At 36.9% G+C, this 144,179-nt stretch overlaps 4 protein-coding genes across 4 annotated transcripts; 1 reads left to right on the top strand and 3 right to left on the bottom strand.

Moving 5' to 3' along the window:
• Positions 1 to 7,023: 7,023 nt before the first annotated feature.
• LOC144449570 (uncharacterized) lies at positions 7,024 to 21,489 on the bottom strand. Its single transcript, XM_078140135.1, has 9 exons — positions 21,365 to 21,489; positions 19,209 to 19,291; positions 17,658 to 17,758; positions 16,237 to 16,463; positions 14,116 to 14,281; positions 13,480 to 13,586; positions 12,664 to 12,780; positions 12,394 to 12,515; positions 7,024 to 11,360 (listed from the first exon to the last, which is right to left on the bottom strand). The coding sequence occupies exons 2-9, from the start codon at positions 19,252 to 19,254 to the stop codon at positions 10,054 to 10,056; spliced, it is 2,193 nt and encodes a 730-aa protein (XP_077996261.1). The 5' UTR covers positions 19,255 to 19,291; positions 21,365 to 21,489; the 3' UTR covers positions 7,024 to 10,053.
• A 262-nt stretch (positions 21,490 to 21,751) lies between these two features.
• Positions 21,752 to 40,194, top strand: LOC144448884 (kelch domain-containing protein 2-like). The gene is made up of 14 exons (XM_078139228.1): positions 21,752 to 21,892; positions 22,983 to 23,216; positions 23,837 to 23,919; positions 25,200 to 25,314; positions 26,189 to 26,269; positions 31,596 to 31,618; positions 32,154 to 32,244; positions 33,805 to 33,882; positions 34,582 to 34,662; positions 35,492 to 35,550; positions 36,380 to 36,492; positions 36,696 to 36,762; positions 37,739 to 37,882; positions 39,003 to 40,194. Exons 2-14 carry the CDS (start codon positions 23,103 to 23,105, stop codon positions 39,169 to 39,171), a joined length of 1,218 nt encoding a protein of 405 aa, XP_077995354.1. The 5' UTR covers positions 21,752 to 21,892; positions 22,983 to 23,102; the 3' UTR covers positions 39,172 to 40,194.
• Positions 40,195 to 42,833: 2,639 nt separating this feature from the next.
• LOC144448580 (E3 ubiquitin-protein ligase TRIM71-like) lies at positions 42,834 to 103,309 on the bottom strand. Its single transcript, XM_078138859.1, has 2 exons — positions 102,457 to 103,309; positions 42,834 to 49,960 (listed from the first exon to the last, which is right to left on the bottom strand). The coding sequence occupies exons 1-2, from the start codon at positions 103,195 to 103,197 to the stop codon at positions 48,479 to 48,481; spliced, it is 2,223 nt and encodes a 740-aa protein (XP_077994985.1). The 5' UTR covers positions 103,198 to 103,309; the 3' UTR covers positions 42,834 to 48,478.
• A 6,986-nt stretch (positions 103,310 to 110,295) lies between these two features.
• Positions 110,296 to 142,307, bottom strand: LOC144453783 (kinesin-like protein KIF28). Its single transcript, XM_078145137.1, has 21 exons — positions 142,257 to 142,307; positions 137,123 to 137,305; positions 136,029 to 136,271; positions 134,141 to 134,236; positions 132,635 to 132,769; positions 129,122 to 129,285; positions 127,333 to 127,444; positions 126,664 to 126,868; positions 120,844 to 120,962; positions 120,091 to 120,245; positions 119,249 to 119,372; positions 118,603 to 118,869; positions 117,758 to 117,970; positions 116,745 to 116,791; positions 115,612 to 115,740; positions 115,226 to 115,360; positions 114,259 to 114,425; positions 113,272 to 113,393; positions 112,473 to 112,668; positions 111,046 to 111,275; positions 110,296 to 110,457 (listed from the first exon to the last, which is right to left on the bottom strand). The coding sequence occupies exons 1-21, from the start codon at positions 142,305 to 142,307 to the stop codon at positions 110,296 to 110,298; spliced, it is 3,255 nt and encodes a 1,084-aa protein (XP_078001263.1).
• Between the last annotated feature and the right edge of the window lie 1,872 nt (positions 142,308 to 144,179).

The raw sequence follows: 144,179 nt of genomic DNA, 5'->3' as shown, positions 1-144,179 counted from the left end.
ATATTCATAGTTTTGTCTGTATATACATAATTCTGCCACCGCTATATACACACGTCACGTGACATGTATACACGCGTGTTTGTTCGTTTGTTTTTGTTTTCAACGTTGATGACAGAACCAGTATCAGACTATATTAGCTTATCATACAAACGTAGTCAACGACTGATAGGATAGTGGATTGTAAAATATTAGCTCTGTAGTGTCTACAACAGTGTGATTTATGTTTCTTTGTATAACATTCCATTTTGTGAGTTGTTGGTTTTACCGTTCGTTCTTACATTGAAATCAATATATTATACATTAGGGTACGACTCGCATAATTTACAAGAAGCGGGATGTCTGAGGAGAAAATATTCTGGCCAAAACATTCGCAGCTCACTACCCACCCCACCCCCTCCATTCGCGCTCCCGAACAATTTCATGGCACCCCAGAAATTAAACCCAAGAATTTTCGTAGCACCCCTCTCCTCCGCCGAAAGCCACAGGAAATTTTGCAAAGTACAAGGTAAACGCAATTTCGTTCAAAGAGTCACAAACATTCAAGACCTCGGTCCTTTTAGACCATCAGTATTTGAAGCGACCCCCCCCCCCCTCCGTCACATCCTAGTTTTCCGTCCCCTCCCCCATTTTCAAACTTCTCCTCGGGTCCCCCTGCCATAAATTCTGCTCTTTGATGCTGGGGGATACGATTCGATTTTACGACATCATTGAACATATTGTGTTTCATTGATACACAGAAAGACAAAGAGTACAGGAAAAGCGTAAAAAAAATAGTGTAGGGTTATGTTCTAACGACATTACAACAGGTTTCACTCTTTTTCAGAGCGATATTCTGTTTCACATTTCATGTGGTTTCTTTCAAAAACAAAATAAAACTTTACAGAAATGAATTATTTGCCGGGAAAAATAGAATAGTCCAAAATACATTCATAAAGTTTTGGTTTCCAACAGTTATTTCATGTTTATTCATATTAATAATTCCGATGGCTGTGTTCCACAGACAAATCTATTCCCTACATGTCTTTGTTGATTTTAAATTTAAAAGTAAAAGAGACGTTTTTCCTTCTCACAGATAGTAGTCTAGTTCCTAGACAGTATCGTTACCATTTACACCTCTAGTTAGAAACTACGTTGACATCCAGACTACTTCGCAGAGCATAAAGATCATGGGCAACAACCAGATTTACTACCAAACCAGAATGACTACAGAGTTTCAATTACTACCAAACCAGAGTGACTATACAGTTTCAATTACTACCAAATCAGAGTGACTATAGAGTTTCAATTAGGCAGCAAGATGTTTTTAATTTTATGTCTCACACAATGTGTTCTGTTACAAAGTACATAAAATAATAGCACGCAGGTATAGGCTCTAAAATGATACATTGTATCTCACTGCTGTGAACTTATTCAACCAAAACTGTTTATTTGTGTTCACAGTGAGATAAAATGTCACAAGTGAGATAAAATGTAGCATTTCATGTACATACATGCTACAAGTGCCTGTATTTTATGTGTGTAATTCATAAACAACGTTTTGTGTGAGTTGTAACAAACATCATAGTTTCGATTAGGCCTAATCGAAACTCTATAGCCTTACTGGTTTGATAGTACGTTCACACCACTATAGATTTAGACAGAGTGGTTTGTAGTGTATGTAGGTGAGTTTATAGTAATAGTCCAGGAAGCGTTTTGTTTTCACATCAATAGAAACGCGTTACGTGGTAGTTTAAAGATAGCAGAACTGTCATAAAATGGTATTGTTTCTAAATCCCTAAACCCACCTAGTATTGACAAGCCCTTTAATACTTTCTTTTAATTATAGGCATTAAACATTGTTAATCTTACTCGTTAAATAACAATTGTACCATTTCAGAAAAACTGGCGTGTCTTTAAACAAAGCATCAACTTTATGTTAGTTCCGTGCAGATATGTGATCTTTATAGTTGCTGATACTAAGAACCATAACACAGACCATATACCAGTGTTTCGGAAAACTTCTTTGCGTTCAAAAAGTGAAAGGGTGGAATTTTGTATCGGGTCGGCAAAAAGTCATTACCCCCCCCCCCCCTGTAAAACCAAAAAGGGCTAACCCCATCGCTTATTTATAAAACCATAGACCCTACTCATGTGTAGGGTCTATTATAAAACATGATGGCACCCCAATCATATTCACATACCAGGCATTTCATCGTGATTCAGAGTGGACTGCTTGCCTACGTCTCGCAAATACTTAATAGTAGCACATCACGTAATTAGCGACTACATAGGTATAAACTATTTATTGTTAAAGTTTACATGTTCTATCATCTTGGCAGTAAAAGGTAGGGGGAAAGCTTGGATGGGAATACGTACACCTCTCATGTGGGTTCTAGGGGTCTCCTCCTGGAAGCTCCGGAGGTTTTTGACTCTTTAAGCCAATTTTTATAATACTATTCAGACCTTTTGGGACAGTAATTTTCAAACAGCACTACCATATATATAACTAGCAGCTAATTAGGGTTGGAATACTTTTTTAAATGTTTAATAGAATCTTGAGCGTAAAAGGTAAGTCGGAGATCTTGAGACGGGGATACTTCCACCTCTCATTGGGGAGAGTTTTTTTTTACTATGTAAGAAATAATTTCACAGCTGTAAAAGACGGTACCATCTAAAATTAGCAATTAATTTCATACCAATATGTATAAATTATTAATTTTAAATGGTGCTGTCTTTTACAGCTGTGAAATTATTTCTTTATACATATTCTAAGTGTTAAAAATGTTCCAAGAAATTGAAGTTTAATAATATCATGATAGTAAAAGGTTGGTGCATCTGATTGTTGGTTGAATGAGTACCTCCCATTCATCTGGGGGTGAGGGAGTCCTAGGGGATCTCCTCCTAGCAGATCTGGAGTTTTTGTCTCTATTAAGGCAATTTTTAAGTTATTCATATCCTTTCAGGTAATTGCTTCACAAATTCAAAAAGCTATAAAGTTAATGTCAGTTTCGCATGTCACACAAAAATTGTAATGTCTGTGGGATGATTGTGATTGGTATAGTGGCATTACTATTGCAGATTGTAAAGTCACCTAAAGAACGTAGGTGCTCATACCTACTGTGCTGACAGCTAACACATGTTGTGTTAGGTGACTGACAAATGACTGGCGCCCTCAACGACGACTGAGCTACAAATACACGACGTCACAACATAGCAGCTCAGAAGCACGTCTTGACTTGATGGACCCTCCTGCTCTTGACTCCGACCACAGGGGCTTGGAATTGGCTATATTTGTGTACAAATATTTTTTTTTGTTTATTGCTTGATATCTTTCTTTACAAAATTTGTTTGTTTGTTTATTATTTACCTTTTTGCTGTTTAAAAACATCTTTTCCCTACAAAGTGCCTTGTACATGATAAAATAATGACTTGAAAATCTGATGTATTTTTTTCTAAATCATTTTGTTCTTTTGTTGGTTTTAATAAACATGCAAGCTTTACTATGACTACTTTTTGAGTTTGTTCTAATGAGCGCCTTGAACAGTTGACCCTTCACCATGTGGGCCATGGGAGATGAGGAAGGGTCACCGATTGAAAACTATCAATGTAGTGGGATCTTTATACTACAGAAAAATTCTAGTGGGAATCAAACCCAGGACCTCCTAATAATGCCGGGAGGCAGTATTAAAAATGTTTTTCATTTAAATAATTGAACATGGGGAGGGTCATGTGTTAGAGAAAGGATATTGAGGGAGGGTCACTTCAAGTTTTAGCACAACGGACTACAGGGAGGGTCATATTTTATGTCACAGACTGGGCTTGATTTCCCCCGGCCCTCCCCCTTTGTAAGTACTGAAGCCAATACTAAAAATGTATTTTTTTTTGTATTTAATATCATTTTTTATTGGGCTTATTACAAAAAATACAACTCTTACTAAAGATGTAGTCACAAACTAAACTATTCTCTAGTTGCCAGGGATCTAATCCAAGGTTCTCGTATCAATGTTATCTTATCTGTGTGGACTCAGAAGAATTATCTAGGATTATTTCTTCTTTTATTTTTTTCCTGAACAAACTTAAAATTCAACTGTTTAATTAATTACACCTAAATTTTAAACCTGATCTGAACTGACAACAAATATCAACCTCCTGGCCATGAAAAGTGTATGCACGTTTGATCTACCTTCTTTTAATTGATAAACGTTCACCTAAGAATTACATACATAGATTTAAACAAAAATAAAATAGAGGTTTCCTTCGTAGGATTATTACTCATAATTCTTATCTACCAGATAATGGATAAAGCCAATTTCAATGAGTATTCCACCAAACCACCGTATAGGATTGTAACAGTGACGAGAGTGCCATCCACGGCATATTAAAGTCCGGAGTGCTATTTACCGTGCTCACCTCCCTGCTTGTCCTTATCATTTGATACTATTCATAGGTGTATGTTTTGTTTTACTTACTAGATTTCCACTATATTAAGCCTAAATATTGTTTTACACAATGTGTTTTTCTTATCTTTTCTTTCTTATGTCTGTAAAACTGGTAGTGAAATGAAATTTGATATTTTTTTATGAAATGTCTGCATATTAATTAGGCTAATTTGCATAGTACATAATTTGATCATTTTAAACATTTTCATTTTAATACATTGAACAAGTGTATTTATGACACACTTGATAGATGTTTGCCTACTTAAATATAATTTTTGAGAAAAGTGCATATTGATTAACATAATTTGCACTGTTTGAATGATTTTCCCAATTTAGCCTTTCTTTAACCCTTTCACCACCGATTCCCTCAATTGAGGGAACGCGCTAGGGCGCCCACCGATTCCCTCAATTGAGGGAACGCCAGAGTTCATTCACCTACCTCGCCGTTATGCCGTTAAACGGCAGCTATTGCTGCAAAAATTGCTGCCATAACTAGTTCCACACATGCGTATTAGCCTTGTTTATCTACACTGCCATTTTGAAAGCATGACAGTGAACGATATCAGGAGTACGATCCAAATGACGAGCGATCGTAATTTTATGTGCGTTTTTCGCTCACAAAATCGAATTTCAACATGGCGGAAGTAATTAACGGCTCTCATAACATGGTGTACGATATAAATTATGTCACTATCTTTGGATATTTCGACAGAATTTGACTCGAAATACATCGTTGAATACAAGTATTTAGCTATGGGAACACATTGTACTTGTATGTAAGCATCAAATTCCCGCTAAGGCCGTGTGAGCTGCCGACGGCAGTTTATGGTTGAATTTTTGAATGTCGTTCAAATTTACGCAATCTTGTGACCGTGCCGACGCCCATGCTAACGTTCTAGGGGTAATTTTTGGCAATATCATGGATTATTTTGGTTTTATTTCTTTTTGTTACGGCTCAATAATGACTTGTATTTGTATTAGCTCACTGTGTAGAGGTCAGTGGAGGGAAACTTACGCTTGATGTTGGCGATTTTCCGATCGGATTTTTTACGTGCGTTTTTCAATGTAAAATTCAAATTTCAACATCGGCGAAGCAAAATCTGTCTCCCCTAACATCGTTTGCAATGTAAATAAAGGTGCTGTTCGTTGAAATTTCCACTCAATTTTACTATGAATACGATGTTTTATACAAGGAGATGGCTGAGTGAACTCGATGCAGTATATGGAAGGATCAGATTATCGCAACGTAACTTCAAAGTCCCGACTGCATATTTGCTTTTGTGGGTAAGCATGTCGGCAAAAAGCGTCACGTTGGCGTCCCGATTCGGACTCGTATACTACCAACTTGTGGGCATTTTTTACTGATTTTGAGGATAAATTTGGTGATAATTTTTTGTTGTTCTGTCAAAAAATGATATATAATTACACAAACTGATTTTTCTGAAGGTATTGGGGCGACGACTTCAGATATTTTTTACCCTTCATTGCCGGTGCGGGGGCTGACTATTGCGTCGTAATCGGATTAGTAGGCCGTTAATTATTTTCGTTCAAATTTAATACGACTGAAAATAACATTTTCTGACAAATTTTCGCCGATTTTGACCATTTAGTCAGTATACAGAAGTTTTGTAAGAACATGAATGTTGGTATTTTGAATTTTGTTTGTAATATAAATATTTTGTTTATTTGTGATGTCAATAAATAAACAACCAGTGTTTGTTTTATTAATATTTTGTTACTTTAATCCATATTTCGGTTGTGTGTGTGATATTTGAATGCATGTATTTGCAACTATGATGTAGAAAATTTATTTTCCATTCAAATGATACCTTATTTTTCAAAAATAAGCAACTCTAAGTATTTTTATATCAGTTTGATTACACCACACTCACTCTCACATTATGTCAGTGAGGGGGCTGGTGGACAACACACAATCCCATGAGGCAAGTGGTGGTGAAAGGGTTAACAGCTAACCCAAAGGAGCACTTTGAGTTCATATAAAGAACGATAATGGTTTAGCGTTGTCTGTCTGTGTGTGTCGATATATCTAAGTTCATATAAAGGAAGGTAATGGTTTAGCTCTGTGTGTCTGTGTGTGTGGGGGGGGGGGGGGTTATATCCAAGAGTTCATATAAAAGTACGGTTTAGCTTTGTGTGTCTGTGTGAGTGGGGGGATATCTAAGAGTTCACATAAAGGGAGGTAAGATTTAGCTTTGGGTGTCTGTGTGTGTGTGCTCAAGTCTGTGGATATATCAGTTCATATACAGGAAAGTAGTGGTTTAGCTCTGTGTGTGTGTGTGGATATGATATGTAAGGAGGTGGTAGTGGGGGTCAAACATGTATCTGATCGATAACCACCATGTGTGGGAGTGGGTGTGCCTGTCTGTGTCTGTTTGTCTGTGGATATGTTACCTCAGGCAGTGGGAGTGGATGTCACCCATAAAGTGTCTGACCAATAACCACCTAACATGTTTATTCAGTTCTAGGACATAACACTGCATTCTTCTCAGAACAACTCATCTCACTCAGCTGGTACCAAAAAAACATGTTTATTTAACAAAGTGTCAATGAGAAAATAAATGTGAAAAAAAGAAAAAAATGTCTACACATAAAATGACACAGAGTTTCCCAATGACAAATCATCAAAATAATGCCAGACAGTATTACAAAGTTGTGAAAATAAATGATTTGTCTTCGAAGTCAAAATTCAAGGTTCAAAATTTAGTTATTTAATATTATAGCAAATGTCCATTATTTGCGTGTTGTAGCTTGGCTTAGTAGAGCTAAAATGATGTAGGCTTGGTGTTTCATGCACATAACATGACATTTAATACACACCCTCAGACAATTTCTAATGTAAAAGAAACAATTACAAAAATGTACATAGGTGCTGTGCACAGTGTGGATGTAGAAGTAGTCAAGTTGAAATGTTGATTATCAGTTAAAAAATACACTATTACAATCATCAAGTCCATGTGTAATGTTTTCATCAGAAACACCAAGCTAACATCATTTTTGCTATGATAAGCAGCACCATTAGGAAAGCATATATCATGCACAAAATACTGAAGCAAGATCATCGATGTACTTTTCTATGTCAATACTGAAATTTACACTACCAAGTTTTGTAACACTACACACACTGTTAAAAACTTTTTCGCAAAAGGAAAACTGAAGTTTTCGACCACACTCTGTGGACTTGTTCACCAGTCTGTTGTTTTGGGTTGGTCACATGTTTCAAGTGATGATTAATGTGACACACCAAGAAAAGTAGACTGGTGAACAAGTCCACAGGTGTGGACAAAGGCTTGTTTCACTTTCACACAGTGTGTAGTGCTTCAAATGTTCAAACTCAATGCTGATGTATGTACGAAATATCTAATACAGTTCATAAATTAACTACCGCAGGAAAACCTAGAATTATGTTAGATCGCAGCAAATCTGTGTCTTAGCACTTAGATGTGATTGTTTAACTTCCACATGCACTATATACATGTATATATATATATATTTATATTATACAATAAAACATAATGGTCTACTCTAGAATTTATACAACTGCTTCTAAAAAATTAACAAAATCACAGGAACAGAAAATACAGTAAACACTATTTCCTCCTAAATGAAACCTACGAAAAACAAAATCTTTACACTTGGCAGTGAGTCAACATTTAAAGCAAACAACTTTCCTAATCCGTATGAACTTACATATGAGCTAAAGTAACACTGAACTCCACTATCAGAGTGAAAACTTAAAAGCATTCTGTAGAGTGCATAACTCATTCATCTCTCATAGAAAACTACAATCTGATGTTGTGAAAGCAGCTAGATGTCTTTATTTACCTCTATTTCCATCGTGTTGTGACATTTGTTTTATTGCAGGTGATCGCCGCCATCCCACATCTGACCCTGTGTAATAGACAATCCCTTTTGAATCTCAAGGATCTTGTAAGGTTTCTACAACCAATCAGCATGCTTCTTTCAAAATCATTCAGAGTCTGTTTGTTCATTTGCTTGTTTATCAATTTCTCCAGTGTGAACAGCTGCCAACATAACACTCATCCTGATTGGCTACTTGAAAGGGTGAGCTCCTTTAGATTCAAACAGGATTGTCTGTTACACAGGGCTAGATTTGGGATGACGATGATCACCCAGAACAAAACAAATGTCACACCACGATGGAAACAGAAGGAAATGAAGACATCTAGCCACTTCGCAACATCATATTTTAATCAGATTGAGAAAACTAGAGGGAATTCTGTATGTATGTATCCAAGTAATTCCATGGCATCACTGTAATTCATATCTAGTACCAGATCCCAACACAAAATCTACTCACTTGACTGTTGTCCCATACACAATCATTTCACAAAATTTCAACCAAATCCATCCATATATCTTTCCGATATTGTCAAACAAACAAACAAACAAACAAACAAACAAACAAACAAACAAACAAACAAACAAAATGAACAAAACACAGGTGAAAGCATAACCTCTGCCCATATAGATGCTGTAGAAAGTCTCTCCCCAACATCTATGTTCTGCCCAAGTTTCATCAGCAGAGGTAGCAATCAGTAAGGATACAGAATGAAAATAAACATTGAGTGTACAAGGATTGGTAGCTTTTAAATTTCATAATATATAATTCCAGAACCAGTCTGATCGACATAACTTATTGAATACATAATATCAATGTGACGGACAATCCATATCTTTCTGTGTACTAGTTTTTATGGTAACTGTCGTACATTGACTATCATTATTGGGTAGTTACGCTGAAAACCATCTCCATCTGACTCAAAAATGAAATGCTCTCCAATATTGCTACACGTAATCCTTTAGTTTGGCAATTTTAAAAAAATTTTTTCTAACATTCGCTACATTTCATCATCTTTGTAGCAAGGGTTGGAAAAAAACCCTGTCAAACCAGACAATGAAATGTAGCAATTATGTTGGCAAGATTTGTTGTCAATTCAGATGCTAAAATATAGTCAGGTTTTGAAAAAAAATTTGAGCAGGTGATATGGTTGTGTTTTCTGCTAACTTATTGATTGGAAGGCTGGACAATGTGTCCTTATGTTTCAACACCAGGTCATGACATGAAAGTTGCACAAGCTGAGTTTATAAGCTATTTTACTCAAGTGAAAATACTTTCAAAGAAACTTTGATTAAACTAGTGTAACGTTAATGCCGATGCATACCTTCGATGACATTACAATTTGTGTTCTAGGTATTGTTAGAATTGTTGATTGCATAGTATGGAGTTCATGTACATTTTGTGATACATATAATAAATTATGTCATTGGATCGTTTATGGGTTATATCCTAGTCCTAAGGTTGAGTTCAGTTAATTGTAAGTGATGGCTAAGTGTACATCAGTAAGTAGAACACTGTGAGTACCTTTTAATATGCAGATAAAATTACATCCCAAAAATATATAAACTCAGCAAGTGCCCCTTTAATGGTATCTTATAAGTGGAGTCATAACGAGTACATCAGATCATTCTTTTTGTTCTGGAACACCATTTTCTATAGCTGTGATAGACAACTGATTTCACACCTAGATTTGAATCCTAATAAAAAATAACCCATTTAAATGCATCTCACCTCTCTGGGTCATTATAATTGAAATCAAGATACAGTGGTTATCACACCTGAGTTGTCACACTTGGCACCATTGTGTTTATCTTGTTTCATCTTTTTATGAGGGGAATTGTGTCTAAGACAACGCAATTTTCTCTTCCAGCGGTTTTTACATTTCGGAGACAATTTACATTCGGTAATGATGATGTCATCGCCAGATTGATCCATATCATCAACTGCTGGTTGACAGTGGCTTTCTCCGTTCATTGGCTTTACGATACTATCTTGTTGTTTTTTGATAATATTGGAAAAATAATACTGATGTTTCTGACATAAGTGAGGTTTCCTGTGTGTCTGTAACTGATGAGGCTTGGCTTTCATACTCATTCTGGTGGTGCTTTTCACAAACTTCTTCTCAAGGACCTGAATGCTGTTATTAGAAGTAGCCTCCGAGGGCGCTGTTTTCTCCCGAGCATGACTGCCATCATCAGTTTCATCACCATCACTTGATAAAGATATCAGGTCAACAATACCATTGCTAGACTTTACCGCTTTACCGTTATCATGCCCAATATTTCTGGAACTTTTTGGGTGAAGTAGAGCTGGTTTGACTGTTTCTGGCGATTTTTTATCCTTCTCATGTTGTGATAATGTTTTGGAATTGATGCTTTCTTCGTCATCATCAGTGTCACAGATAACAATTACATCATCTTCTTTTGCGGATTTTGCTTCTAGTTTGCTTACTCCAAACAGCATCTTTCGTAACAGTTTTGGGGTACGTTTTGTTGGCTGTCCTGGCATGTTGTTGGTCTCTCTCACATCATCAGGATCTGTTTTGATGGTTATAGAACACGATGAGGAGGTACACTGTTGGTTTGCAACACTGGAGTGATCGTTGAAATTCTCTGTTTTAACTGCACTCTCGTTCTTCACCATTGTTAGTTTGGGAGGTTCGCTATCAAAATCAGAATCTGTACTCCAACATGCACTGACGTTATTATCATCTCTGCTCGTTTCAGAACTGAACAGACTCTTTTGGCTTCTCAGTTTCTTACACATCGATAATCTAGGCATGGTGTGATCTCGTCGAGTGTCATCATCATCGCTATCATCATTATCGTTGTCAGAGCTCTTAAGCCTATACGACAGAACAGGTGAGTTCAACACTTGAGGCAATTCAGTGATTTCAATAACCTCGTCAGTACCTGGAGTTGGTGGTGATAGGGTGATTGCCCTGGATGTTGCTGGTGATCTTGGCCAACGTAGTGGAGTACTGAGTCGTGGGTTAGACAACCTCCACATCACTGGTGGGCGTGGTGTAGGTGTTGGGGTTTTATTCTTACTGCCTGTCTTTACTGTGAGCAAACAAAACACAAAGAAATTGAAAATCCAAACACTCATTAATTGATGAAGCACAACACTAAAAGCTGCAGTAGTTGCAAGTGGAACATTTTTTTTTGAAACTGTTTTATTAGAGATAACGACTTATTCATACTATACACCTATTTAACAGTACTGATTGGATTTATCACACCATATTATGTTTACAACTACACAAATACATTTATGCACAGATTATTCAAATTGTTACTGTACTATAATCGACCTCTTATCAACATGTTCAATATCTAATTATTGGCATTTTAACAATTTCTAGTGAATTAATTCTAACATTTAACAGTTATCTATTTCTATAGCGCCCTTTCTATCATAAAACAAATATTCAAAAGCGCTGAACAATTACAGTTAAAAATTAAAAAGATTGGGAACTGAAATAAGATTAAGTATATATAAGTTAAACTCGTAAGATAAACATACATAAAAAATCTGAGAAAACTAATGAAGTACTACAATCAAAATAAGTTAATTAAAAACATTACAGTCCATAATGCTGTTTAGAAAGGTGTATTTTCAGCTCACGTTTAAAATGTTCCAAATTATCAATGCCCTTAAGTTTCTCGGTTAGAGAGTTCCATAGTTTTGGCCCACAATTGTTGATTGTCTAATCCAGAAAATTATACTCTAGTTACAGCCAAAAGAGTTGTTTAGTTTTTTATAGCTGACCCTGAACTTTTTTTTAGGTAATTCAAAAAAAAAATAGGAAAAAAAAATGAAAAAAAACTTGCAAAGTCGCACAAGAAATAGTGAGGTTTGAAGACATCATTGCCTTATGTGATCAAAACAACATGGTGGAATAGTGTACAGTACTACACGATGTCTTCTGCTTATAGTACAGAAAGTGCTATTGCATCGATGAGAAGTCTCTTTTGACCTCTGTAAATATGAGAACATTCGAACAGATCTTCGAAGATAAAAAAAATCTACCTACCTATTTCGAAATTGTGCATTATCAAAACCAGATAATTTATTTTTTTTGCATAAACATACCTTGATTTATAGTTACTTTACAATCCTCACAAGTCCATGGTGATGTAGTATTCTTCATACCTGAACACTTGGCATGGGAGCCTGATGATCCACATGTACAGCACACTAATATTTCCCAGTTGCTGAAAAAAATGTATACGTAGCAATTTATAAATGGATAAATAATCCTTTACCCTTCAGAGGGTGGGTGAAGTTGGAGTTGGGGTGGGGGAGCTAAGATCATAGTATGGGCTTAAAACTAGAGAGGAAAGAGTTGGCAAAAAAACTCACCCTCTCGTTTTGCTGTACTGTCTTCCATCAGGACATATACAGTTACTAACATCACAGTGATTATATCTCTCTAACAAGTCTTGGAAGGCGTTTTCCTCTAACTCCCATGAGGCATCTCTGAAAAAGGGAAAAAAAAGCAAACAATTGGAAAATATGATTAATAGGAGGGAAATATATTCAATTCAATTTTCTTTCTATTATGTTTTATCTACATATCCTGAAACACTGAATATTTATGGAGCCTATGAAAGAAGCTCAGACACCATTTTTATGGAGAATACAGTGGGAATAATGTTGATACAAAATTGAACCTTCAAAGGCACACAGGCTGCGTTTATACATATCTGGGTGTAGTTTTTGTAAAAAGGTACTCACAGTATTCTACTTATTGAAGCACACTTAACCGTAATTTGAAATTGGCTGAACTCAAACCTGGTACTCAGATATAACCCATAAATGATCCGATGACATAATTTATTGTACGTATCAAAAAATATTTAGGAAATCCGTAATATGCAATCAACTGTTCTAACAATGACAGACGATAATTGTAATGTTATAGAGACATGCATCAACACTAACCATTGCAAGTTCTCAATGAAATCAATCTTTTATGGTTCTATACTTGTTGTTTTGCTTGGTGCTTACATTGGAAAACCTGTCGAGTGTCTGTGACAGTTTCTAGCTTGGGATGAAGATGTTATAGAATTTATGTTTCATATTCAAAATAAATAAAATAAAACCATTTAAAACAGCGTTGGCACCAATAAACTGAAGTGAACTATGGCAGTTAGTGTTGGATCTTTAGTTACTTACTGTTCTGGTATATAGATACCAAATTGAAGCATCTCCTCTTGAAACTGGTCTTTATCATTGCAAAGTGGGCATCTGAAGAAGTAGTAGCCAGCACTCAGAGCTTGTCTCTGTTCAGAACAAATACAAGATAGTAGTCAGGAACACACGTTGAGTTACTATTATGTTCATTAGAGTTGATAGGAGGTATAAGGTGTTGAATAGTAGGCCATGAATCAGAATTACACTCAGTTTGAGAAGGGCACTACTTCTTTGCTCTATTTCACTTCATCTTTGCAATGCTAATATGTGGTGTTTTCTGCTGCACTTTCACTCCCTTCACCTGTGAAAATACAGCTGCAGAGAACACTGCAAGCACTCAAATACCTCGAGTTCTACACAAAGGTACTCATGCAATATGGGCTCCTATTATTCTACCTCCACAATAGTGAATATGTTCAGGCCTACCTGCACACTGCCTCTATTATATGTATCAAAGTTGAGCGATACTCCTACTAATAACTACTTCCAAAGTCTGTAAGGTATACCATGTCAGGGCGCCCTCACACATCCCTTCAGAGCAAGGCCATTGAGGGTGCAGCTACACAATGGATTTTACAGTCTACTACTTTCCATTGCACTGGACATGTGAAGACCTACCTGCACACAGCTTCGATGTATCCAAGTTTTCTTACAGCATGGTGTTTTCAGGGCATCATTATAATTGCATGTGGACTCCACTGTACATAAACATATTGGACATTTACTGTTCTTCTTTATTTTGAAAAAGATTTTTTGTTGTGGTCTATGATCCTGACAGAAAGAGCTGTGTTTAAAAAAGAAAGACAGGGAAATGAGTAATCATTGCTTGAAATGATGGCTAGCACTCTTTTTATACCTGAAGTATTTCTATGTTAACTATGTATCTAGCTAAACTTAGAAATGCCACTGCAGGAAATAAAGGTATTTTCATAAACTTTGGGTTCTGGAGAGTCATTTCATGATTTCACATCACATAATTTTTGCTGGTTCGCCAAGAAACACCAAATTGAAATGTTTCTTACATCTCTATTGTTCTTTCAATGATACACCATTGCATCATGGGTGTTACCAGATATGACCTATCCATTGGTAGCCAACACATAGACTCCAAAGACTAGCGCTACCACTCTATTTGCAATCCTAACTGACATTTTGATTTTGAATTTCACTGTCCTTCCTTGTCTATGATGATAGCTGTGTCACACTGGTCTTGAATGACATTCTTGTATAGACAGCTATTGGTCGAATACATAATAAGACATATTTATATCATGCAACAGCTCACATGCTGAATCTACAATTAGGTGTCGTCATCATGGAAATACAACCGCACTCTAATTACATACGTCATATTACACTCAAAAGTTGCACATGGTATGCGTGTGGTGGGGTGTGGCTTCTAAACCAGTGGAACACTGCTATCGTTGTAGATGAGGAAGGAGAGCAAAATTGGCAAATAGAGTGGTAGTCCTTACATATTGGCTGCACACCGAGTATGCATAACTCATAAGAGCTTATTTCCTTCAGGTACTGTATATACTCAGTCAAATAGAAAATAAACACTTAGGAGTCATGAATATTCAGTGTGAATGTAATGAATATTCATGTTTTCTAAGACCCATCATGAATGAAAGAACAACTGAATGAAAAGCGCTTCAATTTTGTGTCTCTTGGCAACCAAACAAAAATCACTTGATGTGAAATCACGAAATGACACCAGAACCTAAAGTTTATGAAAATGTATCTTTATTTCCTGGAGTGGTGTTCCTCTTTAAAGTGGCCATATGAATGAGGATTGGTATTCATTTTGGATTTATAATTTATAAAACAATTTTATCATGGCTTCCTGCTTGATAAATCAATGCGAAACAAATTAGACCAAGTCCGTGTTTGTAATTCAATACATTGCAACCCCCCCCCCCCCCAAAAAAAAATGTGTAAAAAAGTTTGTTATTGTACATACAATAACAAAGATTTTACACATTTATAAATCTTTTGCCATTTTTAGTGTCAAACAAGGACTTGATAATGTTGTTTCACATTGAATTTTCAAGTAGGAAGCCATGATAAAATTGTTTTATAAATTAAAAATCCAAAATACATACCCAATCCTCATCCATATGGCCACTTTACGACAGGATATCTTTGTAACATCTATAAGCACTATATTTATCATTACAAATATTTCTGATGCCATGAAATCTGATTTAACAATTTCTCAACACTTGCTTGAAATCATATTGTACAAGTTTAAACATGATGTTAAAGTCATGGGTTTCAAGCCCATGTTTTCACATTAGTTAGCATATCAATGTAACCATAAGGATTACATTGGATCATGTTACTTCTCCAAACCAACTTTTCTCTCTCTAAAACTCTACCAAACAAATGTTTTTCAAACTTGTAAATTTTATCTTGAATCAAAATGGACAAGTTGAACAACAGAATTGTCATTGGGTATTGTTTGACAGTCAGAAAAGCTGATAATGGTGAAGCAGTTCACAAAGATATCTACTACATGTACAACCAAATCAGAGTGACTATAGATTTTCAATTTGGTGGCACAATGGTTTTTTTTTATGTCTCACACAAGATTTTTTGTTATGAATGACATTCAACAAAATACAGACTATGGTAGTGCACAAACATATTAAATGATACATTTTATCTCACTGTCAACACAATATATCTATGGATATATCTATTCTCTTACAATTTATACAATATTGCATGACTTACCTAAAATGTCCAAAGAATTGAGACAGAGTGTAGTTTTCCCTTCCACAGGGAAAGTGAAATTTGAGTTTACATGATGGTACCACACAGCCAATTGTAGCTCCCTTCTTCAAGCAGTAATTACAGTTTAGTCGAGCCCCTCTTCTGTATTCCTTCAGGATATCCTGGATTAGGAATCCCTGTATTCCTTCCTTGTCTTCTCCACGTTGACTCAGACCACTGGCAAACAGCTTTATCATGCAAAATAGTGAGGTATGACACAGTTTATGTCAGAACACAACGAGGGGACCATAGGGTAACAACTTATGCCAAATATTATGAAATATTATAGTTCAAATAATTGAACAACCATTCATTGTTATGGACTGTAATATCTATTGGATATCAAGGTACATGTACGTACTACAACAAGGTCTGTAGTCCATAAAATAAGATATGCTGTGACAGGGCGCCCTCACACAGTAGTCAAACCTGTAAGGAATGCTGTGATGGGGTGCCCTCACACATTAGTCAACCCTTACCAGAGAGGAAGCCAGTTAGGATGGAACTAGACTCTCTCACAGCCCTTGGAGCTTCGCTTTACTAAAATTGGCGCTAAATGAATTATTTTGTATGTACCGATACCATCTACATAATGTACTCCATGACCACACTCGAATAACCTTGTATTGTGCACCCTCATCGAGATATCTATTCATTGACTTGTGACTGCGATGCTCCATGTTTTCGCGAAGCCTCTGGGCTTCGGAGAGTCGCAGTCACACGTCAACGAATGGTTATCTCTATCATGGTCGATGCATAGTACAAGGATATTCGAGTGCGGTTATATAGCTGGCATCGGTACATACAAAATAATTCGTTTAGCTTTAATTTTAGTAAAGCGAAGCTCCGAGGACTGTGAGAGAGTCTAGGATGGAACAACACAATGCATCTTATAGTCTCATCAGGTCTGCAAATCTATGCAAGTTTTAGAACACCCCTCCCCTTCCACCAAGGTTCCTAAATGTTCCCAAATGTAACAACTTCTACAAATGACAAATTTTATGTTACTTTGAGACCTACTATCGATTGCGTTGATGGAGGAAATACATGGAAGTTGAAACAGTATCAATGACGCTATGTTATGGTACAGAGAAGTGTTTTGATTTCCCGCAGTGCCGATATCTTTGAAACCCCATTACAGATCCCACTGGTGAAATTTATGCAAAATAATGTTGTGAAGACCACAGTTATCATGATGTGTCTAGTTCCCTCAAACGGGACAGGTCAACGCAATCAATAGTATGTCTACTCCCTACCACTAACTCAATCCTAACACAATTTTCAGCAGGGCCAGAAATACATACATCCACAGAAATTTACTGGATATATTTTGATAAACACACAGATAAACGACTGAAGTCCCTCAATAACCAGTTACCTACCAGGCAATAGTAATGAACAGTAATGCCATTTTCTTTGTTGATAAATAACTTGCCACACCACAAGTCATCCTCATCTGTTCGGCCACAGAAAAGGCATAGACCTGTATAGATAAAAGTAAATATTAGATAGATAGATAGATAGATAGATAGATAGATAGATAGATAGATAGATAGATAGATAGATAGATAGATAGATAGATAGATAGATAGATAGATAGATAGACAGACATGTAGGCAGATAGACATGGAGATAGATAGATAGATAGATAGATAGATGGATTGATAGATAGACAGATAGATAGATAAATAGATAGACAGATAGATAGATAACAGATAGATAGAGACATGTAGGTAGATAGACATGGAGATAGATAGATAGATAGATAGATAGATATACATGTAGATAGATATAGATAGATATAGATAGACAGACAGACAGATAGATAGACACAGATAAAGACAGATAAATAAATAAATAATATCATTCTCACATGATCATTACTTTCTGAAGATCAGTTGGAAGAATTTTCATTCATTGAAACTATAACAATATAACCATTTCATTATAATTAAATCTGGCAAAGAGCCAGATTACTGTAACTGTCAGTTACATACTACTCTTTGTTGACACCATGTCTCTTATTTGTGTTAACAATAACAGGACATGTTTGGTCTCATTCATTCTACACTCTAGTTAACAGTTTACAAAGATCAAAATGTCCACAAACTTGCAATAGCCATCACAATGAAATTATCTGCAAATATTGTCTGCAAATTTTTTTTTTCATTGTGATGAGATAGTTAACAGATCTTTGCCCCCTCCACCCAAAGTGTCCTGTTAAACCCATAATAAAATAAGTGTCTTGTTACATAGCAAATATAAAGACAAATTTTGAAACCAATACCAGTAATCTATCAACATCAATCTATATGCAACCATTTTTGTTCTTTATTTTGTCAAATAAGCTGTGAACCTAGGTAGTCATTGTACACCACAAAATCAGTAAGTTCGAATCCATACTACATAGGACTATCTAGGGCTTGAAATAATGAAAAATATTTTCTTGCCCACTGGACAAGTAGAAATTAAAAAAACACTTGTCTAAATCAGAAAGTACTTGTCCACAAAATGAATTTTAAAAAACCCAATAATATTGAGATGTTTTATTGAGATGTCCATTTGAATCAGCCTTTGTCACCAAGCAAGATGCCATAACATTATTTCAGTTTGAGTAAACCCAGGAAATCTAAGCAGACTAATCATTTGTGCACTTCTATTCATATGTTAAAATATCACTTTGAAAGTTTCTGCAGGGTACAGGAAAGTTTCACCTGTACTAGAATAAGCACACAGAAGTTTTAAAATTGAGAACCTGGATAAATTCTACTAGTCCACTGGGACAAGTACTTTCTAAAATCACTTTGCTTAGTGCTTCATATCACTTGTCCAGACAAGTAAAATGTCCTTATTTTGAGCCCTGCAGGCTATCACTTATCAGTTAGTACCTCAATGCAATGCACAAATAGACAATAGATTACTGAACTACTGACCTTGCTGGGACTGGCAAGGCAAGACCACTGCTTTCTTTTTCGGCATACCAAACAATTCAACAGCTCAACTTCACCACCGTAATCTAGGATCAAAATTTGAAAGGCAAAACATTCTTACACAGAAAATAGAAGTTGTTACAGTAACTGTAGTCTTTATACCTTTATGGCATTGCTACCTTAGAATAACCTTTGACCCAATGCTGGTTATACTTACGTAATTCTAGTTGCACGTTGCAATATACGTACTTTACATTTTAACATTTTGAATACATGTACAGGCTGTTTACATTTTTTTGTAATAGCACGGCGATTGATAATAATAATGTTAATAATGTTGGTTTCTTATATAGCGCTTTCCCACTCCGTGCTCAAAGCGCTTTACAATTATTACCCCTGGCTCGGATCAGAATGGCACAACGGCCCTTTAGTCTTCCTCAACTCCCCGGGGAGCATACAATCCATTGCAGCCATTTAAGCGCATAGGATTAAAGCCTTCACATTGCAACCTACATCCTACCAGGTCCCCCGTTATACAGCTGGGTTGACTGAGGCACAGTCGTGGTTCAAATCTTGCCCAAGGACTTTAGCCACTCAGAAACAAACAGCAGGCAGCGAAGGGGCTCGAACCTGCAACCTGTAGATTCCAAGTCGGTCACGCTAGCCATTCACCCATCATGACTCCAATGATAGCCGGCCAGTGGTGACCGGATTGCTGGTTGTGGTGGTGGTGGTGGTGGGGGTTGGGGGATGGGGTACCAGAGAGAGGAGTGTCCCCTCATGGAGTAAAAACGGCACCTGATATGACATGGTACATGAATCGTTCCCTAGTGCAACATAGTCCTGTTTGCAGACAGAAAACCAGTACTCGATTCTGACACTGTCCCTTACATTCTCTAAGAAGGCAAAGAACAATGTCAGAATTGAGTATCCACTTACTCCATCTGGAATTATGCAATATCTAAGCTGCACCATTTTGGGTCAAAGGTGACTATAGGGTATGAAGGTTCTTATGGCTGTAAGGAGAATTTGATTAAAATGTAAAAGAGAAAGTTTCACCTTTCAATGCATTTTTTTTATATAACCTTTACAAATATTTAATATTCACCATCAACAGAGCCTGTACTAGCTCTCACACAACCCTGATCATGTTATTCTGCCAGTGTCTCCTTCATTCTGTGTGGGGTTTACAGTAGAAACAAGGGTTGGGTACATGTACATCTCAGACCACTAAAGCCTCAAGGTCTGAGAGTAGACACGTATAGCATACATACTACATATTGATCCCTGTGTCTTCATGCCTCCCTTATGCTACATCATATGTATGTATCACATGTGTCTCACTAATACAACTATGCTCAAATCAAGACCAGTGGTGAGAAGGCAAAAATATATATTTAAAAAAAAATTGCTTCTGATGTGTGATATAACATGGTTGCAGAGATTGGGTAGGTAGGTAGGTCTGAGTTACATTATTTTTTTCCTATTTTTTCTGTTGACAAAGTACTTGGGCCCAATGACAAGATACTTGTTGGTCAGATAGTCTGATGAGGTGTAAAAGAAGTAAATGACGACAATTACATGTAAAGTAGATGAAGACAATAGCAACTTACAGTCTGAAAAGTCAAGGTTTCTCTGGAATTTAAAAAAAAGAATTGACCAAAAGTCTATACTTTGGCAAGAAAATTACTCAGAAACAGAAGTAAATTCTGACCATTTTACCGTTTTGAATTCAGTGTTAAAAAAAAAGTATTTCAATTTACAGGGGAATAAAGGTAAATTATCACCACTGTATTAACAAAATTTTGTAGAGTCGGTCGGGTTATCGGTTATTTGGCAGCTGCTATTTAAAGTATATTGACCACTTCGCTCATATAAATTAATTCCACGAAGAATCTAGATATTTATATTTTGGTATGAATGGCTTGCTAATTTCAGAAGCATACACGCAAAAAAGCGACCCACTTTCTTGTCCTCTAGTACTAATTTATGGGAACGATTAACGTCTTTGAATCGAGTAGTCGTACCACGGAGGGAAGGTAAAGGACCTCTCCATGGTCTATGAGATTGAGATTCGTCCGATTATAATTACACTTTGGAAATACATATATGTACAATCGCATTGCTAACTTGAAACATTGAATGCAGAACATACTTACAGTAAGGCACTGGAGTTTTCCATTCATTAAAAAGGGCGTATGATCACATTTCTACGGGAAGAGAGTACCGAGGATTTAAAAAGGCCACACAATAATACAAACTGGCGGGCTTAACTGTGTACCCAAAGACTGCAACGTCACGCAGGATTGATGACGTAGTTCACATAAGGAAGTCGTTCACTAAACTTACCATTTTTCATGTCGTTTGACAAAGTTTGGCTGTTTCCATTGGTGAGATTTGAAAATTTCTGTTACACAGCACACGTGAGAAAAGAAGACATTGTCGTAAGATAAAGATATTGGCATTCTTGGACGTCCAAACAATTTGATGGTTTCTCAATCCTACTGGGCAGCGCCGCCTAACGGCGACCTCTGAGGTCACAACTGTATGTAACGGAGTCCGTACCGTCGTAGGTACAGTTAGCGATTTATGCCTTGTTTTTTCGCGTTTTTCAAAGTATGATTGAGCATGTTGAGAGAGCTATGTACAGAGCACATTTTTGAAGCCTTCTTCGTGATCTTTCTAAGGTAAGGGTGCCTTTGTGATGTAATTTTTATTTATTTTTATCATAATTTGAAGGGCCCACCCACACAGGCACTTGTTTACCGAGATATGGTTTACAATAAGATATCGATAATATTGAGCTATTTGGCAAATAATATTGAATGGAGTAAAATAGCACGGGTTTCTAGGATCGCGTAAGTCCATACACCACGAAATATAAACCGGTGTGTGGACTTACGCGATCCTAGAAACCCGTGTTATTTTACCCCTTTCAAATTCAATATTATTTGCCAAATATCTCAATATTAATCAATATTTTCAGTCACTCGAATCAATCTGTATGATTTTTTTAAAAAAATGTATAGTAAATTCATTATACATATTTTTAAAAAATCATACAGATTGATTCAAGTGCCTATGGATATTTTATTGTATTCAGAAATACATCTTGTGAAACAAGTGCCTGTGGTCTCACCCCACGGGTTTGAGGTTCAAACTTGGCACAGGAGATCTGATAGAAATGAAAAATATTTAAGAAAGTCTTTGACTTAGGTATGTCTACATACAAAGAACTTTTTAAAAAAATCAGAGCTCTGTTTTTTTATCATTTTACATGTAATAAATAAAAGAAAAGTAAAAATAAGAGGTCTATTTGTATATGTATATATGTATGTGTAGAACATGTAGAAGTTCTACTCTAGAACTTTCTTAAACTATTTTCCATTGCGCAGGAGATTTGAGAGAAATAAAAAAAAAATTATAAAGAAATTATATGTATTTATTCTTTATTTTTCATTTCTCTCATCTCCTGTGCCGTGTGCCAAGTGCCCATGGTCCCACCAAAAAGGCAGAAGTTGAATACAGTAATGTATTGTTCAACATGGCCTGTGGAATAGATGTTTTACAGAGCCAATATGTCATTACATGTATTTAGTTTTATATCATGAAACAATAATATCGATTGATTCACATTCCTGTGGAATGTGAAGTCAAATACTACTCTACAGTATTAGTAACACCACTAAATTCAAAAAGCTATTGTTTCTCCAGTTTAGAATTATACTCATAATCATGAATTGACAAGAAGAATGAACTTTACATTTTTTTCTTCAGAAATAATTGTGAGTTTAATATTCGGAGAATGAAGAACTACACTGTTATATGGCGTGCTTCCTGCTAAGTGTGTACTTATTAATGAACTTCACTGTAAAGTGTACAGTTTAGAAAGCTGATATGAGTGAAACAAACAATATACCCAGTGTACAGGGTGCTATATTGCCTGCTCCAAGAAGTGGACATGTGTCATGTCAGTATGGCGACAATCTGTATGTTTGGGGTGGATATATGGTAAGTCTACTACAGTAACTACCTTGCTTTCTGACATTGCATTCGAAATTGGATCCAATTGCTTTGAATTTGGATTGTTGTCATCTCTTAGTTTAATATGCTTGCCATTAAAAATAAAATCAGTTCCATTTGGTGAAAATTGAAGCATTAATTTTGAATGCCACTCCATTGAATACATAGGTTATCTCTTTGTATACAGTAGTTATAAAAATGGAGAAATTTCTCCCCACACACTGGGCCCACACACTGGCTTGCCTCTACCTGGTATACAATATTCAATGTTAGATCAGCTCTACTATTAAATAATCAGTCTGGAAAGGATCATCAACCAGGATAAATTGAAAGCTTGTTGAAAATTACCAAGTTTGTGTGATAACCTTGTATTATTTCATTTACCTGCCTGTGGAATACTAGTATTTTCGATCAAATCTCAATAGATGTACACACTTTGAGATAAGTGCCACAGATCAACATCAGAATTTGTATGAAATTGCAATGAAGGTAGATTTGAATTTCTGGTAACATAAACATCTTTTCTCCTTTTTTTTTCTAACATTATTATTCTGCTGTCTTTTGGGAATGAATATTGTAAATAGATGTAGAATATGTTTGTATACTAGGATGTACCAGGAGGACCATTCAGTGAAGAACGCTACCATTCACCCCATGAACTCTGGTCTTATAGCATAGAAGCTGAGAAATGGTGAGAATTTTCATATTTATTATCTTATCCCTGATATAGCATTTTATACCACGTACAAGCCCAGATATTGTCATTATATGGATTATATACCCTGTTCGTTCTACGTTACTACAATGCGCGTCTACATCACTGGTTCTGCTGTGTTCCAGATATGACTCAAAACGTTCGAAATAGCCATTACTTTCCCCAATTCTTCTTTGATATTACTGATATTATAAATATGTTATTCTCCAATAAAAATACTCCTAACCAAAGTGTTGTCACTACTCATCTAGTGACTCAGTGACAAAGACCGAATAGGTCACTCGTATTTTTCTTGGCTAAACAAAGAAAAATATTTGGGAATAACATTTAATTATATGATGCACACAAATACATGTAAACACAAGAAGGAATAATCTACCTGAGTTCCCCCAATTATTTTACTGGGATTCTCCACCAAAATTTTATCAGATTTCTCAGGGTGCCCAAACCTTAGGAAAAAAACACTGACATGTATGGTTACTTTAGTTTGACAAATACCTTTACTTTTAACTTCTTGTGGAACAAGTTTTATTTCCAGCCAAGCTTTCAAATATGTTTTTGTCAATTATTGGAAGATATTTGTTCTAAAATGGTCAATTTTAAATCTCATGTCATTGTCTCTACACTTTCCAATGTGTATGAAGCCAACATTTTCACGAATACAGTCCTCAAATGCAATTATTTAAATACAGTGACACTGACAGATTTGCTTCCTGTATATTCATAATGTCGTAGTCAAACATTAGGAGATAAAAAGTCTGTAATACTCTCTAAAATGGCAGTTTCAGAGGTGCTCTATGAGCTCTGTGAGTGTGTTACATGGTAATTGGTTTAAAGTCATCTAACATTATGCATGAGTGTCATCTTAATCCATAGACCCTTTTGTGTAGGGTCTATACTTATCAGACTCCTAGGAGTTAATTAATCCAATTCATTTGTTTACTTTCCCTGTTTGTAACAGGTTCCGTTTGTCCACGGTCTGATGTCAACAGTTGTATTTAATTTTGTAAAGGTTGTATGCACTGAGTAATGTGACATACATCCTAGCTATTGACTTAGCAGCCTGTCAAATCACCAGTGTGCCATCTAAGGAAAGACAAAATTGTGTGTTATGGAGTAAAATGATAAAAACTAGATTTTCTTGCGTGTCACCAAATAGTAAAGGATAGAGACATTTTTTTTCAGTGTCTGTCATATATTGATCAGAAATAGATACATGTAAAAAATTTTTGGTTTGATTGGTTGTACATCAACAGGAAATTAGATCTAGCAGATGGTACAGTGCCACCTGGGACATCAGGAGGCTGTGCTGCCAATGTTAATCAATACCTCTATTTGTTTGGTGGTTTCCATGACATCAATTCAAATCAGGTAAGAGTTGATCATAGTGGGTATGATTGATTCTATCATACAGAAGAAGAGTTTAAAGGCCAGTGTTTCAATCCCAAGTCATCACTTTAGTGTTATCCTATCAGTAGAGACATAAGGATTACAAGGATTACATAGGATCATCATTTTGTTCTGAGCCAAATAAATCTTTCTTTAGTTCTGTCAAACAACTGTGTTTCACACCTAAGTGTTAATCCTAATCCAAAGTGAGCCTTTAAACTGCATATCAATATAACTTGACAGCTATGGCAAGAAATATCTTGTCATTTAGTGATCAAACATGTTTTCAGCCAAAGTAACGACACTGTGACAAGTGCCTGTGATCTACCTCTGTTGGTAGAGCTGACTGACTAGTGTACTGGTCAAGAATTGTTTTACTTTGTCTAGATGTACCATATAAATTTCTTCTATGTTTGCCACAATAAAATTAATGATAAATGACATAAAATAATAAATATCACTTCATAAGAGTTAAGACTCATTAATCATGAAAATTTGTCTTTTTTCTAATTCTTCTGTTCCTTTAAAGAATTTTAACTATTTTCTGTACTGTTCAATTTCTCTCATATTGTCATTCACGCACACACACACACACACACACACACACACACACACACACACACACATACATACATACATACATACATACATACATACACACACATACACTCACATACATACATACACACACTCACATACATACATACATACATACATACATACATACATACATACATACATACATACACACACTCGCATGCATACACACACACACACACACACACACACACACACACACACACACACACACACACACACAATTGTGTTCTTACCATGTCCTTATGTTTGTTTGTAGTTATATCGACTAGATCTGAGAAAGAAAAGGTGGAAAAAAATTGAAACACAAGGTGATAGTCCAAGTCCAAGAGATAAAGCATTCTGTTCGACTATGATACTTACCTGTTGGCAAAATACTGATGGGTAACCCGCATTAATTCCTCCAATCCATGCCAAGAAATTTTTGGCCCCGCCCCCTCCACCATACCTGGCTCCATATTTGGTTAGCTTAGTCTCCCGCCTAAGTGGCAGTTCGCGCATGCGTACTTGTGTCTTTTATCGCATGGCGTACAAGTGTGTAGACGGATATTGCTTTCGTCTTCAAGTACCTACCTCCAATTCCATTATACACACTGGTTTTTCCACTTGGTTGGCTCTTTGGTTACCCTAAAGATCCTAGGATTACAGCTAAGTGTCGATTTATTGTCTCTCTCTTTGCGATTGAGATTTGTTGTGTGTTTTTCTTCTCCGTGCAGACGTCCCTTATATACGGACGTCATTGCCTTACCGTGTTGTTGTTTTTTCAGTCATTCGTTTCGTCATGACTAAACCTAAGAAGAGAGGTGTGTGTGGTCATGACATGCCTAAGCAGGATTGTCATTCTGTTTGTCTGTCTTGTCGAACGTGTTCGCAGTCCAAACCCTGTGAAGTTTGTTCTAGTTGGTCCGATGAAAATTGGCGTAAACTAGGTAAACAGTCAGACAAACAACGGTCATCTAAGCCGAGTGCTTCTGTCACTACTCCTGCGAGTGTACGGTCTTCGACTTTAACGGTAAGTTCTTCTGTCACAGCGGAACCGAAGTCAGGTAAGCTTTCTTCTAGTTCTGTTGTTTTAAACCGTCCTTTTCAGGACGAACTGGGTAGTAGTGCTAGTGGTATGCGGTCCTCTCTCGGAGAGGGCTCGACGACCGTAGACACTATACAGCTATCACCCCCTAGTAACGTTCCTCGAGTAGCGGTCACTTCTCCCTCTCCCCTGGGGGAAGGGTTGAGTGTACTTGACGAGTCGTCACAGCACTGTGATTCTAATCGTCATAAGGCTACGAGTATTTCCGAGTCGAACGCTGGTCCAACTCGTTCAGTCGGTCGAGAGATCTCCTGTACTGACGTAACCGGGCCTGGTGTAGCTACTACCCACGTACCTCCTCGCTTTCCAGTCTCAGGCTCGCCAGCTAATCGGACTGATTGTATTGAGGGTACGCAGACTGGTTTACATACCAATCTGGGTAATTTTTCGAGGGTCGATCAGAGTATGAATCGTCCTCAAATTGCCAATTCTAGTGATGTCAGTTCTAGACCAACGTTGTCTGCTGGGCAGAGAATACAGCGTGGTCTGGACGATTCCACTTTGTATAGGGGTGCGAGGGTTTATCCCCCTCAGACCAGAGCTGAATTTCGGAATCCCCAGTTCATGCCAATGCCTACTGGTGGTGCTTTTTCTGATCCACAGCAATTTTCTGGTGACTTTGGTTTGCCTCCTGAGACACCATGGGGTGTTTTTAATCCTCAGGTTGGTTGGCCACAACAGTATTGGCAGTACCCCTGGCCATCCCTCCCTGCTTATTACAGGGATGAGGGTTCAAGGCCTACTACTAGGAGAACACAGCATGATTTCATGCCTCCTACCAGGGATTCTCCCTCTCGTTCTCGCACACGTTTCAGAACGCAGAGGTCAAGAGACAGGTCCCCTTCGAACCAACGGTCTCCGGTCCCTAGAGGGCGGAGTTTCCGTTCACGTTCGAAATCTTCTTCGTCCTCCAAGTCGAGTGAGAGTAAACGTTCGAGGTCGTGTTCTTCTGAACGTTTTGATCGGTACTCCAGTGAGAGGTCACCCAGGCGTGTACCCAGTCGGCAGGAGGTCTCCCCAGTTCGACCTAAGCGTCGAGCCAGGAGAGACATAGACGAAATGTCATTAAAGGCTCCCAGTGATGCCTCCTTTGGGGGAAATGAACCAGATACCCCCAGTGTAGTGGGCACTTTGCGTTCAACTTCCCCTACTCGTGATGAGGAGTTCTCCTTCCACGAGTGCATTCAATGGGTTTACAATCGGTATCCAGACCGTTGTCCTAAGCCTCCACCAGCTCCCACTATGAAGTCGGAGTTTTACATGGCTTTTGAAGAAATGGAAAAGTCTCAACCGGTCAAGGAACCGTCTACTCTTCCACTTTCTTCCATGTACTCAGGTCAACTGGATAAAATAACGTCAGAGGTTTTAGGCGAGGGCAATAAAGCTGCTGCATTAAAACCTGGTCATTTTCCATGGTTAAAAAGTCGGTCTCGTGCATACAAGACTCACACAACCGACCCATGGATTGGTTACCCCAGCCTAGACACTGATGCCGAGGCTGTGGACGCCAAAGCCAAAACTTTCAACTCCGTGTCTATCCCCGGCACTCAGTTAAAGCAGTTAGGGGAGATGCACGCAGAAAGTATTCGTGCATGTTCCGTCATGGATTGGTTTCTAGCCGTAGCAACATCTGAACTACAGCAAGAAACCCCGGAGATGCCTAAGGTTCTCAGGCTATTGCGCATTGCAATGAAAGGCCTCTACCATGTCTCCGAATCTTCAGCGAGAGGACGGGCAGCACTTATTTTGATGGAGAGGGATGCCTTCCTGAAACGAGAGTCTATCTCGTTAACACAGGAACTGAAACAGGAAGCTAGAGGCTCCTCGTTTTCCACTTCCTCACTGTTTGCTGGTAATTTGACTTCCCTGGCCCAGCGGGCCAGCGAAGCAAAGCGGAGAGAACGGTTAATGTGGGAGTCACCACGAACAACCTCCACTCCAGCAAGCCCTAAGGATAACCGTACAAGTACTAATACGGTGCCTGCAAACAGAAATTTCCAAGGCAACAGGAGTAAATCTGGACAGTCTAGCAGAGGACGTCCACGTGGTAAACTGCGTAGTCAACGGGGTAGAGGCAAGCCTGGTCCCGACAAGCCCTTCTTTAGCAAGAGCAGTTTTAAAGAATCGGGCTCTGACTCGCAGCAGCACTTCTGACTCTCCACTTGGCAATTCGAGTACACAGCACTCCCGTTTAGGCTAGCCACTGCTCCCTGGGTGTTCACCCGGGTGGTAGCGGCACCAGTAGCCTGGTTACACCGACGGGCCACCCTTTTTGCATCCCTATCTCGACTATTGGTTGATACGGGATGCACAAAGGGAGGTATTATTCGAACGGATTCAACAAATATTGTTATTAATCCTTTCTCTGGGTTTTATCCCCAGTTACAAGTCAGCTCTCATCCCAAGTCAAGATACAGTATTCGTGGGAATGAGATTAATTACACAAAAGGGAGTAGCTTGCCCTATCCAAGAACGGATAGACAAGTTACTCTCAGTCATTCAGAACCTATGGCCACTGAGACAGATAACAGCGAAACATTTTCTGTCTCTCCTGGGCTTAATGGTTTCCTTGATCGATATAGTGCAATGGGCCAGACTCGGATCAGGCCAATTCAGTTGTATCTTCTCGCCCATTGGCGATCCAGAGCAACCTTCTAAAAGGCAAGTCCATTTTGTACAGTCACACGGATCTGTCCCTGTACATGGATGCGTCACAAGAGGGCTTGGGAGGTCACCTAGACAGTCAGATGACAGCAGGTGTCTGGAACCCCTAAGACAGCTCTCACCACATCAATTGGCTAGAGCTAAAGGCTGTTTTTTTCCTAGCTCTGCAAGACTTTGAGCTGCTAGTGACAGGGCGCAGTGTTCTAGTCCACTCGGACAATACCACCGTAATGGCGTACATAAACAAGCTAGGAGGAACCAGGTCTCCAACACTATGTTACCTCTTATGGGAACTGATGTTGCGGTGCATAGACCGAATGATTCTTCTGTCAGCACGCCATGTGCCGGGGAAACTGAACAGCATTACAGACGCTCTATCGCGTCGCAAGAGAGTTCTTTCTACAGGGTGGGCAATTCCTGTCAAGATTGCTCACCGTCTGTTTCTGCATTGGGGAGAACTGACTGTAGATCTGTTCACCACCTTACATGAACAGAAAACTGCCTCTCTTTGTGTCTCCGATTCCAGATCCGAGAGCAATGGCAACAGACGCTCTGCCAATGTCTTGGAAAGGACTGAGCGCGTACGCATTTCCCCCCTTTGCACTTCTTCCAATTGTACTGAGGAAAATCCAAGAGGAGAGTTCCTCAGTCATTCTTGTAGTGCCTCTGTGGCCAAACCGAGGTTGGTTCCCAGTATTGCTATTCCTTCTGGTAGACTTTCCAGTAGCTCTCCCAGATCAAGAAAACCTATCGCAGGGAAGTGGCATTGTTCACCCCAACCCGAGCTTGTTCCACCTTCACGCGTTCAGATTATCGAACGATCCCTCCGTTCACAGGGATTTTTTCTGAACAAGCTGCCTCAGTCATTGCCAGAACACAAAGACAGCACCCTCCATTCCTATGGAGAAAAGTGGAAAAGATTCTCTGATTGGTGTCGTAGAGGGCAGAAGGATCCTCTCGATCCATCTCCCCAGACAGTAGCAGTTTTTCTCTTTTTTTTTTTTTTCTGTTTGAGGAGAAGAGGTATGCAATTAAGACTATTATGGTGTATCGCACGACGATAGCCAATATAGTCAGAAGCATCGGGGGACCAGAGTTTGGTCAGAATAAGATATTTTCTTATTCAACACCCTCCTAAACAAACGCCACTACCTCAGTGGAGTTTATTCTTAGTTCTTAGAGCACTGAGAGAGCCCCCTTTGAACCACTTCATCCCATCTCTGACCCAGATGGCTGGTAGAAACTGTCAAGTGGGCTTACAAGTAAGTTCCAGCTCTGCTTGTAAGTTAGAGAGAGTCACTGCACCTGAAGTCAGGGCTCTCTCGGCATCATGGGCTTTGTTCTCAGGGGTACTGGTAGCACAGATTCTACAGACAGGAACCTGGCGCTCCCCAAACTCCTTTATAAGTTTTATATCAGGGATATGACACAGGAAGCTAGCAAGCTTCAGTCTAAGTGTCGGGCAGTCGGTAGTTGTAAATCAAAGATTTTCAACTAGAAATTAATAGGATACGGTGGTCGACTCCCACCTCCTTTCAGTCTGACACATTCGGGTTTTTACCCATCAGTATTTTGCCAACAGGTAAGTATCATAGTCGAACAGAATTGAAGTTTCTACCGAAACTAATTTCTGTGAGACATGATACTTACCTGTTGAGCTCCCTCCCACCTTCCCCACAGTCTCCTTGTGAAATTTTTGTCCTCTTTGGAGCGATAAAAGACACAAGTACGCATGCGCGAACTGCCACTTAGGCGGGAGACTAAGCTAACCAAATATGGAGCCAGGTATGGTGGAGGGGGCGGGGCCAAAAATTTCTTGGCATGGATTGGAGGAATTAATGCGGGTTACCCATCAGTATTTTGCCAACAGGTAAGTATCATGTCTCACAGAAATTAGTTTCGGTAGAAACTTCAACTTTGTTGGATTTATAGAAATAGGTATGAATAGGAATCTCCTCACCCAGTTGGTCATTTAGTAATAATTTTACATACAGAAGATAAATAGTTACAAAAAGTCAAGCAAAGAACATACTTATGCATGCACACATATTTTCCCATGCATATTCATCCCTCCCGCCCTCCCCCCCCCCCACACACAGTCACACACTCACACACACTTGTAACTATTCAAGTGTGCAGTACCTTCATTTATGCCTTTTGTTGCTAAATGCTGAATGCATTTCAGCTCTTTCAATTTAAGTGACAAGATGGTATATTTTATTGATATGAATAATTATGTATATGAAATGATTATTCATCTAATATTGCTACTACCTGGGGTGTGTCAGTCATCCATCCATCCATCCATCCATTCATCAACTTCTATACCCAAAGGAAACAGACATATAGTACTCTATGCTATCTGCAGTAACATCATACTGCAAACACAATTTTACATATTGTAATACTAATATCTCTAATATCTCTAAATATCTGTATGTCATAGTAACTGTCATACTGTTTGACTGTGTAGATTATATGTATTTGGTGGATTTGGACCTGAACCACAAACTCTGCCTAGGTATGGTCAATGGGTATGGGACACTACAACAGGTTGGACACCAGTAAGTTTACAATTACTTATTTACTATCATAATAGCAAAATTAAATGTTTTCAGAGACAGAGTGCTCTCATTTATAGCAATTTTTAGCACAACTGAACTGAGGTTCAGTAGTGCTATAGGGATCGCCCGGCGTCTGTCTGTCTGTCTGTCTGTCTGTGTGTGTGTGTGTGTGTGTGTGTGTGTGTGTGTGTGTGTGTGTGTGTGTGTGTGTATGTGTGTGTGTAAACAACTTAAAGTCAAAAACCGCTGAACTGATTGCCACGATATTTGGTGGGTCCATTACCTTGGGTGTCTAGTTGGGAAATTGTTCAAATCAAAATGATCGCATCACAGATGTGTGATTTGGGTCAAAAAATGTGATTTTTGGTCAAAAAACTTAAACTCAGAAACTACTGGGCAGATTGGTGCGAAATTTGGTGGGAACATTCTTAAGGGGATGTAAAGTAAGATTTGTTCATGACGGGATGATTCCATCAGTGATATGCAAATTAGGGCTAAAAATGTGTCTTTTTGGTTAAAAATCTATAATTCCAAAACTACTGAGCAGATTGGGCTGAAATTTAATGAGAATGTATCTAGGGATGTATGGACAAAGAAATATTAAGCATACCATGATTCCATGAGTGATATGCAAATTAGGTGTAAAAATGTTCATTTTTTTGTCAAAAACTTATATCTCAAAAAGTACTAAGTGAATGAGTTTGAAACTTGGTGAGATGTTTCTAGAAGTGTTATTCTATATCATTGCTTTTCCTCAAAAATCTTCAACTCTGAAATTACCCAGTAGATTGAGCTTAACTTTGTTGAGAATGTGTAGATTTGTCCTCATTAATAGCTGACACAGTGAGAACAGTACATTGTTAATTAACTATAATGTTTACTTTACTATTTCCTCTGGTGGTAAAGCCTGTAGCATGGCCAGTTTGGTTTATGACTTGATTATGTAATATGTTGTAAGACAGCTGTTTCATCACCTACCCATATAAACTGAATGTAGCTTGTGTTTAAAATATTACATTAAGACAACCAAGAAAGTTAAACATGTTACATTGGTATGACTTGGTTCCAAATTGATTTTAAAAAATAAAGAAGTACAAAACCTTGTAGACACATCCCTTTAAAGTTTTATTAGGATGTTGCTATACTTGTCTTGTACACTTCCAACATAGGATGGCTGGATTATGATGATGGAAATTAGGTATGAAAATTTTGTTTTGGTTACAACTTTAAATCTTCAAAAAATTATATATCTATCATTGCCCTGAACATGAAGTTGTGCGGCAACGCAATATTTGCACTATTTTTTCCATCACAGCCTCACCTAAATTGAAGGAAAGACAGACAAATGTCACCCACAAACTGCATATGACAAATATATTTGTCAATGAAATTGTGTCTTTGAAGTTATAGCATGAGTATAGCAACCTGTGAAAGAAGTGTTCAGAACTTTGTGAATCATAACATTTCATGAATGAACAAGATATAAAAAAACATTTCTCAGTTTGTAAATATAATGTTAGTGTAAAGCTGTGTGTAAAGTGTAATGTTGTCTTCAAACAGGACACTGGTCGTGGCTGGAATAATCACTTATTTGCATACTGCTTAGACACAAACCAATGGAATGAAGTCAAAACTACAGTAAGTACACCTGTTTTGCTATATTTGCATACTGCTTAGATACAAACCAATGGAATGAAGTCAAGACTACAGTAAGTACACCTGTTTTGTTATATTTGCATACTGCTTAGATACAAACCAATGGAATGAAGTCAAGACTACAGTAAGTACACCTGTTTTACTATATTTGCATACTGCTTAGATACAAACCAATGGAATGAAGTCAAGACTACAGTAAGTACACCTGTTTTACTATATTTGCATACTGCTTAGATACAAACCTGTGGAATGAATGAAGTCAAGACTACACTGAGTAAGTATACCTGTATTATTATATGTGCATACTGCTTAGATACAAACCAATGGAATGAAGTCAAAGCTACAGTAAGTACATAATCACCTGTGTTGTGTATACCTTGAAACAGAAGCAAAAATGAGCCAATGTCACTTGGACAATATTGGAGCATAACAGAATTGACAACTTATGGGCTTTGTCATCTTTAAAAGTAGAAAACTCAACAAGGCACCCAATTGGACATTGAGTCATCTATGTCAGCCAATCAGGACACATTTTGGGTGTGCTGACATATACAACTGTGAATGAGAACAGTTCAAGCGATGTTTACAAACAAATATTGCAGTAAAAATCCCTTCATTATTTCAAGATAGTGGGACTAGTAACATGTATGTCTTACTTTACTTACTTACTTACTATTCCAGGGTCCATGTCCATCTCCAAGGGCTGCCTATTCTGGGGATGTGATTGGAAACAGACTTTTCATATTTGGTGGTAGACTAAATGTAAGTATTGCTCATCGTAAATAATTGAAACAATGAAAGCTTCTGTAGCAGACCAGCTAAAGCGTATAAATGATACTTCAAACATGGACCATGTACAACTCAGATTAGAAGTTGTACGGCATATTTCTTGTCACCCAAAAGATGTAAGTTATAATGTCAATGATCTTTTAAACCTCAACAAGCAAAGATTATCTATTAATGTTCTATGATGCGCAAGCTCAATAAATGAACTGCGTTTGTTTAGGGGGAGGGGGGTCTGGCATCAATGTGATTGCTGAACTTCATTTTCGCACTCTAACCAAATTTCAAAAAATGTTTATGCCTTGAATGATAACAGCTAGGTTGTGTGTTACTACTGAGATGTTTTACTTTTATAAATGTGAGATACAGTGCTGGGTTTCCGGTTCTATTTTAATGTGTTTACCATCATGTTTTTACAGTGCATCGATCAAAGTGATATGACCACTACACAATTGTCATCATGGTTTACACCATATATTAACATGTCAATGTCAAACTTGTGAATTTTCATTTGGGTGGAGGGGGAGGGTTTTTTAGTCCTAAATGAACGAAGCTCATTTATTGAGCTTGTGTGACATTGTGTGATCATCCAGACTTTAGTCAAAATGAGGATTCAATTACCGTAGACTGCGCTACGTTAAAATTTGTGAAAAAATTTATGGTGAGGCGACAATATTGTATATCACTGGTTGTTTTCTTTATCATATGTTCTTTCATATAGTTGTAATCTATTTTTCTATAAAGGTCCTGCTTTTTTCTTAGTTGACTCTAGTTTTCTTACTGAGTTTTACTGTATTGTTCATTACAGCAAACACGTATGGATGATTTACATTGTTTGAATCTAGAAACCATGCAGTGGTCTGGAAGGTAAGGCTACTACTGTTCAAATGCACACCCACCAACTTTTTGATCAATGGCACCAATCTTGCTTGTCATTTTTGAGTGCCTGTTTAATCTGAAATCACCAAAATTTGAATAGATAGTGTTCTCAAAGTAACGATAACACTAATACCCCTCTCATAGTTTGTGAGTGTCTGTTTGATAAAATGAAAATCATACTCCCAAACACCTAATTTTAGGCAAAACTGTATTTTTAGAGTCACAAGACCCAAGGTTCTCTAGCTCACTACCTAGGCTTTAATTAACAAATACAGAATGTATTATAGATTTCTGACCCATACTGTGAAAACATTGTCAAGTGAACAGAAATGACTGCCACAGTACCTAAAATTCTCCCGTGGAGGTGTGTATGTGGCAGGTAGTGCTGATCATTGAATCGTCTTGTGACAATATTCTAGGGAGAACACTGAATAGATACTATAGAGTGTCACTCTTTCATGTTTGAAGTTTTTCATTTTTATCAGCCTCTTTTTATTGGTAAAAATTGCCATAGTCTGCCGACCATTTTCATCTAACTAAATGTGAAACTGTATTTCAAAGGAGTGACTAGTAAATACAGTGACTATTCTATATCATACAAATATTCTCTGTAAAGTTGTTAAGATGTACTTTGCAACTGTTCATGTATTTTATACAATATCACAAGATATCAACCTACGGGGCTTGAGATTTTGAAAATGCTACTAACATTAAAAAGAAACTTCGAAGTGCAAGACTTGATAGTAAGAGTATCAAACATAGGTATTTTAAAGTACCCAATTGCAAAATGAATGTAACAGATGTTGTTTTTTTGTAGGATCATAGGTAGTGGTGATATACCTGAAGGCCGTACATGGAGTACTTTGACCAGAGTTAGTGATACACATTTACTGTTGTATGGTGGCTTTGATAATGATTGTGTACCCTTAGGTAAGTACAAATTAAACGAATTTTGCAAATCTGTATGTTTTCTTTTGTATGTTTCTGTTTAAAATTAAAGTGTCTATAATTTGCATTTACGGTTTTATCAATATTCCTCATGGCAAATGTCAGTTTCTATGGTGATTAATCTTCACCAATATGTTTGTTTAAAAATCTTTGATATCTGTATGTCTTCCGTTTATTGATTTCAGGAGACTGCAGAGTACTAAATACCAACAATATGGAATGGACACAAGTATCATTGCCTTCCAGACCAAGGTATGTTTGGATACACACTTTACCAATTAATTACCCCTTTCTCACCCCTATACCTGTATCTATAGTGTCTGATGTGGTTTCTGACCAAGGTCATATGGCATAGCATTGTACTGCACCTTGTGACATTATATTTACCAGTCTATTTGACCTAAGTCCACAGTTTGTACACACCTGATTACTTTATATATATCCTATTGCAGGGTGCACCTGTTGACATGTCTGTCAGTTGATCTAATCTAGGTCATGGCCCACAGTTTGTACTGTATGTAATAACTTTTCAATCTAACCCATTTACCCTAGGTCATGGCCCACAGTTTGTACTGCATGTGATAACTTTTTAGTCTGTCCTATTTGACCTATAGGTCATGGCCCACAGTTTGCACTGCATATGGTAACTTTTCAATCTAACCCATTTACCCTAGGTCATGGCCCACAGTTTGTACTGCATGTGATAACTTTTTAGTCTGTCCTATTTGACCTATAGGTCATGGCCCACAGTTTGTACTGCATGTGATAACTTTTTAGTCTGTCCTATTTGACCTATAGGTCATGGCCCACAGTTTGTACTGCATGTGATAACTTTTTAGTCTGTCCTATTTGACCTATAGGTCATGGCCCACAGTTTGTACTGCATGTGACAACTTTTTAGTTTGTCTTATTTGACCTATAGGTCATGGCCCACAGTTTGTACTGCATGTGATAACTTTTTTAGTCTGTCTAATTTGATCTATAGGTCATGGCCCACAGTTTGTACTGCATGTGATAACTTTTTAGTCTGTCTAATTTGATCTATAGGTCATGGCCCACAGTTTGTACTGTAACTGATAAATTAATTTTCTGTTCTATTTGATCCATATGTCATTTCCCACAGCTTGTACTGTATGTGATGGATTTTTATTCTGTCCTATTTGACCCAGGTCATGCATACAACTGTTCTCCTTCCGTTGACTTCATGTCTGTCCTATTTGACCCCTAGGTTATGGCACACAGCATGTTCTGGTCCTGATGGTGGTGAAGTCCTTATATTTGGAGGTTGTAGCAATAACATACTAGGTAGTGAAGAGAACCTTCATTGTAATGATGTCATACATATACACTTTACTCCTAAATCATTACTAAGGTAAGTTGGTCATCACACACACACACACACACACACACACACACACACACACACACACACACACACACACACACACACACACACACACACACACACACACACACACACACACACACACATCTCGCTGTTGATGATGTGTTACCAATCATGGGGGATACAGATATCCAGTGTGTCCTCTAGTGATAGCCAGATTTTGTTGTTGTGAGTCAAAATGAGAAAAACTGGCATTTCTTGTGCTATCACCACATAGTAAGAGATTGGGAAACACCAAATTTTGGTGCATCACTAGCAGTTGTGTGCATCAGTGTCATGTCAAATTGGCTTAGAGGGTACACTGCAGATATCACAGCATCAATTGAAATGTTACTCAAAGGTTATGTTGTGTTTTGTGTCAAAGGACTCCACTGTGTTGACAGAAAGAGTATCAAAATTCTGATGGGGTATGAATTCTTAAGATAATTCTTTATAGTGAAACCCACAAAATATCAATAACCATGAATGAGTAAAGACATTCAAGCAAATTCTCAAATACATACAGTTTACAGTAAAGTTTATCACTAATTAGTGTAATTTGAAAAGGGTATTATAAGTAGCTCAGGTAGTTTAATCTTTGTACATTAATCTATAAACACTTTGAGATATGAAGTAGGTGTGAGATTGGTGCAATATTTGGTAAATATTTACTTCTGTCTGCATTCAGTAATTTGTCACCAAAGCATTACTTTAGCAGTACTATCAATCATGTGTTGAGAACATGATTGGTTATAAATACAAGGTTGTAGATTTGCTAACCCACCTGTAGTCTTAAAGTACTAATACTACTACAATATTTCAGCTATCCTAATTGCCATTTTGATTTTTTGAATTCTTGCTCATCCATCCAAGGGACAAGTCAAATTTCAAAAATCAAAATGGCAGTAATTTAAGATCGGTGAAATAGTGTAGTTGCATTAGTCTTTCAAGACTACAGGTAGGCTAATGAATTACCTGAAGTAAATGCACTTACCAGCAACTGATGAGTTTAAAAACATCTTGAATTTCTGACCAGTTTTGTACCTCAATCAGTGGGCTGCATGTTTGTCAATGAATTTGATTCAAACCTGATTTTGATCACTTTCAGATTTGCATTGGATGTTGTGGTGCAATACAGACATATCCTACAAGATCATTTACATCACCTACCGCTGTCTATCATTGAGATACTAGAGAAGAGATTAGAGACTAGAGTTACCAGGCATGATGAACTCCCTGCTGAGTATCATAAAAAACATCCCTGTGTCATATCATAACATATCTATCTGATGAAGTACACTCTGATGTGAGATATCAGGAACTGACTTCAGGGGATAATTGAGAGACTCCTGTGTGATGTCTTATCAGAAGATATATGCAATATCAGTTACTATGTCGTGGAATACTAGAAAATACCTGTTTGATGTCAGTAGACGGTATGTGATATAGGGATCTCATGTGATATCAGGTACTATATCATGGAATATGGAACTTTGCTGTTGGATATTAACACATATCAGAAGAGATATGTTGTCATGCATTACTGGAACCATGTTATGAAGTATGGGACATTTCTTTCGGATATCATAACACTAGTCAGTAGATAAAATCTCATGGAATATCAGGAATCATATGATGGAATACAGAACATATCTGTTGGATATCAGAACACATGTCAGTAGATAATAGGATATCTCCTGATTTGTAATTATGGAACATCAATGCCTGATACATTGGCACATGTCAGTGGACGATATATGTTCTTGTGAAATATCAGGTATGATGTCATAGGATTTGTAACACTCCTGCATGATACCAACTCTGCTACTGTCGGTGGCCATATTTGAATCTTCATAATATGTTCGTTTTCTTGAAACAGTGCACTGTTAGACATATATTGTATCATCTGAATCATATGGGATGTCAGATCTGCAACATTACACTTGTCTTCAATGGATCGAACTTCTGAGCCTCAATAGATCAAATACTTCAATGTGCAGGTTTTCTGACAACTTAAAATGGCTTTGGCCCCCTTTATTACCAAATAACATTATGAAGTCTAATGACATTGGATTCAGTAACAGCAAGAGTCAGTGTACACTCTATTTCAGGTGTACATGATCTATAGTTAGTACCGATAGTGCATGTCAAAGCAAACTTTATGATGTCACATTTATTGTATTGTGTGTATGTGAGAATGTAGTCAGTCAGCTGACTTGTTAGGTAGATTAGATGTTAGTCAGCTACATGGCCAGTAGAAATGTGAATGTATATTTGTGTATGTGTATGTATATATTGTGTATGCATACATGTATGTATGTATGTATGTATGTATGTATGTATGTATGTATGTATGTGTGTGTGTGTGTATGTATGTATGTATGTATGTATGTATGTATGTATGTATGTATGTATGTATGTGTGTGTGTGTGTGTGTGTGTGTGTGTGTGTGTGTGTGTGTATGTATGTATGTATGTATGTATGTATGTATGTATGTATGTATGTATGTATGTATGTATGTATGTATGTATGTATGTATGTATGTATGTATGTATGTGCAAGTGCATCTTTTATGTGCATGCATCTGTATATATGAGTACATTCATGTGTGTGTGCATGCATACATTTATGTGCATTGACATAAGTGGCCTTTACAAGTATGCTATTCAGCTACAGTATACATACCAGGAAAAAAGGAAACACAATATACTGTATACATGTAGTACCATACTGATATTGTTTTTATCACCATCCAACTATATCATAAGGGTATCTCTTTAAAGTTGCATCTTTTCATCAATTTTCATCAATACACAACAATACATCATCCATACCATAAAATATCAATATCTGTACTGACATGTATGTCCTAATACTTTCAGCACATACTGTGTATCAGGTATTGGTCATATGCAATATTATAGGCACTCAATGTTGTATCAGGTATTGGTCACATGCTATATCATAGGCCCTCAGTGTTGTATCATGTATTGGTCGTATGCAAGCTTGTTCATACTTTTTTTCTTGTTCTAGAATTTTTATGTCAGTGCCTGTAGAAAGTTAAATATTTGTTCTTGTTTTGTAAAAGAGATATGTATACTTAAGATTTTCCAATTTTTATCAAATTTATCTGCACAGTATTGTGATCTTGTAGATGAAGTTTATGGTATGTGTAATGCATATATAGTCAAGTCTGAGATAGTTTCTGTGTACAAGTTTCTAGTTAGTGTACCTAGTACAGTGAAAGGCAATTTCTCTAGAAGATTACATGGTGGCTTTGATGACGAGTACAAATTTGGGTCACTTTCTGACAACTCATTCAAACTGTATTGACCCATCCAGGGGATTGTATGTCAAGAAACAGTTATTTGTGATTCTGTAGAAGAGCGCCACCAACGGCACAATATTACATTTTAACTTTCCTGCATAAAGATCATAGCAAACTACTACTGTTTATGCAGTCGTTGCATGAAAGCAGAACAGTTGAACAGTTATGACACATCACAAAACAGGTTGATTTTTGTAGTCTTAGCCAATGTTTTTAAAGTTTTATCATTTTATTTCAAAGACTTCAATAGAACCTGTAAGTTTTTTAAGAGTTGTGCCTTAAAGTGAAACATGAAATTAGAATATATGTAGTAAATATTTATCACAAGAATGATAAATATTGTAAAAATAACAAGAAAGAGTTGTGTATGGTAAGACTTAAAGCTAATAAAAACTAACATGATATTTCCAAAATGTCCTGATGTTTATTTTCAGACCTCATTTTGTCAATGGTATAACAGTGTTAGCCAATATCTTGTATTACCGATTTGTTTATGGCTATTACGTTGGGAAGTGGTGGTATTTCATTGTCAACAACACAATGCATCCATTGTACTATAAGTTATGCCTTGGGTAAGATATTTTGTGTGATATAAGTAGATTTGCATGTCAGGTCGGCTTGGAGTAAACGCACTGCAAACATATAAAGTTCGAGTTCTATTTACATAATGTGACTAAATTTTGCATGTTTATGTCTTAACCAAGTTCAAACTTTTCAGTCTCATTGAATGTCGAAATACTGTAATATAAAACACTGTCTGGCCTTATTTGGGCATTTAGTAAGCATCATATCACCCCTTGTGTTGTTATGTAACAAGTATTTTCCCTGGTTTTGAGTCTTGGCAAATATTTGCTCCATAACAACCCTTGAGGTAATAGCTTGCGCAGTGGCAGCAAAGCTGCCACATTGCAACTCAATGACTAGTACGCACGTATATACGATGCGAAAAAAATTGGTGGTTCTCCCAGGGATGCATTGTGGTGCGCAGTGACTACGCATGCGACTTCCATATACTATGTGCATTCTCGCATGATCCACGCGCTACCGTATCGTCATATAGCATAGGCAACATATAACATCACCATGCATTGCAATATTGTAACAGTAGGCCTGTTGGCACGATTATTGTAACATTGTAATGAGTATCGAGGCATCACTGTACCTCAAGGAGAAATTGTTACACTATTTGGAAGTTTGACACACGGCAGTACGCAATATACGGACCACTGATGACATAGCGCAGTTTGATTTCCAGGTTGTGGAAGTGTGGTTTTGACACTTATATTGTCGATAATTGATTTTATTACATGTTCTAAAAAGAATAACTACTTTCCTATGTTTGTTGGTGCAGTAACATTCCTAAATCATCCAGTTGAATTGAGAAATCGTGATGTTCGGCAAATTCCATTGTACTAAAAGCAGCTATAAACATTCAAACTATTTGAAAAAAAAAAATTTCTGTGTATGTGTTGTGTCCATAACACCACAACTAGTCTGTTTACAACACTTGTTATCTCTCTCATATATTTCACTGATATAGGACAAGATACCACAAGAATGTCATCAAACAAACTAACACACAACAATCCAACAGTAACAACTGAACACTAATATCACTAGATTTATTTCTCTATTCAAAAAGAATTACAATAATATGCAAATTATTTGACCTGCACCCATCTTTATCCTATTGAAAACTCCATTTACTGTAATTACATTCATGGACATGTTGATGTTCAAAGGACGCCCTCTGGTGGCCAAACGACAAGGTATTGGTTTTCGGAGTTTCAAATAACTATGCAATTATATGCCTACAGCTTAACAGTAAATTTCAAATTTAATCTAGATTTGTTGTGATACTGGATCAAGTTCAAGATTTAATTTTTTTCTAAGTTTTAAGTAAAAAAAAATACATTTCTAAGATCCTACTAACTCAAGCTACTAACAAGTAATATATCCTGATTAATTGGTTGTGACTATCATGGTACAGTAATTATCTCTGTTCTATTCAAAAAAGAGGTTCTGATTTCTATTACATGTGACTTTTTTCTCTACAAACACACAAGTCATCATTCTATGTCAGATTCTTTAAAAACATGATCACAATGAAGTTGCTTTCTGTGACAAATTATTTCACAAAAAATGTCACAAAGTTGCTTTTCTAAAAAATATCACAACACAGTTACTTTCTGTGCCATTACTTCTCTAAAAATATCACAACACAGTTACTTTCTGTGTTAAGTTACTTCTCTAAATATATCACAACAGTTACTTTCTGTGCCATTACTTCTCTAAATATATCACAACACAGTTACTTTCTGTGTTAAATTACTTCTCTAAAAATATCACAACACAGTTACTTTCTGTGTAAGTTACTTCTCTAACAAATATCACAACACAGTTACTTTCTGTGTCAAATTCCTTCTCCAGATACAATGCAAAGTGAAACCACTTTGGTTGGAAGGGTAAGGTTGACTTTCACAAAAGTTTAAACATGACAAATTTTCTCATTTTGTACAACATTGTACAACAGAAGGTCACATTTCAAACTTGATAAAGAATTGCAATCATATTTTTTATACAAGTCTGTTTGGCACAAGGTGAAATTCAAGTCAATAGTTGTCTGCATGTTTAGCAGCATTACAATGTATCCAGTATCTAGAATTGATACTGTATTTATCAGAGATGAAAGTTGGTACTTCTCTTCTTATAATGAATAGTATGATCTCAATGGGACTCTATGAAATGTCATTAGTTCTAAATAACATAGATACAATCTTGTACTTAAAGGAAACACCAAGGAATAGAACTAGTTTACTTTTACATTTCCATATTGACACTGTGTATTATTTAGTCGATTGGTGAAAATACTACATTCATTCTCCAGCTGCTACTCGCACAAACTATGTTTATTAACAAAAACAAAAGCAACAGCACTATGAGCACTGAGGGCGCCATGCTCTGGTGAACTCAAAAACAAACTATACAACTGTAGTAAATTCTTCAGTAATGTAACAATACAAAAATAGCATTACAATGTTGACATTACAAGTCAGTTTTTGGTTACTTCAAGTTTCTTTAAAAAGTTTTGACAAATTTTACTGACAGAAAGGTGCAATGGAGCAATATCAAGTGACAATGACTACATGCATACTGACTGTTTTACAATGGGACTATGAGTACAAACTGTTTTATTCTTCACTGTTATAAGGATGTTACACTCATCAAAGTTTGTTGGAATATCTATAACATATGTGTTGTAACCATACAATACTAATTACAGTACTGGCATTCGCACACTGACTGGCATTCATGCAGTGGCTTGTATTTTAAGTACTGGCATTCATACAATGGCTTGTATTTTAATTCCTGGCATTCATACAGTGACTTGTATTTTAAGTCCTGGCATTCATACAGTGGCTTGTATTTTAAGTCCTGGCATTCATACAGTGGCTTGTATTTTAAGTACTGGCATTCATACAGTGACTTGTATTTTAAGTCCTGGCATTCATACAGTGGCTTGTACTTTAATTCCTGGCATTCATACAGTGGCTTGTATTTTAAGTCCTGGCATTCATACAGTGGCTTGTATTTTAAGTCCTGGCATTCATACAGTGGCTTGTACTTTAATTCCTGGCATTCATACAGTGACTTGTATTTTAAGTACTGGCATTCATACAGTGACTTGTATTTTAAGTCCTGGCATTCATACAGTGGCTTGTATTTTAAGTACTGGCCATTCATATTATTATTCCAATGCCAATTCAGAATGCACTATTTCTGAACAATCCAACAGACTCTCTAGTTCTGACTAGAAAATACTGCCAGTGACATGCCAATATGGACAAGTGGAACTTGATAGAAAAAGTGAAAGTAAACAAATCGATTTGCTTTATTAACAGCTCAAATTCACAATGAATGTCATGTTCCCCAGGGCATTTCATGTACACAGTAAAAAGGCCATAACACCCTCCTGGCATTTCATGTACACGGTAAAAAGGCCATAACACCCTCCTGGCATTTCATGTCCACAGTAAAAAGGCCATAACACTCTTCTTATCAAACCATGAGATGTAGTAACAGTCTTGTAGTTCCCACAATGCACTGTGCCAAGTGTTCATAAATCCAATTCATTTGTTTACTTTCCCCCATTTAGACAAGTTCCACTTGTTCATGCTAGCCTGTCACTGGTTGTATTTTATTCTTCCTTCCTGGATATTATTTACAAGTCAGTTTTATATTTGTGTGTAAAGTACAGACATCAATACAATGGTTTCTAATGGCATCTGATACTGACACCAATACAATGGTTCCTAATGGTATCTAATACTGACATCAATACAATGCAGGGGTGAACAAATCATTTTGTCAACTGGTGGTCCCCGGACCAGTGCCTTAAAAATTCCAGTGGTCCTGCTGAATGAATTAGTGGTCCCATGTGAAACATTAAATGTAACACATTAAATCTTACCTATGAATCTGTATATTCAGATGACTTTTTAAAATAATTAGTAAAAGTAAGGTACTGGTCCGACGGACCAGACAAGGTCAAATTTGTGTGGTCCACCCAATAAAATCGCTAGTCCCGGACCCAGGACCAGTGGATTTGTTCACCCCTGCAATGGTTTCTAATGGTATCTGATACTGATATCAATACAATGGTTTCTAATGGTATCTGATACTGACATCAATACAATGGTTCCTAATGGTATCTAATACTGACATCAATACAATGGTTTCTAATGGTATCTGATACTGATATCAATACAATGGTTTCTAATGCTAAATGGCATCTGATACTGACATCAATACACTGGTTCCTAATGGTATCTAATACTGACATCAATACAATGGTTTCTAATGGCATCTGATACTGACATCAATACAATGGTTTCTAATGGTATCTGATACTGACATCAATACAATGGTTTCTAATGCTAATTGGCATCTGATACTGACATCAATACAATGGTTCCTAATGGTATCTAATACTGACATCAATACAATGGTTTCTAATGGCATCTGATACTGACATCAATACAATGGTTTCTAATGGTATCTGATACTGACATCAATACAATGGTTTCTAATGGTATCTGATACAGACATCAATACAATGGTTTCTAATGCTAAATGGCATCTGATACTGACATCAATACAATGGTTCCTAATGGTATCTAATACTGACATCAATACAATGGTTTCTAATGGCATCTGATACTGACATCAATACAATGGTTTCTAATGGTATCTGATACTGACATCAATACAATGGTTTCTAATGGTATCTGATACTGACATCAATACAATGGTTCCTAATGGTATCTAATACTGACATCAATACAATGGTTTCTAATGGTATCTGATACTGACATCAATACAATGGTTTCTAATGGTATCTGATACAGACATCAATACAATAGTTTCTAATAGTATCTGATACTGGCATCAATACAATGGTTTCTAATTTTATCTGATACAGACATCAATACAATGGTTTCTAATGGTATCTGATACTGACATCAATACAATGGTTTCTAATGGTATCTGATACTGACATCAATACAATGGTTTCTAATGGTATCTGATACAGACATCAATACAATGGTTTCTAATGGTATCTGATACTGACATCAATACAATGGTTTCTAATGGTATCTGATACTGACATCAATACAATGGTTTCTAATGGTATCTGATACTGACATCTATTTTGACTACAGACATCAATACAATGGTTTCTAATGGTATCTGATACTGACATCAATACAATGGTTTCTAATGGTATCTGATACTGACATCAATACAATGGTTTCTAATGGTATCTGATACTGACATCTATTTTGACTGTACAGACACTTAACATACAGTGGTTCTTGCTGTCAACTAAAGCCAAGTAAAAAAATGTTTTGTTTCTCAAGCCATACCTTCACAAAATAGGTAGGGTCTGAAGAGAAATGTTTTTTTAAAAACTTTTTTGATATCTAGGTTACCAGTTGTACATATATTGAAATTCAGTCATTTCTTTTTTTTCATCTTTTTTTTTTTATATTCAAGAGAGTTTAATTGGAGTCAAATTGTTCACATCTTATGCATGCATTATACATGTATTGAAATTTGTTCTTTTTTTTAAAAAAAAAGAAATTTACAGTCATTACATCAGTATTTATTTATTTTTTGTTAACTTTTATAAATTTCATGACCCTTTCAAGATATTCGTTCCAAACTATGTCAAAACAAGTCTATATAAATAACTCTGAGTAGAAAAACTGAGATCAGGTAATGAGAACCAGATAGTTTCTTTTATATGGCCTAATGGGTATGTTGTCTGTACAGTTTAATATAGATGTTGAAATCTCCCATTACTGTACAAACACTTTGATACAGTGGTTGTTGGTATCAGTTATAATAGGGTATGTTGTCTGTACAGTTAGAGATGTTGAAATCTCTCATTACTGTACAAACACTTTGATACAATGGTTGTTGGTATCAGTTATAATGGGGTGGGATGTTGTCTGTACAGGTAGAGATGTTGAAATCTCTCATTACTGTACAAACACTTTGATACAGTGGTTGTTGGTATCATGTTATACTGGGGTATGTTGTCTGTACAGGTAGAAATGTTGAAATCTCCCATTACTGTACAAACACTTTGATACAGTGGTTGTTGGTATCAGTTATTATGGGGTATGTGATCTGTACAGGTAGTGATGTTGAAATCTCTCATTACTGTACAAACAATTTGATGCAGTGGTTGTTGGTATAATGGGGTATGTTGTCTGTACAGGTAGAGATGTTGAAATCTCTCATTACTGTACAAACACTTTGATGCAGTGGTTGTTGGTATAATGGGGTATGTTGTTTGTACAGGTAGAGATGTTGAAATCTCTCATTACTGTACAAACACTTTGATATAGTGGTTGTTGGTATCAGTTATAATGGGGTATGTTGTCTGTACAGTTAGTGATGTTGAAATCTCTCATCACTGTACAAACACTTTGATACAGTGGCTGTTGGTATCAGTTATAATGGGGTATGTTGTCTGTACAGGTAGAGATGTTGAAATCTAGCTCTCATTACTGTACAAACACTTTGATACAGTGGTTGTTGGTATCAGTTATAATGGGGTATGTTATCTGTACAGGTAGAGATGTTGAAATCTCTCATTACTGTACAAACACTTTGATATAGTGATTGTTGGTATCAGTTATAATGGGGTATGTTGTCTGTACAGTTAGAGATGTTGAAATCTCCCATTACTGTACAAACACTTTGATACAGTGGTTGTTACTGTCAGCAACAACAATCCTACATGGTTCATCATCAGTCAATGCAATATTAAAGGGATAATTCAACCCATCCTTATCACTATCAATACGACATACAAACTGACCACTACTATCAAACTTCTGTATGCGATGTTGATCACTTACATACACATATCTATCCTTGTCCACTGCTATTCCTTTAGGCCAATGCAGCTCACCATCCTTTGTACCTTGATGACCAAAGGAATACAGGAATTGACCAGACATTGTGAAAACCTGGACACGGTGGTTGTAACGATCTGTAATAAATAACATTCCCTGACTAATCACAAGGTAATAGGGCTCTCTAAACTGACCTGGACCACTCCCATATGAACCAAAGGATCCAATATACCGACATGTGCTATCATACCTGTACATTCTAATACAGTGGCCATCAGAGTCTACTACATACACAATCCTATTCTGAGGGTCAGTACTGATAGCTATGCCACGGGGACCCTTTAATTCAGTCTTCCCAAAACATCTGACAACACGACCATTGACATCACTCATGATGACTTGTTTGTTGTTATAATCTGTACTGAAGTATTCATTATCACTTGATATTGCTACGTCTTGTGGACAAAATTTCTCTTTAAATTGTGTAAATTTCAAGACTTTCTTAAATCTACCAGTTTTACTTGTTATCTGAATCCTATTATTATTCCTATCAGCTGTGACAAAGTTTCCATCTTTATCAACTGTGACACTGTAGGGAAGATTGAATTCTAAATCTCCACTGCCTTTCTTTCCAATGGTTTTTACCAAACCTTGAATGACAGGAATTTCACATGGTGATCCTGGTATTGGTTGATCTCCTGTTGTCATGGTAACCCGATGTCTACCTGAAATGTCCCCCTTCACTGTAACTTTGTGTGTTCCATCTTTGTTGTCTGTTACCATGACGCCATGTTGTGATCCATCAGGTTTTCTCACCTTGACCTTGACCTCTTGTCGGGGGATGACTTGTTTTCCTGTGGAATCTCTGGTTGTAATAGACAGGTCAGCGTGGTCACCCTTCACCAGTTGTTTGGGAATGTTTTCAACTGTACACTGTGATATACAGACATCAGATCTCAATAATCCCAGCATTCCATGCTCCTGGAAACCATCACTGGGTTGGAATTCTACTCTCTCATACTGCAGTTGTGACTTGGTTTCCATGGCAATCAGTTCTTTGATGCGATGTAAGGCTTCTTCCTTGGTAGTTAGAAGCTGAACATGACTCCCATGATGCATCAGTGTTTCTATATAACTGCATGTACTCTTTATATTCCCATGATTCAACTCCAACTCATCAACATCTACATCTGCAGATTTCAGTTTTGATGTATATTGTCTGTTCAACTCATCTATCAATCTGTTTTCTTCTTTCCTTATCTGGTTGATCATTTCCTCGGCTTTCATCTTTACTCTCTGTTCTTCTCCCTAAAATTGGATCAAATTTTACAAGAAAAGTGAAAAAAAATGAAATCAACTGACAATGACATTGATCTCTCTGTTTATTAATAGATTTGAAATAAATAATTCTTATCAAATATGTGAATAAGATAAACACTTTTGAACCAGGTATCAATAGAGCAACCTGCATGGAATGCTGGGATATTGACTAACATTATTATGCAAATTTGATAATTTCATCAATCTACAGTTCAGAAAACATTACTTCAAAATCTTAATTCCAAAATAAATGTTACCTCCAAGAGTAAATATGTCAAACTGTTATTATGCAAAGACAAAAAGTCCTGCACTGTGGTATTAATTAAACCAAACATTTTGGCAAGGGATTGTTAAGATGGCTGCCAAGCCATGAAATCAGTTCATGACAACTGATTGTAATACATAGTATCAATCAGGGTATTCTGGAAGAAATCATCTCTCAGATTGTGCATAAATTAAATCTTCTCTCAGATTGTGCATAAATTAAATCTTCTCTCAGATTGTGCAAAAATTAAATCTTCTCTCAGATTGTGCAAAAATTAAATCTTCTCTCAGATTGTGCAAAAATTAAATCTCTCAGATTGTGCATAAATTAAATCTTCTCTCAGGTTGTGCATAAATTAAATCTTCTCTCAGGTTGTGCATAAATTAAATCTTCTCTCAGATTGTGCAAAAATTAAATCTTCTCTCAGATTGTGCATACTAGTATATTAAATCTTCTCAGATTGTGCATATATTAAATCTCTCAGATTGTGCATAAATTAAATCTTCTCTCAGATTGTGCATATATTAAATCTTCTCAGATTTTGCATAAATTAAATCCTCTCAGATTGTGCATAAATTAAATCTTCTCAGATTGTGCATAAATTAAATCTTCTCTCAGATTGTGCATAAATTAAATCTTCTCTCAGATTGTGCAAAAATTAAATCTTCTCAGATTGTGCATATATTAAATCTTCTCTCAGATTGTGCATATATTAAATCTTCTCTCAGATTGTGCAAAAATTAAATCTTCTCAGATTGTGCATAAATTAAATCTTCTCTCAGATTGTGCATATATTAAATCTTCTCAGATTGTGCATAAATTAAATCTTCTCTCAGATTGTGCATAAATTAAATCTTCTCTCAGATTGTGCATAAATTAAATCTTCTCAGATTGTGCATAAATTAAATCTTCTCTCAGATTGTGCATAAATTAAATCTTCTCTCAGATTGTGCATAAATTAAATCTTCTCAGATTGTGCATATATTAAATCTTCTCTCAGATTGTGCATAAATTAAATCTTCTCAGATTGTGCATAAATTAAATCTTCTCTCAGATTGTGCATAAATTAAATCTTCTCAGATTGTGCATATATTAAATCTTCTCTCAGATTGTGCATATATTAAATCTTCTCAGATTGTGCATAAATTAAATCTTCTCTCAGATTGTGCATATATTAAATCTTCTCAGATTGTGCATATATTAAATCTTCTCAGATTGTGCATAAATTAAATCTTCTCTCAGATTGTGCATATATTAAATCTTCTCAGATTGTGCATAAATTAAATCTTCTCAGATTGTGCATATATTAAATCTTCTCTCAGATTGTGCATAAATTTCACAATTGAAAACAAAGTGGTTGAAGTACATCATTCCTCTCCTAAAATAGTAAATATGTCAAAATCTTATCATAAAAAATCTGTTTTGCTATATAAACTACATAATATCATAATATTATGAACTTTGAAAATTTGTTCACAGACTTTGGATAAATTATGAGTCAATGAGTGATAGAATCTGATTAAAATCTGATGTAGTAAATATAACTAATTTCTTATAACTATTTATCTCTATTCCTTTATTGTCATAATTATCCTTTGATTATTGTCGTTTGTTTTTTATTTCTGTTCAAACAGAGTGTTCTGAGCTTCTTTACCCATAAGTTTTTTAATGCGTTCTCATTGCTTGAGTGGTTACCTCAACACATGGGACTGGAACATGAACTCCTATGGTATTTAGTCAGATGTGGGAAAGAGGTGCATCCTCTCAGAACAACAAGACAAGAACAACAACAAAATTGAAAACAAACAACAATAAATGAAGGACATCTATGTAAATAAAGAAATCAGTCATACTAACTACATCAGATTTGGAGTGGTAATAGTAATTGAAAGTAATTAAATACTAATAAACTCTTTTCCATTGACATGGATATATAAGTGACTATGAAAGATAGAAAATTCAACAATTTATGATTTTTACCAAAATGACTCAAATCTACCATAGATGACTAAATGATTCACTAATATGTTGTATGTCAAGTAATTATTAATACTAATTTCTTGCACCAACATTTTTTAAATAACTTTTGATGATACAATATTGTCATAATTTTGTTATTAAGATTTTATTATAAAGATTTTATAATAAATTTTATAAGATTTTTTAATAAATCCTGTCATAGACACCCCTCAAAAATACTCCTTGGAATAAATCCTGGCATAGACACCCCTCAAAAATACTCCTTGCAATAAATCCTGGCATAGACACCCCTCAAAAATATTCCTTGGAATAAATCCCGGCATAGACACCCCTCAAAAATACTCCTTGGAATAAACCCTGTCATAGACACCCCTCAAAAATACTCCTTGCAATAAATCCTGGCATAGACACCCCTCAAAAATACTCCTTGGAATAAATCCTGGCATAGACATCCCTCAAAAATACTCCTTGCAATAAATCCTGGCATAGACACCCCTCAAAAATACTCCTTGGAATAAATCCCGGCATAGACACCCCTCAAAAATACTCCTTGGAATAAACCCTGTCATAGACACCCCTCAAAAATACTCCTTGCAATAAATCCTGGCATAGACACCCCTCAAAAATACTCCTTGGAATAAATCCTGGCATAGACACCCCTCAAAAATACTCCTTGCAATAAATCCCATCATAGACACCCCTCAAAAATACTCCTTGGAATAAATCCTGGCATAGACACCCCTCAAAAATACTCCTTGGAATAAATCCTGGCATAGACACCCCTCAAAAATACTCCTTGGAATAAATCCCATCATAGACACCCCTCAAAAATACTCCTTGGAATAAATCCCATCATAGACACCCCTCAAAAATACTCCTTGGAATAAATCCTGGCATAGACACCCCTCAAAAATACTCCTTGCAATAAATCCCATCATAGACACCCCTCAAAAATACTCCTTGGAATAAATCCTGTCATTGGACACCCCTCAAAAATACTCCTTGGAATAAATCCTGGCATAGACACCCCTCAAAAATACTCCTTGGAATAAATCCTGGCATAGATACCCCTCAAAAATACTCCTTGGAATAAATCCTGGCATAGACACCCCTCAAAAATACTCCTTGGAATAAATCCTGGCATAGACACCCCTCAAAAATACTCCTTGGAATAAATCCTATCATAGACACCCCTCAAAAATACTCCTTGCAATAAATCCCATCATAGACACCCCTCAAAAATACTCCTTGGAATAAATCCCATCATAGACACCCCTCAAAAATACTCCTTGGAATAAATCCTGGCATAGATACCCCTCAAAAATACTCCTTGCAATAAATCCTGCCATAGACACCCCTCAAAAATACTCCTTGGAATAAATCCCATCATAGACACCCCTCAAAAATACTCCTTGGAATAAATCCCATCATAGACACCCCTCAAAAATACTCCTTGCAATAAATCCCATCATAGACACCCCTCAAAAATACTCCTAGGAATAAATCCCATCATAGACACCCCTCAAAAATATTCCTTGGAATAAATCCTGGCATAGACACCCCTCAAAAATACTCCTTGCAATAAATCCCATCATAGGCACCCCTCAAAAATACTCCTTGCAATAAATCCTGGCATAGACACCCCTCAAAAATACTCCTTGCAATAAATCCTGGCATAGACACCCCTCAAAAATACTCCTTGCAATAAATCCCATCATAGGCACCCCTCAAAAATACTCCTTGCAATAAATCCTGGCATAGACACCCCTCAAAAATACTCCTTGCAATAAATCCTGGCATAGACACCCCTCAAAAATACTCCTTGCAATAAATCCTGGCATAGACACCCCTCAAAAATATTCCTTGGAATAAATCCTGGCATAGACACCCCTCAAAAATACTCCTTGAAATAAATCCTGGCATAGACACCCCTCAAAAATACACCTTGGAATAAATCCTGGCATAGACACCCCTCAAAAATATTCCTTGGAATAAATCCTGTCATAGACACCCCTCAAAAATACTCCTTGGAATAAATCCTGGCATAGACACCCCTCAAAAATACTCCTTGCAATAAATCCTGTCATAGACACCCCTCAAAAATACTCCTTGCAATAAATCCTGTCATAGACACCCCTCAAAAATACTCCTTGCAATAAATCCTGTCATAGACACCCCTCAAAAATACTCCTTGCAATAAATCCTGGCATAGACACCCCTCAAAAATACTCCTTGGAATAAATCCTGGCATAGACACCCCTCAAAAATACTCCTTGGAATAAATCCTGGCATAGACACCCCTCAAAAATACTCCTTGGAATAAATCCTGGTATAGACACCCCTCAAAAATACTCCTTGCAATAAATCCTGTCATAGACACCCCTCAAAAATACACCTTGGAATAAATCCCGTCATAGACGCCCCTCAAAAATACTCCTTGCAATAAATCCTGTCATAGATACCCCTCAAAAATACTCCTTGCAATAAATCCTGGCATAGACACCCCTCAAAAATACTCCTTGGAATAAATCCTGGCATAGTCACCCCTCAAAAATACTCCTTGGAATAAATTATGGCAAAGATACCCCTCAAAAATACTCCTTGGAATAAACCCTGTCATAGACACCCCTCAAAAATACGCCTTGCAATAAATCCTGCCATAGACACCCCTCAAAAATACTCCTTGGAATAAATCCCATCATAGACACCCCTCAACAATACTCCTTGGAATAAATCCTGGCATAGACACCCCTCAAAAATATTCCTTGGAATAAATCCTGGCATAGACACCCTCAAAAATACTCCTCAGAATAAATCCCGCAATAGACACCCCTCAAAAATACTCCTTGCAATAAATCCTGGCATAGACACCCCTCAAAAATACTCCTTGGAATAAATCCTGGTATAGACACCCCTCAAAAATACTCCTTGCAATAAATCCCATCATAGACATCCCTCAAAACTCTCCTTGGGATAAATCTCGTCATAGACATCCCTCAAAAATACTCCTTGCAATAAATCCTGGCATAGACACCCCTCAAAAATACTCCTTGGAATAAATCCTATCATAGACACCCCTCAAAAATACTCCTTGGAATAAATCCTATCATAGACACCCCTCAAAAATACCCCTTGGAATAAATCCTGTCATAGACACCCCTCAAAAATACTCCTTGCAATAAATCCTGGCATAGACACCCCTCAAAAATATTCCTTGGAATAAATCCTATCATAGACACCCCTCAAAAATACTCCTTGCAATAAATCCTGCCATAGACACCCCTCAAAAATACTCCTTGGAATAAATCCCATCATAGACACCCCTCAAAAATACTCCTTGGAATAAATCCCATCATAGACACCCCTCAAAAATACTCCTTGGAATAAATCCCATCATAGACACCCCTCAAAAATACTCCTTGGAATAAATCCTGGCATAGACACCCCTCAACAATATTCCTTGGAATAAATCCTGGCATAGACACCCCTCAACAATATTCCTTGGAATAAATCCTATCATAGACACCCCTCAAAAATACTCCTCAGAATAAATCCCATCATAGACACCCCTCAAAAATACTCCTCAGAATAAATCCTATCATAGACACCCCTCAAAAATACTCCTTGCAATAAATCAAATCATAGACACCCCTCAACAATATTCCTTGCAATAAATCCTGGCATAGACACCCCTCAAAAATACTCCTCAGAATAAATCCCATCATAGACACCCCTCAAAAATACTCCTTGGAATAAATCCTATCATAGACACCCCTCAAAAATACTCCTTGGAATAAATCCCATCATAGACACCCCTCAAAAATATTCCTTGGAATAAATCCTATCATAGACACCCCTCAAAAATACTCCTCAGAATAAATCCCATCATAGACACCCCTCAAAAATACTCGTTACAATAAATCCTGGCATAGACACCCCTCAAAAATACTCCTTGGAATAAATCCCGTCATAGACATCCCTCAAAACTCTCCTTGGGATAAATCTCGTCATAGACATCCCTCAAAAATATTCCTTGGAATAAATCCTGTCATAGACACCCCTCAAAAATATTCCTTGGAATAAATCCCATCATAGACACCCCTCAAAAATACTCCTCAGAATAAATCCCATCATAGACACCCCTCAAAAATACTCCTTGGAATAAATCCTGGCATAGACACCCCTCAAAAATACTCCTTGGAATAAATTATGGCAAAGATACCCCTCAAAAATACTCCTTGGAATAAACCCTGTCATAGACACCCCTCAAAAATACGCCTTGCAGTAAATACTGCCATAGACACCCCTCAAAAATACTCCTTGGAATAAATCCCATCATAGACACCCCTCAACAATACTCCTTGGAATAAATCCTGGCATAGACACCCCTCAAAAATATTCCTTGGAATAAATCCTGGCATAGACACCCTCAAAAATATTCCTCAGAATAAATCCCGCAATAGACACCCCTCAAAAATACTCCTTGCAATAAATCCTGGCATAGACACCCCTCAAAAATACTCCTTGGAATAAATCCTGGTATAGACACCCCTCAAAAATACTCCTTGCAATAAATCCCATCATAGACATCCCTCAAAACTCTCCTTGGGATTAATCTCGTCATAGACATCCCTCAAAAATACTCCTTGCAATAAATCCTGGCATAGACACCCCTCAAAAATACTCCTTGGAATAAATCCTGTCATAGACACCCCTCAAAAATACTCCTTGGAATAAATCCTGGCATAGACACCCCTCAAAAATATTCCTTGGAATAAATCCTATCATAGACACCCCTCAAAAATACTCCTTGGAATAAATCCTATCATAGACACCCCTCAAAAATACTCCTTGGAATAAATCCTGTCATAGACACCCCTCAAAAATACTCCTTGCAATAAATCCTGGCATAGACACCCCTCAAAAATATTCCTTGGAATAAATCCTATCATAGACACCCCTCAAAAATACTCCTTGCAATAAATCCTGCCATAGACACCCCTCAAAAATACTCCTTGGAATAAATCCCATCATAGACACCCCTCAAAAATACTCCTTGGAATAAATCCCATCATAGACACCCCTCAAAAATACTCCTTGGAATAAATCCCATCATAGACACCCCTCAAAAATACTCCTTGGAATAAATCCTGGCATAGACACCCCTCAACAATATTCCTTGGAATAAATCCTGGCATAGACACCCCTCAACAATATTCCTTGGAATAAATCCTATCATAGACACCCCTCAAAAATACTCCTCAGAATAAATCCCATCATAGACACCCCTCAAAAATACTCCTCAGAATAAATCCTATCATAGACACCCCTCAAAAATACTCCTTGCAATAAATCCATCATAGACACCCCTCAACAATATTCCTTGCAATAAATCCTGGCATAGACACCCCTCAAAAATACTCCTCAGAATAAATCCCATCATAGACACCCCTCAAAAATACTCCTTGGAATAAATCCTATCATAGACACCCCTCAAAAATACTCCTTGGAATAAATCCCATCATAGACACCCCTCAAAAATATTCCTTGGAATAAATCCTATCATAGACACCCCTCAAAAATACTCCTCAGAATAAATCCCATCATAGACACCCCTCAAAAATACTCGTTACAATAAATCCTGGCATAGACACCCCTCAAAAATACTCCTTGGAATAAATCCCGTCATAGACATCCCTCAAAACTCTCCTTGGGATAAATCTCGTCATAGACATCCCTCAAAAATATTCCTTGGAATAAATCCTGTCATAGACACCCCTCAAAAATATTCCTTGGAATAAATCCCATCATAGACACCCCTCAAAAATACTCCTCAGAATAAATCCCATCATAGACACCCCTCAAAAATATTCCTTAGAATAAATCCTATCATAGACACCCCTCAAAAATACTCCTCAGAATAAATCCCATCATAGACACCCCTCAAAAATACTCCTTGCAATAAATCCTGGCATAGACACCCCTCAAAAATACTCCTTGGAATAAATCCTGGCATAGACATCCCTCAAAACTCTCCTTGGGATAAATCTCGTCATAGACATCCCTCAAAAATATTCCTTGGAATAAATCCCGTCATAGACATCCCACAAAACTCTCCTTGGGATAAATCTCGTCATAGACATCCCTCAAAAATACTCCTTGGAATAAATCCCATCATAGATACCCCTCAAAAATATTCCTTGGAATAAATCCTGTCATAGACACCCCTCAAAAATACTCCTTGGAATAAATCCTGGCATAGACACCCCTCAAAAATACTCCTTGGAATAAATCCTGGCATAGACACCCCTCAAAAATACTCCTTGGAATAAATCCTGGCATAGACACCCCTCAAAAATATTCCTTGGAATAAATCATGTCATAGACACCCCTCAAAAATACTCCTTGCAATAAATCCTGGCATAGACACCCCTCAAAAATATTCCTTGGAATAAATCCCATCATAGATACCCCTCAAAAATATTCCTTGGAATAAATCCTGTCATAGACACCCCTCAAAATTACTCCTTGGAATAAATCCTGGCATAGACACCCCTCAAAAATACTCCTTGGAATAAATCCTGGCATAGACACCCCTCAAAAATACTCCTTGGAATAAATCCTGGCATAGACACCCCTCAAAAATATTCCTTGGAATAAATCCTGTCATAGACACCCCTCAAAAATACTCCTTGGAATAAATCCTGGCATAGACACCCCTCAAAAATACTCCTTGCAATAAATCCTGGCATAGACACCCCTCAAAAATACTCCTTGCAATAAATCCTGTCATAGACACCCCTCAAAAATACTCCCAGGAATAAATCCCGTCATAGACACCCCTCAAAAATACTCCTTGGAATAAATCCTGGCATAGACACCCCTCAAAAATATTCCTTGGAATAAATCCCATCATAGACACCCCTCAAAAATACTCCTTGCAATAAATCCCATCATAGACACCCCTCAACAATACTCCTTGCAATAAATCCTGGCATAGACACCCCTCAAAAATACTCCTTGGAATAAATCCTGGCATAGACACCCCTCAAAAATACTCCTTGGAATAAATCCTGTCATAGACACCCCTCAAAAATATTCCTTGGAATAAATCCCATCATAGATACCCCTCAAAAATATTCCTTGGAATAAATCCTGGCATAGACACCCCTCAAAAATACTCCTTGCAATAAATCCTGGCATAGACACCCCTCAAAAATACTCCTTGGAATAAATCCTGTCATAGACACCCCTCAAAAATACTCCTTGCAATAAATCCTGTCATAGACACCCCTCAAAAATACTCCTTGCAATAAATCCTGGTATAGACACTCCTCAAAAATACTCCTTGCAATAAATCCTGGCATAGACACCCCTCAAAAATACTCCTTGGAATAAATCCTGGCATAGACACCCCTCAAAAATACTCCTTGCAATAAATCCTGTCATAGACAACCCTCAACAATACTCCTTGCAATAAATCCTGGCATAGACACCCCTCAAAAATACTCCTTGGAATAAATCCTGGCATAGACACCCCTCAAAAATACTCCTTGGAATAAATCCTGTCATAGACACCCCTCAAAAATATTCCTTGGAATAAATCCCATCATAGATACCCCTCAAAAATATTCCTTGGAATAAATCCTGGCATAGACACCCCTCAAAAATACTCCTTGCAATAAATCCTGGCATAGACACCCCTCAAAAATATTCCTTGCAATAAATCCTGTCATAGACACCCCTCAAAAATACTCCTTGGAATAAATCCCATCATAGACACCCCTCAAAAATACTCCTTGGAATAAATCCTGTCATAGACACCCCTCAAAAATACTCCTTGCAATAAATCCTGGCATAGACACCCCTCAAAAATACTCCTTGGAATAAATCCTGTCATAGACACCCCTCAAAAATACTCCCAGGAATAAATCCCGTCATAGACACCCCTCAAAAATACTCCTTGGAATAAATCCTGGCATAGACACCCCTCAAAAATACTCCTTGGAATAAATCCTGGCATAGACACCCCTCAAAAATACTCCTTGGAATAAATCCTGGCATAGACACCCCTCAAAAATACTCCCAGGAATAAATCCTGTCATAGACACCCCTCAAAAATACTCCTTGCAATAAATCCTGGTATAGACACCCCTAAAAAATACTCCTTGGAATAAATCCTGGCATAGACACCCCTCAAAAATACTCCTTGCAATAAATTCTGGCATAGATACCCCTCAAAAATACTCCTTGGAATAAACCCTGTCATAGACACCCCTCAAAAATACTCCTTGCAATAAATCCTGCCATAGACACCCCTCAAAAATACTCCTTGGAATAAATCCCATCATAGACACCCCTCAACAATATTCCTTGGAATAAATCCTGGCATAGACACCCTCAAAAATACTCCTCAGAATAAATCCTGGCATAGACACCCCTCAAAAATACTCCTTGCAATAAATCCCATCACAGACACCCCTCAAAAATACTCCTTGCAATAAATCCTGCCATAGACACCCCTCAAAAATACTCCTTGGAATAAATCCCATCATAGACACCCCTCAACAATATTCCTTGGAATAAATCCTGGCATAGACACCCCTCAAAAATACTCCTCAGAATAAATCCTGGCATAGACACCCCTCAAAAATACTCCTTGCAATAAATCCCATCATAGACACCCCTCAATAATACTCCTTGCAATAAATTCTGGCATAGACACCCCTCAAAAATACTCCTTGGAATAAATCCTGGCATAGACACCCCTCAAAAATACTCCTTGCAATAAATCCTGCCATAGACACCCCTCAAAAATAGTCCTTGGAATAAATCCCATCATAGACACCCCTCAAAAATATTCCTTGGAATAAATCCTGACATAGACACCCCTCAAAAATACTCCTTGCAATAAATCCTGGCATAGACACCCCTCAAAAATACTCCTTGGAATAAATCCTGTCATAGATACCCCTCACAAATACTCCTTGCAATAAATCCTGTCATAGGCACCCCTCAAAAATACTCCTTGCAATAAATCCTGTCATAGACACCCCTCAAAAATACTCCTTGGAATAAATCCTGGCATAGACACCCCTCAAAAATACTCCTTGCAATAAATCCCATCATAGACACCCCTCAAAAATACACCTTGGAATAAATCCTGGCATAGACACCCTTCAAAAATACTCCTTGCAATAAATCCTGGCATAGACACCCTCAAAAATATTCATTGGTATAAATCCCGTCATAGACACCCCTCAAAAATATTCCTTGGAATAAATCCTGGCATAGACACCCCTCAAAAATACTCCTTGCAATAAATCCTGCCATAGACACCCCTCAAAAATACTCCTTGGAATAAATCCCATCATAGACACCCCTCAACAATATTCCTTGGAATAAATCCTATCATAGACACCCCTCAAAAATACTCCTCAGAATAAATCCCATCATAGACACCCCTCAAAAATACACCTTGGAATAAATCCTATCATAGACACCCCTCAAAAATACTCCTTGGAATAAATCATGTCATAGACACCCCTCAAAAATATTCCTTGGAATAAATCCTATCATAGACACCCCTCAAAAATACTCCTCAGAATAAATCCCATCATAGACACCCCTCAAAAATACTCCTTGCAATAAATCCTGGCATAGACACCCCTCAAAAATACTCCTTGGAATAAATCCCGTCATAGACATCCCTCAAAACTCTCCTTGGGATAAATCTCGTCATAGACATCCCTCAAAAATACTCCTTGGAATAAATCCCATCATAGACACCCCTCAAAAATATTCCTTGGAATAAATCCCATCATAGACACCCCTCAAAAATACTCCTCAGAATAAATCCCATCATAGACACCCCTCAAAAATATTCCTTGGAATAAATCCTGGCATAGACACCCCTCAAAAATACTCCTCAGAATAAATCCTGTCATAGACACCCCTCAAAAATACTCCTTGCAATAAATCCTGTCATAGACACCCCTCAAAAATACTCCTTGCAATAAATCCTGGCATAGACACCCCTCAAAAATATTCCTTGGAATAAATCCTGTCATAGACACCCCTCAAAAATACTCCTTGGAATAAATCCCATCATAGACACCCCTCAAAAATACTCCTTGCAATAAATCCTGTCATAGACACCCCTCAAAAATACTCCTTGGAATAAATCCCATCATAGACACCCCTCAAAAATACTCCTTGGAATAAATCCCGTCATAGACATCCCTCAAAACTCTCCTTGGGATAAATCTCATCATAGACATCCCTCTAAAATATTCCTTGGAATAAATCCCATCATAGATACCCCTCAAAAATATTCCTTGGAATAAATCCTGTCATAGACACCCCTCAAAAATACTCCTTGGAATAAATCCTGTCATAGACACCCCTCAAAAATATTCCTTGCAATAAATCCTGGCATAGACACCCCTCAAAAATACTCCCAGGAATAAATCCTGGCATAGATACCCCTCAAAAATACTCCTTGGAATAAATCCTGGCATAGACACCCCTCAAAAATACTCCTTGGAATAAATCCTGGCATAGACACCCCTCAAAAATACTCCTTGGAATAAATCCTGGCATAGACACCCCTCAAAAATACTCCTTGCAATAAATCCTGTCATAGACACCCCTCAAAAATACTCCTTGGAATAAATCCCATCATAGATACCCCTCAAAAATACTCCTTGGAATAAATCCTGGCATAGACACCCCTCAAAAATACTCCTTGGAATAAATCCTGTCATAGACACCCCTCAAAAATATTCCTTGGAATAAATCCCATCATAGATAACCCTCAAAAATACTCCTTGGAATAAATCCTGGCATAGACACCCCTCAAAAATACTCCTTGCAATAAATCCTGGCATAGACACCCCTCAAAAATACTCCTTGCAATAAATCCTGTCATAGACACCCCTCAAAAATACTCCTTGCAATAAATCCTGTCATAGACACCCCTCAAAAATACTCCTTGCAATAAATCCTGTCATAGACACCCCTCAAAAATACTCCTTGCAATAAATCCTGTCATAGACACCCCTCAAAAATACTCCCAGGAATAAATCCCGTCATAGACACCCCTCAAAAATACTCCTTGCAATAAATCCTGGCATAGACACCCCTCAAAAATACTCCTTGGAATAAATCCTGGCATAGACACCCCTCAAAAATACTCCTTGGAATAAATCCTGGCATAGACACCCCTCAAAAATACTCCCAGGAATAAATCCTGTCATAGACACCCCTCAAAAATACTCCTTGCAATAAATCCTGGTATAGACACCCCTCAAAAATACTCCTTGGAATAAATCCTGGCATAGACACCCCTCAAAAATACTCCTTAGAATAAATTCTGGCATAGATACCCCTCAAAAATACTCCTTGGAATAAACCCTGTCATAGACACCCCTCAAAAATACTCCTTGCAATAAATCCTGTCATAGACACCCCTCAAAAATACTCCTTGGAATAAATCCCATCATAGACACCCCTCAACAATATTCCTTGGAATAAATCCTGGCATAGACACCCTCAAAAATACTCCTCAGAATAAATCCTGGCATAGACACCCCTCAAAAATACTCCTTGCAATAAATCCCATCATAGACACCCCTCAAAAATACTCCTTGCAATAAATCCTGCCATAGACACCCCTCAAAAATACTCCTTGGAATAAATCCCATCATAGACACCCCTCAACAATATTCCTTGGAATAAATCCTGGCATAGACACCCCTCAAAAATACTCCTCAGAATAAATCCTGGCATAGACACCCCTCAAAAATACTCCTTGCAATAAATCCCATCATAGACACCCCTCAAAAATACTCCTTGCAATAAATCCTGGCATAGACATCCCTCAAAAATATTCCTTGGAATAAATCCTGGCATAGACACCCCTCAAAAATACTCCTTGCAATAAATCCCATCATAGACACCCCTCAAAAATACACCTTGGAATAAATCCTGGCATAGACACCCCTCAAAAATACTCCTTGCAATAAATCCTGGCATAGACACCCCTCAAAAATACTCCTTGCAATAAATCCTGCCATAGACACCCCTCAAAAATACTCCTTGCAATAAATCCTGCCATAGACACCCCTCAAAAATACTCCTTGCAATAAATCCTGCCATAGACACCCCTCAAAAATACTCCTTGCAATAAATCCTGCCATAGACACCCCTCAAAAATACTCCTTGGAATAAATCCTGTCATAGACATCCCTCAAAAATACTCCTTGGAATAAATCCCATCATAGACACCCCTCAAAAATATTCCTTGGAATAAATCCCATCATAGACACCCCTCAAAAATACTCCTCAGAATAAATCCCATCATAGACACCCCTCAAAAATATTCCTTGGAATAAATCCTATCATAGACACCCCTCAAAAATACTCCTCAGAATAAATCCTGTCATAGACACCCCTCAAAAATACTCCTTGCAATAAATCCTGTCATAGACACCCCTCAAAAATACTCCTTGCAATAAATCCTGGCATAGACACCCCTCAAAAATATTCCTTGGAATAAATCCTGTCATAGACACCCCTCAAAAATACTCCTCAGAATAAATCCCATCATAGACACCCTCAAAAATACTCCTTGCAATAAATCCTGTCATAGACACCCCTCAAAAATACTCCTTGGAATAAATCCCGTCATAGACATCCCTCAAAACTCTCCTTGGGATAAATCTCGTCATAGACATCCCTCAAAAATATTCCTTGGAATAAATCCCATCATAGATACCCCTCAAAAATACTCCTTGGAATAAATCCTAGCATAGATACCCCTCAAAAATATTCCTTGGAATAAATCCTGTCATAGACACCCCTCAAAAATACTCCTTGGAATAAATCCTGGCATAGACACCCCTCAAAAATACTCCTTGGAATAAATCCTGGCATAGACACCCCTCAAAAATACTCCTTGGAATAAATCCTGGCATAGACACCCCTCAAAAAATACTCCTTGGAATAAATCCCATCATAGACACCCCTCAAAAATACTCCTTGGAATAAATCCTGTCATAGACACCCCTCAAAAATACTCCTTGGAATAAATCCCATCATAGATACCCCTCAAAAATACTCCTTGGAATAAATCCTGGCATAGACACCCCTCAAAAATACTCCTTGGAATAAATCCTGTCATAGACACCCCTCAAAAATACTCCTTGGAATAAATCCCATCATAGACACCCCTCAAAAATACTCCTTGGAATAAATCCTGGCATAGACACCCCTCAAAAATACTCCTTGGAATAAATCCTGGCATAGACACCCCTCAAAAATACTCCTTGGAATAAATCCCATCATAGACACCCCTCAAAAATATTCCTTGGAATAAATCCCATCATAGATACCCCTCAAAAATACTCCTTGGAATAAATCCTGGCATAGACACCCCTCAAAAATACTCCTTGCAATAAATCCTGGCATAGACACCCCTCAAAAATACTCCTTGCAATAAATCCTGTCATAGACACCCCTCAAAAATACTCCTTGCAATAAATCCTGTCATAGACACCCCTCAAAAATACTCCTTGCAATAAATCCTGTCATAGACACCCCTCAAAAATACTCCTTGCAATAAATCCTGTCATAGACACCCCTCAAAAATACTCCCAGGAATAAATCCTGTCATAGACACCCCTCAAAAATACTCCCAGGAATAAATCCCGTCATAGACACCCCTCAAAAATACTCCTTGGAATAAATCCTGGCATAGACACCCCTCAAAAATACTCCTTGGAATAAATCCTGGCATAGACACCCCTCAAAAATACTCCTTGGAATAAATCCTGGCATAGACACCCCTCAAAAATACTCCTTGGAATAAATCCTGGCATAGACACCCCTCAAAAAATACTCCTTGGAATAAATCCCATCATAGACACCCCTCAAAAATACTCCTTGGAATAAATCCTGTCATAGACACCCCTCAAAAATACTCCTTGGAATAAATCCCATCATAGATACCCCTCAAAAATACTCCTTGGAATAAATCCTGGCATAGACACCCCTCAAAAATACTCCTTGGAATAAATCCTGTCATAGACACCCCTCAAAAATACTCCTTGGAATAAATCCCATCATAGACACCCCTCAAAAATACTCCTTGGAATAAATCCTGGCATAGACACCCCTCAAAAATACTCCTTGGAATAAATCCTGTCATAGACACCCCTCAAAAATACTCCTTGGAATAAATCCCATCATAGACACCCCTCAAAAATATTCCTTGGAATAAATCCCATCATAGATACCCCTCAAAAATACTCCTTGGAATAAATCCTGGCATAGACACCCCTCAAAAATACTCCTTGCAATAAATCCTGGCATAGACACCCCTCAAAAATACTCCTTGGAATAAATCCTGGCATAGACACCCCTCAAAAATACTCCTTGGAATAAATCCTGGCATAGACACCCCTCAAAAATACTCCTTGGAATAAATCCTGGCATAGACACCCCTCAAAAAATACTCCTTGGAATAAATCCCATCATAGACACCCCTCAAAAATACTCCTTGGAATAAATCCTGTCATAGACACCCCTCAAAAATACTCCTTGGAATAAATCCCATCATAGATACCCCTCAAAAATACTCCTTGGAATAAATCCTGGCATAGACACCCCTCAAAAATACTCCTTGGAATAAATCCTGTCATAGACACCCCTCAAAAATACTCCTTGGAATAAATCCCATCATAGACACCCCTCAAAAATACTCCTTGGAATAAATCCTGGCATAGACACCCCTCAAAAATACTCCTTGGAATAAATCCTGTCATAGACACCCCTCAAAAATACTCCTTGGAATAAATCCCATCATAGACACCCCTCAAAAATACTCCTTGGAATAAATCCCATCATAGATACCCCTCAAAAATACTCCTTGGAATAAATCCTGGCATAGACACCCCTCAAAAATACTCCTTGGAATAAATCCTGTCATAGACACCCCTCAAAAATACTCCTTGGAATAAATCCCATCATAGACACCCCTCAAAAATACTCCTTGGAATAAATCCTGGCATAGACACCCCTCAAAAATACTCCTTGGAATAAATCCTGGCATAGACACCCCTCAAAAATACTCCTTGGAATAAATCCCATCATAGACACCCCTCAAAAATATTCCTTGGAATAAATCCCATCATAGATACCCCTCAAAAATACTCCTTGGAATAAATCCTGGCATAGACACCCCTCAAAAATACTCCTTGCAATAAATCCTGGCATAGACACCCCTCAAAAATACTCCTTGCAATAAATCCTGTCATAGACACCCCTCAAAAATACTCCTTGCAATAAATCCTGTCATAGACACCCCTCAAAAATACTCCTTGCAATAAATCCTGTCATAGACACCCCTCAAAAATACTCCTTGCAATAAATCCTGTCATAGACACCCCTCAAAAATACTCCCAGGAATAAATCCTGTCATAGACACCCCTCAAAAATACTCCTTGGAATAAATCCTGGCATAGACACCCCTCAAAAATACTCCTTGGAATAAATCCTGGCATAGACACCCCTCAAAAATACTCCTTGGAATAAATCCCATCATAGACACCCCTCAAAAATATTCCTTGGAATAAATCCCATCATAGATACCCCTCAAAAATACTCCTTGGAATAAATCCTGGCATAGACACCCCTCAAAAATACTCCTTGCAATAAATCCTGGCATAGACACCCCTCAAAAATACTCCTTGCAATAAATCCTGTCATAGACACCCCTCAAAAATACTCCTTGCAATAAATCCTGTCATAGACACCCCTCAAAAATACTCCTTGCAATAAATCCTGTCATAGACACCCCTCAAAAATACTCCTTGCAATAAATCCTGTCATAGACACCCCTCAAAAATACTCCCAGGAATAAATCCTGTCATAGACACCCCTCAAAAATACTCCCAGGAATAAATCCCGTCATAGACACCCCTCAAAAATACTCCTTGGAATAAATCCTGGCATAGACACCCCTCAAAAATACTCCTTGGAATAAATCCTGGCATAGACACCCCTCAAAAATACTCCTTGGAATAAATCCTGGCATAGACACCCCTCAAAAATACTCCTTGGAATAAATCCTGGCATAGACACCCCTCAAAAAATACTCCTTGGAATAAATCCCATCATAGACACCCCTCAAAAATACTCCTTGGAATAAATCCTGTCATAGACACCCCTCAAAAATACTCCTTGGAATAAATCCCATCATAGATACCCCTCAAAAATACTCCTTGGAATAAATCCTGGCATAGACACCCCTCAAAAATACTCCTTGGAATAAATCCTGTCATAGACACCCCTCAAAAATACTCCTTGGAATAAATCCCATCATAGACACCCCTCAAAAATACTCCTTGGAATAAATCCTGGCATAGACACCCCTCAAAAATACTCCTTGGAATAAATCCTGTCATAGACACCCCTCAAAAATACTCCTTGGAATAAATCCCATCATAGACACCCCTCAAAAATATTCCTTGGAATAAATCCCATCATAGATACCCCTCAAAAATACTCCTTGGAATAAATCCTGGCATAGACACCCCTCAAAAATACTCCTTGCAATAAATCCTGGCATAGACACCCCTCAAAAATACTCCTTGGAATAAATCCTGGCATAGACACCCCTCAAAAATACTCCTTGGAATAAATCCTGGCATAGACACCCCTCAAAAATACTCCTTGGAATAAATCCTGGCATAGACACCCCTCAAAAAATACTCCTTGGAATAAATCCCATCATAGACACCCCTCAAAAATATTCCTTGGAATAAATCCCATCATAGATACCCCTCAAAAATACTCCTTGGAATAAATCCTGGCATAGACACCCCTCAAAAATACTCCTTGCAATAAATCCTGGCATAGACACCCCTCAAAAATACTCCTTGCAATAAATCCTGTCATAGACACCCCTCAAAAATACTCCTTGCAATAAATCCTGTCATAGACACCCCTCAAAAATACTCCTTGGAATAAATCCTGTCATAGACACCCCTCAAAAATACTCCTTGCAATAAATCCTGTCATAGACACCCCTCAAAAATACTCCCAGGAATAAATCCTGTCATAGACACCCCTCAAAAATACTCCCAGGAATAAATCCCGTCATAGACACCCCTCAAAAATACTCCTTGGAATAAATCCTGGCATAGACACCCCTCAAAAATACACCTTGGAATAAATCCTGGCATAGACACCCCTCAAAAATACACCTTGGAATAAATCCTGGCATAGACACCCCTCAAAAATACTCCCAGGAATAAATCCTGTCATAGACACCCCTCAAAAATACTCCTTGGAATAAATCCTGGCATAGACACCCCTCAAAAATACTCCTTGGAATAAATCCTGGCATAGACACCCCTCAAAAATACTCCCAGGAATAAATCCTGTCATAGACACCCCTCAAAAATACTCCTTGCAATAAATCCTGGTATAGACACCCCTCAAAAATACTCCTTGGAATAAATCCTGGCATAGACACCCCTCAAAAATACTCCTTGGAATAAATTCTGGCATAGATACCCCTCAAAAATACTCCTTGGAATAAACCCTGTCATAGACACCCCTCAAAAATACTCCTTGCAATAAATCCTGTCATAGACACCCCTCAAAAATACTCCTTGGAATAAATCCCATCATAGACACCCCTCAACAATATTCCTTGGAATAAATCCTGGTATAGACACCCTCAAAAATACTCCTCAGAATAAATCCTGGCATAGACACCCCTCAAAAATACTCCTTGGAATAAATCCTGGCATAGACACCCCTCAAAAATACTCCTTGGAATAAATCCTGTCATAGACACCCCTCAAAAATACTCCTTGGAATAAATCCCATCATAGACACCCCTCAAAAATACTCCTTGGAATAAATCCTGGCATAGACACCCCTCAAAAATACTCCTTGGAATAAATCCTGTCATAGACACCCCTCAAAAATACTCCTTGGAATAAATCCCATCATAGACACCCCTCAAAAATATTCCTTGGAATAAATCCCATCATAGATACCCCTCAAAAATACTCCTTGGAATAAATCCTGGCATAGACACCCCTCAAAAATACTCCTTGCAATAAATCCTGGCATAGACACCCCTCAAAAATACTCCTTGCAATAAATCCTGTCATAGACACCCCTCAAAAATACTCCTTGCAATAAATCCTGTCATAGACACCCCTCAAAAATACTCCTTGCAATAAATCCTGTCATAGACACCCCTCAAAAATACTCCTTGCAATAAATCCTGTCATAGACACCCCTCAAAAATACTCCCAGGAATAAATCCTGTCATAGACACCCCTCAAAAATACTCCCAGGAATAAATCCCGTCATATACACCCCTCAAAAATACTCCTTGGAATAAATCCTGGCATAGACACCCCTCAAAAATACTCCTTGGAATAAATCCTGGCATAGACACCCTCAAAAATACTCCTTGGAATAAATCCTGGCATAGACACCCCTCAAAAATACTCCCAGGAATAAATCCTGTCATAGACACCCCTCAAAAATACTCCTTGGAATAAATCCTGGCATAGACACCCCTCAAAAATACTCCTTGGAATAAATCCTATCATAGACACCCCTCAAAAATACTCCCAGGAATAAATCCTGTCATAGACACCCCTCAAAAATACTCCTTGCAATAAATCCTGGTATAGACACCCCTCAAAAATACTCCTTGGAATAAATCCTGGCATAGACACCCCTCAAAAATACTCCTTGGAATAAATTCTGGCATAGATACCCCTCAAAAATACTCCTTGGAATAAACCCTGTCATAGACACACCTCAAAAATACTCCTTGCAATAAATCCTGTCATAGACACCCCTCAAAAATACTCCTTGGAATAAATCCCATCATAGACACCCCTCAACAATATTCCTTGGAATAAATCCTGGTATAGACACCCTCAAAAATACTCCTCAGAATAAATCCTGGCATAGACACCCCTCAAAAATACTCCTTGCAATAAATCCCATCATAGACACCCCTCAAAAATACTCCTTGCAATAAATCCTGCCATAGACACCCCTCAAAAATACTCCTTGGAATAAATCCCATCATAGACACCCCTCAACAATATTCCTTGGAATAAATCCTGGCATAGACACCCCTCAAAAATACTCCTCAGAATAAATCCTGGCATAGACACCCCTCAAAAATACTCCTTGCAATAAATCCCATCATAGACACCCCTCAAAAATACTCCTTGCAATAAATCCTGCCATAGACACCCCTCAAAAATACTCCTTGGAATAAATCCCATCATAGACACCCCTCAACAATATTCCTTGGAATAAATCCTGGCATAGACACCCCTCAAAAATACTCCTCAGAATAAATCCTGGCATAGACACCCCTCAAAAATACTCCTTGCAATAAATCCCATCATAGACACCCCTCAAAAATACTCCTTGCAATAAATCCTGGCATAGAAATCCCTCAAAAATATTCCTTGGAATAAATCCTGGCATAGACACCCCTCAAAAATACTCCTTGCAATAAATCCCATCATAGACACCCCTCAAAAATACACCTTGGAATAAATCCTGGTATAGACACCCCTCAAAAATACTCCTTGCAATAAATCCTGGCATAGACACCCCTCAAAAATACTCCTTGCAATAAATCCTGCCATTGACACCCCTCAAAAATACTCCTTGCAATAAATCCTGCCATAAACACCCCTCAAAAATACTCCTTGCAATAAATCCTGCCATAGACACCCCTCAAAAATACTCCTTGGAATAAATCCTGGCATAGACACCCCTCAAAAATACTCCTTGGAATAAATTCTGGCATAGATACCCCTCAAAAATACTCCTTGGAATAAACCCTGTCATAGACACCCCTCAAAAATACTCCTTGCAATAAATCCTGTCATAGACACCCCTCAAAAATACTCCTTGGAATAAATCCCATCATAGACACCCCTCAACAATATTCCTTGGAATAAATCCTGGCATAGACACCCTCAAAAATACTCCTCAGAATAAATCCTGGCATAGACACCCCTCAAAAATACTCCTTGCAATAAATCCCATCATAGACACCCCTCAAAAATACTCCTTGCAATAAATCCTGCCATAGACACCCCTCAAAAATACTCCTTGGAATAAATCCCATCATAGACACCCCTCAACAATATTCCTTGGAATAAATCCTGGCATAGACACCCCTCAAAAATACTCCTCAGAATAAATCCTGGCATAGACACCCCTCAAAAATACTCCTTGCAATAAATCCCATCATAGACACCCCTCAAAAATACTCCTTGCAATAAATCCTGGCATAGACATCCCTCAAAAATATTCCTTGGAATAAATCCTGGCATAGACACCCCTCAAAAATACTCCTTGTAATAAATCCCATCATAGACACCCCTCAAAAATACACCTTGGAATAAATCCTGGCATAGACACCCCTCAAAAATACTCCTTGCAATAAATCCTGCCATAGACACCCCTCAAAAATACTCCTTGCAATAAATCCTGCCATAGACACCCCTCAAAAATACTCCTTGCAATAAATCCTGCCATAGACACCCCTCAAAAATACTCCTTGCAATAAATCCTGCCATAGACACCCCTCAAAAATACTCCTTGGAATAAATCCTGTCATAGACATCCCTCAAAAATACTCCTTGGAATAAATCCCATCATAGACACCCCTCAACAATATTCCTTGGAATAAATCCCATCATAGACACCCCTCAAAAATACTCCTCAGAATAAATCCCATCATAGACACCCCTCAAAAATATTCCTTGGAATAAATCCTATCATAGACACCCCTCAAAAATACTCCTCAGAATAAATCCTGTCATAGACACCCCTCAAAAATACTCCTTGCAATAAATCCTGTCATAGACACCCCTCAAAAATACTCCTTGCAATAAATCCTGGCATAGACACCCCTCAAAAATATTCCTTGGAATAAATCCTGTCATAGACACCCCTCAAAAATACTCCTCAGAATAAATCCCATCATAGACACCCCTCAAAAATACTCCTTGCAATAAATCCTGTCATAGACACCCCTCAAAAATACTCCTTGGAATAAATCCCATCATAGACACCCCTCAAAAATACTCCTTGGAATAAATCCCGTCATAGACATCCCTCAAAACTCTCCTTGGGATAAATCTCGTCATAGACATCCCTCAAAAATATTCCTTGGAATAAATCCCATCATAGATACCCCTCAAAAATACTCCTTGGAATAAATCCTGGCATAGATACCCCTCAAAAATATTCCTTGGAATAAATCCTGTCATAGACACCCCTCAAAAATACTCCTTGGAATAAATCCTGGCATAGACACCCCTCAAAAATACTCCTTGGAATAAATCCTGGCATAGACACCCCTCAAAAATACTCCTTGGAATAAATCCTGGCATAGACACCCCTCAAAAAATACTCCTTGGAATAAATCCTGGCATAGACACCCCTCAAAAATACTCCTTGGAATAAATCCTGTCATAGACACCCCTCAAAAATATTCCTTGGAATAAATCCTGGCATAGACACCCCTCAAAAATACTCCTTGCAATAAATCCCATCATAGACACCCCTCAAAAATACACCTTGGAATAAATCCTGGCATAGACACCCCTCAAAAATACTCCTTGCAATAAATCCTGGCATAGACACCCCTCAAAAATACTCCTTGCAATAAATCCTGCCATAGACACCCCTCAAAAATACTCCTTGCAATAAATCCTGCCATAGACACCCCTCAAAAAATACTCCTTGCAATAAATCCTGCCATAGACACCCCTCAAAAATACTCCTTGCAATAAATCCTGCCATAGACACCCCTCAAAAATACTCCTTGGAATAAATCCTGTCATAGACATCCCTCAAAAATACTCCTTGGAATAAATCCCATCATAGACACCCCTCAAAAATATTCCTTGGAATAAATCCCATCATAGACACCCCTCAAAAATACTCCTCAGAATAAATCCCATCATAGACACCCCTCAAAAATATTCCTTGGAATAAATCCTATCATAGACACCCCTCAAAAATACTCCTCAGAATAAATCCTGTCATAGACACCCCTCAAAAATACTCCTTGCAATAAATCCTGTCATAGACACCCCTCAAAAATACTCCTTGCAATAAATCCTGGCATAGACACCCCTCAAAAATATTCCTTGGAATAAATCCTGTCATAGACACCCCTCAAAAATACTCCTCAGAATAAATCCCATCATAGACACCCCTCAAAAATACTCCTTGCAATAAATCCTGTCATAGACACCCCTCAAAAATACTCCTTGGAATAAATCCCATCATAGACACCCCTCAAAAATACTCCTTGGAATAAATCCCGTCATAGACATCCCTCAAAACTCTCCTTGGGATAAATCTCGTCATAGACATCCCTCAAAAATATTCCTTGGAATAAATCCCATCATAGATACCCCTCAAAAATACTCCTTGGAATAAATCCTGGCATAGATACCCCTCAAAAATATTCCTTGGAATAAATCCTGTCATAGACACCCCTCAAAAATACTCCTTGGAATAAATCCTGTCATAGACACCCCTCAAAAATACTCCTTGGAATAAATCCCATCATAGATACCCCTCAAAAATACTCCTTGGAATAAATCCTGGCATAGACACCCCTCAAAAATACTCCTTGGAATAAATCCTGTCATAGACACCCCTCAAAAATACTCCTTGGAATAAATCCCATCATAGACACCCCTCAAAAATACTCCTTGGAATAAATCCTGGCATAGACACCCCTCAAAAATACTCCTTGGAATAAATCCTGTCATAGACACCCCTCAAAAATACTCCTTGGAATAAATCCCATCATAGACACCCCTCAAGAATATTCCTTGGAATAAATCCTATCATAGACACCCCTCAAAAATACTCCTCAGAATAAATCCTGTCATAGACACCCCTCAAAAATACTCCTTGCAATAAATCCTGTCATAGACACCCCTCAAAAATACTCCTTGCAATAAATCCTGGCATAGACACCCCTCAAAAATATTCCTTGGAATAAATCCTGTCATAGACACCCCTCAAAAATACTCCTCAGAATAAATCCCATCATAGACACCCCTCAAAAATACTCCTTGCAATAAATCCTGTCATAGACACCCCTCAAAAATACTCCTTGGAATAAATCCCATCATAGACACCCCTCAAAAATACTCCTTGGAATAAATCCCGTCATAGACATCCCTCAAAACTCTCCTTGGGATAAATCTCGTCATAGACATCCCTCAAAAATATTCCTTGGAATAAATCCCATCATAGATACCCCTCAAAAATACTCCTTGGAATAAATCCTGGCATAGATACCCCTCAAAAATATTCCTTGGAATAAATCCTGTCATAGACACCCCTCAAAAATACTCCTTGGAATAAATCCTGGCATAGACACCCCTCAAAAATACTCCTTGGAATAAATCCTGGCATAGACACCCCTCAAAAATACTCCTTGGAATAAATCCTGGCATAGACACCCCTCAAAAAATACTCCTTGGAATAAATCCTGGCATAGACACCCATCAAAAATACTCCTTGGAATAAATCCTGTCATAGACACCCCTCAAAAATATTCCTTGGAATAAATCCTGGCATAGACACCCCTCAAAAATACTCCTTGCAATAAATCCCATCATAGACACCCCTCAAAAATACACCTTGGAATAAATCCTGGCATAGACACCCCTCAAAAATACTCCTTGCAATAAATCCTGGCATAGACACCCCTCAAAAATACTCCTTGCAATAAATCCTGCCATAGACACCCCTCAAAAATACTCCTTGCAATAAATCCTGCCATAGACACCCCTCAAAAATACTCCTTGCAATAAATCCTGCCATAGACACCCCTCAAAAATACTCCTTGCAATAAATCCTGCCATAGACACCCCTCAAAAATACTCCTTGGAATAAATCCTGTCATAGACATCCCTCAAAAATACTCCTTGGAATAAATCCCATCATAGACACCCCTCAAAAATATTCCTTGGAATAAATCCCATCATAGACACCCCTCAAAAATACTCCTCAGAATAAATCCCATCATAGACACCCCTCAAAAATATTCCTTGGAATAAATCCTATCATAGACACCCCTCAAAAATACTCCTCAGAATAAATCCTGTCATAGACACCCCTCAAAAATACTCCTTGCAATAAATCCTGTCATAGACACCCCTCAAAAATACTCCTTGCAATAAATCCTGGCATAGACACCCCTCAAAAATATTCCTTGGAATAAATCCTGTCATAGACACCCCTCAAAAATACTCCTCAGAATAAATCCCATCATAGACACCCCTCAAAAATACTCCTTGCAATAAATCCTGTCATAGACACCCCTCAAAAATACTCCTTGGAATAAATCCCATCATAGACACCCCTCAAAAATACTCCTTGGAATAAATCCCGTCATAGACATCCCTCAAAACTCTCCTTGGGATAAATCTCGTCATAGACATCCCTCAAAAATATTCCTTGGAATAAATCCCATCATAGATACCCCTCAAAAATACTCCTTGGAATAAATCCTGGCATAGATACCCCTCAAAAATATTCCTTGGAATAAATCCTGTCATAGACACCCCTCAAAAATACTCCTTGGAATAAATCCTGTCATAGACACCCCTCAAAAATACTCCTTGGAATAAATCCCATCATAGATACCCCTCAAAAATACTCCTTGGAATAAATCCTGGCATAGACACCCCTCAAAAATACTCCTTGGAATAAATCCTGTCATAGACACCCCTCAAAAATACTCCTTGGAATAAATCCCATCATAGACACCCCTCAAAAATACTCCTTGGAATAAATCCTGGCATAGACACCCCTCAAAAATACTCCTTGGAATAAATCCTGTCATAGACACCCCTCAAAAATACTCCTTGGAATAAATCCCATCATAGACACCCCTCAAAAATATTCCTTGGAATAAATCCCATCATAGATACCCCTCAAAAATACTCCTTGGAATAAATCCTGGCATAGACACCCCTCAAAAATACTCCTTGCAATAAATCCTGGCATAGACACCCCTCAAAAATACTCCTTGCAATAAATCCTGTCATAGACACCCCTCAAAAATACTCCTTGCAATAAATCCTGTCATAGACACCCCTCAAAAATACTCCTTGCAATAAATCCTGTCATAGACACCCCTCAAAAATACTCCTTGCAATAAATCCTGTCATAGACACCCCTCAAAAATACTCCCAGGAATAAATCCCGTCATAGACACCCCTCAAAAATACTCCTTGGAATAAATCGTGGCATAGACACCCCTCAAAAATACTCCTTGGAATAAATCCTGGCATAGACACCCCTCAAAAATACTCCTTGGAATAAATCCTGGCATAGACACCCCTCAAAAATACTCCCAGGAATAAATCCTGTCATAGACACCCCTCAAAAATACTCCTTGGAATAAATCCTGGCATAGACACCCCTCAAAAATACTCCTTGGAATAAATCCTGGCATAGACACCCCTCAAAAATACTCCCAGGAATAAATCCTGTCATAGACACCCCTCAAAAATACTCCTTGCAATAAATCCTGGTATAGACACCCCTCAAAAATACTCCTTGGAATAAATCCTGGCATAGACACCCCTCAAAAATACTCCTTGGAATAAATTCTGGCATAGATACCCCTCAAAAATACTCCTTGGAATAAACCCTGTCATAGACACCCCTCAAAAATACTCCTTGCAATAAATCCTGTCATAGACACCCCTCAAAAATACTCCTTGGAATAAATCCCATCATAGACACCCCTCAACAATATTCCTTGGAATAAATCCTGGCATAGACACCCTCAAAAATACTCCTCAGAATAAATCCTGGCATAGACACCCCTCAAAAATACTCCTTGGAATAAATCCCATCATAGACACCCCTCAAAAATACTCCTTGGAATAAATCCTGGCATAGACACCCCTCAAAAATACTCCTTGGAATAAATCCCATCATAGACACCCCTCAACAATATTCCTTGGAATAAATCCTGGCATAGACACCCCTCAAAAATACTCCTCAGAATAAATCCTGGCATAGACACCCCTCAAAAATACTCCTTGCAATAAATCCCATCATAGACACCCCTCAAAAATACTCCTTGCAATAAATCCTGGCATAGACATCCCTCAAAAATATTCCTTGGAATAAATCCTGGCATAGACACCCCTCAAAAATACTCCTTGCAATAAATCCCATCATAGACACCCCTCAAAAATACACCTTGGAATAAATCCTGGCATAGACACCCCTCAAAAATACTCCTTGCAATAAATCCTGGCATAGACACCCCTCAAAAATACTCCTTGCAATAAATCCTGCCATAGACACCCCTCAAAAATACTCCTTGCAATAAATCCTGCCATAGACACCCCTCAAAAATACTCCTTGCAATAAATCCTGCCATAGACACCCCTCAAAAATACTCCTTGCAATAAATCCTGCCATAGACACCCCTCAAAAATACTCCTTGGAATAAATCCTGTCATAGACATCCCTCAAAAATACTCCTTGGAATAAATCCCATCATAAACACCCCTCAAAAATATTCCTTGGAATAAATCCCATCATAGACACCCCTCAAAAATATTCCTTGGAATAAATCCTATCATAGACACCCCTCAAAAATACTCCTCAGAATAAATCCCATCATAGACACCCCTTAAAAATATTCCTTGGAATAAATCCTATCATAGACACCCCTCAAAAATACTCCTCAGAATAAATCCTGTCATAGACACCCCTCAAAAATACTCCTTGCAATAAATCCTGGCATAGACACCCCTCAAAAATATTCCTTGGAATAAATCCTGTCATAGACACCCCTCAAAAATACTCCTTGGAATAAATCCCATCATAGACACCCCTCAAAAATACTCCTTGCAATAAATCCTGTCATAGACACCCCTCAAAAATACTCCTTGGAATAAATCCCATCACAGACACCCCTCAAAAATACTCCTTGGAATAAATCCCGTCATAGACATCCCTCAAAACTCTCCTTGGGATAAATCTCGTCATAGACATCCCTCAAAAATATTCCTTGGAATAAATCCCATCATAGATACCCCTCAAAAATACTCCTTGGAATAAATCCTGGCATAGATACCCCTCAAAAATATTCCTTGGAATAAATCCTGTCATAGACACCCCTCAAAAATACTCCTTGGAATAAATCCTGGCATAGACACCCCTCAAAAATACTCCTTGGAATAAATCCTGGCATAGACACCCCTCAAAAATACTCCTTGGAATAAATCCTGGCATAGACACCCCTCAAAAAATACTCCTTGGAATAAATCCTGGCATAGACACCCCTCAAAAATACTCCTTGGAATAAATCCCATCATAGACACCCCTCAAAAATATTCCTTGGAATAAATCCCATCATAGATACCCCTCAAAAATACTCCTTGGAATAAATCCTGGCATAGACACCCCTCAAAAATACTCCTTGCAATAAATCCTGGCATAGACACCCCTCAAAAATACTCCTTGCAATAAATCCTGTCATAGACACCCCTCAAAAATACTCCTTGCAATAAATCCTGTCATAGACACCCTTCAAAAATACTCCTTGCAATAAATCCTGTCATAGACACCCCTCAAAAATACTCCTTGCAATAAATCCTGTCATAGACACCCCTCAAAAATACTCCCAGGAATAAATCCCGTCATAGACACCCCTCAAAAATACTCCTTGGAATAAATCCTGGCATAGACACCCCTCAAAAATACTCCTTGGAATAAATCCTGGCATAGACACCCCTCAAAAATACTCCTTGGAATAAATCCTGGCATAGACACCCCTCAAAAATACTCCCAGGAATAAATCCTGTCATAGACATCCCTCAAAAATACTCCTTGCAATAAATCCTGGTATAGACACCCCTCAAAAATACTCCTTGGAATAAATCCTGGCATAGACACCCCTCAAAAATACTCCTTGGAATAAATTCTGGCATAGATACCCCTCAAAAATACTCCTTGGAATAAACCCTGTCATAGACACCCCTCAAAAATACTCCTTGCAATAAATCCTGCCATAGACACCCCTCAAAAATACTCCTTGGAATAAATCCCATCATAGACACCCCTCAACAATATTCCTTGGAATAAATCCTGGCATAGACACCCTCAAAAATACTCCTCAGAATAAATCCTGGCATAGACACCCCTCAAAAATACTCCTTGCAATAAATCCCATCATAGACACCCCTCAAAAATACTCCTTGCAATAAATCCTGCCATAGACACCCCTCAAAAATACTCCTCAGAATAAATCCTGGCATAGACACCCCTCAAAAATACTCCTTGCAATAAATCCCATCATAGACACCCCTCAAAAATACTCCTTGCAATAAATCCTGGCATAGACATCCCTCAAAAATATTCCTTGGAATAAATCCTGGCATAGACACCCCTCAAAAATACTCCTTGCAATAAATCCCATCATAGACACCCCTCAAAAATACACCTTGGAATAAATCCTGGCATAGACACCCCTCAAAAATACTCCTTGCAATAAATCCTGGCATAGACACCCCTCAAAAATACTCCTTGCAATAAATCCTGCCATAGACACCCCTCAAAAATACTCCTTGCAATAAATCCTGCCATAGACACCCCTCAAAAATACTCCTTGGAATAAATCCTGTCATAGGCACCCCTCAAAAATACTCCTTGGAATAAATTCTGGCATAGATACCCCTCAAAAATACTCCTTGCAATAAATCCTGTCATAGGCACCCCTCAAAAATACTCCTTGCAATAAATCCTGTCATAGACACCCCTCAAAAATACTCCTTGGAATAAATCCTGGCATAGACACCCCTCAAAAATACTCCTTGCAATAAATCCCATCATAGACACCCCTCAAAAATACACCTTGGAATAAATCCTGGCATAGACACCCTTCAAAAATACTCCTTGCAATAAATCCTGGCATAGACACCCTCAAAAATATTCATTGGTATAAATCCCGTCATAGACACCCCTCAAAAATATTCCTTGGAATAAATCCTGGCATAGACACCCCTCAAAAATACTCCTCAGAATAAATCCCATCATAGACACCCCTCAAAAATACTCCTTGCAATAAATCCTGTCATAGACACCCCTCAAAAATACTCCTTGGAATAAATCCCATCATAGACACCCCTCAAAAATACTCCTTGGAATAAATCCCGTCATAGACATCCCTCAAAACTCTCCTTGGGATAAATCTCGTCATAGACATCCCTCAAAAATATTCCTTGGAATAAATCCCATCATAGATACCCCTCAAAAATACTCCTTGGAATAAATCCTGGCATAGATACCCCTCAAAAATATTCCTTGGAATAAATCCTGTCATAGACACCCCTCAAAAATACTCCTTGGAATAAATCCTGGCATAGACACCCCTCAAAAATACTCCTTGGAATAAATCCTGGCATAGACACCCCTCAAAAATACTCCTTGGAATAAATCCTGGCATAGACACCCCTCAAAAAATACTCCTTGGAATAAATCCTGGCATAGACACCCCTCAAAAATACTCCTTGGAATAAATCCTGTCATAGACACCCCTCAAAAATACTCCTTGGAATAAATCCCATCATAGATACCCCTCAAAAATACTCCTTGGAATAAATCCTGGCATAGACACCCCTCAAAAATACTCCTTGGAATAAATCCTGTCATAGACACCCCTCAAAAATACTCCTTGGAATAAATCCCATCATAGACACCCCTCAAAAAATACTCCTTGGAATAAATCCTGGCATAGACACCCCTCAAAAATACTCCTTGGAATAAATCCTGTCATAGACACCCCTCAAAAATACTCCTTGGAATAAATCCCATCATAGACACCCCTCAAAAATATTCCTTGGAATAAATCCCATCATAGATACCCCTCAAAAATACTCCTTGGAATAAATCCTGGCATAGACACCCCTCAAAAATACTCCTTGCAATAAATCCTGGCATAGACACCCCTCAAAAATACTCCTTGCAATAAATCCTGTCATAGACACCCCTCAAAAATACTCCTTGCAATAAATCATGTCATAGACACCCCTCAAAAATACTCCTTGCAATAAATCCTGTCATAGACACCCCTCAAAAATACTCCTTGCAATAAATCCTGTCATAGACACCCCTCAAAAATACTCCCAGGAATAAATCCCGTCATAGACACCCCTCAAAAATACTCCTTGGAATAAATCCTGGCATAGACACCCCTCAAAAATACTCCTTGGAATAAATCCTGGCATAGACACCCCTCAAAAATACTCCTTGGAATAAATCCTGGCATAGACACCCCTCAAAAATACTCCCAGGAATAAATCCTGTCATAGACACCCCTCAAAAATACTCCTTGGAATAAATCCTGGCATAGACACCCCTCAAAAATACTCCTTGGAATAAATCCTGGCATAGACACCCCTCAAAAATACTCCCAGGAATAAATCCTGTCATAGACACCCCTCAAAAATACTCCTTGCAATAAATCCTGGTATAGACACCCCTCAAAAATACTCCTTGGAATAAATCCTGGCATAGACACCCCTCAAAAATACTCCTTGGAATAAATTCTGGCATAGATACCCCTCAAAAATACTCCTTGGAATAAACCCTGTCATAGACACCCCTCAAAAATACTCCTTGCAATAAATCCTGTCATAGACACCCCTCAAAAATACTCCTTGGAATAAATCCCATCATAGACACCCCTCAACAATATTCCTTGGAATAAATCCTGGCATAGACACCCTCAAAAATACTCCTCAGAATAAATCCTGGCATAGACACCCCTCAAAAATACTCCTTGCAATAAATCCCATCATAGACACCCCTCAAAAATACTCCTTGCAATAAATCCTGCCATAGACACCCCTCAAAAATACTCCTTGGAATAAATCCCATCATAGACACCCCTCAACAATATTCCTTGGAATAAATCCTGGCATAGACACCCCTCAAAAATACTCCTTGCAATAAATCCTGGCATAGACATCCCTCAAAAATATTCCTTGGAATAAATCCTGGCATAGACACCCCTCAAAAATACTCCTTGCAATAAATCCCATCATAGACACCCCTCAAAAATACACCTTGGAATAAATCCTGGCATAGACACCCCTCAAAAATACTCCTTGTAATAAATCCTGGCATAGACACCCCTCAAAAATACTCCTTGCAATAAATCCTGCCATAGACACCCCTCAAAAATACTCCTTGCAATAAATCCTGCCATAGACACCCCTCAAAAATACTCCTTGCAATAAATCCTGCCATAGACACCCCTCAAAAATACTCCTTGCAATAAATCCTGCCATAGACACCCCTCAAAAATACTCCTTGGAATAAATCCTGTCATAGACATCCCTCAAAAATACTCCTTGGAATAAATCCCATCATAGACACCCCTCAAAAATATTCCTTGGAATAAATCCCATCATAGACACCCCTCAAAAATATTCCTTGGAATAAATCCTATCATAGACACCCCTCAAAAATACTCCTCAGAATAAATCCCATCATAGACACCCCTCAAAAATATTCCTTGGAATAAATCCTATCATAGACACCCCTCAAAAATACTCCTCAGAATAAATCCTGTCATAGACACCCCTCAAAAATACTCCTTGCAATAAATCCTGGCATAGACACCCCTCAAAAATATTCCTTGGAATAAATCCTGTCATAGACACCCCTCAAAAATACTCCTTGGAATAAATCCCATCATAGACACCCCTCAAAAATACTCCTTGCAATAAATCCTGTCATAGACACCCCTCAAAAATACTCCTTGGAATAAATCCCATCATAGACACCCCTCAAAAATACTCCTTGGAATAAATCCCGTCATAGACATCCCTCAAAACTCTCCTTGGGATAAATCTCGTCATAGACATCCCTCAAAAATATTCCTTGGAATAAATCCCATCATAGATACCCCTCAAAAATACTCCTTGGAATAAATCCTGGCATAGATACCCCTCAAAAATATTCCTTGGAATAAATCCTGTCATAGACACCCCTCAAAAATACTCCTTGGAATAAATCCTGGCATAGACACCCCTCAAAAATACTCCTTGCAATAAATCCTGGCATAGACACCCCTCAAAAATACTCCTTGGAATAAATCCTGGCATAGACACCCCTCAAAAAATACTCCTTGGAATAAATCCTGGCATAGACACCCCTCAAAAATACTCCTTGGAATAAATCCCATCATAGACACCCCTCAAAAATATTCCTTGGAATAAATCCCATCATAGATACCCCTCAAAAATACTCCTTGGAATAACTCCTGGCATAGACACCCCTCAAAAATACTCCTTGCAATAAATCCTGGCATAGACACCCCTCAAAAATACTCCTTGCAATAAATCCTGTCATAGACACCCCTCAAAAATACTCCTTGCAATAAATCCTGTCATAGACACCCCTCAAAAATACTCCTTGCAATAAATCCTGTCATAGACACCCCTCAAAAATACTCCTTGCAATAAATCCTGTCATAGACACCCCTCAAAAATACTCCCAGGAATAAATCCCGTCATAGACACCCCTAAAAAATACTCCTTGGAATAAATCCTGGCATAGACACCCCTCAAAAATACTCCTTGGAATAAATCCTGGCATAGACACCCCTCAAAAATACTCCTTGGAATAAATCCTGGCATAGACACCCCTCAAAAATACTCCCAGGAATAAATCCTGTCATAGACACCCCTCAAAAATACTCCTTGCAATAAATCCTGGTATAGACACCCCTCAAAAATACTCCTTGGAATAAATCCTGGCATAGACACCCCTCAAAAATACTCCTTGGAATAAATTCTGGCATAGATACCCCTCAAAAATACTCCTTGGAATAAACCCTGTCATAGACACCCCTCAAAAATACTCCTTGCAATAAATCCCATCATAGACACCCCTCAAAAATACTCCTTGCAATAAATCCTGGCATAGAAATCCCTCAAAAATATTCCTTGGAATAAATCCTGGCATAGACACCCCTCAAAAATACTCCTTGCAATAAATCCCATCATAGACACCCCTCAAAAATACACCTTGGAATAAATCCTGGTATAGACACCCCTCAAAAATACTCCTTGCAATAAATCCTGGCATAGACACCCCTCAAAAATACTCCTTGCAATAAATCCTGCCATTGACACCCCTCAAAAATACTCCTTGCAATAAATCCTGCCATAAACACCCCTCAAAAATACTCCTTGCAATAAATCCTGCCATAGACACCCCTCAAAAATACTCCTTGGAATAAATCCTGGCATAGACACCCCTCAAAAATACTCCTTGGAATAAATTCTGGCATAGATACCCCTCAAAAATACTCCTTGGAATAAACCCTGTCATAGACACCCCTCAAAAATACTCCTTGCAATAAATCCTGTCATAGACACCCCTCAAAAATACTCCTTGGAATAAATCCCATCATAGACACCCCTCAACAATATTCCTTGGAATAAATCCTGGCATAGACACCCTCAAAAATACTCCTCAGAATAAATCCTGGCATAGACACCCCTCAAAAATACTCCTTGCAATAAATCCCATCATAGACACCCCTCAAAAATACTCCTTGCAATAAATCCTGCCATAGACACCCCTCAAAAATACTCCTTGGAATAAATCCCATCATAGACACCCCTCAACAATATTCCTTGGAATAAATCCTGGCATAGACACCCCTCAAAAATACTCCTCAGAATAAATCCTGGCATAGACACCCCTCAAAAATACTCCTTGCAATAAATCCCATCATAGACACCCCTCAAAAATACTCCTTGCAATAAATCCTGGCATAGACATCCCTCAAAAATATTCCTTGGAATAAATCCTGGCATAGACACCCCTCAAAAATACTCCTTGTAATAAATCCCATCATAGACACCCCTCAAAAATACACCTTGGAATAAATCCTGGCATAGACACCCCTCAAAAATACTCCTTGCAATAAATCCTGCCATAGACACCCCTCAAAAATACTCCTTGCAATAAATCCTGCCATAGACACCCCTCAAAAATACTCCTTGCAATAAATCCTGCCATAGACACCCCTCAAAAATACTCCTTGCAATAAATCCTGCCATAGACACCCCTCAAAAATACTCCTTGGAATAAATCCTGTCATAGACATCCCTCAAAAATACTCCTTGGAATAAATCCCATCATAGACACCCCTCAACAATATTCCTTGGAATAAATCCCATCATAGACACCCCTCAAAAATACTCCTCAGAATAAATCCCATCATAGACACCCCTCAAAAATATTCCTTGGAATAAATCCTATCATAGACACCCCTCAAAAATACTCCTCAGAATAAATCCTGTCATAGACACCCCTCAAAAATACTCCTTGCAATAAATCCTGTCATAGACACCCCTCAAAAATACTCCTTGCAATAAATCCTGGCATAGACACCCCTCAAAAATATTCCTTGGAATAAATCCTGTCATAGACACCCCTCAAAAATACTCCTCAGAATAAATCCCATCATAGACACCCCTCAAAAATACTCCTTGCAATAAATCCTGTCATAGACACCCCTCAAAAATACTCCTTGGAATAAATCCCATCATAGACACCCCTCAAAAATACTCCTTGGAATAAATCCCGTCATAGACATCCCTCAAAACTCTCCTTGGGATAAATCTCGTCATAGACATCCCTCAAAAATATTCCTTGGAATAAATCCCATCATAGATACCCCTCAAAAATACTCCTTGGAATAAATCCTGGCATAGATACCCCTCAAAAATATTCCTTGGAATAAATCCTGTCATAGACACCCCTCAAAAATACTCCTTGGAATAAATCCTGGCATAGACACCCCTCAAAAATACTCCTTGGAATAAATCCTGGCATAGACACCCCTCAAAAATACTCCTTGGAATAAATCCTGGCATAGACACCCCTCAAAAAATACTCCTTGGAATAAATCCTGGCATAGACACCCCTCAAAAATACTCCTTGGAATAAATCCTGTCATAGACACCCCTCAAAAATATTCCTTGGAATAAATCCTGGCATAGACACCCCTCAAAAATACTCCTTGCAATAAATCCCATCATAGACACCCCTCAAAAATACACCTTGGAATAAATCCTGGCATAGACACCCCTCAAAAATACTCCTTGCAATAAATCCTGGCATAGACACCCCTCAAAAATACTCCTTGCAATAAATCCTGCCATAGACACCCCTCAAAAATACTCCTTGCAATAAATCCTGCCATAGACACCCCTCAAAAAATACTCCTTGCAATAAATCCTGCCATAGACACCCCTCAAAAATACTCCTTGCAATAAATCCTGCCATAGACACCCCTCAAAAATACTCCTTGGAATAAATCCTGTCATAGACATCCCTCAAAAATACTCCTTGGAATAAATCCCATCATAGACACCCCTCAAAAATATTCCTTGGAATAAATCCCATCATAGACACCCCTCAAAAATACTCCTCAGAATAAATCCCATCATAGACACCCCTCAAAAATATTCCTTGGAATAAATCCTATCATAGACACCCCTCAAAAATACTCCTCAGAATAAATCCTGTCATAGACACCCCTCAAAAATACTCCTTGCAATAAATCCTGTCATAGACACCCCTCAAAAATACTCCTTGCAATAAATCCTGGCATAGACACCCCTCAAAAATATTCCTTGGAATAAATCCTGTCATAGACACCCCTCAAAAATACTCCTCAGAATAAATCCCATCATAGACACCCCTCAAAAATACTCCTTGCAATAAATCCTGTCATAGACACCCCTCAAAAATACTCCTTGGAATAAATCCCATCATAGACACCCCTCAAAAATACTCCTTGGAATAAATCCCGTCATAGACATCCCTCAAAACTCTCCTTGGGATAAATCTCGTCATAGACATCCCTCAAAAATATTCCTTGGAATAAATCCCATCATAGATACCCCTCAAAAATACTCCTTGGAATAAATCCTGGCATAGATACCCCTCAAAAATATTCCTTGGAATAAATCCTGTCATAGACACCCCTCAAAAATACTCCTTGGAATAAATCCTGTCATAGACACCCCTCAAAAATACTCCTTGGAATAAATCCCATCATAGATACCCCTCAAAAATACTCCTTGGAATAAATCCTGGCATAGACACCCCTCAAAAATACTCCTTGGAATAAATCCTGTCATAGACACCCCTCAAAAATACTCCTTGGAATAAATCCCATCATAGACACCCCTCAAAAATACTCCTTGGAATAAATCCTGGCATAGACACCCCTCAAAAATACTCCTTGGAATAAATCCTGTCATAGACACCCCTCAAAAATACTCCTTGGAATAAATCCCATCATAGACACCCCTCAAGAATATTCCTTGGAATAAATCCTATCATAGACACCCCTCAAAAATACTCCTCAGAATAAATCCTGTCATAGACACCCCTCAAAAATACTCCTTGCAATAAATCCTGTCATAGACACCCCTCAAAAATACTCCTTGCAATAAATCCTGGCATAGACACCCCTCAAAAATATTCCTTGGAATAAATCCTGTCATAGACACCCCTCAAAAATACTCCTCAGAATAAATCCCATCATAGACACCCCTCAAAAATACTCCTTGCAATAAATCCTGTCATAGACACCCCTCAAAAATACTCCTTGGAATAAATCCCATCATAGACACCCCTCAAAAATACTCCTTGGAATAAATCCCGTCATAGACATCCCTCAAAACTCTCCTTGGGATAAATCTCGTCATAGACATCCCTCAAAAATATTCCTTGGAATAAATCCCATCATAGATACCCCTCAAAAATACTCCTTGGAATAAATCCTGGCATAGATACCCCTCAAAAATATTCCTTGGAATAAATCCTGTCATAGACACCCCTCAAAAATACTCCTTGGAATAAATCCTGGCATAGACACCCCTCAAAAATACTCCTTGGAATAAATCCTGGCATAGACACCCCTCAAAAATACTCCTTGGAATAAATCCTGGCATAGACACCCCTCAAAAAATACTCCTTGGAATAAATCCTGGCATAGACACCCATCAAAAATACTCCTTGGAATAAATCCTGTCATAGACACCCCTCAAAAATATTCCTTGGAATAAATCCTGGCATAGACACCCCTCAAAAATACTCCTTGCAATAAATCCCATCATAGACACCCCTCAAAAATACACCTTGGAATAAATCCTGGCATAGACACCCCTCAAAAATACTCCTTGCAATAAATCCTGGCATAGACACCCCTCAAAAATACTCCTTGCAATAAATCCTGCCATAGACACCCCTCAAAAATACTCCTTGCAATAAATCCTGCCATAGACACCCCTCAAAAATACTCCTTGCAATAAATCCTGCCATAGACACCCCTCAAAAATACTCCTTGCAATAAATCCTGCCATAGACACCCCTCAAAAATACTCCTTGGAATAAATCCTGTCATAGACATCCCTCAAAAATACTCCTTGGAATAAATCCCATCATAGACACCCCTCAAAAATATTCCTTGGAATAAATCCCATCATAGACACCCCTCAAAAATACTCCTCAGAATAAATCCCATCATAGACACCCCTCAAAAATATTCCTTGGAATAAATCCTATCATAGACACCCCTCAAAAATACTCCTCAGAATAAATCCTGTCATAGACACCCCTCAAAAATACTCCTTGCAATAAATCCTGTCATAGACACCCCTCAAAAATACTCCTTGCAATAAATCCTGGCATAGACACCCCTCAAAAATATTCCTTGGAATAAATCCTGTCATAGACACCCCTCAAAAATACTCCTCAGAATAAATCCCATCATAGACACCCCTCAAAAATACTCCTTGCAATAAATCCTGTCATAGACACCCCTCAAAAATACTCCTTGGAATAAATCCCATCATAGACACCCCTCAAAAATACTCCTTGGAATAAATCCCGTCATAGACATCCCTCAAAACTCTCCTTGGGATAAATCTCGTCATAGACATCCCTCAAAAATATTCCTTGGAATAAATCCCATCATAGATACCCCTCAAAAATACTCCTTGGAATAAATCCTGGCATAGATACCCCTCAAAAATATTCCTTGGAATAAATCCTGTCATAGACACCCCTCAAAAATACTCCTTGGAATAAATCCTGTCATAGACACCCCTCAAAAATACTCCTTGGAATAAATCCCATCATAGATACCCCTCAAAAATACTCCTTGGAATAAATCCTGGCATAGACACCCCTCAAAAATACTCCTTGGAATAAATCCTGTCATAGACACCCCTCAAAAATACTCCTTGGAATAAATCCCATCATAGACACCCCTCAAAAATACTCCTTGGAATAAATCCTGGCATAGACACCCCTCAAAAATACTCCTTGGAATAAATCCTGTCATAGACACCCCTCAAAAATACTCCTTGGAATAAATCCCATCATAGACACCCCTCAAAAATATTCCTTGGAATAAATCCCATCATAGATACCCCTCAAAAATACTCCTTGGAATAAATCCTGGCATAGACACCCCTCAAAAATACTCCTTGCAATAAATCCTGGCATAGACACCCCTCAAAAATACTCCTTGCAATAAATCCTGTCATAGACACCCCTCAAAAATACTCCTTGCAATAAATCCTGTCATAGACACCCCTCAAAAATACTCCTTGCAATAAATCCTGTCATAGACACCCCTCAAAAATACTCCTTGCAATAAATCCTGTCATAGACACCCCTCAAAAATACTCCCAGGAATAAATCCCGTCATAGACACCCCTCAAAAATACTCCTTGGAATAAATCGTGGCATAGACACCCCTCAAAAATACTCCTTGGAATAAATCCTGGCATAGACACCCCTCAAAAATACTCCTTGGAATAAATCCTGGCATAGACACCCCTCAAAAATACTCCCAGGAATAAATCCTGTCATAGACACCCCTCAAAAATACTCCTTGGAATAAATCCTGGCATAGACACCCCTCAAAAATACTCCTTGGAATAAATCCTGGCATAGACACCCCTCAAAAATACTCCCAGGAATAAATCCTGTCATAGACACCCCTCAAAAATACTCCTTGCAATAAATCCTGGTATAGACACCCCTCAAAAATACTCCTTGGAATAAATCCTGGCATAGACACCCCTCAAAAATACTCCTTGGAATAAATTCTGGCATAGATACCCCTCAAAAATACTCCTTGGAATAAACCCTGTCATAGACACCCCTCAAAAATACTCCTTGCAATAAATCCTGTCATAGACACCCCTCAAAAATACTCCTTGGAATAAATCCCATCATAGACACCCCTCAACAATATTCCTTGGAATAAATCCTGGCATAGACACCCTCAAAAATACTCCTCAGAATAAATCCTGGCATAGACACCCCTCAAAAATACTCCTTGGAATAAATCCCATCATAGACACCCCTCAAAAATACTCCTTGGAATAAATCCTGGCATAGACACCCCTCAAAAATACTCCTTGGAATAAATCCCATCATAGACACCCCTCAACAATATTCCTTGGAATAAATCCTGGCATAGACACCCCTCAAAAATACTCCTCAGAATAAATCCTGGCATAGACACCCCTCAAAAATACTCCTTGCAATAAATCCCATCATAGACACCCCTCAAAAATACTCCTTGCAATAAATCCTGGCATAGACATCCCTCAAAAATATTCCTTGGAATAAATCCTGGCATAGACACCCCTCAAAAATACTCCTTGCAATAAATCCCATCATAGACACCCCTCAAAAATACACCTTGGAATAAATCCTGGCATAGACACCCCTCAAAAATACTCCTTGCAATAAATCCTGGCATAGACACCCCTCAAAAATACTCCTTGCAATAAATCCTGCCATAGACACCCCTCAAAAATACTCCTTGCAATAAATCCTGCCATAGACACCCCTCAAAAATACTCCTTGCAATAAATCCTGCCATAGACACCCCTCAAAAATACTCCTTGCAATAAATCCTGCCATAGACACCCCTCAAAAATACTCCTTGGAATAAATCCTGTCATAGACATCCCTCAAAAATACTCCTTGGAATAAATCCCATCATAAACACCCCTCAAAAATATTCCTTGGAATAAATCCCATCATAGACACCCCTCAAAAATATTCCTTGGAATAAATCCTATCATAGACACCCCTCAAAAATACTCCTCAGAATAAATCCCATCATAGACACCCCTTAAAAATATTCCTTGGAATAAATCCTATCATAGACACCCCTCAAAAATACTCCTCAGAATAAATCCTGTCATAGACACCCCTCAAAAATACTCCTTGCAATAAATCCTGGCATAGACACCCCTCAAAAATATTCCTTGGAATAAATCCTGTCATAGACACCCCTCAAAAATACTCCTTGGAATAAATCCCATCATAGACACCCCTCAAAAATACTCCTTGCAATAAATCCTGTCATAGACACCCCTCAAAAATACTCCTTGGAATAAATCCCATCACAGACACCCCTCAAAAATACTCCTTGGAATAAATCCCGTCATAGACATCCCTCAAAACTCTCCTTGGGATAAATCTCGTCATAGACATCCCTCAAAAATATTCCTTGGAATAAATCCCATCATAGATACCCCTCAAAAATACTCCTTGGAATAAATCCTGGCATAGATACCCCTCAAAAATATTCCTTGGAATAAATCCTGTCATAGACACCCCTCAAAAATACTCCTTGGAATAAATCCTGGCATAGACACCCCTCAAAAATACTCCTTGGAATAAATCCTGGCATAGACACCCCTCAAAAATACTCCTTGGAATAAATCCTGGCATAGACACCCCTCAAAAAATACTCCTTGGAATAAATCCTGGCATAGACACCCCTCAAAAATACTCCTTGGAATAAATCCCATCATAGACACCCCTCAAAAATATTCCTTGGAATAAATCCCATCATAGATACCCCTCAAAAATACTCCTTGGAATAAATCCTGGCATAGACACCCCTCAAAAATACTCCTTGCAATAAATCCTGGCATAGACACCCCTCAAAAATACTCCTTGCAATAAATCCTGTCATAGACACCCCTCAAAAATACTCCTTGCAATAAATCCTGTCATAGACACCCTTCAAAAATACTCCTTGCAATAAATCCTGTCATAGACACCCCTCAAAAATACTCCTTGCAATAAATCCTGTCATAGACACCCCTCAAAAATACTCCCAGGAATAAATCCCGTCATAGACACCCCTCAAAAATACTCCTTGGAATAAATCCTGGCATAGACACCCCTCAAAAATACTCCTTGGAATAAATCCTGGCATAGACACCCCTCAAAAATACTCCTTGGAATAAATCCTGGCATAGACACCCCTCAAAAATACTCCCAGGAATAAATCCTGTCATAGACATCCCTCAAAAATACTCCTTGCAATAAATCCTGGTATAGACACCCCTCAAAAATACTCCTTGGAATAAATCCTGGCATAGACACCCCTCAAAAATACTCCTTGGAATAAATTCTGGCATAGATACCCCTCAAAAATACTCCTTGGAATAAACCCTGTCATAGACACCCCTCAAAAATACTCCTTGCAATAAATCCTGCCATAGACACCCCTCAAAAATACTCCTTGGAATAAATCCCATCATAGACACCCCTCAACAATATTCCTTGGAATAAATCCTGGCATAGACACCCTCAAAAATACTCCTCAGAATAAATCCTGGCATAGACACCCCTCAAAAATACTCCTTGCAATAAATCCCATCATAGACACCCCTCAAAAATACTCCTTGCAATAAATCCTGCCATAGACACCCCTCAAAAATACTCCTCAGAATAAATCCTGGCATAGACACCCCTCAAAAATACTCCTTGCAATAAATCCCATCATAGACACCCCTCAAAAATACTCCTTGCAATAAATCCTGGCATAGACATCCCTCAAAAATATTCCTTGGAATAAATCCTGGCATAGACACCCCTCAAAAATACTCCTTGCAATAAATCCCATCATAGACACCCCTCAAAAATACACCTTGGAATAAATCCTGGCATAGACACCCCTCAAAAATACTCCTTGCAATAAATCCTGGCATAGACACCCCTCAAAAATACTCCTTGCAATAAATCCTGCCATAGACACCCCTCAAAAATACTCCTTGCAATAAATCCTGCCATAGACACCCCTCAAAAATACTCCTTGGAATAAATCCTGTCATAGGCACCCCTCAAAAATACTCCTTGGAATAAATTCTGGCATAGATACCCCTCAAAAATACTCCTTGCAATAAATCCTGTCATAGGCACCCCTCAAAAATACTCCTTGCAATAAATCCTGTCATAGACACCCCTCAAAAATACTCCTTGGAATAAATCCTGGCATAGACACCCCTCAAAAATACTCCTTGCAATAAATCCCATCATAGACACCCCTCAAAAATACACCTTGGAATAAATCCTGGCATAGACACCCTTCAAAAATACTCCTTGCAATAAATCCTGGCATAGACACCCTCAAAAATATTCATTGGTATAAATCCCGTCATAGACACCCCTCAAAAATATTCCTTGGAATAAATCCTGGCATAGACACCCCTCAAAAATACTCCTCAGAATAAATCCCATCATAGACACCCCTCAAAAATACTCCTTGCAATAAATCCTGTCATAGACACCCCTCAAAAATACTCCTTGGAATAAATCCCATCATAGACACCCCTCAAAAATACTCCTTGGAATAAATCCCGTCATAGACATCCCTCAAAACTCTCCTTGGGATAAATCTCGTCATAGACATCCCTCAAAAATATTCCTTGGAATAAATCCCATCATAGATACCCCTCAAAAATACTCCTTGGAATAAATCCTGGCATAGATACCCCTCAAAAATATTCCTTGGAATAAATCCTGTCATAGACACCCCTCAAAAATACTCCTTGGAATAAATCCTGGCATAGACACCCCTCAAAAATACTCCTTGGAATAAATCCTGGCATAGACACCCCTCAAAAATACTCCTTGGAATAAATCCTGGCATAGACACCCCTCAAAAAATACTCCTTGGAATAAATCCTGGCATAGACACCCCTCAAAAATACTCCTTGGAATAAATCCTGTCATAGACACCCCTCAAAAATACTCCTTGGAATAAATCCCATCATAGATACCCCTCAAAAATACTCCTTGGAATAAATCCTGGCATAGACACCCCTCAAAAATACTCCTTGGAATAAATCCTGTCATAGACACCCCTCAAAAATACTCCTTGGAATAAATCCCATCATAGACACCCCTCAAAAAATACTCCTTGGAATAAATCCTGGCATAGACACCCCTCAAAAATACTCCTTGGAATAAATCCTGTCATAGACACCCCTCAAAAATACTCCTTGGAATAAATCCCATCATAGACACCCCTCAAAAATATTCCTTGGAATAAATCCCATCATAGATACCCCTCAAAAATACTCCTTGGAATAAATCCTGGCATAGACACCCCTCAAAAATACTCCTTGCAATAAATCCTGGCATAGACACCCCTCAAAAATACTCCTTGCAATAAATCCTGTCATAGACACCCCTCAAAAATACTCCTTGCAATAAATCATGTCATAGACACCCCTCAAAAATACTCCTTGCAATAAATCCTGTCATAGACACCCCTCAAAAATACTCCTTGCAATAAATCCTGTCATAGACACCCCTCAAAAATACTCCCAGGAATAAATCCCGTCATAGACACCCCTCAAAAATACTCCTTGGAATAAATCCTGGCATAGACACCCCTCAAAAATACTCCTTGGAATAAATCCTGGCATAGACACCCCTCAAAAATACTCCTTGGAATAAATCCTGGCATAGACACCCCTCAAAAATACTCCCAGGAATAAATCCTGTCATAGACACCCCTCAAAAATACTCCTTGGAATAAATCCTGGCATAGACACCCCTCAAAAATACTCCTTGGAATAAATCCTGGCATAGACACCCCTCAAAAATACTCCCAGGAATAAATCCTGTCATAGACACCCCTCAAAAATACTCCTTGCAATAAATCCTGGTATAGACACCCCTCAAAAATACTCCTTGGAATAAATCCTGGCATAGACACCCCTCAAAAATACTCCTTGGAATAAATTCTGGCATAGATACCCCTCAAAAATACTCCTTGGAATAAACCCTGTCATAGACACCCCTCAAAAATACTCCTTGCAATAAATCCTGTCATAGACACCCCTCAAAAATACTCCTTGGAATAAATCCCATCATAGACACCCCTCAACAATATTCCTTGGAATAAATCCTGGCATAGACACCCTCAAAAATACTCCTCAGAATAAATCCTGGCATAGACACCCCTCAAAAATACTCCTTGCAATAAATCCCATCATAGACACCCCTCAAAAATACTCCTTGCAATAAATCCTGCCATAGACACCCCTCAAAAATACTCCTTGGAATAAATCCCATCATAGACACCCCTCAACAATATTCCTTGGAATAAATCCTGGCATAGACACCCCTCAAAAATACTCCTTGCAATAAATCCTGGCATAGACATCCCTCAAAAATATTCCTTGGAATAAATCCTGGCATAGACACCCCTCAAAAATACTCCTTGCAATAAATCCCATCATAGACACCCCTCAAAAATACACCTTGGAATAAATCCTGGCATAGACACCCCTCAAAAATACTCCTTGTAATAAATCCTGGCATAGACACCCCTCAAAAATACTCCTTGCAATAAATCCTGCCATAGACACCCCTCAAAAATACTCCTTGCAATAAATCCTGCCATAGACACCCCTCAAAAATACTCCTTGCAATAAATCCTGCCATAGACACCCCTCAAAAATACTCCTTGCAATAAATCCTGCCATAGACACCCCTCAAAAATACTCCTTGGAATAAATCCTGTCATAGACATCCCTCAAAAATACTCCTTGGAATAAATCCCATCATAGACACCCCTCAAAAATATTCCTTGGAATAAATCCCATCATAGACACCCCTCAAAAATATTCCTTGGAATAAATCCTATCATAGACACCCCTCAAAAATACTCCTCAGAATAAATCCCATCATAGACACCCCTCAAAAATATTCCTTGGAATAAATCCTATCATAGACACCCCTCAAAAATACTCCTCAGAATAAATCCTGTCATAGACACCCCTCAAAAATACTCCTTGCAATAAATCCTGGCATAGACACCCCTCAAAAATATTCCTTGGAATAAATCCTGTCATAGACACCCCTCAAAAATACTCCTTGGAATAAATCCCATCATAGACACCCCTCAAAAATACTCCTTGCAATAAATCCTGTCATAGACACCCCTCAAAAATACTCCTTGGAATAAATCCCATCATAGACACCCCTCAAAAATACTCCTTGGAATAAATCCCGTCATAGACATCCCTCAAAACTCTCCTTGGGATAAATCTCGTCATAGACATCCCTCAAAAATATTCCTTGGAATAAATCCCATCATAGATACCCCTCAAAAATACTCCTTGGAATAAATCCTGGCATAGATACCCCTCAAAAATATTCCTTGGAATAAATCCTGTCATAGACACCCCTCAAAAATACTCCTTGGAATAAATCCTGGCATAGACACCCCTCAAAAATACTCCTTGCAATAAATCCTGGCATAGACACCCCTCAAAAATACTCCTTGGAATAAATCCTGGCATAGACACCCCTCAAAAAATACTCCTTGGAATAAATCCTGGCATAGACACCCCTCAAAAATACTCCTTGGAATAAATCCCATCATAGACACCCCTCAAAAATATTCCTTGGAATAAATCCCATCATAGATACCCCTCAAAAATACTCCTTGGAATAACTCCTGGCATAGACACCCCTCAAAAATACTCCTTGCAATAAATCCTGGCATAGACACCCCTCAAAAATACTCCTTGCAATAAATCCTGTCATAGACACCCCTCAAAAATACTCCTTGCAATAAATCCTGTCATAGACACCCCTCAAAAATACTCCTTGCAATAAATCCTGTCATAGACACCCCTCAAAAATACTCCTTGCAATAAATCCTGTCATAGACACCCCTCAAAAATACTCCCAGGAATAAATCCCGTCATAGACACCCCTCAAAAATACTCCTTGGAATAAATCCTGGCATAGACACCCCTCAAAAATACTCCTTGGAATAAATCCTGGCATAGACACCCCTCAAAAATACTCCTTGGAATAAATCCTGGCATAGACACCCCTCAAAAATACTCCCAGGAATAAATCCTGTCATAGACACCCCTCAAAAATACTCCTTGCAATAAATCCTGGTATAGACACCCCTCAAAAATACTCCTTGGAATAAATCCTGGCATAGACACCCCTCAAAAATACTCCTTGGAATAAATTCTGGCATAGATACCCCTCAAAAATACTCCTTGGAATAAACCCTGTCATAGACACCCCTCAAAAATACTCCTTGCAATAAATCCTGCCATAGACACCCCTCAAAAATACTCCTTGGAATAAATCCCATCATAGACACCCCTCAACAATATTCCTTGGAATAAATCCTGGCATAGACACCCTCAAAAATACTCCTCAGAATAAATCCTGGCATAGACACCCCTCAAAAATACTCCTTGCAATAAATCCCATCATAGACACCCCTCAAAAATACTCCTTGCAATAAATCCTGCCATAGACACCCCTCAAAAATACTCCTCAGAATAAATCCCATCATAGACACCCCTCAACAATATTCCTTGCAATAAATCCCATCATAGACACCCCTCAAAAATACTCCTCAGAATAAATCCTGGCATAGACACCCCTCAAAAATATTCCTTGGAATAAATCCCATCATAGACACCCCTCAAAAATACTCCTTGCAATAAATCCTGGCATAGACATCCCTCAAAAATATTCCTTGGAATAAATCCTGGCATAGACACCCCTCAAAAATACTCCTTGCAATAAATCCCATCATAGACACCCCTCAAAAATACACCTTGGAATAAATCCTGGCATAGACACCCCTCAAAAATACTCCTTGGAATAAATCCTGGCATAGACACCCCTCAAAAATACTCCTTGGAATAAATTCTGGCATAGATACCCCTCAAAAATACTCCTTGGAATAAACCCTGTCATAGACACCCCTCAAAAATACTCCTTGCAATAAATCCTGCCATAGACACCCCTCAAAAATACTCCTTGGAATAAATCCCATCATAGACACCCCTCAACAATATTCCTTGGAATAAATCCTGGCATAGACACCCTCAAAAATACTCCTCAGAATAAATCCTGGCATAGACACCCCTCAAAAATACTCCTTGCAATAAATCCCATCATAGACACCCCTCAAAAATACTCCTTGCAATAAATCCTGCCATAGACACCCCTCAAAAATACTCCTTGGAATAAATCCCATCATAGACACCCCTCAACAATATTCCTTGGAATAAATCCTGGCATAGACACCCCTCAAAAATACTCCTCAGAATAAATCCTGGCATAGACACCCCTCAAAAATACTCCTTGCAATAAATCCCATCATAGACACCCCTCAAAAATACTCCTTGCAATAAATCCTGGCATAGACATCCCTCAAAAATATTCCTTGGAATAAATCCTGGCATAGACACCCCTCAAAAATACTCCTTGCAATAAATCCCATCATAGACACCCCTCAAAAATACACCTTGGAATAAATCCTGGCATAGACACCCCTCAAAAATACTCCTTGCAATAAATCCTGGCATAGACACCCCTCAAAAATACTCCTTGCAATAAATCCTGCCATAGACACCCCTCAAAAATACTCCTTGCAATAAATCCTGCCATAGACACCCCTCAAAAATACTCCTTGGAATAAATCCTGTCATAGGCACCCCTCAAAAATACTCCTTGGAATAAATTCTGGCATAGATACCCCTCAAAAATACTCCTTGGAATAAATCCTGTCATAGATACCCCTCACAAATACTCCTTGCAATAAATCCTGTCATAGGCACCCCTCAAAAATACTCCTTGCAATAAATCCTGTCATAGACACCCCTCAAAAATACTCCTTGGAATAAATCCTGGCATAGACACCCCTCAAAAATACTCCTTGCAATAAATCCCATCATAGACACCCCTCAAAAATACACCTTGGAATAAATCCTGGCATAGACACCCTTCAAAAATACTCCTTGCAATAAATCCTGGCATAGACACCCTCAAAAATATTCATTGGTATAAATCCCGTCATAGACACCCCTCAAAAATATTCCTTGGAATAAATCCTGGCATAGACACCCCTCAAAAATACTCCTCAGAATAAATCCCATCATAGACACCCCTCAAAAATATTCCTTGGAATAAATCCTGGCATAGACACCCTCAAAAATATTCATTGGTATAAATCCCGTCATAGACACCCCTCAAAAATACTCCTTGGAACAAATCCCCCTAACTTAACCATCAAATTATAAAACAAAAAGTTACCACTCAACAAGTCGGATATCATTCCCCCATACTCAAATATGTGTACAGAGACTGAAGTTGTCAGTCATAACAAGTTTGTCAGAAATTTATTAGAGTTCCTCTCCTATACTCATTTAGCTGCAATAATTATAGCAAACACATCTATTTTGGGTGTTTATTTTCTTATCAACTGTGATAAAGTTTACATCACAATCTTCACGTTTTGATTATTTCTTTTAAAACTTAAACTTTACGAGTGAAAATATATTGCAAAACAATGATGTGGGAAAGAGGTGCACCCTCTAAGAACAACAAGACAATAACAACAATAAAAACATATATTGATTACTAAATTGTACAACAATGATTGTATTCAAAGGTAATGAATGACTGAGGAATGTAAAACATTTCAGCAAATGTGTAAAGATAACTCACAAGATTGACTTGGTCACAATTTATGATTCTTTGACAAAATATACAGCATGTGTTGTATTAAATGTTTGATCCAAACACAAACTTGAACATTTTCACCTGACTGTGTACTTTCAGTCTTTGTGAACAGACTGACTCGTTATTCAGAACATGTGACTTATGGACACGTTGGGGAGACTGAAAGATTACTTAAAACAAGATTCTTAGAACAGATGTCCAAGCTCCAGTACATCGGAGGTTTCCCAGTATATACATATAGAATTGCCATGACATTCTGTTAATACTGACAAAGTGGACATCCTTGATATAGAAAGCAATCATATTGAGTGAGGAGTGATGGAAGCCATGGACATCAGGGCATACCAACCATCTCTAAACAGAGACAGAGGGTGACACAAGCTTCCAGTCACCTATGACCTATTTATACTAAGGTCACATGTCCATATAAGGTCACATGTTCTGAATAATACGTCAATCGGTTGATAAAGACTGAATTACTAATACGTAGTCTAAACTCTCAGTCACAATTTTCAAAAATTGATTGCAACACATTGAACAACACAGGTCAACTAGTTAAGTTTTCATTTGAAGATAAAATGTATAGTAATATTGTGTTGAAATGGAATCATACAATCTATTCTTCAAAATATTTATTTAAAAAAAGTGTCAGAAAATAAAAACCCAAAGTAGATCAGAAAGTGTTATCTTGTTCTGGAGTTAAAAGTTTTAGGTCAAATAATAATAAGGTTTTATCACTTTACTAGGCCACCGGCCCATATGCAAAAGGAGTACATACCACGAAACAAAAATAACATGCACTTATTGCACAGGTACAGAATTTATAAATGAAGTTCTCAATTTCATTGCTTGGAAAACAAATTTACACAAATTAATCAGTAAGTCATCATCAGATGTACACATTAACCTTTTGAATTTGTTGAAGTTTGGTTCTAAATATACAGAAAGTTTTAGGTGTAAATCTCAGAAAGATAAAAAGCTCAAAAACAAAATAAATAAATGACTCAAAATAAAAGTTTTGCATACAAACCTCTGAACAATTAAAATCAATCAATCAATCAATCAATCAATCAATCAATTATTCAATCAATTAATCAATCAATCAAAACTCAAAACAAAAACAAACACTACAATTTAATATTACACATATGCTCATATATGCAGGTAAGTGATTTGTTCTACCATATTAATTCACAATAGATTTTATCTACAATATGTTACATACCTTGAGTTGCTTTCTCAATTCTGTACATCTCTGTACGGCTGTAACTTTCTGTCTGTCAACATCTCGTTCTTTCTCCTTCAGCTCTGCAATCAGCTGAGTTAGCTCAGTTTTATACTCGTCTGCTACTTGTTTTATATAGCGATGTTTATGATCAGGTACTCGATGATCAACTATTGTACAGTCACTACACACTGCTACCTGACAAGTGTCACAGTAGAATTTGATCTGGTTGTCATGGTGAACACTGCAACGTTCAACAGGTTGGATCGGGGTGGGCGTGGCGGACTCACGTCCCAGTTGAAACTCTTCAATGGTCAGAATGCGATGCGAACGAAGAGCTGGAAGTTTTCGGTGTGCTTCGATACATTTATCACAGTAGAATTGTGGACAATCTACACATCGCCGAGTTGCTGTGTTTTCTGTGCAAATGTCGCACTGAACGGACTCATTTCCTGACATCGCCTTTCGTTCCTCGAATATTTCGATCAGATTGTTCATGAAAAAATTCGTTGTCAACCCTGCAACGCCAAGATCGGTCAGGCGACAAGGAGTGGAACATGTCGGGCACAGGAGAGAACCTTTCCTTTTCACTATTGACACGAGACATTTCTCGCAGAAGTTGTGCAGACACGGTAAAATCTTAGGAGTTATAAATCGTTCAAAACAAATGGTACAGCATAGGAAATTTTCGCCGATTTTATCAAGAATTGCCGTCTCTACAGGTACACCTCCAGCCGCCATGGTGATTTTGTCCACAGAAGATCTCGGAATCCCTAGCTATCTCAAAAGATATACCTAACGCCAGTAAATCACTTTGTAATACCTGGGTAAAATTCGTGCCTATCCCGTTTAGTGTTTATTGAGAACAAGTTAAGTAGCACAGTAGATGTCCTTAAATGGACGTGCCATTCCATCCATGTCCTTAAATGACCTAATATCTACTAACAATGATTTGCATGTTTGATTGCCTAATGGTCATAGACAATGGAGTTTATCTTTCGTTTAGTTGAACTGTCGTAAATCACAGCCTCTTTTGCGGCACCTTCCAAGGCGCACCGCAAATAGCAGAGGCCAATGCAATGGGCAATATTTGGCTGTGTCGAAGGAGGAAATACACAGCGGGGTTACACCCATACAAAAGGTTTGAGACATGTACATACATGTCTACGCAAATCAGCCATCAATTTCTTGGAATTTGCACATGGTACCAAAATGCTAATTACGTAGGTGTATAGTTATTCTAAAAATAGCACTATTACAGACCCAACCAGAATGTACCAGTTGTATGAACCATAAAGTAGTACTCGTGTCAAAGTACACCTATGTATCATGCCATGTATAAATTACTGGTTCTATGTACATCGATGGATACACTTTTGCGTGCATAAGCAAGGTTGTCGTTCACCAAGCGCCCCCCCCCCCCCCAATATCCCGGAAGCATCGCAACACATGGTTTGCAATTGGTCGATCGTATATGGAATATAGCCATTCATTTGTAGTTGCAAATCACGAGGATTATTCTCTAGTAATTTCTATGTGGAATTCACATAATGTATTCTGATGCATTATCGCTTACATCTCGTGTGTATGTTTAGGCCCACATCTCTCTGCAAGGTAAACTTTGGTGATTCTCTAAAACACAGCCTACAGTTTCATCAATAAACGGACGGCAATGAATAGTAACTCTTCTTCAGGTGTGAATTCGATTGAAACCTGCATTTAATAAACACCAGAAATGCTTCTCAGGCAAAATCAGTAATTTTCTTCCTTCATTAAAGAAATTAGATTGGGCGATGTAGACTCAAAAACATTTTAAAGAAACGAAGGAGAGTAAGTATACCATCCCAAAAAATCAGACAAGACAACAAGTCATTTTAGAAAATACGTTGTATATAAGTTTTTCTTACAAATAATATCTCATCTCTTTTATCAAAAATAGTAAAATAAAGAAAACATAATGAATATTCTTCTTAGATTAAAGTGAAATATTACTGAAGTTCTTTTAATTAATGTTAAAATGAGCCTTGGCAGAGTTGACTGCACTTCTGGTTCTATTAACAACTCTCCTGAACAAACCCCTACAAGGAAAAAAAAGATAAAGTAGAGTTATTATGAATAAAGGTAAAGAAAATAAAAAAAAATAAAAAACGATTTATGAGTGAAAAGTTTCATTTGGAGAAGGAACTGTTATAATTTGTTTCCAATCTTTTAATATAATGTTGTACATAATTCAGTGACAAAAATAATCGAGGGGTTTTAAAAACATAAAGCGTGTGCACATCATCCATCCCTTCCCGACATTTCGGATAACCAAAGTAAATATATAACAAATAGCACTGGTCTATAAACAATATATGTCCGACAAAGAAATCGAAGATCACTGAAAATACGATAGGTAGTGTGGTTTTACTATTAAAATTAGTACGCGAAACACCAGTCTTTTTCACTCGTTCCTTGTAATACATTTCGATTCCTTGTCTTTAAAGTGACTATTCTTGTCTATACTCACTTGTGATGTCGGGTTTGTCGTCTTCTGATTTTAAAGCACCCATTTGTTGGTGTAAAGACAACCTCGTTGTCATCAAACAAGTCAACGTGAATGTCAGAGCTAAGTCTTCTGGTGACAGGTGTTGATGTATGAATATCACTGAAATGAACAATACTGATAGATAAAATAAGTTTACAAATACTGTCACCATTGTGTTGAATCAAGTAAGTTAAGGTGAAATTATTACCTATGCCATGAAAACTATATTTCACTGGTTCATCATGTAGCCCTCAAAACATACATTAAGTTTCATTCAATAAGATACCCTTTAAATCAAATCAAATTACACGTGAATATCGTAAGAGATACAGAAAACTTTGTCAGCAATCTTTAACGTTAGTACGCTGATGCACAGACAACTTGTCTGTGGCTGATGAAAGAACTACCCGGCATGCATTATGGTAAACAAAGAGTCATGGCAACGTATTACCAGGCACCATCCCAACGTACGCGTGCCTTCGCGTCGCATCGCGAGAAGAAAGACGATGAGTGTGTGTTCACTAGGATTCTGTATTCGGGCAAATTAAACGCATTTGTGTTTGGATATTTCAGTTATGATCTGAGTTTGTGAAATTGTGGTTTTGACATCTTACGATGTGCTGTTACGAGATTAGGCCCCCTACACAAAACATTTCAACAGGACCTGGTGTTGATTGAGTATTGAAGAGAGTGTGAGACTTGACAGTGGATAACTTCTACTTTTGAATATATGATCTTTCATATATGAAGAAATGTAAAGAACACACGTGAAAAATCTGAAGAAACTACTATATTTGACGAATCAATTACGTTATCCAAAAAACCAAGATATTGTAACTACTTTGGATATAAACTATTTTGACTATGACTGTTTACATTTTAATAAACTGAATAATAAGGAAAAGGATAGTCACCAAGTTTACGATGATTTGACTTACAATATTGAGAGCCTTCTACATTCCTGGTCACCAAGGAAAGAAAAGAGAAAGAAAATTATTTGGTAAATACAAATACTTACCTTGTACCTTGATAAAAGAAGACGTATTTTGTTCAAGTTAATGGCAAACTTTTCACTATTCATATTGACCATAGCTGCATACGATAGACTATAGACTTCAGCTATAAACGTAATAACAGGAGTATAAACGAGGCAGTGTTTATCGAACTGCGTTTTCAGCAAAGATAACTGCCGTAGTAATACCACCGTGTTTACATTTCGTTGTTGTCATGTACACGTTCCATCCTGGACTCCGCAACCAGGGACGTATAAACAGACGAACGGCGCAATGCTGATTGGATAAAGGTTGCGGTCACATGATAGGACCAGTATTATCTTTGCGGGGGACAAGCTCTATTTTGTGAGGGACTATGGTCACAGAGTCACCAATTTATAATACCACAACAAATTTTACCGTGGAGTTTGTATCTAACAGATAAAGGCCGGTCACATTATTTTCTGTCCGCAGTCATGATGGAACTCCGACCCTCTCTCGGCAATTTTAGTATTTGAATTGTGGGTTTTTATTTTCTTAGCAAATGTCATAATGTTAAAGTTTTAGTTCTCTATTTCAAAACTCACACTTTATAATTTGTTAGCCGAGGTTTTTGAAATGTTGCATATTTAACAACAAAATAAAAAACAAGTAATAAAAACCCAAAATAGATCAGGTGTTAACAGACAGACAGACAGACAGACAGACAGACAGACAGACAGACATGAAGGCACTGGCAGGCAGGCAGGCCGGCAGGCAGGCGAAAACGAATAAAAGAACGTTGAGACGCATTAATACTCATAAATGAACGTTAAAATTGAATGAAAACAGGAAATTCTCCCTACTTTATACTGGGTGACAATAGATTTCATATCAATTTTTAACACACATTCACTAATTTTTGTTAAAAAGCTTTTTGTTCTCAAAGAATGTTTGAAACACCTTGTCCTTGGCAAAACTATTGTAACTTGTAAGATAGCCATATATAATAAGTCGATTTTATAAATACGTATAAATAGATTAAAAGAAGTAGAACAATGTGATGTAATACTGCGTCCGATACTGTGTTTGTGAAAGATGGCTGACTGACCTTTTTCTCCGAATTGTAAGCCGATATTGAGATCGAACGTTTGAAATATAGAACATTTTAAAATTGAAAAATACTATCTTTAATTTAGCCGCATAATACTACAATGTAACGACAGGTACTAGGTTTATGTTCGCAGATAACCATAGACGGAGTCGAAATCACGAAAATATGGAAGACTGGTGAGGACAGCAACCTGCGAGTTGTTGCAAAACTGCCACCAGCGACAACTCGCAGGGCGATGTCCTCACCAGTCTTCCATACGAAAACTTACTTTATTGTTCATTATTTTTCTTCACCATCTTGTGCGGGGATGCAGTAAATTGGCATTTTACGCGGAGCACATTTCAACGGGGATTGGTCACCCGTATTTTCTTTGGCGGAACAAAAGAAAAAATATTGGGGAATTATATCTAAACTATATCCTAAACATAATTTAACAAATACTGTCTCATTTATTTGCTATGTTCTTGCTCACACATACACATACACTATGGATATGGATAACGCTATACTGAATGCTGAGTACAAATTGGGGTTTCTCCCATGAACAATATCATAGATGAGAACAAGCAAGGAAGCTGGCGCGCGCAGTAATATAAAGGCTGGAGCCCTCTCTGTCTGTTATATGGTAATTTGATCTATTTATACAGACATATCACACTTGACAAGGAACTGAAGCTCTTTGTGTCGGAAACATGTGAAATGTGAATAGAAATGGATGAGAAGAAATAAATGTGTTTGCAATAAATGAAAAAAACACAACACTGTGTTTGTTTGTATAGTTGAATGAGAGCTTTTATTCACAATTATTGCATAGTATCAGTATTGATATTCCAAGTACTAGAGTTGTGAGTAGTCAAAATATTTCCCCTTTTTAAAAAATTTCACTGACATGTAACTTGAAGTTTTTACATTGAAAGTGGTACGGTTTGTAACTGAGGACTGAATTTTGGTTAAACTCAGAGTACAAAATATACAGACATAATAAAAATGATAGTGTCATTAAATCTGCTGTCGTTTTAAATTAATGATATGGACAGACTGACTGTCATTTTTTTATTTACAGAAATGCTTTTATAACATTCAATGATATACTGAAACTGTGATGTATCTTTTTATGGCTCTTCTTGGAGAAGCTTGCCCAAGCTATCAAACTAACTATCAAGATAAGTGAGCCTGATCACAAGGTTTCATGTTGAGATAGACACCATAAAGATAACACACAAACATCACTTACATGTGTCAACTTAGACTGTAGACAGTTGTTCGTGCCATTTTTGCTACGTTAATCTAAAACAAACTTGTTGCCTCGCTCCGTAGCACTGAATACTTACATATAGTGATAGAAACAGCGAGTGCTAAAGACATGAGCTCTTGCCTTTGGTATTTGCTGTTGCTATCAGTACGTGGTTATAGTATTGCTCCAGATCGGAGCGAGGGAACGACTTTAGTTTTAGATTAAACATAGCAAAAAAAGGCATGAATGACTGTCCACAGTCTAGTGTCAACTCTTTATCTGGTTAATACCTGGTAATATAAACAGTAACAGTATGCAGACTACTACAATTACAAACAGACATGAGGTATAATTTCTTCAAATAAAAACCATGGTCAGCAGCCAACTGAACTGTTTCTTTCATACAGTTACTGTTTATGTCATTAACTAAATAAAGAATCCACAATGTGTATGTGATGTTTGTGTGTTATCTTTATGGTCTCTATCTCAACATGAAACTTTGTGATCAGACTCACTGATCTTGATAGTTCATTTAACAGCTTGGGCAAGCTTCTTCAAAAAAAAACAGCTGTAAATTCTGCAAACTTTTAAGAAATACAACAACAAAAATGTGCTCTAGAAGCTCAACATTTGGGTCAAGCAGTTGTATTATATGTGATACTAAAATGTATGTTGAAGTGTTTGGACTGAAAATAAAGGCTTTATTTTCTGGTCATTTGATATTGTGCTCGTAATTGCAATTTTTTTTTAGAAATTTATCCATTACATTAAAGCATCGGAAACTTGATTTGTGTGTAAAAAATTATCCTCCAACCCCAAAAAACCAACGACTGCATCTTGACATGAAGCCCCTTAGTTCATTTGTATTTCTTGTTTAATAAGACACCTTTTTCATGTGCATTTCTTACAAAGCCCCTTATGTCATAGACAGTTCTTACTACACCCTATGTCACTTGTATTTCTTATCAAGAGGCCCCTTATGTCCCTTGTATTTTGTCAATGTCCCTTTTAATATGAAACTCAGTTTTCTTGTAATTTATGTCACGACTTGTAAACTGGCTCCTCATGCTACTTATCAATAGGCCCCCTTATGACACTTGTTTTTCTTATATCTGACTCCTTATGTCACTTCTACTTGTTAGCATGCCCCTTATGCTACTTGTATTTGTTGCCTCTCATATCATCATGTGTATTTTCATTGACCACAAGAAGATAAACATTTAGAAGAATGATACTTCTACAAGTACCGGAATTGTTAATTCCATGTAAAAATTAAGACTCATTCCGAATTATAAATCTGATAGTGATTGTAAGCAGTTACTCTTTAAGCAATCTTGTAATGTTTTTCATCTAAAGCTCTTGGCCACGCATAAAAGTGAGTTTTCAACCCAAAAATATATACAATATAGATATCTGTATAGAAGCTTACTCTGAAAATTTATATAATACCCTGTATCTTGTGAAAATAACAACCATTATTTGCAAATATTTACACTTTTACAGAAATTGGTCAAATTGTCTTTATGACTAGAATGTTACTTAAATCACTTGATTTGATGATTTACATGATAAGTGAGTAGATTTTTAACTTAAATGCACACATTTTGTTTCAACTTTTTTCACAAAATTGTATAAATCCCCCCAAAAAGTCAATGTTATGGATGACAATCTCTATGTATGTAATATCTCAATAATTGCCATTCAATGACAACACAAATGTCTGATAAAAAGTTTATACACCTTACAAGCAAGATTGCTACATAAACCACTTTGCATACAAAGAAAACACAAATCTAGCCAAGGGAACCTGCCCTTGTTTACATCTTAAAGTTCTAGTTTAAGTTACAACAAGAAAGTAGAGATGGAGGAATCCAGACGACAGTGTAAGAAATCTGACAGCTATTGTCATACTTCAGCTGACTGTTGTATGTGTCATAAAGTTTGTTTTTCATCAGTTTCACTTCTGTGTACATGTACATGGTTTGTCACCGGGTCATGGCTGTCCATTCACCTGGTTTTTCATTCTCCTGATAGCAGCTGTAACACTTGTTTTAAGAACTGTAACACAGGATGACAATTGTTCATCAACCTGACTCAAGTTATCTCGCTGCTTTACAGCTACAGACTTTAATGCATCCATGTCTTCTGGTTTCACCTAAATCAAGAGATAACAGACATAAAATGTTTTTTTTTTTTTTTTTAAATATATGTACTATAGCTGCCATGCAAAATAGGATAAATCTTACGAAACAATATCATGTCTGTGTCATCGATTCTGTTGTGCTATGTCACAAAGTGTGTCTACGTCATCAATTCTACAGTGATATATATGTCACAAGGTGTGTCTATAATGTCATACGTTCTGGTGTAATGCGTCATATATAGTGTGTGTGCAATGTGTCATCAGTTCTGGTGTACGGTGTCATAATAGTGTTTGCATGTCATCCATTCTGGTGTATTATGTCACTAAAATGTATACCTATGTCATCAGTTCAGGTATACTGTGTCAAAATAGTGTATGCATATGTCATCAGTTCTCTGTCATAAGTGCGTGTAATATGTCATCAGTTCTGGTGTGATGTGTCACAACAATGTGGCTATGTAATCAGTTCTAGTGTTCTCTGTCATAACAATTTGTGTAATATATGTCATCACTTATTCTACTTGATAGTTTAAAATATGACAGACTTGATGAGACTTACAGAACAAACCTTCTTGGACAAATCAACCTTTCATCACTCACCTTTTCATTTTGTTCCTTGATATGTCTCAACTGCTGTTGCACACCTTTCACATCTTTAAAGAATATCTTGAGAGCCTTCGCAATTTCTGCATCAACAGATGCAGATGCTGGTCGCTGTGAATTATCCTGACTTCGTGGTGGGGAGACAGATGCCCTTCGTGTGTGAGGGGACGGACTGGCTGGACGGCTACGTGAATGAACACCATTGACAACCTCTCCACTATGCAATCCTATACCATATCAAATCAGACAAATATTTCATGTTATACCGAGTTGAAAAAAAATTGATACAGCGTACCATTTCCTACTAGTATTATAATGGAAATTGTAACTTAGAAATGAACTGTTTTAAACTTGCTTTATATTGTCAAAATTTCTGTCATTTTTGTGAGTGTTTTTTATTAGAAATTTCCATCAAATAAATTCTTCTCTTAACATGCAAAAACATTTTCCCTTAAACTCCTGCATACATGTATCAGGCCAAAAAATCCTCTAAGACCATTTTTTCAATGTAACTTCAAACTCTTGATAATGCTATCGGTCCTTTTTTCACAACTGGAGTATAGATGGGAATGGTGTTTCCATCCTTTATTATCTTTATACAAACATTTATACACTGGAAACAATTGATGTGTTTACCACTTGACATGATCAGATAGAGTGCTGTTTGATAAGTTGAAATAGCCGCCAAGAGTGTACCGAGGATTGTCGGATATATAATCAATTTCCGTCATGCGGTCCAACTTTCGTCATCCACACAAAAAAATATTTTGTCCTCGACTGTTAATGTTTTGTCCCCATACATTAATGTTGTATCCTGTGTTAAGTTAATTTCCTCGATAAGAAAAGGAGGTTGTAAGGTGACTAATAATGTTTCTGTAATCAGAGTACAAGATTTTAATAGACTTATATGCATATTTTGGTTTGCCATTTAAACACCTTTTACACAAATTTAGAGTTTTTTCATGAAAACTTGGTGTACTGCTCTAAGGATTAATAGTTTGCAATGAGATGTTTCAAGTCTTGTTACAAAACTTTAGAAAAGTCAGTTCTACTTTTTCAAATATTGCATCAATAATTAAACATCTTATCCTACAACTTAAATGTTATCACTAATAAACAAACTTTCGGCCTCAAGAATTAAAAATCTTGTTTTACAAATTAATTTTCTGCTCTATAAAAAGAAAGTTTTGTCATAGAAAGTTTAACTTTTGGCTTTGATATTTCTATTTTGAACCCCCCAAAATAATTTTTTGTCCTATGAAAGAAAAGTTTTATCTCTGTGTTAACCGTTTTGCTCTCAAAAATCAATTATTAAGTCCATAACTTTATTATTCCTGTGTCTCCTATGGGCCACCGTACATCTCAGCATGCCCAATACGAATTACAAGTCAGTAAATGAAGGGTAAATTGTATGATGTATTTACCTTTAGCACTTGATGGTGGCCTTCCATTCATAAGAGCGGCTTTCATCTTGTGTGCACTCTTGGCTTTTTCTAGTTTTTCTTTCAGCATGAAAACATCTTTCCTGCTTGCATCATATGCCTGTCTCAGTCCAGAGTTCTCTGTTGTTTGCTGTTGTATGCTTTGTTTCAAGTTATGCATCTCTTTTTCCATGGCAACCTGATAAAAACGTGTAATTCAAATTGTCGTTTAACTTGATAAAAAAAACTTGTGGTACAAAACTAGTCAAAGATTCAAGCTGTATTCATTATCTGCTGAAATAATCAGTTATTTGCATTGCTGTCGTAATTCTAGTCTGCTAGACATTTAATCATAGATTTATGATCAGACAGTATTAGATGTTATTCCCAAATATTTTTCTTTGTTCAGCCACGGAAAATACTTGTGACCTAAGGGTTGTTAGCAACAACATAGCAACACATAGTGACAACCCTTAGGTCACGAGTATTTTCCAGCTGAATGAAGAAAAATATTGGAGAATAACATTATATCATACCAGCGCCAGTAACATCAAAGATAAATCAGGGAAAGTAATGCCAATTTTGAACGTTTTGACTCATATTTCAAACACAGCACAACCAGTGACGTGGATGCACGTTGTCATGACACGTAGAACAACCAGGGTATATATTCCATATTTTTTCTTCAACTTGGCTTGTGCACGGTATAAAAATAGAGGTTCTATGTCATATATATAGTATACACTACACTAGGTTCTATGTGATATGCATGTACATTTCAGTGAAATTAATCTCAACTTACCAACTGTAGTTCTAACTCGGTTGAACTCATACTATCCTGTGATAACAATGAACCTGACCTTGATCTGTGCATGTCATCAGCAATACTAACAGTTGATATCTTCCTTTGGTTCTCACCATTGGCTGGTTGCATAAAGATAACATCAATTAATATTTTCAGATTTATGGTAATTAAGTGAAAAATCTTGACTGTGCATGTTACTAATCTATTTTAAACGACAAACCAGAAACAGTCAATTTTACACAAAAGATAACTCTAATTCTTGAAAACTGTATACTTGGTTCAAAGGTAATTTTGGCCTGACCAAAGACTAAACACTCTCTTGAAAATTGTTGTTGTCGTTGTTGTTTGTTTGTTTGTTTGTGTGTGTGTATGTGTGTGTTTCTGTCTGTCTGTGTGTCTGTGTTTCTGTCTGTCTATCTGTCTGTCTGTCTGTGTTTATACTAGCTGATACATTTCATGGCCCTTTTTCATAATTGAAACACCAAGGTTGAACAAACTGTACAAAAAACAAACAAATTATCATAATAATTTTACAAATGGTTAGTAATTGAGTATACTGTCTTAAGAAATATGCTTTGTATTACATGTATAAATAAATTGTACTTTACAGACAAATATTACCCTCATAGTTGAGCTTTCGGTTTTCTAAGATTTACAAACTTTTATCTATTGTTGCAACATGTTGATACACCAGTGATAAGCTGTTGAATGGATGTTGGTTTAATTATAGTCTCAGTAGGGAGGCGTCTCTGCAGAAAACTAGTTTATTTAGAGTTCCATGAACTTGCAGTACTGTTTTGGGACTTCCAATGTTTACACTATGTTGATCACAGGGTGATTAGAATCACACAACAGAGGAACTATATCACCCAATTGTGCAATCTACCACGTTGAAGAACAGTAGATTTTGTTTTCATCTATCTTAGTAAACCGAAGGCTTGATTACCAGTGTCGTAACGATCAATGCAATAATAAAGAACTAACCTTGAGTTCCCCACAGTTCTATGACAAGGGCATGTGTTTGTAAATAAGTCAAGAATTCTGTAGTGACTGGATTTATTGTAAACTGTTTCTTAAATCCATACTTTGGATTACTTGTATTCCATACAGTTCTGGTTTTAAATTCATCTGGACAGTCATAAAATTCAAATCTGTACGCCAAAAACAAACAAAAAAAGTTTCGGTCAAAAAGCATAACTTTTACAATTCTCTCACAGAACTGCTATAAAATAATAACTTGGTGAATTATCTATTGGTCCATACTTCATGACCAATAAGAAACATTTCTTAAATATGAATTAATTTGAAAAATCAAAATAATAATTTTGTTGAAAGTATAAAGCTGTGTAATCAACTTTGACTCATATTACGACCCACAAAAAAACACCGGTGCATTTGCTTGGTTGTGGTAAGGAATAAGACAGCTGCTATGCAAAGACATACATTACAATTAGCATCGACAACTTATCAAGGCACAAACACCACAGGATCCAGGACTCCATGACTCTGTTTACTGATAGAACACAACATGTTATGACATTAAGTTTGACTGTTACTGTTACATTAACTTCTACAAATCTAAACAAACTGATAAAAGCATTGTGTTAATCTAGTATCAAAGGCACTCACTGCTGTTTTTTGTATCAATTGTATTGTTGTTTTTATCTAATATTGCCCTTGCAAAAAGTCTTTCCTTGGCTCACTTCAGTCATTTAGCAACCAAATTAATGCATTGGTATTTTTTTCACTGCTTGTAATTTAAATGACTTCCATCAGTTAATAACTGTTTACTTTCATATGAAACCAAAACAAAAAACAGTCAGATCTGTGTTTCATAAATGACTGCAAGAAATAACTTTATGTCGAGACAGAGTATCATGGCAAACATTCCTTAGATGACCTTAGATGTCCCTAACACATATCCAGTCAGTAAAAGCTATAAACGACTTACTTGCAAAGTGCTCCTCTTCTATTTTCTTCTTTTATCCATTTGACACCAAGACAGGCTGATATAGAGACCATAAAGTCTAGTCTTTTATCTAACAAATCCATAGGATCTAATACCATGGCATCATCACCAAGGAAACTGAAAGTAAACAAGAACTAATCATCATCACCAAGGAAACAAAGTAAACAAGAACTACTCATCATCACCAAGGAAACAAAGTAAACAATAAATATGGCTTAATTGTTGGAAAAAAAACCAATAGTGACGGTCTTGTTGTTACTTTAGGTTTAGAGGAAACACACAAAAATATGACTGGCTTACTTTTCTAAGCACCAGTGATATTTTCAGCAGACAGGGAATTCATTTGTGAGATAATCTACTATACTTACTTTCCCTTTTTATCACAAGGTCGTAAACAACACTGTATAATACCTTCCTCTTGGCCAATGTAGTTATGGATCTCAATCTGGTCTTCTATAGCCATTTGATAGGCCATGCTTTGAAGCCATACATGACAACTACAACAACAGATAACATAATATCATGAATACACACAGAATGATACAGAAAGAGCCACATTATACAGAGTTGACAAAACACAATCTGATTAAAATCTGATGTAGTAGATGACTATTTATTCACTATTGGCATATACCTTTGTTTTACTTGAATGGTGTCTTTTTTATTACATCATGTTCACATTTTGGTCATAGTACGTCCCTTCATCTGACTGATTCCCATTGCCACTTTCAATGTTCTGATTTCGCATGTTAAATTATCAGAGGTCAGAGGTCGGATGTTGGAAGAAGGCAAAACAAATGACAGGATACAAAGGTATATGATGTAGAGAAATTGAGCTGTATTCCTACATCCACTTTTAATCAGATTTGACAAAACATAGCTGGAAATTTCGAGGTCAAAATAAACTAAAAATATTTAGTCTAAAACAGTCAAAGAATTTTTAGTTGGTGTTTATTATTTAAGCAGAATTTTCACTTCTTTTGATTTTTTTCATCCTTACTGAAGACAAATAAAAAAATGCAAAATGAAAGAACTGTCATCTATTACATATAATACATATAATATACATATACACTAAGCAGTTTCATTAAAAAATATACAATAAACAGTAAAGTGCTTCTGGCCAAGATGTTTCACTCAGGCTTTGCTTCAAAATAGTAGGACTTGAAAAGATATGGAAGAACAAATCATACAGACTAAATACATGAAAGCTTCTGGGAAAAAACTTGGCAAATACGGAGAAAATGGAATAAGCAGCAAACAATAGCAACTGTTCTGATTACCATTTTGGGTCACATAACAGGACACAAGTGATAATTAGTACAATGGATTGGGCCTACTGAGGTATCTCAGCAAAGCCTGAGTGAAATGTCTTGGCCAGAAACACTTTACTGTATACATACCAGTATAATGACTTTTGGGACTGATTGTTTTTCAAACCAAGTCCATGTTTGATTTTGTCAAAAAAAATTCAATAAAAAGTTTCAACAAATATAAATACCTTCCAAGGAAAATGTTCTCTGTGGGGTCCCAGAAAGGGTCATGTGCCTGGAAAAAAACACCATTGAAAGTCAAGACAATAATTTATAAGGGTAACCCTTTTTTTCTGTTCCTCCATTACCCGACTGACCAAAATTTTTAGCTCTAACTTTAAAATAAAAAAAATAGTTTTTATTTGCACCCATCCATAATATTTTGTGGAACAGTGCCCTCTCTGGCAAGAATAAGATAGTGTCGAGACGGTCGATGTCCTCTGCAGTCATAGTGGCAATGACAACACTTGTTCACAAACAGAGTATTTTTTCCTGTTATTCAAGTGAGGGGGGGGGGATAGGGGGCAAATGACTGTCTTACAAAACCAAAACAGATATGGAAATGCTAGGCTGCACATATTGCAAACATTAACAAACTGTTGCCTTTACACTGAAATTGAATCTCCTTGTTTGTGAGACCCACTGAAGTATTAAAACCCACTTAAGGAAAATGAATAAAACTATATTTGTCTGTGCTTACAGTAATAGATATTCCCTTAGAGCTGACATGTCTGTGAAAGGCATGCAGAATAACCATGCACATGCTTATTCTGCATGCTTATTCTGTCTATAAGCATGTATTGACTCGTAAACAGTTCTTTAGCAGTTCATAAGCATGATTTTATATATCATGCCAAATTATTTAAATGAACTAAGCATGCGCATGCTACTGGTTATTTCAACATGTGGTCACAGTAATAGCTCTGGATTTTATAGTGTTCAAATCTAGATATCCACAGTTATGTGTTCTAAAGATTCAATGGATGATCAACAAACTGAGCAAGAGCAAATAAGTTCTAATTTGGGGTATGGTAGCATATAAAAGAAATCCAAAACTTTGACATATACGAACCAAATTACCTGTGGACTTTAAAAATGCTTCTTGGAAACATGAACACATGCTACGATTCTTGAATTTGAAAATACAGTTCATGCGTTCAACATTTGCTGAATTCTAGATATCATCAACGTTTACACTCACCTTATCTAGTTCTTTGATGTTTATTTCATTCTCTAGATGTTTCTGATATAATTCCTCAATAATAAATTTTCTATTAACAAATTTTGGCTTTGACCAAATCCACACTGTGTTAGTGTTTGTGTCTGTGACTTTGACCTCGATCTCTTTGGCTTTGTCACGTCCCATCACATCATGTGATGCCAGGTTCTTGATGAATGGCTCAAATACCCATCCCTGAAAAGTTAAATTCCAAAATTATTTTTCACCTCAGACATCCTTCCCTGCAAAGTCAAATTTCAAAAACTTCATCTTCTAGAGCCAGATTCTTCTTACAGTGTAAACAATGTCAGTAGAATGCTTTGACTGGTTGAGAATGCAACCAATCTTTGCCTTGAAATATTTTAGAAATGATGATTTTTTTCAAAAGAGGCTATATATAGGAGTCAATTCTCATTTCTGGTCGAAATACTGGTTCCACAACAGCGCGCTCTAGTGGCAGACTATAGAATCTTTTGTCTTTCTGATAACCCAAACATCAGATTGATAATATGTTGTTACAATTAGTCTTGTTTTGTCTTTGTTACGTTAGGAAATAACATTTTCATCAGGAAATGTTGGAAAGACATGTTGACCTCTTTTGATTATTAGTGATTTTATATAAGAAAGACTAAATGCCATCAATGATAGAGAGGGGTGAACCCAGGGTACTGTCAGGTGAACAACCATCCCCCGAGTAGCGCATGTAAACCCATCAGCGTGCACACAGCACATGGCGTTGTGTGGAGAGATGCGCAATGCATCTTGGAACCAGCAACAGGTCTATTGACACTTCACATCACCAACACTGTCACTGATTTCTGTCTTACCTTGTCTAGTTCTTCACTGACAGCATTAACTTCAGCAATCATGGGTAACAGTTTAATATAATCATGATAAATGCGGAGAGCTGCTGGGTCTGGCCCTGTATCATCTTTATCTTTATGGAAGAAATCTTTATTAGAAAACCCATCAGCTTCTGCTAACTCAGACTGGAAGAATTCATAGTCATATTTCTGGATGTCTTCATTACTTTTCCTCTCACCAGGGAAGCCGATATACAGAAACAGACTGTTGGATCCCAGCTTGACTCGGTCCTGAAATAAATGACAAGTTTTCTAAATTGTCCTCTCAAAGAATAGTCACTATCTACTTACTGAAATATACATGATGTCCTCTGATCTGCCTAAAAAAAAAGAATCTTAACTTCCTCAAATAAGAACCAGACAGAAACTGACAATGCTTGGTATCAAAAGAATATGCACAGACAGACAGATAACAGACAGACAGCCAGACAGACAACACACTGACAGACAGATAACACACAGACAGATAAAACAGACAGACACAGACAGACAGACACACACACACACACACACACACACACACACACAGAGTTTAGTATTATAGTTCCCCTACACAAGCTACAAAAATAGTGCAACCCCTAACGTTGAAGACATATTTAAATTTTCTCACCAGGTGCATGAGTTGTCGTTGCTTTGATACCATTTTGCCATTGACAATGACCTTAGCATTGTCAATAGGTTCAAGGGTTACTTTCTGACCAGTGTTGGAGATTACAACATGGCTGCCATGAATTCTGAAAATTAAACAAACCAATAAGTAGTCAAAATTATTGCCGTTTACCATCATATCCAGGAAGAAACTTTTGTTTCTATCATTTGTATTGTGTATGGTTAAAGTAAAGTCATGACAATTTTCACCCATATTTTAATTGAGTTCATGAACACAAACATTACTTTCTGTTTCTTTTTCCAGGTAATTGACTGAAGCTTACACTAATCAAATTGATGGCAATTTGAATGCTCACTTTATCTAAGTCATAGAGAAAAATTAATACCACAGTGGAAATTTAGACATCCAAATCAAGTCTTTGGTATATTTGAATTTTTTGAAGTTAAAATTATTTGTAACCTGGGAAAATTTGTCTACCAAGTATTTGTATTAAGGAAGGAAGCTGTCTCAGGGATCTGTAATAGTTAAGTTTTCCTGTGAGTGGCTAATTTATTCATTTATTTAATATGTATCATTTTCTTTGCTACGGGCCAGTGAGCAAAGGCAATAAAGCAAACAAATTAATATCAATTGGCAATATGCCAATTGGTTAATATACTTTGGCAACATGCCAAATAGGGAATATGTCTTGGCAACATTCCAGCCATGCAGTCACACAGACATACAAAATAGAAAGAATATCTTTTAGTTGATCTTGAAGTATGTATATATCATACTTTTTTAGTAATATTATGAAATACTAAGATTACTGTCACAATCACTTTGAATATATTAAAGCTTACCCCAATCCTTTGAGTTCAATTTTATTCCCATCTGGTGTATTTCCAGCCCGACCAATCACTGTCTGACCATTTTGTAAGGTATACTTGATAATACCTGAGAGTTGTAAATCTTCATTGACATTTTGAAAGTAAGGATTCTCTTTGGACAAGTCAATCTGTAAATACATACAAGATATAATGATAACATTAATTTAGTTTGATATAAATACTACTGATTTGATGTGTTATAATGATATCAATTCTTATGAAAGCAAAAGCAATCGTCCTGTAACTCACAAACTTTGTAATGTGGTATCTAATTACAACTTTATTTTTCTGGTCAGACTGTGACAGAACTCAGTGAGGCACTAGTGCAAGTGTGGCGCACTCAGGGTATTTGCACTCGTGCTTGCAGTGTTCTCTGTGGCAGTACTTTCACGAGTGTAGTGAGTGAAAGTGAAGCAGAGAACACTGCAAGCAGAAGTGCCAAAACCCTCAGTACCCACACTGGAACTCACACGGCATGAGGTTCTGTTATTATTACACATGTTTTAATATCTGAAACAACAAATTTCTGTAAAAGTGATAGTATGTGATCATGTGCTTTTTGTGTAGAATGAATGCTCGCATCCTCATTTGCATATTATTTGCATGTATACTATAGATCATGCAGTAATGTTTTGGGTATTGCACTGCAGTACAAATACCAGTAATATGCGCACACACCAGTGCAAGTAAATCTCTGGTACATAATGTAATTCTATATAATCCTACCTCAGATACCCGTACATGAGACATTTCCCATTCCTGTTTGGCTAGTTCTAATCTTTGTTCCCAAGTTGTTTCCATTTCATTCATCCTCCTTTCATTCTCTTTCAACAACATTTCAACATCTGAAAATGGAAAAACATTAAATCACACATTAACTGCGTCCAACTTTTTGTTTCTATATTTCCATTAACATGGTCAATATCAACTCACTTTTCGAGTATTTAACAGTCAAAGAAGTGATTCAAAATTCAAGTACAATAATGAAACATGTTAAACCATATTTAGCAAAGGTCCAAGCTATATGATAATTTTTTTATATCAATTTGCAATATTGCAAATCTATGATAATTTCTATCACAAGACTAGTGTTTTATTGGCAATAACAAAATTGTTGTTATATTTTCATAATTATTTTTTTTTATGTTTTAAAAAGTTAAAGAGAACATATAAAGATGTAGAAATTTACATAACATTGAAACAAAATGTGAAGTTAAGAGTTTAGAAAGCAATGAAATTGATTTACAGAAAAGGATACAAAAATGTATCAGTACTGTTGTAAAAGTGTTTTATATAACAAAGAGTTGCTCTATTTATCTATTTATGGCGTGGCAAAATCTATAGTAACTATTGCCATTTACAAATATTTATAGATTTTGAGAAAACTGTACGTGACAGTTTCTAGTCTCACTGCCATTCCTTCATCAAAATTTTCAGACATTAGAAAACATGTTGGCATCCAGACTCTATTTAAATTGCCAATTGAATGAATTAAACCACAGAACTATAAAAACTTTGCGTACTTCTGTCATCAGCGGGTGATAGGGTTAAAACTTTGTAAGCAGTGATAGGGGTAAATGTCACACTTTGGTGTAACCCCTGCTGGTACTAGGTGGTAGGGTTAAAACCAAGTAAATAGTCTAGGGTAAATGTCATCATAACTTCTACTAGACAACCATCTAGAACACCATAAATGCATGTCATACTTCCTTCTAAAATAAACACAGACATCATATGAAAGGACCCAAGCTTGTCAACGACTGTTACATGTAATTCAAATATGTAGTGTTTGTAACATATATGAGGGTACATCTGTCACAATCTCTTGTGAGAATGTGTATATACAAAGACCTTGGTGGTATCAAAATCAAATTTATTATATGAAGAGACACGCAATTTGCGACACGTTGAATGTGACTTAATAATTATCTATGTTGTCTACAAGTGCTTTTCAGAGCACAGATTTCACATTTTTGCCTTTCATTTACGTCTGTTTCTAACACTGCTCAGAACACCTTCCAATTATCATCCACTGGCACAGAGCTAAAATACTGTGGTACAATGGCCCTTATACTTTTTTCATGCAGCTCCCTGGGGAGTATAATCCATTGCCACTTCTATTATCAAATCTTTCACAAACTAACATGTCCCCAGTTACAGTTGGATAGACTGGGGTTGAATCATGGCTCAAAACTTGTTCAAGGATTTTTTTTGCCAATTAAATTACAGTCATAATTGACATATTGGCTTAAACCAAAAACTTGCAGATTCTGAGCTAGCCAGGTATCAGGTATATACTACATACATCATATAGCGATGGATAATCAGTGGAAGGAAGGACTCCCTTTGAATGATGTATGTCCCAATGGACGGAGAAGAAAAGTCCTTGTCTATACAGTAGTAGCTGCAGACCCAATTCACATACATGACATTATGTTCAGAATAATGCAAAATGTAATGGTGTCATCAAGGTGTTACTTTCTGAATGGGATTTGGCATAATTTGAACCATGAAACTAACCGTATGCTCCAGTCAACCCAGCTGTATAATTAATTAGGGACCTGGTGGGATAGAGATTTACATAATGTGAATGCTTTAATTAATTCTATGCACTTACAGACGCTGCTTAAATGGATTGCTCCCCAGGGAGTTGGGGAAGAGTAGAGGGCCATTATGATGTTATAAATTCATGCCTGGAGTAAATTGTAAGTGCTTTGACCACAGTGTCATAAAGCACTACAGTATATACAAACTTGTATTAAAGTTATTTTAATATCATTATTAGTGAAATGGATAGCTGCTGATGCAGTTGTTTAGATTAAACTCTGATGGTAGCGATCTGAGGGGAAAATTTGATTCCATGAGAAAAGTTCCCATGCTGGTACGGTAGATCTAGTAGGTAATTGATATGTACATAACAATGACTTGATTGTGTTTCTTTCATTAGGTAATTCACAAAGGTCGTTGACCCCAGTCCACAATCACATCTTATTCTTACTAATCTTAGTTTACAAGAAAGCATTACATCACATATATATATATAGAACTTTTTTTTTTACCCACACTCCATCACATATCAACTACTGCACCTTCATATACATATAGTGGGTAACAAATTATCGCACAAACACATATCACACACATGTAACACCTGGGTAACAAACTCATAAACAGTAGCTGAGACTGATGAAGACTGTGACTGACAATTTCACAACCCACTCACTCACTCACTCACTACCCAATACAATAACTGTTGTATTATTACAGAGAATCAAACTGAGATTACATGTAATATGGTGTCTGCATGATCATAGGTTAATTGTAAGTTTTACTTCATGGTTATTAAGAAGAACAAATTAAAAGTCATATCAAGGAACTTTAGTGATCATGCAGAACAATTAAAATACAGAATAATCTGGCATGTGTACACAAATTTTCTATAACCTTATAGTAGCTACTAGCTTAATACCTGTAGACTTGAGAACAGATATCGCTACACTATTCTGCTAACTGACATTTTCATTTTTTTAAATTTTCGCTATTGTTTGGGGCGAAAATTCAGTTAGGATAGTGGAATAGTGTACTAGAGATAGCTTTTCTCATGTCTACAGGTAGGCTAACCTTATAGTGAAACTTACACAAAACATTAAGGGGTCAGTGATATTTAGGGTGTTAGGGGGTGTTAGAATTAAAGTGGTACAACCCGAGTTTGTAAGTATTTTTTACTCAAGTGAAAATATTTGCATAATAACTTTGATTAAAACTATTTTAAAATGATTTTAATGTCAATGCATGCTTTGTATACTTCTGACATTGTTAGAACTATTGATTGCACAATAGGGGGTTTCCTGAACATTTTTAATGATAAACTACGTTATCAGATCATTTGTGGGTTATATCTTAATACCCAATTTGAGTTCAGTTTATCGCAAGTGGAGGTTAAATGTGCTTGCAGTAAGTAAATTACTACAAGCACCTTATAAATATACATCAAAAACTATACCTAAAAGCATACAAAACTTGGCTTGTGCCTCTTTAAAGGAGAGTGACATTTACGGTGTTTGGATGTTACAATATGCTTCCAAGTTGACGAAATGAAACTGTTGCCGTTAGCTTTAAAATCCGATTCAAAATTGTTATCACACAGAAGGCTGGGCCAAGTGTCCTTCAGGTGTGTCAAAGAAATCAATGAACTGACTAATAGATAGTCAACAACAGCTAAACGCACACATTAGAATGTAGAGTTCATTTCCTTGTATTACATCAGAATCACATCATTTTCCTCGGAGAGTTTAATTCCAATTAAAGTTTCATTCATCGGATGTAGAAGTAAATTTTTAGATGACAATTCCCAATGGGAAATTTTTTTTTTCGATGTAATTCACATAAACATACTGTTGGATTTTATTCTTGCACTTTCAGTATGTTATTAGTTATGCAATCATTTAAAAAAAAAATACTTTTGAGTTTTGTCTTGCCTTCCAAAATATTACTGAGTAGATTATTACATATTGATCACACATTGCATTTCTACACATCAAACTTTTTTGTTTCTTTTATAATGTTGGTATGGTTTAGTGGGACTTGATAGGCGCTGTGTGCATTCTCAGAAATCCATGTCGTAAATGAAATATATTTGATTTTAAATTGTTTTAATTGGTTTAAATACGTGTATATAATGTATATGCCTGTTTTTTTTTGGAGTTTAGATTTCCCATTTCCCAACATCACATACAAATGACATGTTAATTATGCAAATATTTATGCAAAGTATGCTAATTAGTCAATATCCTTCATATCTATCCTGGGGAAAACACTGTATTTACAGCTCTGGACAATTCATAATTTTAACATGACAGTTACACTGGCGGACTAAGTTCTTGACAAACAGAAACAGTCAGTAAAGGGTCAGAGTTTGGTATATTTATTATACTTACTTGTCACATAAATTTTCAATCAGATCAGACATAACACAGGAGAAGTTATAAAAAATAAACATCTAAAGGCCACAATACACAAGACAATTTGGTGAGCAATATTGCACTAAGAAATTTGTCACATGTGTTCATACGTAATTGCAGGGCCTTGCAGTGTTGCCAGGAAATATCGACATGTCGGATTTTCGGCAATTCGTTGCAAGTTGCTTCTCGTGTTGCCCAGTGAATTGCCACATGTCTGCACTGTGCATACATGTGGCAATTTACTGGGCAACACGGACATGCAGTTGTTGTTACTAGCCTCGTCTCACATGTGACAAATTGCTCACCAAATTGCTTAGTGTATCTTGGCCATAACTGTATAACAGGTTACTAACTGAGTTAGTGACTGTGTATGGGTTTCTGGGTATATTTACATTGTATAATAAGTGATATGTGTAAAATTTAAGACAATTGCATTTACTTATTTTAATGATCTTTACACTATTCACAAACAGCTGTAACTTGGAATTCTGTCAATATTTTTCTGTCAATCACCTGCATGTATGCCTTCTTCATTTCTATATTAATAATTAGCTTAAATGTAGTAATTTTTTTGTTATATTTATCATCTTTTTTTTTTCCATTTGTAAAGAAAACATTTTTGACAATTTTATTCAAATAAATAAAAATGCCAATTTTCTATGTTGCCACAAGTCATATGTCATAATGATCATGTTATACAACCTGCACAAAAAAAAACAAACACCGGTGCATTTGCTTCAATGAACTGAGCTAAGGAAAGACTTCATACAACGACAAAAGCAAGCAAATGCACTGGTGTTTTTTCACGAGTTGTACATTGTATCAAAATGACAAATATAGAGTTTAATACTTTCATGACTATGTTGGGGGAGGGGTGGGGGGAGTGAATATAGCTGTGAGTACCAACATGCACATCACACACAACCAACCAGGAAATAAAGTACTACAACAGCAAATGGAAACGTTACACATTTTCTGTAATTTGGCAGCATTAGAAAACTACTTCTACCTTGTGAAAATGAAGGGTTTTTTTTTATTTCCAGTTCATATTAAATAAACAATAATTGCTCCTCAAAGGGCAGGAAAATTATTGTATTGCTAACAATACTGATGAGAATGCTTACAAAACTGGAATTTTGTATTATTGACAATAATTTCCCGAGTCTGAGAGTAGCTATAATACTTTATGTACTTTTACAATGATCATGCAACAGAAATTTCTAGAATGTTTACCAACAATAAAAGCTTTTATTTGTATTGGTTCAATGAGGTACTGCAAACAGACCAAATCTCCTGTGAGAGTGTTGTAAAAGATAGCACACCTGCTGGGAGTCTCTTTTTGTACACCACTGGGCGTCTCTTTTTGTATGACATCAAGTACATTGTGTTTGGTAATTAATACTGGGTGTGTGTAGATACTTCCGGCATTACATCCTTGACAACAGGGAGTTTGTTGTGAGGGGGGGGGGGGGGGGGGGAGGGGGAGGGGTGGTCTCTAGACACAATTATCCACCTTCTTAAATCCTGATTATCATTACAATACAATTGGCTTGTAACCAAAATACATCGGGTGAAATCCTCTTACCTCCAAAGCCGGCTTGTTTCCCAATTCCTTGTTTTGATAACATGGCCATTAATTTGGCATTCTCTTCTTTCAATTCCCGAATGAGTCGATCTGTAGGGCTTTCATTGATGACAGCTTTATTTTGAATCTTCTTAGCTCTGTCTGCATACCTCAGTGTGGATAACGTCTCGTCATAGTTAATATCAGCTGGACTCAGGGCAGCAATCTGGGAAATGAAAAAAATGTAAAATTGGGGAGTGTTTTTTTTTTCAGCAGAATTTTGAAATAGCCTTGCTTATGTGACTGTGATGAAAAGATAGAACACCGTGTCCTCACAATTTCACTTTGTCTGTATTATAAATGAATACAATTTGAATCAAGAATCTAAATTTGAAATAAAAAGTCAATATTTTTGTTGTTGCTTACTGGGATGTTCTAATTACACTCCATCCTACATTGACATAAAAAGTGTAAGGACTTTAGCTCTCATAATAGAAGGATTATTCTCAAAATGTCAACTTTTAATTTTAATTTTAAATTTTTTTTTTTGCTTCTGGCCCATGAACATTCTGTTAGCCAATATTGATCATTCTCAATTTTTTGTAACCATACTCTTTTTTTCATCAGTTTTGCTTTCACGACCAATGAATGATGATCGGTTTAATACATGTATCAGTACATTGTACATACCATAATAGTCTTACTGTTACCACCCAGGGCACCTTGTAGGAGTTTAGTCAAGACGGAATCTCTGTATGGCACCATTACTTTCTTCTTCCCCATAGCTAGATCTGCCAATGCACTACATAAGACAAAAATAATGATGATGACTAAAATAACAAGTTTTGTTGCTAATACCATGTCGGACTTCAGAAAATAGTGTAGGTAGGCTGGATTTTTATTTTATTTTACTTTAACTTCTTTGAAATTACTTCAACCCCTAAGATAAGGTACTCATCAGTCACAACACTTCCGTGTGAGTTTGATGAAGTGTAAAAGAAGTAAATGAAGCAAATTATAAGTTAGATAGATGAACACAATAACAATGCAGACTGGAATACTATTTATGCAAAAAATGACGTGTATTTTTTCAAACGGTCGTATAAAGCTGGCAAAATAAGGACTGAATTTGTACAAAAACAATAAAAACACTGCTTGAATTGATATATACATATTGTTGTAATATATTTGGAATTGAAATTGTAAAAAATTATTCGGAAAATATATCCCAAGAAATAAAAGAATAATATATTTTAAAAATATTAATACTAAACAAGCTATTGTTAAGTATTTGATATATACAACAATCATAGTTTTGGTAAGAATAGAAATCTATTCAAAGTACGATTTTTTATCAGGAGACTGATTTTATTGGTAATCTGTGTGAAAGAAACAATATGCTATTATTAAGATTAAACACTAGTGAAAGTAATCTAAATGTTAATTTAAATGTTAAATATATTACAGTTTCACATTTTAATTGCATTTTAAAGGTTGCGTAATTGTTCTATTCAAGGCCATTCACTGAAATCTAAAGTTGTGTTAGTACTAATATTACGATACCATTGTTAGTATAGCAGACACCTGTTGATTCTCTTGATATTAGACACCCACGGAAATTGGGGAGGTAAAAGTATATTATAGAATTAGTGTCAATCTTCTAGCAGTAGCGCCAAACTCTGACCGTAAATAATGTACCTAGTATATTTCAGCTGAAGGAGGTGGAGGGATTCATCTGAAATATACTAGGTAAATATATAGGCAAGTGTGAGAATAGTTTATAGGCTATATCCGTTGGGTTTGAATTTGAAGATCTCTTTTACATAACCTAGAGATCTTTAGATTCAAACCCAATGGGTTACCATCTAGACAAGTGTGAAAGTGTGAGAATAAATCAACCTTCTTGTTCTATATTCATCCTGTGACATGAACTAAAATGCTGAGAATTGGACCAGAATTATAGCAGTAATTTTCATGTCTGTAAAAATGTTGTAATTTTGATGTTAAAGTAATCAGATTATTAAATAACACCCAAAAAGATTATTTTGTTGCTCTGGAGTCATTATCTTGTAGTAGTTTTGAACTCAGAATTTAAATATTAATATACATAGCACATATAGAGGAAGTCATTATTTGTGAAATGAAATGTTTGCTAATGCCGAGGTGGTAAGATTCTATTTCAGATAACAGAACTCAAATTCAAAATCACAATTATGAACACATTGATCAACATTTTAGCAATTTACAGTGAACTAATTTTCATATAAATTTTAGCCAGATTCAAAATTTTCCTTAAACAATTTGAATCAAAAATCTAAATTTGCAACAAAAAGTCAACAATTTTGTGTTATTGTTAAAACCTGATAACATTTGCCCAAAAATAATTCCGATAAATGGCAGACTCTTCCCTTAAAGTTTATTTTAAGTGTGAATTTGCCATAAGACTTTCATCGCTATTTTTCTGTTCGTATATACATACCTGATAACATTTCCCAATGATGACAAACTTTGATTGATGGCCGAACCTTCTTTCAATCTATCTCCCGTAGCACCTGTTGAATCAGCCCTTTCACTTCCTGCCAAATCAACTAAATTTATTTCACTGCTTTTAGTGGTGCTTTCTCCAACATCATTGATGAAAACCTGTGTAACACCAAAAAATACCCGAATTAACATTCTTTTTGCTGAGTATACCATTATTATCAGCAAATATGTTACTTTTCAAACATGAAATTTTAGTTTTTAATGGTAATTTTTAAAAAGAACTCGAACTTCGACCATAATACTTATTCAGAGAATGTAAGAAATAAAGGAAGTGTGTGTTTATATTTTTATCTACTCTTCTACTGAGTTTTCAACATCTTCGTACTTTAGTTTAATGTTGTTTTTCATATTTTACAGTGTTTATGTATTTCTTCTGTGTTGTTGCAAGTCAATAAGTTTCCCCGTGAGGGATAATAAAGTATGTTTTATAAAAAAAAAGTTCTATGGATTCACTGATCAACTGATATCAGACTGCATTATATATCAGTGTAGTCTGACAACTGACTGTAGATGTATGTGTGTAGTTACCCTAGAATCTAAATATATCCAATACTTTCCTTCTTGAAAGCATTGAAGTCAAAATGCTTAGATTCTAGGTTAGTGTACTGTCAATGTAATAATCCCCGATTTGACATTTCATTGCCAAGATTCATATCTTTGACACAAAAAAAGGAAATGACAAAACTTTTCTATAGTAAATTGCCGAATAAGGATTACAATGAATTCTTAGCTGAAACATGACATGGTATTAAATTCCTGTCTCATTAATCTATCATCTAGCTGTGTTAAATTGAAAGTTTTATCTATTTTATTTAAAAAGTTGAAAATGTTCAGTTTTGTAACACTTGTGGTAAATCTGAACATATTATGACTTATTGAATGTAAACTGCCTAGTCACTGAGTGCATGACAATGTGTACATATTAACCTCTGACCTCTAATATTACTGACTTGTCAAAAGTGTTGTACTTTTCCTATTAATGGTGTTACTGGAGAGTTTTTACAGTAGTTGTATGGCAGGGTTAGACAATTGTTGAATCCTATTGTTTTTTTTTACATTTTATATGTTTCTGTAATTCAAGTGATTTCACACCCTTTTCTCTCTCAAATGTATAGAGTACATCAAGTGACTATAGTGTAGACTGCTGGCACAGGAAATAGAATGAATCAGTACTATTGTTGACATTGTCACATGGGAATTTCATTATTACAAAATAGATCATTATTATACCGATTAATTCAAGTGCCTGTGGCAGACACTTGATATATTTTTGATTAACTTCTTAAAACTTCTTTAGTATCTGTTAATAAATGGAGTCATTGTTGATTACACAATAAAGTAATTGTGACAAACACACTTTACGTTGATCATTAATAGAGTACTAATCACTTCTGATCTTTGTGACAACACAGTTGATAGTCATGATATTAGGAGGAGAGGTAGACTGGCACCAAGTCTGGATGCCAACGTGATCGCTAACTAAACGTGTGTGGAGGTGCAAATTGTAACCATACCGTATAGGAACTAGAGTAACTGGCACCAGACCCTTGGGAGGTTTTTATAGTCTTCATATGTTTTGAGTTTGTTATTCATTTTTAGTTTTGTATTATTATAAAAAGGAAATGCATTCTTACTTAACTTTAAAAAAAAATGTTCCCAGTTTAATACTATGGTTTGGATGCCAACGTGGTCTCTAACTAAACCAGTGGGTGGAGGTGTAAATTGTAACGATATCGTATAGGAACTAGGCTGAGTTACTAGGACTGCCAAGGCTACACGTGTTCACCTAGTCTTAGTCTGTATGTGGTCTCTGTGAGTGGAGGTTTAAATCTGACCTGATACCTTACAGGACTACCTAGTCTAGATCTACATGTACACCATGGTATTATTGATACTATCAAATTATCTCTTCACCTGACAAAGAGTCTTGAGGTTGAATGCCGCAGATAGCATTACAGATTTAGGCATTCATCTGACTGTTTTGTAATCACTCAGTCAGGTTACAATTATCATTTCACACAAACAAATACAGTTGTGTGGGTTTCAAAAAAAGTAATTTACTCAAATAAATGAAGAAAATATGCCTGAAGAGTTTGCGTAACGCTAAAAGATAGGTTGACTGTATTGACATGTTATAGCCTGGCTATAATATATGTCACATTGTGTGGGTTTCAAAAAAATAATTTGCTCAAATAAATGAAGAAAAAATGCCTGAAGAGTTTGCGTAACGCTAAAAGATAGGTTGACTGTATTGACATGTTATAGCCTGGCTATAATATATGTCACATTGCCTCATTTAATCCTCTTAGCTATTCACAGTAAATAACAACCCAGCTGTCTACTCAACACATATCGAAGTTAGTTACAGACCAACAATCAATAACAATACACAAAGTCCATTTGGGAAGTAATAAGTTTTAGCTACTATTATGAGTATTATGTTCACCTTTCTTGTGGTAGCACACAGTCTGGATGCCAACATGGTCTGTATAACTAAACCAGTGGTGTAAATCGTAATGATACCAAATACTGGGACTAGACTAGGTAGTACATGGTACAATATATTTACCAATTTGGAAATAATCTTAGCTTTTCTATAATTGTCAGGATAGTCATGTAATATACAATATATTAATAGCTGACGTGAAATGATGGCTCTGTCAAAATACTCTATGGATAGAGAATAATTCATGTTATAGTATTGGTATGATAGATTCAACCAGTAACACTGCTCAGTAGTTGACAGACTACTGTAAAAACCTTTCACCTTAAGAATATTTTGCGTTTTTCTTAAGTCTTCAACTAGTTTTCAAAGACCTATAAATTTTCACTAAGTACCAAACTGGTACATTGTGTTCATGTACAAGAAGGCATTTTAGTGACTACTCATTTTTCAGTGTGTTTTTGTTGTCCAGCGAAATAAGCAAAAATAAAGTCCTAGGGTAGCTATAAGTTCCAGGTTTACAGTAATATACATGTTAAGTCTCCTTGGGAGTTTAAAAAACATTTTTAAAATGTATTTGATGTGTTTATCAAACTTTTTTACATGATATAGCAACACCACCCATGGACCAATGGTTTTTATAGCTGTAGAAAATGTTTGTGTTTTTCATTTCCATATTTTGAACACTGTTGTGTTGTGCTGTAATTTGTTTTGTTCTTATTTTTCTTAACTAATTTTTTACTTTTCATTTTATTCAACTTGGCAACCATAAGACAGCTTCCGTAGCTGATTGTTGTGTTGTTGAATATTTAAATAGATAAATAAATAAATAAATAAATAAGCAAATGAAAGAATAAATAAACAAAACAAAGAAACAGATAGATAAAGATGCATATATATATATATATATATATAGATATATATATATATATATATATATATATATATATATATATAAACTAATAAATGGGAAGGGGAGGGGGAATCAAATACCCCAAGTCTTACCTGTTTAAATTTGATTGTAATAACCATATGAGATCTACTACTTGTAGCATTCATGTTGGTAGATGCTGTTGTTCTGTTCATGGTACCATCATCCATCAATCGTTCTATTTGTTTGTAGTTTTTAACAGGAACTGACTGAATATGGATAAAAAACAATAACATTTTGAAGTTTGCGGAATCACAATTTGTATTTCAAAGATAGCAAAATCACTGCACATTGGTATAATAGTAATCAGTCATACAGGCAGAACAATATGCAATATGATAAAATTTACACAAAAAACATGTACAGTTTTGATAAGTTTATTAACACAATTTGTAATTTCAAAGACAGCAAAATTACTAAATGAAGACAAATATTGGTATAAACATATTTATACCAGCAGCAGTTACAGAAGAGAAAAATCGGGGAAGTTAATGGCAATTTTCTACAATGTTGGTTTAATGGAATGTAAATTTATGAACACATATAACACAGATAAAAACTTTGACATATTTTTCAAACAGAAAATAATTTCTTCAAAGATACGAGAAATCAGTTTAGTTGTTGCTAAGTCACTTTATTTATTTATTTACACATCATTCAAACAAATTGTGAGAATAGTACAGATGACTGCTCTTTCATTTAAGAACTAAACGCTTTTACAAATCAGATCACTCCAATTCTAAAGCATACCTTTACATCACACTCATTTGCGTGAAATCAATGCTAACCTAGTCAATTCAAATCAAAAGGGGCCATTCGTATAAGAGTATTTCATCGACAATCAATTTTACACCCTCCATTCATTGCAAAAAGTTAAGAATGCGTGACCTTATTTCTTGCATACCACTGATGGGTAGACATGCAATTTTTATCAAATACATAACCTTGACTTTGAGTTTCATTGACAACATCACCTGAATCTATTCTGTACAGATAAAGTTAGCTATCAGAAGGTTGATTACTCTAGATTAAAATTTGATGTGGTGAATATACAGCCTCAATTTCCTTCAGTTTCAATAGTGTCATTGCAGGTTTTCAATTTTGTTCATTTCCGGCAGGAGTGATCGCCACCTTCCCACGATCACTCCTGGAATAACAAAATTTTTACCTATATTTCCATTGTTTAGTGTGACATTTTTATTTTATTTTGTTGTTCTGGGTGTGATTGTGGGAATTAGGTGGTGATCACTCCCAAAACAACAAAATCAAAAACAAAGAACAATAAACGAAGGAAATACAGGTAAAGGTAAACACAGAAATTGAGCCATATATATTTACCCCATCTGATTTTGATCTGCAGAAAATTCTTGGCTCAAAATCACAAATTGTGATCAATTCACTTCTTCAACTTATTAACATTTGGATTATGATCTTTCTGATTTTTATAGATTGATTTTTTTTTTGGGGGGGGGGGAGAAGAGGCTCACTTTGTGTCACCTTGGTAAACATTCATTCTTTCTATATGTCAACTAATACAAAAGAAAACACTTCAATTGTAAGATAATGGAGATTTAATTTACCTTGAGTCCCTCAACAAAGAAACCAGCTTTTGGATGTTGTCTGACTTTTAGATGACCCCGCTGACCTGCAACAGGTTTGGCAAGCAAATCTCTTACCTGTGGAAATAACATCAGTCATAACTGTTTAAAGGCCAATTATTTTTGTATTTAAGTATCATTTTATTTATACTTGGTTAACAAAGTAACACCAGAGGGCTAATTTAATACATCCAGGTATCAAAAATAAAATGTCTATGATTGAACTAAGAAAGGTTATTGGCCTGAGCCTCAAGTCATTACTAAGGTGGTTCCAAAGTACTGGTGCATCTTCATAGGTATATCAGCATGTCACAGATGGTGAAGCAACTGAAAGTTCTTTGAAAACATATGGCAAATTTCTTTGCTGTGAAAGACAGACATGTATTAATTGCGATTTACTCGGAAGGTGACAACTATTACAATTACTATTGTTCACTAAATCATTGGTATTTAGGCACAACTATTGCAAACTTCTAGAATAACATAAAAGCATTTTTTCTATGCATTCACTTATAGTTTAATTTTAAAAAAAAAAAGGAGATTCACAAGAAGATTGTCCAGTTTTGCCAGTGTTCACTGTTTGGGGTAAAGGAAATTAACTGGAGTAATGTTTGAAAACCAGCATTGTTGATTTGGGGTACACTATAAACCACATCCTAAAGCTTCCCTTACAATATTACAATTATAGTGAATTTTAAGTAAACCCAGCCTGAGGTGACTTTAATATTTCCAGTTCTGACTGCAAGGGTGAGAGGTCAACGACCTATACCATAAAGGTGTGGGCTATTTCAGAGGATTTCAGTTAGATTAAGTGTGTGCATGCCTACTAGCATGATGGGTGTGGGCTTGTTTGTTAGATTCTGCTGCATCATTCTCTCACTATTGTAAGACCTAGTGGAATCGTACTCTTCACGTCAATGGACATCAGAATAGAGAAATTTGCCAATACATGTTACTCCTAAAAGCACCTTTCAGACACAGTTGTTGAATTGGTGTGTTGACTTGGCTATATGTATAAGAACAATGTTCTGTCAAGATTGTTGAAATAATGTGAAAAGTTAATGATCGGGGGGGGGGGGGGGGGGATAACTTACATTCAAATGAGTTTGTTTATGCTTTTTTACTGGACATATAACTACCTGAATGTTGACATCACTGTGCAGTCAAAAAGAACAGACAGGCTAGATCACAGCAAAGATATTTTAATAGTATCATTATGGATTAGAGAACTTCATACTTTCTGCAAAGTTTGGTTGAATATTCACTAACATAACTGACTAGAGACTGCAGTGATCGACCCACCCGTCTACTCAAATCCCCATGTTTAACAGTGAAAAAGCTGTCAACTTTAATTTTCACTTTCGTTTTCATGTGTGTTCATTTGCTTACATATACACAACATACTCTAGACAAGAAAAACATTGTATTAAAGTAGCACACTTGTCAGAAAGATCGAGAACTCAAAAGAGTATTTCCTACTTCATTCAAAATCTTTGCAACTCAATGCAAGTAAGAATGCTGACACGAAAAACATTGTATTAAAGTAAGAAAGATGAGAACCTTAAAAGTATTTCCTAGTTCTTTCAAAATCTTTGTATTACAGGTAAGAATGCTTGACTCTTACCAAAATTCATTCATTCAATATAGTGAACACCGACCCTGATGACACACACACACAGTAAAGGTATATACTAGTGGTAACACAAGTACCTCATGTGGAGACATCACAATTGTGCAATATAACAAGATGGAATAAATTCACCCTGGGCAAGAAATTTGATCCTTTTGTTATTCACGTTTGAACTGCAACTTTACACCCTTCAACAGCCACCATCAGAGTTTGAGTTTGAGCATAACGTTTCGAACTTACCTGTTCATTATAGATTTCCAGCATACTATAAGTAACTTGAAGTTGTTTTTTATTGTCTTTATTTTCATCAATAGCTTTAAAGAGTTCATCACAGGTGATTGGTACAATGCCTTTATTTGGGCCGTAACCAAGCATGGAATAACTTTTCCCGGATCCAGTTTGTCCATATGCAAACAGTGCTGCATTGTAACCTTCCCACGCATTATTTAACACTCCTTGACCAAGATCCCGGAAAACAGTTCTCTGTCAATTAAAATGCAGGAATGTTAAATGCTACGCTTAGGATTATTATTTTATTTTACTCTGATAGATTTGGTAGGCTTATCTTTTTGTCGTGAAGGGAAAAACACACTAAAAGGTCTAAAAACCACACAAAACCATCTACACCCTTGTCAAGCACAGTATATAACCATCTACACTATTCTTCAGATCTCATAATGCTCATAGGCCACCCCTGAGGCTGCCTGCCTACTACAAGTATGAACTTAAAAACTTGGAAGAAAACCTATGAAATCCATTCACTGATAAGTCTGTGTGCCGTCAACTATAAGAGAAAGGGAAAAAATGAATCCTTCACAATCCTAAAAGCACTATTCATAATCCTAAGTTCAAAGGTCACAAGATATGCCTATAGGCATGAAGAAATGTAGTTTTCTTGACGGATGCAATAAAGATTCGATTCGATTCTACTCTATTCTATTCTATTCTATTCTATTCTATTCTATTCTATTCTATTCTATTCTATTCTATAGGCAATTTTTGGATATGTTGACTATCAAAAAGACTAGCTGTGATATGCTTTCATTTTTGCCAGGAATTATGGTCATTGTAGTATGTGTGAGCACACTAGTCTACATAATTTTGCTGTGGTGAAGAAATTTGTCATGCAAAAAATCATGGTAGTATGGTATTAGTACAAATAACCTAAGCTTAGTTACAATGTAATGGGGTAAACACTAGCAGCCTATGGAGGGACTACACAATATCATATCACACTGAGAGAGAGAGAGAGACCGTCTGAAAATAACAGCAATTTAGAACAAAATGATTGGGCAATGACATGTAAGATGCAATATGTCTTTAATAATGCCTACCTGGTCTGCATATTTCGCTCCCGTGGCAACAAAGACACCGTTTTCATCATCTTTAAAACCATCGTGTGACCAGTATGAGTAGTCAAAGGCAAATGTATGAGTTTTCCCAGTTTCTGGATTTTTGATAATGGTTGTCTTACCAGACATAGATATTGCACATCGAGAGTTGGCATTTTTCTCTCTCTGTAAAAAGAAACAGAATGTACAACAGCTTGAGACAGAATGACAGAAAATAAGAAACGACATCCTCAAATATATTCTTTTCAAGTAGTACAATACAAGTTTGAGCCAAAAATTCATCAAAAAGAAAAAAAAATTACAAGAAGTAATTTTCCATTTTTGAACTTTTCATTATGACTTCATGAAAGTATGTAATACAATATCATCCTTTCTACTATTCCCTTTAAAAATAGATTTTTGTTTTAAATCTCTAAATATTTCATTGACAACTGTCCAGTAAATTGCAATTCCCACTCACTGTAGAGATCAAGTTGCTTTTGTGAATACCGTAACACAATATTTCAATAGATGGAAGTTAGACTTGATATATGGTTTGTTGTTCAGCTCTATTAGGCTTCTAGTTCGATTCTCTGAAGTGATTAGCTGACAGCATGGCAGGACATGTTATATCTTACAGACTAGGTACGTGGAAGTCAGACCAAAGTGAAAAATCCTAAATGTAGAGTACTTGGAACTTTTACAGTTCATACAGATCGTGTCGTATTACATCACAGATAAGTCTTTGGGCAGTGTATACCTGTCCAGCCTTTCTTGGCATGCTTCTAAAACTGAAACAAACTGGTCAAGTTTCACTTTTTTTTCTTCTTTTTTCTTTAGAAATGAGGTCAAACCCCTGAGGGGTCAAAATGGTTCACATCATTACAGGTAATGAGCCATAGTTATCAGCTAAATACAAACGGGGATCACCATAACAATGTTGCCATGGCAACACCAGAAGTGTTTATGCCGCTCTCCTGTTTGTAATGTTTAGATGAGGTTAAGTACAAAGGAAAGTTAAGGGGTACATAGCAAGTTAATCATGTTTTAATTAAATATAGAACAAAGAAGTCTGTGTAAAACTTAAATGAGAAGAAAAGGTACTGTCAATGAGATATAAGCTATAGAAGTATTTGCCATAGCTGTCAGTAATTTTCTCATAAATGGCACACATAATACTCCTTGTCATTAATACTTTTTATTTTTACACGTAAGAGTTTCATAGTTTGACATAGAAAATGTAGTCTAGTCCCTATACGGTATCATGGTTTTGAGTTATTCATACTGTTTCATCTCTTCAACACTGATGTAAAGCTCAGACCACTATAGTGGTCTGAGTGTAAAGAGAGATCTTGAGATTCCATGCCTATTGGATAGCACTAGACTATGTTGACTTAACAACAAAACATTTACTTAATAGCTGTAGTTGTAAAAATGAACCTATTAAGTTCCGGGGTTATATTTCACTATATCATTGACTACATCAAAGGATGCTAATCCCCAAGAGTGATGGCGTCATCAATAAAAACTGACAGTCTTGGCAACAAATCTATGGTGTAGCAGCTCCTCAAAAAATGTTTATGTTGTCGACACTAATTGCTACGTTTTTAGTTGAGGTCCAAATATGCAGTAAAATGCTATGTGGTTTTATGAAGTATCAAAATGGAGCCAAATATGAGTGTCTAATGAAATTCCAAACTTTTATGACAAGGGGTGTATATTTATACCTGGTATATATTAGAAAATATTTGTTGAACCTGATAATCAGATGTATAATTCTAGTGAGGAAAAAATGTAGCACTGAATAAAAGAATGTTTGATAATGTCTCAAGATTCATACTGTTTCACAATTATGCAATTCTTATTTAGTTGCCTTGGAGACAATCGTCATGGCAATGTAATAGGGGAAGGGGGTGTATTATACATTTGTATTAACTAAGCTGTGTGAACTACAGACCTAAAGATGACTTCCCCTACTGCCTAGGATTTCATTAACAGCATTTTACTTAATATTTGTAACTTAGGCCTGAAAGCAGGCACAAATTCTTATTGGGTATTTAATTTGTTCCATCATTGTGAGATGTCAATTAGCCTCATGACATAATTAGAACTAACTTGGAAGACTAACTTGGAGAGTGAGCTGTACTATGTAACTGCATGATTACTATATTCAATCGTCACTGCAGGGGAGAAACTGTAATCTAATATGTAAGTTTGAAAACATAACTGACAGTGAAATGCTACATACTATATTTTTATTTTATTTATTTACCATCTAACAGGTATTGCCCAATAACACAGGAGGAAGGTTCCGTGTTAGTGCAGGAGGAAACCGGAGTACTCAGTACCCAGGGAAAACCTGCATTGTTTGGTAGACTCAAACCGAATGACACTCTTCTTAACTAACATGTTGTGGTACATGTAATATTCTATGAATGGACTCTAGGCTATGTGTTAAACAGGTTGTTTGCCAGTATAGTCATTTGGCCAATGATTCAAATGATTTATTGCTGTACAAACAGCCAATGCCAAAATATGTGATTTGTTACAGTTGTGGTGAAGAAAAACATGTCCGGTCTACTACATGTGTAGTTTATGACTGAGTCAATACCAACATTTTTCTGGTTGTGAAGTAGATCTACTGCAACCCGGAGATTAGTTTAATGTAGTTTTTTATCTTTTACAGTTGTAAATAACAATATGATTACCCCCTCCCCCAGTACTTAAGATACTGATTCATATATGTCAAATGTAGCCTACTGTACACTCTAGGAATCTTGTTGATTTGGATCTTACGCAAGTGGGAAATAAATTACAATTGACCATGGAGTTAATACTGTGATATTGAACCCTTATCAAGAGAAAATAGATGGGAAGTTCCCTACTCATGTGTACCATTGATATCTGTTTTAAAACAAATAAGATAAGTCATGTGTTATGTCTATTGTAGAGCTTTAATATTAGCTGTTGGATGACTTTGACAGGATCATATCTCACCCAGGTGACTCATGAATAATCAGGTTTCAGTCAAATCTGAAAGTCCTATGTTTTTTTTAATATTATTATATGCTTCAGATTACACATATCTCCAATAGAGGAACTCGGTTTTCAGTTCAGGAATATTGGACTATTGGTCACCATCTATGAATTACTACTTTCTGAAACTGGTAGCCCACTGGGACTACTAAAGAAAAAAAAATGATTCAACGCCCTTACAGATGACTAGCTACATATACAATGTATCTAATCAACGATTCTGATATTGATAATATGGTAAAATCCTAAATAATTGGCTAGCTTAATTGTGTTTGCTAAAATGCGTGCAATGATATTAGAAATGGCTGATTAAAACTCTGTGAATAAGAAGCCGATTTTATAGTTCACACATTGTTTTACACATGGACTCAGGAAATAAATTAATAACTACTTGTTGTGGAGAAAATTCAAATGGTATAAAAATTTAAATATTCATAGAATCATAGAGGTATCGGTGTTATCAACTCAACTTTTGATGTCATTCATTCTGTATCCAACATAATAACTTTATTGGACTCAGAATATTTCATCTCAACAACTTTTTAGGTATTTGGTGTTTTTTTCAGATAAGCAAAAATTAAACCACAGTAGATCACTCGTTTTTCAAAACTTTGTAATCTCCGAAGTTGAACACGAATGTGTTGTTAATGACACGATCATTCAGATATTCACCTGTCTTTTCAAAGCATCATATGTGTGTACACAATGCTAGTTTCCAGGTGCTGAGTCTGGAGTCACGACATTTGGTATTGTCATACAGTAGATTACTATACATGTACATGGTATTATAAATTTATGCGACCGCTCCTTGTCACAGGAGATTTTGATAAATTATCATTCTCATAAACGGCCTTCAAAATGTTTACATCCTCCTATAGAAATACATGCAGTGCCTCATATGTTTATTTTTGACAAAATGACAACTTTGTAAAAATTGTTTACGTATTCTAGTTTCCATGGTTACAATCTCATTGTAGATATACTGCTGTGCCTTTATCTTGTTTTCAGTGTTGTGCTGTGCTTTTAGTCTCACAAATTGACTGTTCCAGCATCTGTTCTATTTATCACACTATTATACAAAAAGTAATTGCACCCATTCATTGTCAGGGTGGATGTATATATATAGAATGGGTGCTTTGTCCAAGCTCTTTACACCTCATTAACTTCACATTTCTTGTCACAGGCTACAGATTCTGTAAAAAATACAATCACATTTGTGGAAAGCACGGCATTACCAATTTTCATTTTTTTCCCTCCTTTATTAAAAGTAAAATGTAATGAAATTTTGAAAATTTTGGTGAAACATCGTCAAATCATTTATAGATTGTTAAGATTTACAATGTAAAACCATGGAAGTATAACCCACAAAACTGAATAAATTAAGCGTATATGTTGGTTAATGGGATTCATAGTCAATTGTTTCATTGACTTTCTTACTTAAGAAAAAAATCCTCCAACATCGGCTACAATACATATCTTTCTTCAACTATTGATCTGTTGATATTGATGATAAATCAATAAATAATTTCTATTTTCGTTGTTAATTTTTCTCTGTTTTTTAATTTATTTTTTTGTACTTCCTGGTGCACGGTCTGTGGATGCTTTGAACCTGTTTGTTGGTTACCAGTTTCGCTCTCAAATCAGTGTTCTGATATCAAATTACAATTCAATTCCAAACGTGCTGTTGACAGGCAACAAACTCTCCCTGGACTTACATGTAGTAAACGCCCGTGTCGCAAAAAAAAATTTGTTCCATTCACGATAATAAGTTTTGATTTGACTACCACTTACTGTGTCTATATATAACGATTGACTTTTTATCTCGCGTCCACTTGTCTCAAGAGTCGAGACAAAATGTCAATGCAGTGATTGTTTGGTACTTGCATTTCATTAAATATACGTATATCCCCACTCTATCATTCCTCGCACGAAATACAAACAAAATGCAAATTGAACGTCCCAAATTAAAAATAAAATCACCTTGATTCTGAGTCAAAGAGAAGCCTTGACCACATGAAATAACTAAAGAATGACGAATTGCATATCATTAATATTAACAAGTCGTATTGTTATTTTGACAAAACTGATAACGGGACCTTACCTGGTTGAATGGACGAACGCGGACGGCAACTTTTACACTATCCCCAGACATGTCGATAAGTTTCAACTGTGTCCGTCTTTCCCGCTCATATCCGTACTCTGCTCTGGTAGTTTATAGTGCTAATTCTACTAAAATACTCGTCATTTCCGCATTCTCGACTAATGATTGGCGCCTATCGTAAACTTCTTTCGCATGTGTGTTAAGAGCGCAGAGCGTGCGTGATTACCGATTACGACTCACGGCTTCTATGAATGGATTAATACATTAGCATTAGTAGGGGTCATGGATTTATTTACAAGGACATCTGCCAAAAACGGTCCGTCTCTAAAGACTGATCGGAATTATATCTTATGAATTTTAATTGAATCCAAATTTCTTATTAAATATCAAATCATTGTTAAAAATGTTTGTAGTTGTCATAATTTTTAACAACAATTCTTTCATTTGTTCTTCGCATGTAGAATAATGGAATAGTCTAAAGAGAGTTGACCAATCAGATCACTGCATTGGAAGCGCACAAGAACATGGGGCTTTTCGCATGTCGCTTGTGTACATTCCATGCATCGCTCTCATCTCTAAATGATGTGGGTGCAGTGATAACCACTACTGTACATTTAGACTACTTTGTAGCCAAAAATGTGCGCCTAAAATATCCGCTGTATACTTTGACCATTGACCTCAATAAACTTATATTTGATCAGACAAAAATGGATGTATTAGTTATGTCTTCGTTGGCTCTTGACGCGTGACGTAGGATCCGGATATAAAAATGGCCAAAAACGATATAAACACGTTCTTTTTTAATTTCAAATTTACATTTCTCTCAGAGCCTTTAGTCTATTATAGCACAGACCGGCGTACAGCGGAAAATTAGTGGTCACAGTTCGGTCTTCTGAAAAGTACGCGGTTACGGGGCGCCCTCATCCATCTTTGGTTGCCGAATAATTGTTGGTAATGGATCCGGGTGTACGTATGTAAGATGGGGATTTAGGATTAGAATGCAAATGAAAAATGAGAGTGACATTTAAAAAAAAAATAGCGACAAAGTTTTTCCTGGCTAGCAGAAAGTACCATGCATATGTGAACCGAAAATTCTGATTGTATCTAGTATAGTTTTTACTCTAGTATTGTCATGTTTTGTTATATCATCCATATCGGTATTACATTCTCACAAGCCGGAGTACATATTTCTGCTGTCAGAAACAACGAAATATGAAGGAAGTTTCGCCTTCTCATCATTCCTTCAGAATATTATCATAAAACACACGTAATATCAAGATAATAGAATGAACGTGGATGTGGTTGGACGGCAGGTGTTTCTGACCCGTAAATATATAATTTGTCACAAATTACATGTAAACCTTTCCGTCATGAGTATGGCTCCATGTTGACATCCAACACATGGCGACGTTTGCTGACTATTAAAATACAAATGTTACCAGTGAATTAAAATATTGCTTATACCGATAAAGTCTTATGAAAATTTATAAGTTATGATTTATTACATGAATATGTAATAAATGATGATTTATTTATTTATTTATGTTAATACCATAACAATCTGAGAATATAAATTTAATATTGACTTACACAAGTCATAACGCACAAGCAATTCATAGTTTTCTTGTATTGAGCTTGGTCGACAATCCTGAACATAATGTCAAATTCCCTAGTTACAGCTCACCACTAGGTGGCGGTATTATCAGCTGATTGTAGAACATGTAGAAAGCTGATGAACATTTTTGGTTTGGTAATATTGTCTCGCCCACTCTTTCTCGCACCAAAATGTTCATTTCATTTGTATGAATACAGGATACAATGTCTCACGAAATATCCATATATTTACAATATAATGCATCATTATGATAGTTGTAAATAATCAAAGCAAGAACATTCTTAGTAAATGAATCACGGTCCAGACAC

This window comes from Glandiceps talaboti, chromosome 2 (genome assembly GCF_964340395.1).
Source record: "Glandiceps talaboti chromosome 2, keGlaTala1.1, whole genome shotgun sequence".
In the NCBI taxonomy this organism is placed as follows: domain Eukaryota; kingdom Metazoa; phylum Hemichordata; class Enteropneusta; family Spengelidae; genus Glandiceps; species Glandiceps talaboti.
The sequence above is the reverse complement of the archived record's forward strand: the minus strand, read 5'-3'. Positions and strand labels throughout refer to the sequence as shown.

What these genes read in the sequence shown, in the direction of transcription:
- LOC144448580 (XM_078138859.1), bottom strand. Translation starts at nt 103,197, where the DNA reads ATGGCGGCTGGAGGTGTACCTGTAGAGACGGCAATTCTTGATAAAATC. An exon ending in AATTGAGAAAGCAACTCAAG is followed by an intron (nt 49,961 to 102,456) that starts GTATGTAACATA and finishes ATCCAATTTTAG; the next exon opens with GGAGAAGAACAGAGAGTAAA.
- LOC144448884 (XM_078139228.1), top strand. Translation starts at nt 23,103, where the DNA reads ATGAGTGAAACAAACAATATACCCAGTGTACAGGGTGCTATATTGCCT. An exon ending in CTACAACAGGTTGGACACCA is followed by an intron (nt 32,245 to 33,804) that starts GTAAGTTTACAA and finishes GTCTTCAAACAG; the next exon opens with GACACTGGTCGTGGCTGGAA. An exon ending in TAATGATTGTGTACCCTTAG is followed by an intron (nt 36,493 to 36,695) that starts GTAAGTACAAAT and finishes TATTGATTTCAG; the next exon opens with GAGACTGCAGAGTACTAAAT.
- LOC144449570 (XM_078140135.1), bottom strand. Translation starts at nt 19,254, where the DNA reads ATGCCGAAAAAGAAAGCAGTGGTCTTGCCTTGCCAGTCCCAGCAAG. An exon ending in CTGTTCATTACTATTGCCTG is followed by an intron (nt 16,464 to 17,657) that starts GTAGGTAACTGG and finishes TGCATGATAAAG; the next exon opens with CTGTTTGCCAGTGGTCTGAG. An exon ending in TACATCGAAGCTGTGTGCAG is followed by an intron (nt 13,587 to 14,115) that starts GTAGGTCTTCAC and finishes TGTTCTGAACAG; the next exon opens with AGACAAGCTCTGAGTGCTGG.
- LOC144453783 (XM_078145137.1), bottom strand. Translation starts at nt 142,307, where the DNA reads ATGTCTGGGGATAGTGTAAAAGTTGCCGTCCGCGTTCGTCCATTCAAC. An exon ending in GCGTTCGTCCATTCAACCAG is followed by an intron (nt 137,306 to 142,256) that starts GTAAGGTCCCGT and finishes TTCTTTTTACAG; the next exon opens with AGAGAGAAAAATGCCAACTC. An exon ending in CCTTGTGATAAAAAGGGAAA is followed by an intron (nt 115,361 to 115,611) that starts GTAAGTATAGTA and finishes GTTTACTTTCAG; the next exon opens with TTTCCTTGGTGATGATGCCA.